This window comes from Ischnura elegans, chromosome 4, assembly GCF_921293095.1.
Source record: "Ischnura elegans chromosome 4, ioIscEleg1.1, whole genome shotgun sequence".
NCBI lineage: Eukaryota > Metazoa > Arthropoda > Insecta > Odonata > Coenagrionidae > Ischnura > Ischnura elegans.
Genome location: NC_060249.1, coordinates 77537756 through 77659651, shown reverse-complemented (window position 1 = coordinate 77659651; position 121896 = coordinate 77537756). Strand labels below are relative to the sequence as shown.

General features: G+C 37.7%; 4 protein-coding genes across 5 annotated transcripts; 1 reads left to right on the top strand and 3 right to left on the bottom strand.

Moving 5' to 3' along the window:
• Positions 1-6778: 6778 nt before the first annotated feature.
• Positions 6779-20316, bottom strand: LOC124157689 (prohibitin-2). Its single transcript, XM_046532629.1, has 7 exons — positions 20079-20316; positions 19783-19903; positions 19481-19706; positions 19032-19157; positions 17149-17256; positions 7431-7508; positions 6779-7309 (listed from the first exon to the last, which is right to left on the bottom strand). Exons 1-7 carry the CDS (start codon positions 20206-20208, stop codon positions 7205-7207), a joined length of 894 nt encoding a protein of 297 aa, XP_046388585.1. The 5' UTR covers positions 20209-20316; the 3' UTR covers positions 6779-7204.
• A 2443-nt stretch (positions 20317-22759) lies between these two features.
• On the bottom strand, positions 22760-30846 carry LOC124157687 (lipoma-preferred partner homolog). Its single transcript, XM_046532626.1, has 9 exons — positions 30580-30846; positions 30243-30500; positions 29429-29777; positions 28296-28645; positions 27073-27379; positions 25769-25938; positions 25278-25456; positions 24409-24529; positions 22760-23174 (listed from the first exon to the last, which is right to left on the bottom strand). The coding sequence occupies exons 2-9, from the start codon at positions 30351-30353 to the stop codon at positions 23043-23045; spliced, it is 1719 nt and encodes a 572-aa protein (XP_046388582.1). The 5' UTR covers positions 30354-30500; positions 30580-30846; the 3' UTR covers positions 22760-23042.
• Positions 30847-30953: 107 nt separating this feature from the next.
• On the top strand, positions 30954-83889 carry LOC124157688 (putative sodium-coupled neutral amino acid transporter 11). Of its 2 annotated transcripts, XM_046532627.1 has the most exons (9): positions 30954-31357; positions 33708-33761; positions 57746-57830; positions 66750-66989; positions 72969-73227; positions 74275-74345; positions 76374-76535; positions 79451-79731; positions 81816-83889. In XM_046532627.1, exons 1-9 carry the CDS (start codon positions 31271-31273, stop codon positions 82074-82076), a joined length of 1500 nt encoding a protein of 499 aa, XP_046388583.1. In that variant the 5' UTR covers positions 30954-31270; the 3' UTR covers positions 82077-83889. The 2 variants fall into 2 exon arrangements, with proteins under 2 accessions (XP_046388583.1, XP_046388584.1); XM_046532628.1 differs by lacking the exon at positions 57746-57830 and having other exon boundaries at positions 31334-31357.
• A 6817-nt stretch (positions 83890-90706) lies between these two features.
• Positions 90707-97612, bottom strand: LOC124157686 (ceramide synthase 5). The gene is made up of 8 exons (XM_046532625.1): positions 97353-97612; positions 97063-97183; positions 96842-96954; positions 96609-96717; positions 96069-96290; positions 95853-95971; positions 93058-93202; positions 90707-92201 (listed from the first exon to the last, which is right to left on the bottom strand). The coding sequence occupies exons 1-8, from the start codon at positions 97529-97531 to the stop codon at positions 92079-92081; spliced, it is 1131 nt and encodes a 376-aa protein (XP_046388581.1). The 5' UTR covers positions 97532-97612; the 3' UTR covers positions 90707-92078.
• Between the last annotated feature and the right edge of the window lie 24284 nt (positions 97613-121896).

The following is a 121896-nucleotide window of genomic DNA, read 5'->3' as shown; positions in this document are numbered from 1 at the left end:
AAGTCAACTCTTCTATCTATCATCATCATCATCATCACTGGTCAACAATCCTAGGATTGGTTTGACGCAGCTCTCCACTCAGTTCTCCTATCAGCTAATCTTTTCACTCCTACGTATTTCTTCTCTTTCACATCTCTCTTTACTTGTTCCATATATTTTGTTCGAGGTCTTCCTTTTCCATTCTTGCCTTCCACCTGTCCTTCGACGATTGTCTTCATCAGGCCATCATGTCTCAAGATGTGGCCTATAAGGTTGTTCCGTCTTCTTATTAAGGTTTTCATGAAGCTTCTCTTCTCTCCTACCCTTCTTAGGACTTCCTCGTTACTAACTCGGTCGATCCATTTGATTTTCATCATTCTTCTGTAGCACCACATTTCAAAGGCCTCTATTCTTGCTTTCTCCGCTGCGGTCATTGTCCATGCGTCACTTCCATATAGGAGCATACTCCAGATGTAGGTTCTTATAAATTGTTTCTTTACTTCCATATTTAAGTTTCCCGCTGTAAGCAGGTCTCTCTTTTGGTGGAATGCTCTCTTCGCCTGGGCTATTCTGGTGATAATTTCTTTCTTGCTTCTCCCGTCACTAGTTATCTTGCTTCCCAAATAACAGAATTCATCCACCTCTATTAGTTTTTGCCTCCCTATTTTAATGTTGGTCTTCACTTCTTCTCGTGTGCTGCATACTAAGATCTTGGTTTTCTTCGTGCTTATTTTCAGTTGATATCTACTCATTACCCTACCCATATTAACCAGAATATTTTTCAAATCCTTCTCTGTTTCTGCTATAACGGCTATGTCATCGGCAAATCTTAGCATGCTTATTTTTTCTCCATGGATATTCACTCCCAATGCCTTTTCTTTGATTTCCTTAATGGCTTTTTCAATGTAAACGTTGAAATTACGGGTGACAATGTACAGCCTTGTCGCACTCCTTTCTTAATTCTTGCTTCTTCACAGCTGGGCCCTGATTTCATCACGGCTACTTGGTTTTTGTATAAACTGTGGATGATTCTTCTGTCATTATAAAGAACCCCAATTTCCTTTAGGATTCCAAGCATTGTGCTCCAATCCACGTTATCAAATGCTTTCTCTAAGTCCACAAACGCAACGAATGTTGGCTTGTTCTTTTCCATTCTCTTTTCTATGAGCAGTCTTAGGGCCAATATTGCTTCCCTTGTGCCTTTGTTTTTTCTGAATCCAAATTGGTCCTCATCCAAGTACTCTTCTGCTTCTCGTTCTATTCTTCTATAGATGATCCTTGTCAGTATCTTTGATGCATGTGTAGTTAGGCTTATGGTCCTAAAATCTTCGCACTTCTCCGCTCGTTTCTTCTTAGGAATAGGGATTATAATGTTCCTCTCGAAATCCTTTGGTATCTCACCTGTCGTATACATTTCACTAATGATTTTGTATAGCTGGTTCAACGTCTTCTCTCCTGAATTTTTAATTAGTTCTGCAGGAATGTCATCAATGCCAGACGCTTTATTTATCCTGAGGTCTCGTACAGCCGCATCAAATTCCGATCTTAATATTGGGGCTCCCATGTCATCGGCATCCACTTCCCTCTCGTTTTCGATAGCATTGGTTCTGAGGCGACTTCCTTTGTACAAATCTTCCAGATATTCCTTCCATCTCTTCCCTTTTTCTTCGTTTTCAATCAATAGTTCTCCGTTTTTATCCCTAAGGGTATTACATCTTACGCCCCTTTCCTTAAAGTGGTTCCTCACTATCCTATAAGCGGCCTCTACTTTTCCATGTTTAAGATTGTTTTGCACGTCTTCGCAAATGCTTTTCATCCATGTTTCTCTAGCCTTCCGCGCTTTACGACATATTTCGTTCCTTATCCTCTTGTAACGATTCTGTCCTTCCTCTGTTTTCGCAGCCTTGTATTTTCTTCTTTCTTCAATGAGATCTAATACTTCCTGCGTGATCCATGGTTTTTTCATAACAACTCTTCTTTTACCAAGAACTTCCTCAGCTGCCGCCTGCAGACCACTTCTAATGGTTTTCCAACTCTCTTCCATTGGTTTGTTTGTCGGATCCTCCCCTATTTTATTTTCTACAGCCTCTTTAAAAGCCAGTTGATGCTGAACCTCCCTCAATTTTTCAACCTGCCGTATGTTTTTCACGGCTTTCTTCAACTTTTTAAATTTAAAGTGGCATTTCATCATAACTAGGTTGTGGTCACTATCGATATCTGCCCCTGGATAGCTTTTGCAGTCCTTCACCTGGTTCCTGAATCTTTGTTTCACTAGAATGTAGTCGATTTGGAATCTTCTACGGTCTCCTGGCATCTTCCACGTGTATCTTTTTCGCAGGGGATTTTTGAATAAAGTGTTGGCAACCACTAGCCTGTGCTCCGTGCAGAATTCAAGTAGCCTTTCTCCTCTTTCATTTCGGTTACCCAACCCATATTTCCCAGTTATTATTCCGTCTTGACCTTCGCCGACGACAGCGTTCCAGTCCCCTAAAATAATAAGATTTTCTTCCCCTCTTATCTGCTTGATAACTTCCGCTATATCTTGGTAGACATCTTCTACTTCTTCGTCTTCATAATCTGACGTAGGCATGTAAACCTGTACCACTACAGTAGCTACGGGTTTAGTATCTATCTTCACCATTACTATCCTTTCATTAAACTGCAGGTAGCTTTCAACACGCATCCCGGTGCTCTTTCTAAGCATTATGCCTACTCCAGCATTACCATTTAGCGATCCCGTGTGTATCATTCTGTAGCTTCCACTCCAAAAGTCTCCTTCCTGGGGCCACTTCATTTCGCTGATGCCTAATACATCGAGGTTCATTCTTCGCATCTCCACCTTCAAGTTCTCTAGCTTACCGCAGGTACTAAGTGATCTGACGTTCGATTGTTCCTATCCGTAACATTCTATCTCGTTTGACCGATGTACCCTCTCGAGTAGTCCCCGCCCGGAGATCCGAATGGGGGACTAGTTTACCTCCGGAATATATTACCCGAGAGAATTCCATCATGTCATTATATTAATTGAGTGGAGTAGCTGTGACTCCTCGGGATGATAATGTGGTGGTTTCCCCTTGCCTTCCACATCGCAGTACTACAGCCGTTAAAGTAAATGTTACCACGCCCGTAGTGGAATGTGTGTCGCTATACCGACCAGTATGGTCTCCACCTTCGCACATGTGAAGAAGAGCTGCTGCCCTCTCCCCTGGGTGATGGGAGGCATAATTATTGGCGGCCCCCAGTCGCCAAGTCACGGTATCTTCACAGGTTTTGGTATCTTTTAAATTGCCTACCTTACCCAAGGGTAGCCCAATACCCCCTCAGAATACCGCCGCTTTTTGTCCACGACTGCTTATTCGACGAGAGAACTCGCTTATCTCGCAGCTAACCTCTATATCTAAAGGTCGACCCACCATCCGCAACCCGGTGGACGCACTCGGTGGCTTTTAGCTCAGCCGCGAGTCTTCTATCTAAGGAGATGAAATTCAAGATCTATAAGACACTTATCAGACCGGTCGTGACATATGGAGCAGAAACGTGGAGCATCTCCGCTGGAAACGAGCAAGCTCTGCGGATATTTGAACGGAAGGTTTTGCGAAAGATATATGGTCCCGTGACAGATGGGGTAACTTGGAGGATAAGAACAAACAAGGAAATAGAAAATATTATCCGAGGCGAAGACATAGTGAGGTTTGTGAAGACCCAACGGCTAGCTTGGCTAAGTCATGTAAAAAGAATGAGTGAAGAAAGGATGCCTAAGAAGATTCTACATGGAAATATGGATGGAAAGAGAAAAAGAGGAAGACCGAGGAAAAGATGGATGCAGCATGTGGAAGAAGACATAAAGGCTATGAGGATTGTCAGATGGTGGGAGAAAGTCCAGAACAGGAGAGAATGGACAGGCGTCTTGAGGGAGGCCAAAGCCCATACTGGGCTGTAGTGCCAAGTAGTAAGTAACTAAAATAAAACTATTTTTTCTAGGAAATAATCTCATAAACTAATGTCGTAACTAGGTTGCCCCCCCCCCTAGTTATGATCCTGAGTATGCCCTTGCACCCTCTGGCCCCAAATCATGAATTTATTATGGTCAAAAATGAATAAATTCCTGAGAACACAATAAGAAGGCCTGGTTACCCAGTACATTAAAACATATTCTATCAATGTCGGAATGAACGAACACCAAAATTCACTTTGTAACCACCCAACTTGTATGAATGTATTGGCAGAAAATAGAACCTGTTCTAATTTGGTTCATGCATTCACTCATTTTTCACTCTGATCCACCAAATTCGTTCATGCCTTTAGACATTAACTGATATGGGTCGATTTTTTTGGGTTGAATAATTTGTACAACTCAATACTCATGTTCATCGGTGATATTGGTGTGTTAAAATAGATTTTAATTTTATTATTCCGGGAAAATTTCGTTGGTATGGTGTAACCGAGCCTTTAGCCCGCACCAGACTTCTTGCTGAAGCTGAAACAGGGTAAATTTGGAGGGTGCATTTTCATTGCACAATCTGATGTATTTACGAAGGCACATTCAAAATTGCATCATGTAAAGTGGTGAATTGCGAGAGTGCATATAAGAAGGCAAAATAGCCCCTGCTTTAATTCCAACCTAACATTCTTGCAATTTCAACAAATGTTTTCAGTGCTAACCTGTGCAATGATATGCCCCATGTAAAAATGGCCTTAATGGAGTGAAGGCATTCCAGATGTAAATATGTATGCATAGGGAAGAATGGAGGTGGTGAGATGGATGGAGAGCATGAGGAAGAGTTATACTTGGTGGTTAAGGAAACAAGGTGGTGAATGAAAGGGAATCAAGTATGTAAATGAAGCAATAAATACATATCATACAAAGAAAGAGGATGATGCAAATAGGGTAGTTTCCTTCATCAAAGAAAACGAAATGCCTTGATTGCGATTCCTTACCCTCCATTACTGTATTCATAATATACTAATTATTTGGTTTTAGAAATCCCAGTTTAGACGAATGGCCACGGTCAATTTTAACCTCATTTGAAAAAGGCCACATTGGCCTCCATGCGATTCCACTCCACGCAGGGGCGGATCCAGGATTTTTTTCTGGGAGGGGCACAAGCAAGGCCGTATCCAGGATTTTGTTCTGGGTGGGGCACAAGGATACCTCGTAATACAAAACGAATGCAATGATAATGGGACCGTATTAAAAATCTTGCATATTTTTGAGGGTCTGGGGGGGGGCACGTGCCCCCCCCCCCCCCGGATCCACCTATGACTCCACGTGACGTCACAGGGACCTTGTTTCTGTACGAGTAGATAGGAGTTTTACATCGTCTGAGATTACCAATGCATGCATGAGGCACAGAGCTCAGGGAAACATGTCTTAATAATCACTTATTAAAACTGGCTAAGGTCGGGAAGTTTTCTTCGTTTGGTAAGGTATTTATAATCCTTATTTAAGCCAAGCGCTACCAGCTAGCAGGGTACACTGCTACCTGCTAGCATCCTGCATCGTATCAGCGCTCAAAGCCTCGTCCCAAGGTCACCTCACTTGCAGCAGCGGGAACCAGAAATACGTCACACGGACTTATCCCATCATTCCTACTTAGCCGTCGCATTTTCGCGTGCTTGAAATTTTTCACTTTTCATTTAATTGTGAAAAATAGATATCGTCATTCGAAAATCTAAGAGCGTGAAATGTGCACTCCAGGAGTAATAATCTTTCGATTTAGGCAATAAAAAAATAAAGGAAACCACCCTATTGTGAAAGGATTTTGAAAAAGGTGAGTATATAGGGTGCATGATTGAAATGAAGTGTACATGTTTTATGCCATAAATTATAGTGTTTCAAAGCAATAACTAAGATAAATGTAATTGAAGTTTTCCAGGATGATAAAACCTTAACAACCTATCAGTAATGGGCACCGAGTAGGCAGAAACAGGATTGGTTAATTAAATTCATCTTTTTGAATGTAGTGAATTTTTATTCTACTTAAGACATTTTTCTTACTTCTCGTGTAATATACTATACATTCTGGTGCATTGTCAACTCCCTCCCAATACTGAATCTATGTCTTTAACCTGTTAACATAGGAAGAGCAATAATCCTCTTTGTATAGACATATAAATTGAATGTTAACTATTTACATGCTTAATCAAACATTGGCAGGCAAGATAGCCCTAGAATTTAACTTTTCTCTCCATGCCTGCCCCAACAATTTCTTTTAACTCAAGCCGTGAACAACCCATTTTAGGCAGAGAGTAGGCTGGTACATGATATCAGTCTTTTCATTATACTATTAATGCAAATATGTATCTATCACGGCACTGGATGCATAATGACAATGTACTCAAAGGCAAATGAGGTTTCAGATTAAGAACACTTCACATCCCACCATGGTTGATGCCTAACATATACATATAACACCATATATATATTTAAGGGCACAATTGGTCTAATCTTTTGCATTGGATGCACTTAAAATTATAAATAGATCAGAGGCATATTAATTTGCAATTAAGACATCACAATCCTCACATTATAAGATAGAAGCAACATCCTCAGAGGGATAGGCTGTGTGTGATCTAGGCATTACCCCTTGCACCAAGTTAAGATTTTCTAATGACAAAGATGCATCATGTCACACTTAGCTGTCTCAGAAACCTTTTATTACGGCTAATATCCTTGGAATTTTGATCATACAACATTGGACTACATGGGGTTTGTAGAAGGGAAGTTGCATCTGAACCATTAAATTTTCATTGATAACTCCCTAACTATAAGTTAAAAAGACAAAAAAATAACATAAAATTAAAAATAATACATGAAAACTTTATTGTCTAACCGGTATGAGTGGAAAATAAATTTCTTTCAGTCTACAGAACATTTAACAATTTTTGATCTCATTTCTGCCACTTGCACTACATACTTATATAGATAGCCTTACTAAGGATTGAGTTTCAGAAAAAATAAAGGAAAAATCAATCCAGCATCCACCTCTTCAGTGGACATGTATACCAAAAATGCAAAATCAGTATGCAATGCTCAGACACAAGGTCAAAATATTTCAACATGGTAGGAATTCAATAATTACATAGTCTCTTAGACAACGCAACATGAAAACTACACACAGCAATTTCCAACTAAACAAATGCCATCTTCTTGGGAAACTTCACTTGTTGCTTGCACAGTAACTACTTCCTCAGGAATCATCTCTTCAAGAGGTTCCTCACACGGTCATTTCTTTGCCAACTTGTTACTCAAGTCATCATATGCAGGATCATTTATGTTCATCATCAGATTATTGCTGCTAACATACACTTTATTTTGAGATGCAGCGATCTGAAAGAAGCAATTAATTATCATCACTTTGTCTTTACCATCTTCATTGTAGAAAAAGTTAGAACAGAACAGTTCTACAACAAATTGATTCATGAACTTCAAATAATCAATTGATACTTACAGTGCGAGCAATGCTCTGGGCTGCTCGAATCTTTCGCAGTTTCAGGAAACCAGGATTTTTACTCATGGCCTCTCCCAAGTAAAACTAGTTAAGGTATTACCGTGAAAAAGCAAAAATATCTTAATCAATATCAAATAAAGCATTTTAAAAAAATAAGGGTATGAAATACCATATTGAATAAAATACAACATAATTTAATAGTCTTGAGTATGTATAAGTAACATTGAGGAATTTTCTTCTGCCTCAAACCACTAAATTACAGATTGTTAACACAAAAGAATTAATATTAACTGCCAATGGTGAGGACTTATTTCCTGCTTCATTAATGAATACCTATGTTCAAAATTAAAGAAGAAGTCTAAATTAACACATTCAGTGTGGAGCACGTCAATTGACGTGGTCCTGTCCAATACGAGATACATCAATTGACACGCTCCGCTGGTCAGGCCGGGAGCCCTTTCTCTGCCTCCGTTCGTAACTAATATCCACTTCTGAGTCATTCAATCGTGTGTATGGTCTCAGCAAGCTTTCCCCTTTCAAACCGTGTGGCAGATTATGAAGACTTAAATGAAAATCGGCCTACATTGAATGTGTTAATGGTATTTCTTCCACTTTGCATTTTCTTTGAGTGCATGGATGCTCATTCAGCTTTTTTTCTCAGAACTAACTGAACAACCTCGAAAAACTTATAAACCTGTATCAGTACTGCCCATGTAGTTTTTTTTCAAATAAAATTTACTGATTAAGAGAACCATAAAGTAACTTTGACTTCTCTGAGCGTGAGGCAATTCAGCAAATGAGACTTAATTTGGTTTCATACCTTTATAAAATGTACCATTGAATAAGTATATTATTATTGAAGACAGATGTTTAATTTCCTCTAAGGACTACTAGAGAGCAAATAGTCCAACTGTGGAAATGCTCCAGAGCCCCAAGTTTCACTACGATATATAACTCAGGTAACCAAAACTGCATACTTCTTAAGATATAAACCTTTTTACCAAGAGATTTAAGTGCCTCTCGAAAAAAATCATGTACATATAATGTCACAGACTCACATGGTTTTTATGCCTCCTTATAATGCCACTTTCCAGGGCAAAATAGGTCTCAAAACACTGACTTCAGATGTAAAAGAACAGCATAGAAATGCTATACATTTGATTGCAACAAAAACTCATTATTACTAAGATCTAAACAAAAATTGTAAGGATGAGTTTTCTATTAAATTCCTTGCTTCAAAAGTGGTAGCAAATGTGATGCCAGAAAAATGCCAAAGAATATTATGAAAAGGACTTACAAAATTTAGTCCAAAAAATAAAATAACCAACCTGTTTGCATAACTTAAGATTTATAACTATGGCTGTGAATTAAATTTTTATTTGTGATATGACAGTTAAGAGGAATTCATTATACATATAACGTTATTAACACCAGAGTTGGGGTCCAACAATTATTTCAAGCAGAAATTTTTCTGACCCGTGAAAAAGGCATGCTAAAATCCTCCCACAACAGAGTATTCAAATCCTCATTACCTATTCATTTTATATGTAGTATGGTCTAGTTCCATCTGAGTGCCCATTAAACACCCCATGTGATGGTCATTCCCCTTTTAGATTGCTAGTAAAATAACCCGAGGTGGTCATCAGCATATATTGAATTAGATGTACATTGAGTCCTCGTTCTACGTCACCCAGTTTAACATCATTTCGCGATAACGTCACGAAAATTTTGAGACCGTCATTCGTTTATCGCACCTACGCTTCGCGATAACGTCACGTCTTTCAAATTTCGCGCGAAAAAAAGGCGAAGCGGCAGGCGTAGCAGGTTGTTCGTTTTGTGGGCGGTAATATAGACAGTCTATACAAAGTGTAAAACAGTGTTGTTTATTGATAATGGGGAACTTGCGTGATTTTTTTTTATTTCACAGGCAGACAGAAAATTATTTTCTGAATACAACAAAGAAAACCGCATGTATATCTGAGTTTTCCTTTGCGAGATATTTAATGATAAATATAACGAATTTTAAAGCGCGGGAAAAACTCCCTCACCCCCCAAGCCACTGCCGACGAAGCCTCGATGACGTCAAAGGTGCCTAAACATCACGCGAAGCTGTTGTTGTGATTGTTTGTAATAGTTGCCAGCAGTTGTGAGAGCTTCATTTGTTAGACGTGTTGATTATTTTATATTTAAAGATAAATATCCGACGATAGAGACTTGGAAGCCCTCATATTTTGCATTATTTATAATATTAATATCTGAGTAAGGGCATAAAATATAAAACTGGAGCAGTTAAACCAAAAACTTTATAATACCTAAATAACATCGTTGTAGGAGTCTGAGCCACGACCATTGGAAGGGGGATACGTTAATAGGGAAATTGCATACTTTTTATAAACAGTATGCTGATATACTACAGTAAACACTTAGTACCGCAATATATGAAAGTATACCGGGACTAGCCACGGTGATAACTTTTTACGGAGTCACCCGCAATGCACAAATAGTGCGAAAAATCCACAGAGGAAAAATCATTCGCCTTGACCGGGATTCGAACCCGGATCCCTCGATTTCCGGCCGAGTGCTTTAGCCAGTTAAGCTACCGAGGCGTCATTCTCCCCTGTGGAAATTTGTGGACTTTACCGGACAAGGTGGTATGGACTGCTGAGCATATTATGCGGCTAGCAGTCCAGGTCGTGCGCATGGCGCCACAGCCGGAGAACAAAGCCCGAACTTTGAACACTAGAGGTGTTCGCTCTGGACTTATGAAAGTATACCGGGACTAGCCACGGTGATAACTTTTTACGGAGTCACCCGCAATGCACAAATAGTGCGAAAAATCCACAGAGGAAAAATCATTCGCCTTGACCGGGATTCGAACCCGGATCCCTCGATTTCCGGCCGAGTGCTTTAGCCAGTTAAGCTACCGAGGCGTCATTCTCCCCTGTGGAAATTTGTGGACTTTACCGGACCGGATTTTTTTTTTTTTTTTTTTTCGCACTATTTGTGCATTGCGGGTGACTCCGTAAAAAGTTATCACCGTGGCTAGTCCCGGTATACTTTCATAAGTCCAGAGCGAACACCTCTAGTGTTCAAAGTTCGGGCTTTGTTCTCCGGCTGTGGCGCCATGCGCACGACCTGGACTGCTAGCCGCATAATATGCTCAGCAGTCCATACCACCTTGTCCGGTAAAGTCCACAAATTTCCACAGGGGAGAATGACGCCTCGGTAGCTTAACTGGCTAAAGCACTCGGCCGGAAATCGAGGGATCCGGGTTCGAATCCCGGTCAAGGCGAATGATTTTTCCTCTGTGGATTTTTCGCACTATTTGTGCATTGCGGGTGACTCCGTAAAAAGTTATCACCGTGGCTAGTCCCGGTATACTTTCATAAGTCCAGAGCGAACACCTCTAGTGTTCAAAGTTCGGGCTTTGTTCTCCGGCTGTGGCGCCATGCGCACGACCTGGACTGCTAGCCGCATAATATGCTCAGCAGTCCATACCACCTTGTCCGGTAAAGTCCACAAATTTCCACAGGGGAGAATGACGCCTCGGTAGCTTAACTGGCTAAAGCACTCGGCCGGAAATCGAGGGATCCGGGTTCGAATCCCGGTCAAGGCGAATGATTTTTCCTCTGTGGATTTTTCGCACTATTTGTGCATTGCGGGTGACTCCGTAAAAAGTTATCACCGTGGCTAGTCCCGGTATACTTTCATAAGTCCAGAGCGAACACCTCTAGTGTTCAAAGTTCGGGCTTTGTTCTCCGGCTGTGGCGCCATGCGCACGACCTGGACTGCTAGCCGCATAATATGCTCAGCAGTCCATACCACCTTGTCCGGTAAAGTCCACAAATTTCCACAGGGGAGAATGACGCCTCGGTAGCTTAACTGGCTAAAGCACTCGGCCGGAAATCGAGGGATCCGGGTTCGAATCCCGGTCAAGGCGAATGATTTTTCCTCTGTGGATTTTTCGCACTATTTGTGCATTGCGGGTGACTCCGTAAAAAGTTATCACCGTGGCTAGTCCCGGTATACTTTCATAAGTCCAGAGCGAACACCTCTAGTGTTCAAAGTTCGGGCTTTGTTCTCCGGCTGTGGCGCCATGCGCACGACCTGGACTGCTAGCCGCATAATATGCTCAGCAGTCCATACCACCTTGTCCGGTAAAGTCCACAAATTTCCACAGGGGAGAATGACGCCTCGGTAGCTTAACTGGCTAAAGCACTCGGCCGGAAATCGAGGGATCCGGGTTCGAATCCCGGTCAAGGCGAATGATTTTTCCTCTGTGGATTTTTCGCACTATTTGTGCATTGCGGGTGACTCCGTAAAAAGTTATCACCGTGGCTAGTCCCGGTATACTTTCATAAGTCCAGAGCGAACACCTCTAGTGTTCAAAGTTCGGGCTTTGTTCTCCGGCTGTGGCGCCATGCGCACGACCTGGACTGCTAGCCGCATAATATGCTCAGCAGTCCATACCACCTTGTCCGGTAAAGTCCACAAATTTCCACAGGGGAGAATGACGCCTCGGTAGCTTAACTGGCTAAAGCACTCGGCCGGAAATCGAGGGATCCGGGTTCGAATCCCGGTCAAGGCGAATGATTTTTCCTCTGTGGATTTTTCGCACTATTTGTGCATTGCGGGTGACTCCGTAAAAAGTTATCACCGTGGCTAGTCCCGGTATACTTTCATAAGTCCAGAGCGAACACCTCTAGTGTTCAAAGTTCGGGCTTTGTTCTCCGGCTGTGGCGCCATGCGCACGACCTGGACTGCTAGCCGCATAATATGCTCAGCAGTCCATACCACCTTGTCCGGTAAAGTCCACAAATTTCCACAGGGGAGAATGACGCCTCGGTAGCTTAACTGGCTAAAGCACTCGGCCGGAAATCGAGGGATCCGGGTTCGAATCCCGGTCAAGGCGAATGATTTTTCCTCTGTGGATTTTTCGCACCGCAATATACTTTTCTCCGCTTAAAATTCAGTTTATACACTAGAAAATGACTCCCAAAAGTCTCCCGAGTTTCGCGGGCTAAAAAATACCGCCCCCACTAATATTTGGCCGTGACGTCATAGTTCAGTAGGAGTCCAAGATCCAAGCCCAAACTGCAGGTTTGGAAGAGCCACGTTGCGTTTAAAGGAGAACATGGGTGAAGTAAGGAAAAATTACAAGTGGTGCATTGTTCCTCTGTGCAATAACACCCCAGAAAAAAATTTCGTCTGCATTCCCACGGAGGAAATTAGAAGAAAAGCCTCAATGTATGCCGTCTGTCGGGATGAGCGTTACGGAAAAATAAGAGTATAATAAACAGAATGATAAACCCGTGTGCTATGTGAGCGAAGATAACTTTAATATAAATAATATTTCCATATTTCATTGACTGAATAACTTGAAACTGAGATTTTTCGATAATTCGGCCGCCGTAGAATAAAAACTCAAATTTACAACAAAAATCGAGATAGGTGTTTCTCGATGGTTACGATGGACTCAAATTATTTATGGCACTTGTTCAATTTTTAGTTACGGAAGGACATAGAAAATTCCATGATGTTTAAAATCAAGGGAGGAAATATGAAAATATAGAGCAACGTTGATCCTCATGCATTCGAGTGCCAGCCAAGAAGACAGCGTTTTCTTCTACTGTCGGCGTCAAAATGATGAGCCGCTGTACTTTGCAAATTTATATCCTGGCTTTACTGCATGCTATAATAATGAACTATACGTCATTTTAAAGGAAATTTTATCCTAAATTCTGATTTATTTTATTACAAAAAAATTGAAAAATGTATAAGACACGGCCTGTGCAATAAATGACTCCGCGCACCGAAAAATTAGCCGTTTTGTCAATTTCATGAACTTGCACTACGTCTACAGCATTCATCTTCCACATTAATTTACACTCATCAGTGCGGATTAATAAAATGGCTTTTGGGTATTTTTAGAACTTTTATTTTGTTATAAATTAATGAAAATATTTAAACATTATCTTGTCCCATAGTTTACCCCGAAAGATAAAGGAATTTTTAGATGGAAAAAGAATGGAATCCAGAGGTGGTCACAAAAAATGAATCGCAGCATTCTTTGGTTTTATTCTACGCCGGCTTGCTTTTCAGAAAAAGTTGAGTCACAAGAGGAATGTTCCGCGGCCCTTGATTTGGAAACTGTGGAGATAGAGGAAGACGCGTGGATCAGCAATTTCCATTTAGTTGGTTGTCAGGATGAACCAAGGATCCATTTAAAGGTTGTCAGGCCATCGTATAAAGATAGAACTGATGTGCACCACAGGGGAAATGGGGTGTTTGAGGGAAAGTCAAACCCAAAGTTGCCCAAAGAATGTGCAGTTCTATCTTGCTCTTTCCCCAGTTAAAACCAAATAGAAATAGGATTGGGATGATATTTTCACCACGGGTTCTAGTGATAGTGAGAGTGCAGGTGATCATGGTCATCGTCGAAGGTCATCCCTCTAGGATTTCCGATACGGAATTTTTAAGTGACAACCGATCGCAATGAAGATTAGCTCCCCCCTTTAGAGTAGGTTTCAGATATATCGTGAGAAAAGCTCCCAAAATGTATTAAAGACTCTGTTTGGAAAACATTCACATTTTAATGCTAATTTAGGAAGGATTTCATTACAAAAGTAACTTATTAACACCTGAAGACGTTGTGTTTATTATATTGATCGAAGTGCGATTGACCGATTCTTTCTGTAGAATAGGAAGTGGCTTCGGGGTTTTGAGTCACAAGATGGTACATTGTGTTGGAAGTTCGTCTATATTATCGCTACTAAATTGAAAAATTAATAGTCTGGCTTCTCAGAGCTTCCTGTCGCCCTCCAGGCAAGGTATTTTTAAGTTGAAAGTATCATCGACAGCTTCGAGGTGGAAATAAGTTCACCATAAGACTCTACCGGACTGCCAAAAGAATACACATTTCACATGAGTATACGCTTTCGCCAATATTATACGCAAGTCTCACTTTTTTTATGAACTATAAAACATTTCAGATGCACATCAGCTACCTTTCCATTTCTCGACATCGACTTTCCGCGCCGACGAAGTCTACAGTTTCACTAAAATACCCTGTTATCATGATGGAATCAGTAACAGGAAGCTTGCTAGGATCAGACTAGGAATAACCGTATTCCTTCATCTTTACGCAATCTATCGCTTTCAATGGAGGGAAAATAGATCAAATAATAGCCCTGAAGTCACACTGAACAACTCCGATACGTCTGCACTTCAATAAATGAATCATAACCACGCCATCGCATGTAATCAATTCAAGTAATATGGCCGTGCCTCCTCGTACTGAACTATGACGTCACTTTTCTACCAGCCAATCATCGGGCATTTTCGCTTCTCACTTGCATTTGAAAATTCTCGTGAACTTTGATGCATTAAATATCGCAAACCACTTCATAAAATAACAAAAAAACTTTCACCGAGGTAAGCAAACATATATTTTTATATAATTTTGGGGTTATTGATTATATCTGAAATGTATGCAAGTTCCCTATTGTTAGTTGATGTTATTGACGGCATATCATTCATTTAAGTATGTAATTAGAATGATTTTGATGTCTACTAATGCCCGCTTAGCTTTTATATACAACAGCTTCATCCGTTTATTCGTAGGTACCGGAGAATTCGTCGTTTAGGACTGTCTGAACTTGTATTATGGGGTGAATTCCAGTCAATGCAACTTTTGCTCGCTGATTGGAGACATCTAGGAACATTTTTGTGCCCAAATAGTGTTATTTTCAACGTGACATCTCCCGTTAAGCTACTGCTAATAATCACAGTGCCAGTGGTTGTGATGCAAAAAGTTTGACAAGGTTGAAAAATCAAGCCAAGAGTTATCAGTGTTCCATCGTGATTGAATTGTAAAAAGTGCTATTATGCTATCGATAAATGTCTAACAGTAGTGTAAAAATTGTCAGTGGCGTGCTAATCTCCGTTGTTCACCGTAGATATGACATTTCACAATCACGCTATTGAAATAAAAACTGTGAGTGAAGTTTGTTATTCCATTATTTCAACGAATATTGAGAAAAGTCACCTGTGTCGGCTAATTTAAGGGTTTCAATCAATGAATAAATAGTTGTTTGCATCATAACGAGTTCTGTTATTGTAAGTTGTACGTGATGAATATATGAATGTGACAGTGACATCCAGTTTTTGATAAGAGTATTTGCCTATTTCCCACTATATTTTTATGGTATATGCGAGCATATTGTTCATGGATTTACCTATATTATTGAAATAGGTTATAGCTTGTGTGTGTGTTTGCAGCGGAACCAATTCGCGATCTCACATGTGGATTGTGTGCAGACTGTTTTGCTATGAATTCGTACTGTAGGACGGATAGGACTACCTTCTCCGTTAATTCGGCGTTGCCAAATTCAACAGCACAACTTACTCTAATGTCAACAGCACAGCTTACGATCGTTATCCTCCAGTATTACAAGTTTCTTTTACAACTCGATTTGCCGCCGACGTATAGCAATTTGTCTTAACTAATTCCATGAGGGTCGACGTGGCATCAATTTTTGATGTCCTAAAAAAAGGCTGGTGTCCTAACACCCCATGCCACATGCCTTTTAGGCGGCTTGCGGGGTATTGTGTAGGTGTTGATGAATTTCAGGTGTACTATTCGAACGAGTGGCAACGTTATCATCCATTTTTCCGATCACTAAAACATACGAAGTGAAACGCTTGTACTTCATCATCCCGATGCCGCATTATTAATATCCCAAGTAATAATCTAGGCACAATAGCAATAGGAAAACTTACCCAAGAATAACAGACCAAAATAAAGTGACGATGAGCGGCTAAATACTCCCTCAAAACAAATTTTACACCATGCGCTCAGCGTATTTCCCTACTCCCTACGGTTGTTTAGGCACCTATGACGTCAAGCCTGGCCTCGGCAACGCTCGGGTGTTTTCGTGCAGTGGTCGGCTCAGAGAAATTTTTCTCGATTTTAAATGAAATTTTTTTTATTTCTTTTGATGTTGAATGGAGAAACTGAAGGTATTTTTTCGAGCTAATGTATCCATTTGACTTATTCAAAATAGTTTTTAGAGCAATCTACGACCCATGCAAGTTCCTCATTGCGATTACGGTTTTAGCAAAAATTTCTGCAAAATGTATTCTTGCGTAGGTGCGCAAGGTTTAACTTGACATAATGGTTTTCAGGAACCTAAAAAGTGATTTCAAGGCATTTTTCCGTGTAGAACTCGGAGTTTTTGTCGTCACTTTTTTCTCCGAGTTCACAATAATTTTGGTTCCTGTAACTGCGACGATGTTTTAGCGATGATGATGCCCAAGGTTCTTAGACTGAACTCCAAGAACCTTGGATGATGCCCAGGCGACGCTCGCCCGGGCGACCACCATAGCGAAGCCGAAAAGAAAATGCGGGAAGGTACAAAAATGGAGGAGGATTTACGTCACTGCTGCTATTGTCGTCGATGAAGACAGGAACTCGTATTTATGCCATAGTTTGGCATTCCCACCGTAAAAAAATGCCCCAGATATGATACGCTAACATTTTTTTCGCGTAGGAATTGTGAGGTCTAGGAGCTGATTTTCACTTTTTACATTGTTTCTTATGGGATATTATGCTTCGATTAACGTCATTTCGTTTATCGTCACATATTTCAGGAACGGTAAGTGACGTTAAACGAGGACTCACTGTACATAAAATAAATCATGAGTGTGAAAAGGATATCATTCTAGCTGCTTCAGCCTCTCCCTCAGCCTGGACTATTTTTTGTTGCCTCTCCTGCTTGGCTCGTTCGACCACAAAGGCAGCACGTTGAGCCTCTTGTTGAGCCACCTATAGAAAAAAATAAACATCAAATTTTCAGTAGAATTAGATATAAAATTAACTCAAAAAAATTAACAATAAAATTCATTCGGAAATTGAAAAAAGATTATCTCCTACAATAATGAGTCCTTTGATAGAAATTAAAGAAAAATATTTTTTAAATTGGGAGAATGACAATCAGTAACCATATTTGATAAGTTTTAAAGAGCATTGCTATAACAATGTCAGTACAAAAATCAAAATGGAGAAAGGAACAACAACCCGAGGTTCAAATTTACCATGATTTTCCTATAGTCATCTACACTTGGGAGTCCAATTGAATTCCTAAGTTTTTTCCTCATACTACTTATACTTCACCAAAAAATTAATATAATTAAGATGAAGGAGAAATAAATCAAAATGATTAGTTAGATACATATATGTTTCCATTTTCCTAGACTTTTTCTCACCCTTAAAAGTCCACTATCTCCATTAGACAGAGAAAATCTTGGCCTATTAAAGCATCATAATTTTTGCCTATTCAGTGTACAAAAGCAGAAATGGGCAAGTCACGTAAATAAATATGTACAGTGGCGGAAAGAATTAATGCATGGCTCATCAGCATCTGAAAGTGGGGACTAGAAGTCTGTCTTACAAAATTTTGTCCTTGTAATGCTCTCATACAAACGGGATTTTTAAAACTTCTAAAAACCCTAATACCAGGGTAATTAATCTTTTCCGTCGGATTACGACAACCCACAATAGACCCAAGTGCTAATTTTTCCCAATAATCTTCAGGAGGAATAGGCCGTGATGAATCAGAAATGCATATAATGGGGCACTGAAGCAGGGCTAGACGATGCAAGAAAGGAGTTGAATTTCAGCAAACAAATTATCACTTAAGAATTTAATAGCCATGCAATATCCTCTGGACCTAATGCTACCTTTTGCTAAGTTTAAAGATCAGAAAAATGTCCACAATGAGTGTGCAGTATAAAAGAATCCATCACCAAGACTTGATCTGTGGAACCTCCATTATTCTTACCTACTACACCACCAAAACATTGTGCCCTCAGGCAGTTTCAATTCCCAATATGTCCACTGTTTTCACAGATGTCCAGATGAGTGTACATATACTCCATTCTAGGTGAGACATGGTTGAAGCATACTTTGGCGATTATGGGGTAAAATTCACAATTGGGTCTTTAGTGCATTGCCACAATGCAACTGATATGATTAATTTTCCTAGGATAAGGGGCTTATAGTTTTAAAAATTTCCGGTTGTATGAGAGCATTACAAGGACAAAATTTTAGAAGACAGACGTCTTCAAGTAGTTCCTAAGCCACATGCTTTCAGACACCAATTCTGGAAAAAATTAACGCAAAGCTCATTGATGACACCGTACAATGTATAATGTCCATTTCTCTATAAAATCATTTATTAAAATATTTGATGGCTCAAAACGTGGATTTGAACCATGATCTCCACATTGTAAAACCAACAAATTATGAAGGATTAGCTTAAATCCTTATCACAGGATTATTTTGAATCCCTTTCAAAAGCAACTATCAGAAGATCTCAACCCTCCTAAAATTCATAATTATTTATCCTCAGTTTAACATATCCCATCCTACTTGCTCAGCTTGTAAAAAAGTAAAAATTTCTGTTTGGATCGAGTACAAGCATGAGATTTATTGATTAAAGGCCATATAGATGAAGAAGACTATTCTGAGAGTAATGTGTTACCCAATAAATATTATCACTCTGGCTCACGCATTAACCACTATTTAACAGCTATACTCACCTGCTTAGCTTCAACAGCTGCGGTATACTCCTTTCCAAAACTCAGTTCTGTAATTGATACATCATCAAGAATCATGTTGAAATCTCGGGCTCGCTCAGTAAGTTCTCTTCGAACCAGCAAAGAAACCTGAAACGAAAATTTGACTAGTAGCACATACTTAAACGAATTTATCAAGATTACTCTGTTAAACGACTAAGAAGAAGTAAATAGAGTGTAACAATTAACTTTACTTTTTACGTAAACCAGTAAAACTGATAAAAGCAACACTATGCTTGACAATAACTTTCTTTTGGAGAACAAGTGTCCCAACAAATATCGAATTCCAATGACTTTGCGTATAACTTGTCGACTAGATAACAAGTTAGGTACATGAAAACTACCAATAACCACCGTCGTATTTAAAATTAAAGTGACAGAGACACTAGAAAAATTTGATGCTATATACTAACTTGTTGTCGTTGAGTAATAAGCTGCGATGCATTGAATTTCGCCACCACACTCTTCAGTACTTCATTGCAGATGGATGGTAACACTTTCTCATCGTAATCCAGGCCTAATTGTCGGTACATAATGGGAATTTGATCCGCGTCCGGTCGAGAAAGAACTCGAAGTGAAATGTTAACCATTTGCAAGTCCTTGCTTCCGGTAGGTGATGAGATCTTCCTCGGCCTCGACCTATAAATAATACTTAGAGTAATAAACAGAAAAACGACAAGCTAAATAAGAGTTGATTGCTATCAGTTTTACACACCTTATATCATAAATGATGGGGTACTGCAGCCATGGGATACGAAAATGAAGACCTTCGGCATATACATAAGGCTGAACACCACCTAACCTACTAAAGATGATAGCTCGGTGACCACCTTCAACTAATGAGGAGATGTAAAATATCAGCGACATACTGAGCAACATCAACAAAAGATTTCGTCACGCATACGATAAGAACAGAGATTCCGTAATTGAACATGTAGGAATTGAAACACTTGTGCAACAATACCATAAAACTGATAGAGCAACACAGTTTGCATTTATGTAACATTTTACCTGTGTACATTGCCTGACTTGCACCATAAGCAGCAACACCAAGGGCAGCTAGAACCTTTAACCCAGTACCAACTCCTTTAGGGGTATTCCCCAACTTTCCAGCCAGGTCATTAAGCTTACTTTGAGCCATTACTAAAAACTAGCTAGAAGATTATGGGTCCTATATTAACGGTTAATCACTATTAACACCGGCAACTAGCAGCATGCGCCCATATCACGAAATGCAGGAGAAACGATTTTTTCGCCCTCTGCACGAGCGAGGATCAAAACAAAACAATTGAAAGCCGATATTTAGGATGCTCTCAAATTCAAATTGGCAGGGTTCGTGTTTGAGTTACTTAAGCTGAACTATTAATACATAACGAAATGAAATCTAAATATTCACTGAACTTGTGCCACTATTCAAGCATTTTAGTTACAAAATCATTTCTATTGAGGCACTTGGAGAAGGGATTCTCTAAATTTGTGGTCCCGATGCGTTCATTGTTGACGATTGTGTAGTTTAATGGGAGTGTCACCCTACTTGACCCTACTTCTTTAGGGAACGCACTGGGGACGATACTTGTGGAAGTTCGAAAAATGGAGGAAATCGAAGTTGATCTAAACATATTAATGACAGTACAGCATGGGATAGTAAGATGAAATTAAATGATAGTGAGAAGAAGAGGCCAAATATGCAGTTGCTGATAGCATGATTTTCACTGCCTCGCATTTTCGTATCTAAATAGGCAATGACGAATGTCATGTCGGAATGCCATTACGCCAATGGACCTACCTTAACGAATTAAATTCCTCCATGAAATGAATTTTCCCAATACTGGCGGCTCTAGACAACAAGCATTGTCATGCCCAAAAAACCAAAGGTCGGCTCTAGCCAGTGTGGATTCTTCTACACAAATGAACTGACGTCAGCTAGAGCCGATGCTTCCCTTCTGCATACCAGCTATAGCCGTTGCACACCAGCTCAGTGGTGTAGCCAGGGGGGGAGGGGGTCAGGGCCCCCTCAAAATATAAAAAACAGTTACTTCGCATCATAAAAGTAAACAAAATATTGAAAATTCGTTAATTTACAAAATATTTCTTTGAAAAATGAAGTTTTTTTCGAGTATGATAAGCGTTAAAATTAATTTAAAACCCATTACTTCGTGCCCTGTTTTTCAAACATTTTTCTCCCCTGGTTTTGGATTCCCCCCCCCCCCCCCCCCCCCGAACGAAATGCCTGGCTACACCACTGCACCAGCTACACCCAACTTTAGGTCTTCTGCATGTGAAAATGCTCATCATGCTCCACCAGACGTTTGACATGAAAGGGTTTAAGGACCAAGACCTGTCAAAATGATGGTTAGAAAGTCCATGAAGTCACTCATAGTTATTTATCCTTCTTCACATCACATGTTGTCCTACGGTACCTTGTAGGCAAGTTTTTGTATACAGGTATATAGCTGTATTTCATGCAACTTAGTCCATTTTTTGAAGAGGGGTAAATTTATTTTTTCATATGCCAAACACTTGGTGTACCAAATTTCCCTGACTTGCTATTATGAAGTATATTAACTTGTATTAAACCCTCTAGATATTTTCAGTGCCTCATATAACCAGGTTTCACCTAAATGCTACAATAGTACATATCATAGAATACACACTTTGGTAAAAATGACTTCATGTTCAATTAAACAAAAACACTGTAGAGCAGATTGAAAAACAGAGGAGACCTGTCATTTTGGAGTACATAAACTCTTTTTTGTTCTAAGAGTTTTCATGCATTACTTTATAGAAATTCAGCATAATAAGTTCTGATGATAGATTAAAAATTAATGCATGGAGTCCCATATGAGACATTGTAACAGAATTATGCTGTATTATATTGCTACAAATTGATGATTGAATCTCAAAGGCTCTTCCACTAAATTTTAGGAGCTTGCAATATAAGTCTGTGGGTGCGAGAGTACCAATTACCCATTTATGCTGAGAAATCGGTACACAACATTTCCTCAATTATAGAGGACACAAACCCATCTGCAATTTTCCAGCCAACAACTGGCTAGAAACAAGCTTACTTAAATTTCTTGATATTATTGGGGATATGGGACACCCACATTGATTCAAAACTTACTGAATTGTCTGCAATACGGAATTCTTTCATGACTATATATTTTGGGGTTCTTAGGTAGAATCATCATTGTCAGTGAAAATACTACTAATAATGCTGTATATCAATTCAAGAAATCATTGAGAAATAAGATTTGTACTTATGACATTACATTTTCCAGCACCACAGATAGTCAAAATACATAGTAATATCATGCTGCATGGTGAACCATATCTTAAGAAAGCTACTTCCGAGTCCAATGTAGAGAACTCTAGTTAGAGAGCTCTAGCAACAAATTCCGCCTCAAACAGGAAAAAAATTACTAAAGATAATTTATTTATGCCTTGGACAACTGTTATTAATGTAACATGAAATAATAAAGTCTGATCAGTTTCACAATAAGATTCAATTTGAGGTTACCTACTGAAAATCGCAGGACCAAGAAAAGTACTAAGTCAGTAAACTTTGGAAGTCTCTGCAAGAGACACCACTCTTACGTTCTATCAAGGTTAGGAGAATAAATACGTCCTGATACTTCATATACCATAGGAGGGGTTTTGGCGAACATACTCCAAAAATATACCAGTGAATCTTAAACAGCAGTAGGTGTATTTGATTTTCATAGCAATACAGCCACAGATACAAACATTGGATATAAATAAAATTGTAAAATTTACACCAAATATATATTTACAAGCACATCATTTGCATCATTAAAATGAGTATCACATAGCAACTAACCTACTTCAGATGCTTACTTATCTCTAACAGGAATTCACTCAATAATACAGGCAAGCAGTATGCATTTGGCAACTAAGAGCCTTACAAATTACCCAAAAAAAAAGACTTTCCTTCACCAATGAATCCAGACTAAGCTACAACTCAGTGGTCATGTGGGATGTCAATGCTTGAACTCTCTTAGCATTGCAACTCTTGCAGAGTACATGGTCATCCAATGGATAGCATCCCCTGCCTTCAGCTTCAGATGATAACACCAATCCACAGTCCTATATGAGATGATATTGAAAAGTTTAGAGACATATATGTACATATAAAAATTTATGTTGATTTTTTGTATAAAAACAAAATGCATCATACACTAGAGAGGACACAAGTAACTGATCATGACATTAGGGGAATAATATGGCCAAAGGAAATGCTCAGAATGAAAAGATATTTCAATTTAAGTTTACTGGGACTAGTCACGGTAATATCTTTACGGAATCACCTGCAATGCACAAATTGTGCAAAAAATCCACCACGAAAAAATCATTTGCCTTGACTGGGATTCGAACCCGGATCCCCCGATTTCCAGTCAAATGCTTTAGCCAGTTGAATTACCAAGGCATCTTTCTTCCCCGAGAAATTTGAGGACTATCGAGATATTTCAACTTAACGAGAGCTGTATTTATATGAATAAAGTCCTCCCTCTTTGCCTTCAGCCTCATTAGAGAAGCAATATGAATGGATTCTTGAGCATGAGATAAATATTTCGTGAAATCAAATCCTTAAAAATTGGCGGGGAATTTTCGTACGCCCTGGAATGGCATACCCATTATGGTTTGTTTGAGTTTAAAATTACGCTTTTCATGACGATTACATACAGTACAACCTTGGCTATATGACCATCATTCATATGTCATACACATTCAATAATTTGTTTCCAGTTTCCTGAATAACCCAATAAATTGCCATGAATTTTCAGCCTCTCTTATATGCCTTCATTTGTACGACGAATTCTGCTATAGAACATATTTTTCCAGTGAAAAGAAGTATGTATCTCTCTTGTATGCAGTGTCAGAGGGCTGTCCTGTAGATTTCTCATCCTCTTTGTCCATGTTAAAATAAATTCATATTTTTCCATGGGTCTGGCAGATGTTCATGAAGGCAGACACAATTTAATCATGGTGGATGATTTAATAGTACATTGGTACAAACAGTGACAGCCAAATAGGCTAATGCCAACCCCCTCATAAACACCCATGAAAATAAACACTAAATGTCGGTATGCCAATCCTTAAAATATGACATGTTAGCAGAGTGCCACCCTTTCCCAAAGAATTACTGTACCATACCCCTGAATCTACCACTTGGTAGGTATCATATCTGAACAAAGAGAAATTGATCCTTACTATTTTCATAACACAACGGTCACAATAAGCATGCTACTTTAATAAATACACAATAAATTGTGTTTCAAGGATTAAATCTGAAATTTTCAGGCTACACTAAAACACTTACCTCACACTTGTAGCAATTGATATGGAAGCTTCTATCCAATGCAACCACACGCACTGTTTCTTCTTGACCAGGTTCTGGCATGATTGGAAGACGGCAAACACAGCATCTGGGTGCAAATTTCCTGAAGAATGGAAAAATAATGAACTTGCTTCTCATCTTCACCACAGACTCCTGAGATCTTTACACGAGGAGTTAATAACAAATTACATTTAACCATGAGAACTAATCTCATCCTATATTAAAACATTCTGGCTCACAGTGAATTGCATAGATGGCAGAATTATTTAAGAATAAGTATTTTTATTATTACAAGATTCCATGACGTCCGTTTCGTGAATGTTTCAGTTTTATTTATGGTCCTAGAAAATGTAAATTCAGCTGGACAGAACCAATGATTTCAGGGTTTGCAAGCTAGGAAATAAGCCCAAAATAATCAAGGAAATCTCTTGATATAGAAACTACTTAGTGCAAAATAAAACTGGGTAATTCTGAGACAACAGTAGAAAATATTACCCCATGGCTTCTCTTTATTTGTAAAGGAGATGTCTTATTATAAGAGATAAAATTATAAGAAATAAAAGAACAAGTTTGGATTATTATTGTTTTCCCAACTATTCGTGCCACATCTCCCCATCATTAGCCCAGATAATTGGGAGTGTGACTGTATATCCTTTTAAAAAAACTTGGTCAATTAACGTCCAAAACTTTTAAAAATAAAAAGATTTCACTTCCAACGGTAGTCCCACGACTGCCATGTTTTTTTATTTTTATTCAACTTCGTGATTAAAAAGAAGTCAGAGAAATCATAAAGCCCAAAATTATTACAACACATAAATTACTATAATCAATAATTTTGAAAAATTTCTTACTTATGGAAGTCTTCAATGCAGTGGATTTGGTTAGTAGCATCAACTGTAAAAGGAATGCCATCAAGACTTTGTCCGCACACAACACAGGAGAAACACTGGGGATGATATGGCTTTCCAGTGGCTCTTAATATCCTATCAAGGATGGGTTTTGAGCAAACTGAACATTTTTCAAGTGTATTCTGAAAATAAATATTAATAATGAACATAGAGTAATATTTTAAGCCACGGCTACCATTACTACACATCATGCCTAATGAAATCAATCAAGAGAGTAAGTCTTTTAATACAGATAGTATATATGTACGTATGTAGGTATTCCTTAAATCAAATAACGCATATCACAAAATGCAAAGAGAGCAATCCAAGATAAAAATTCAAAGTAATTGAATAATGAACATGAAAATGTAACACACACATTTATTAATAATTACTAGATAATTAAATATTCATAACCATAAAACAAAGAAATAAATTAGAAAAGTAACACTAACCAAATAATCTTCTTCACAGTAAGGTTTTCCATCAAGAGCATAAAATGGCTTTCCCTGAAGCTGAGTGTGGCAGTCACAACAGGTGAAACATGAAATATGGTAAACTTGATCCATGGCAGTGCAGCCAGAGCCTTCACCAACAACCTTTTCACCGCACATGGTGCATATACCTATAAAAATAATAAAGTTCACACCATCATATTCTACTGATATGAAGGGCTTGTGACCACAAAACAACAGGTTTGTAAGAGTCCTTTCAAAGTTTTCAGTGTTATTCTGCCATTTGTTATTAACATAGATATAGGTCTGTAAGAAACAGAAGTTTCCTTCATTAAAGACATTAGAATCAAATATGTAATTGCCAATTGTGCTGCCCTGCTATTAATACATATGCATATAATTAGATTAAGAAATTCTGGATGATCCAGGACTCGGAAATTAAATTCAAGTTAGTTCATTTGAAAAAGTTAAGAATATCATGCAAGTAAAACATCACAGTTAGCTATTTTACATTGCTGGGGATACGGAAGGTTTCATCTCCTGAACTCATTTCTTAACCCTTATGCTCAGCAAAAAGACTCATCAATAATCACCTTTAATGAACTCAAGGGCTAAAGATATTTTGCTAAAGATATTTTGAGCTACCTATACTTTTATCGTAATTAAAATAATCAAGTTGCATGCAAAGTTTAAGAGTTTATTTAAAGTGATTATACGAATAAACAAGACAATGCTATCTTATGATACAAAAAATTTACAATTGTGGTTCTGCAATATACAACATTGTGGGCAGCCCCGCAGGGCGGGGGTGGGTGTGCACCCTGCACCCCCAACATATATCCGCCACTGGGAGGGAATTACAAGGCAAAGGCAAATTTTACAGCACAGTAAGCTACCATAGCTTAAGGATTTAAGGTACACCTCTGTTAATCAGTAGTTATTTCCTTGATTAATGTCTACAGTGATCACTCTAGCATTTTAAGATCTGCCTCTAGCCAGAGGACTGTGGCTTTCTGCTCACAAACATGCTGCCTTATGGTTCTGTAAAGATCTGACTAGTCTGTGTTTAATTCCTTGTATAATACTAACATTATTTCACCCATTTAAATTAACTTACTCCATTATTAACTGAACCATCCCCAAGTGAACCCAGTCATCTTCACATTCTCCATGCGGTCTAATTAATCTTCAAATGATCACATTTCCGATTTATGCATTACTAATACATAAAAATAAAAATCTGTGAATAAGTTTGCAAAGAAAATTTGCTCACTTCTCCTGTGAACTTAAAAAAAAATACATACCATAGAAATCAGAGTCAGCAGAGCCATCCATAGACTGCACCAGGAGATCGGTCAAGGCATCCACTTCTGCCTCCTGTCCATACTTGGGTCCAGTACCACCTGGTGAAACTGCTCCTCCCCCAGATCCCTGAGGTCCTCCAGAACCTGAGTTTCCTTTTCTGTTCAACGTTGAATTAGCTGAAGATGGAGGAGGTGGAGGATGTGCGTACGGGGAGTAGAGTGAAGTGGAGTAATTGGAACGCATGGATGCTTGACTTGGTGGACGAGGGTTGATTGGCTCATAAATTGACTCATAAGTGGAAGAACTCTGCAAAAGAACAATTTGGAAACTCAAATAAGAATGGAGAAGGGTTAAAATTTGTTTGTAGCCTTAAAAAATCTATCATAACCTGATAAAATTTAGTAAATTATTTTCACAACATGATATAGGAAGAAAACTATACCTCAAGAAATTATTGTGAACAATGTGTGGTACATAGTTCTAATTTAAATCATCCTGCAGTACCTTAAATGAGCATTTATTACCTATCATGTTTCTTTTTCTAAATAACCCATTCCTTTTCCATAGCTTCCACCAATCATCTCCAATAACATAGGCACACAATAAAGAAGTTATGATGCTTAAGATTTAAAAAAAAAAAGATAATTAAAGTTTGGGTTACCATAGCTCTCAATTAAAATCCCTTGACAAATCCTCATCAAGGCTCTGCCACAAATATTTCTTACGTGTGCTCCCCATGATAAGTTATAAGTTATCATAAGTCCCAGATATTTCACTCCATCTGTCCCCTATATGTTAACACCATCCAAAAAAAATACATGGGGTTGTTGGACGATTTACATAAGAAATCTACCACCATACATTTGCTCAGGTTCAGTTCTCGTCCCCTCTTTTGGCTCCACTTTTAAAATTCATTCAAAACCACAAACAAAATATTTCAAAACCTGATGACATCTAAAAAAATTATTTTCAAGGCATGATACAGGAAGACTTGTTAAGACAAGTCAGTGAATGGCAATATGGTATGAAATTAGGCTGAAAGTCACTACTTCACTATTTAATACTTGTTTACACCGCAATACATGACAACACACGACAATTACAAGACCATAACATTGAAAGAGTTTCTAGTGTAGACATGTTTAACAATGGACTCATAGATTTATACACAGAAATCTCCTTTAGTGATGACATAAATGGTGAGATAGTGAAAATCACAAACCTGAGATGATGGTCCGTAATTTCCGTAGTGTGGTCCACCATGAGCATAATCTGGAATGAAAACTCCTTCAACTCCCACACCTTGCCCAGCTCCACCAACGGCCATCCTTCCGACCGATGTAATTGGAATGTTGGCAACCCCACCCCCGCCAGCCTTTCCCACACCACCAGGGCCTGTTGCTCTCCTCAGCTCCGAGTAGCTTGAACTTACAGGTGATAGTGGGGGTGGTGGTGGAGGTAGATCATCTGGCAGCGGAGAAGGGCATCCACCACCACCGTTATTGTACTCGCCCTCCGGGGGTTGAGGAGGGGGCGGAGGTAGGTCGTCATCATCTTCATCTGGAGCAACACCTGGTAAAGATTGAATTGAGATGATATAATTGGACATGAAACAGCTACTTAGACAAACTGCAATAATCGTTGCTAACGGCTTCCGGGTGCAGCTGCGTGTTGCGCTTTGTCGTGCAAGCTTTCGCGTCCGTTACAGGGCGCATCATCAAGCGATGAATGAAAATACAGAATATTAATTGACAACCAATTCCGTATTTTCATTCATCGCCTGATGATGCACCCTGTAACGGACGCGAAAGCTTGCACGACAAAGCGTAACACACAGCTGCACCCGGAAGCTGTTAGCAACGATGCCTCTCGCTGCAAAAACCTACGTTCAAAACTGAAATAATGATGGACTCATAAATCAAAATGTACCATATGTAATATGATCAAAATATTAATCCACAATGGGAAAGCCTTGCTAAAATATCCAGGAAATCTCACAAATATTCTTCACAAAATTTTCAAACAGTACACTCAAAGGTAAAATTACCTAATCAGTGAAATGGTCTGATGTTTGAAAATGATGTGGAAACAACAGCAAGCCATAAAGATCATTACATGATTTGTGTCAACTGCTATCGGGAGCAGCTGTGTATCGTGCTTTGTCAGCGAGCTTTTGCGGCCATTGCAGGCCGTATCATCAACAAGCTATCATTACATCATGTTCCAAAATAATTTTTTATCTCTTTACTAATTACCTATTTTTCTTAAATTGAAAGGTTTTAAGAGTAGTGCATTACTAGGGAAGTATGAAGCAACTGAGAAGTAAAAGGAGCCAGAGAACTATCTAAATAGTACCTGATTCATTTGCATCCATCTCACTGAAAGTCCCAACATTGCTGTAAGTCGCTGATGAAGCAGAAGTGCCAGCATAAATGGAAGAGGATATATCACTTCCTCTTACAACTCCAACTCTGCCCTTGGAGGATTGTGGTCCACTCGAATGGGATCCCCCGACTGGTGGAGGTAGGTTGCTGTATAATGGTACTTGGCTCTGAGAAGGATGATGAATCTGGGCGTGCATATGATGACCACCACCACTTCCACTGCTGCTACTTCCACCACTGGACCCTCCACTCAATAACAGAGTACTGTATGAGGGTTCGGATGGAGTGTTGAGACTATAGCTCTTAGGAACTGCTGGTATCTATGAAAAAAGTATATCACCGATTATGATGTGGATCATTTCATGACTAGGTAAATTTAGTTACGCTATCAGATTACCAATGAGCCCTGAATGTAAACCTATAAAGGTGCATATGACACAATGTTGAGTGATTCTTACACCTATGATACGTAGCCACTACATTCCACTCCGGAAAACAAAACATGAATTTTAACTAATCGGTAGTATCACATTAAAATCTTTCCTGAGATAGAGGTTTCCACAGCGATGCACACATTCATTACAAAACAATAGAACCTAAGTTCAGGAAGTAAATTAAAACGGGAAAAAAAGGCTCCGAGATTATGAGGATACTATAATGACAAATGTAGAGTCTTTTCAGCCTAAAACATTACCACTGATTAGGCGCAATAAATGAAAATGCAATTTCTACTCAAATCAAACATTTCTCTCATCATAGCTATATGAATTTTCATGCTCTCCTACCTGTGTTTGTGGTTTTTTTGGCTTCGGTGGAACAGCGGGACCAACTTTCTTCGTTTGGCACTCTCCATTCAGCTGGAGATGGGCTAAATGCTGTTCAATATGCGAATCCATTCCTAATTTTCCTGGAGTATATATTAATAAGCAGATAAACAACAGCTTTCGGCCCTCTGCTATAGAATAAAAGTATTCCACGTCATGGATTCCGAGCTCCAAGCAATATGGAATACTTGATCCGTTTGCGGTTACAGTTGTGTGCGCCTGCGACAAAACCTTCGCTAGTATTATTTAGTTTCAACACCATACAAGGCAAAAAGCCTTATACACAAGTGTGCCCTACTTTCCGCTTAGGTAACCAGTTATCTCCAAGTATTCGTCATCCCCAACCGCTCAATAGGCGTGGCTAAAACATCGCTCTTGACATTCGTTTAAAGGTCAATTAATAAAGGAGAAGTATTTGTTTACGAAAATATATCAATGAGAAACAAAGCAACCATGCATCACTAATGCTCACAAACCCGGAAGGCCTTTCTCTAAGACTCAATCTCGCATGTTTTACCAAGTAAATAATAACATAAAATATCACGTTACGCAAATAGACATTTTTTGTTTTTAGCAGGTGGGTGGTAGTTCCAATGATCGCCACCAAAATCGCTGAAAGCAGACGCCTCTTCAGAATATTTATTAATCAATGATGATTTGTTTTGTTCTCTTTAACTTTTGACGTAGATCAATTCGAAAATTAAATTGACAAATTAATATTGCATTGCTTAAAAATTTGAAGCACGGTATACCATAGTTACCGCCACATTTTACAATTTTTGGAACATTGGCGCTTTCATCCTAGGATATCGAGCAGACGAAAAGCTGGCTGCGGTAGCAGAGGGAGTAGGAAAGCAGTCAGTGAGAATTATACGGCGAAGAAGTCGGAAGGATCTCTGACTCGCGAGGGGACGGCACTGTCCAATGTACCTGGAAAACGAAAAGACTGAATCTGTAAATTGGTTTTCTTGTGTTTGAAAAGAAGTATTATGGCAGCTGCGTCACCAAGGAAGTCGCCAGCGGACGAGAAGAGCTATATTTTGGAAGGACATGCCCAGTCGCCCGTGGATCAACAGGTTAGAGGAACTTTTATTCAGTTATGATCTAGGATTTTTATTGTTATATTTACTGATCGGCATTTTTTTAGGTGTAATTGCTTGCTTACATCGGCATGCGTATGTTTATCTTTTTTATATTCAGCCTTTGAATGAAGTTCTTGGTTGTTTGATTTATACCTGTACAGGTGAATTAAATATTTTGTGATGACCGTAAATGAGGGTGTGTGAGGAATCCTCTGCCAATTTATGTCATGAATTTCGCGTGCCATATGCTAATCATCCGCCCGGGAGAATGTTTTTGGCCGGTTAACCTGTAGGGTTCAACTTCGCGATCGATCGCTGCCCCGAGCAAGAATCTCGGTCAGCTGTCCCTGGAATGTCATTAGATGAATTTCGGAAGGTGTATGTGTAGGCGTAGGAATTTAATCGATTCTAGGTTGTGGGAATGGCACCGCCTTCTTTGCCAGGGTCTTGAAATAAATGAAATAAATATTTAAGAGTTGAATGGGTGTTGAGAAGATTAACTCAAACGTCGCAGTGGCGCTGCATTAGTTTATACCGCGGGAATTCAGAAACGGATATTGTGCATATTACCCTAATGTGTTATTAAACCTCGTTTAGTGGATGATTAAACTTAGGAGATTAATTTTTTCGGTGTTTTGGCATTTGCCCATAAGGAAAAATGTAAATGATATACCTTTTTGCGCGTTGAAATATTAACAGAATATATGCATAAAAAATGCGTCAATTCTTAATTATTTCCTAATTATCATTTAATCGCTTCAATTATTTACTGTTGTATTAAGATGTCTCATCATTTTTATCCTTTTGGCTTCTTGTGCATCTAATGATACATAGGCTCCTGAATTGGGGAATGCGGTGGCCTGGTGGGTGAAGTGCTTGGCTACTTACCGTAGGAGGGTCTTGGGATCATTTCCTGGGGGAGGCCAACGGTCACCCCATATGCTAAAATACTCGAGGTGGAAGCGTGAGGTGGCTCAGCGAAAGGGCTCCCCTTCCGACCCACGAATATTTGAAATTCTCGTATTTGTTGCTAAAAAAAGGGGAGAACCCTCACTTATTCAAGCCAACCATTGAGTTGAACCCTTGAGTGAATGATCGAAGCCATTAAACAAATTATCGGGAATAATGAAGGGCTACGATGCCATTCCTAAGATTTTGTTGTGCATGCATGGTATTACATTCATAAGGCATGGCTCCACTTCTTGTATATCTCTGATGGAAATGATTAAGTTGCCTTCTCCAGGAAGACTTTTTTATTTTGCATTGATTCGACTGAATACTGCCCTACAATCCTCTTTTACAGTGATTTAACTTAAGTTGTTATATTGTGTTTGATCACTGCATCATTTTTTCTATTACTGTGTTCATCCTATGGGAGTATGACATCTTTTTATTGAACATATTATGGGAACGTCGGCCCTCTCCCAGTATATCCATCTCAATTTGGTGCGGTCAGCAATTTTTTCCATAGTCTAAGAAATGTAGTCAGCTACCATGATGTCGAAATTAATACTATATAATATATTTTATAAACTCTTGCGAGTCTACACACCGCTAGTTCCAATACCACCACTGCTTTAACCAATCCTAACTTTGGGTGTTTGGAGACAAGGTGTTCCCTGAATGTAGTCATATGAAAATTACGGTTACATTCAGTGATGACCCTACCTCCAGTGCACTCCCTGTTTTTTTTGTGGTTATTCATTATAAAAAATAGGTGAAGAAGGGCTCACATTTAAAGACGCTGATTGACATTTTCTTTTTTAACAATCTTTTCCAATATTATTTACATTTTCATGAATTTGATTATTTTGAAAAGAATGGGGTTATTTCTGTGGTAATTATTTTATATTTGATGGAAATTTTATCTCTGTTGTTAGGGGTGTATTCATTAAGATTTTAAGTTGCAATTTCATGCATTATCTGAGCCAATGATTGCATGGCGATTTTTTGGTCAGTTTACATGCTTGCATTCGGCTCCGGCATCATTGGAATCTATTTCCTTAATGATACGTTTAAACTTGGCTATTCTGAAGCGCCCATTTCATTATACAGCTAAGGGGTTAGGGTGTCAGAAACTTTCTCCCTCAGTGCGGGGAGTACATATGGAAAAATAAAATAAATGAATATCCTACTCTTGATTAAAGGGTGAGACTCTTCCCATCTGAAAATAAAACCACAACATCTCTATCAGATGCTGATGTTTGACCTATTATATCCTTAATAACTGTGTAAAATTGCATAATTATGTAATAGTTACCCTTTTTATTTCTTTAGAAATTAGGATTAATGTTAATTTTATTTTTTATAGTTTACGATTAAAATATTTTCGTGACCTTTACAGGGACCATCTAGTTCTCCTCATGGCTCTATTGATGACACACAAAACTTGGTCCCGGTGAGTAGATTTCATGTTGCTAATGAATATATCTGTTGTAGTTTATTTGAAGGTTACACCCAATGCATGAGAATCTTGTTTATGCATGTTGCAACATTAATCAATATTTATAACGTAAAATGTAAGGTCAACCTTCAATTTCAATTATTTTAAGTGATGAATATGTTGTTAATGTGCGAATGGGAATTCCTAGTTTCATCTGGCTTCAGAGTTGCATCACCATAGCATGATCCTAAGTAGAAAATTTAAATTAAATTGAAATATGTAACCTTGAAATAGGGCCTATAAGTCTTTCTTTGGCACACAGTTATGTGTTGAATATTGCCTAGCTCTATAAAAATCCCCTCCTCCCCAAATTTTTGTCTAGATCTACCGTTCAACATGTTAAGCATGCACATAGCTATCATCACGAAAATTTAATTGAAGCTGCAAATTTATGTTTTTAAAGCAGGATTTACGAATTCAGTCGCTATATTTTTATGATTGGGTTTTCCACTGAAAATTTCTGGTCATTTTTCGTAGTTTCAGTAGGTATTTAAAAAATTCGGAGATACAAGTACGCATTTGAGTCATGGAAAAGAGCTATCCAGCAATTACTTTTGTTAAATTTAAAATACTGAAATATCAGTGTGTAGAAAACATTTTTCTCAGATATTACATGCCAAGTACTTATACTATATTATTACCAATTATTACTTAAGGCTAGAGACTGAGTGTCTGTAGCATGCTTCATTGTTTTCGATCGTGATCGAAAATTCTCAAGGAAAATGCGCCTGACAGGTTGCATAGCCTACAGGATAATAGATTTATCGTCGGAATAAGCTTACTAACGAGAAAGTTATCTGGGAATTTGCGAGCGAATTTTATTTTGTTGGAAAGTTATTAATCGAGTTTTCTAAATGACAGGTTATATCATAAGCCGTACATTAACTGCTACGAGGTATTATTTTCAGTAAATCGTCGCCTGAAATCGGTTAATTTCGAAATAGTTCATCTCCATGGAGGATCAATTTTAGACAATATGTATAGAAAAATATATTTTTACCGAAAAATATAACATTAGCGTTGCGTGATTAAGAAGTTTCAAACAAACTGTACAATATTGTTTGGAGCGTCACCTGTCGTCGCATTGTTTTTTGCATGAATAACAAGGAGGTAGTATATGCAGCGCTGTATTAAAGGAAACTTTCGCTACTTTATAGTTGCTTCTTCGACCTCAGCATTGATTTAACTGTTACGATACGAAGGATTCTCTAAAACAAATCATGCAATACGGTAGAGTTGATCGTAGCCATATATAATGCTTACTTCCAAATAAGATTATTTTGGTATCAAATATATGCAATATATATGTTATGGTATAAAATTTTTTCTTGGTCCATTCACAATTTATTAATAAAAGTTTGTCCAAAAATTAACTTGAGTATTCATTTGATAAATGCTTGAAAACATTTAGTTCAATCTTATGGGATGTGTAATTCGTATTCACTATTGCTGGAGTAACCTTAAATTTTATTTGAATTTTTTAAAGAAAATTTCTAAGCAAAAGTTTTGTTAACAATTGAGTTATTGCAAACAAATTAAAAAAATTCAATTCAGAATCAGTAGATAGAAAATCTATTAAAATGGATTGGATGGAAAAACTATGGAAATCAACATTTACACCAATCGTATTCGTAATTATAAAGGCATAATTAATTTTGGTCACCTTCTTTGATTCTGAACCACCGTGCTCCCGGCTCTCTCCTCGAGAGAACGATTGTCATCCAGCCGTGTCCATACAGAATTTCAATATTATTTTAATTTCACTCCTTGCGGACTTTTTTTCTATATTTCCGAAATTATTTGAACTTGATGTGGCCTCAGATGAATAATTTTCCTTTTTTACGTCAATTTTTTATCGATGTCGACTCGAATTCAAATTGTTATGATTAAAAATCGTCGTAAATTATTGGGAGAGATTTAAAATCGACATTTTATTTTTAACGTAGCGCTGCTAATTCGCATGTAACATTTTTTAAACTATCATATGTAATTGATGGTCAATTATTGATCAGCCGAGGTATTTTTTGTTGACGATGCTGAGAGTTCATACCCGATAACCTTTTATATTTCGGCTTATTGGGTTGATTATTCACATTTTATTCAATTTTCACTTTTATCTATCATAATATGTATTAAAGATTGAACATCTTCTTTTGGAAATCGTCTAAGCTGAAGAATCTCCAAGAATATGCTAATTTTGAAGCCATTAAAAATAGTAACAGAAGCAGGCGTTATGTAGTGGAATGCCATTCTAAGTTTTTTTAAAAATAACACGAAGATGGCAATATTCCACAAGTTTATTGTCCGTACAACGCGTTTCGACCGTTAGGTCATTATCAAGTACAATAATGACAACATTATTGTACTTGATAATGACCTAACGGTCGAAACGCGTTGTACGGACAATAAACTTGTGGAATATTGCCAGCTTCGTGTTATTTTTTAAAAAGCCATTAAAAATATTTTTTTAAATTTAGTTGAGTAGTTTTTCCTTTTTTCGTTTGGTGTTGCTTCTTATCTAGCAAAACTACCTTACTTACTCCCATTAAAAATTTTTATTAATTGAATGCACGTCACACCAATTTTTACCTTGAAGGTGATTTAATAACATCGAAACATGTGCGGAATAAATTTTATCACTGTGGAGAATTGCAAGTGTTTATTTCAATTTGGATAAATTTCATTCCATCACGCTTGGATCTTCGGATTTTTACAAGTTTTATCGACTAATTATGGTAGAGCTAAACATGTCTGGTGTTTATCTCTTATCACCGGAGTTCTGGAGTCCCTCTTGTTGTGAGAACTCCTGGTACGCCGGCATACACACTGCCTCCTTCGAGATGTAGAAATGGTGAGCAAGCCAGCTCTTACACCTGTACCTTGCTTCGATCGGTTTAATCATTGCTACTTGGGAACTTCGCGTCAAATTATTTTGTATGACTTCGTCTCGTCGATGTAATGATCTTCAACATTAATGATATAGATTGTGGGCAGATGTGATCGGTTGCGTGAGTGACGTCGGCACGCACTTGTATACTGGTGTGGAATATTGAGTGGACTCCTGTTGCGTAACTATGGACAAACGCTTCGGAACTGGATATTCTCGTTGAAGCTTTGTCCGTTCTCGACAGCGTTGTCCGCCTCGTCTATCCCAGGACGCTCTCGCTGTTGAAGTCCCTCCTTCAAAGTGGAATGACCGCGTCGCGACGGATATATCTCACGGACTATCTCAGTGCAGGCGTTTTCAAAAACTTATCTTAGAAACGCAGCGATCCTTCCATTGAGTTCAACAGCAAGCATCAATCACACAATTGGTTCACTGCAACTCTTCGCTATTTTCAATGATAATTCAATTCATATTTTTCATAACCGTGGATTATCGCTTCAGGAATTCATCTTTCCATCATATTCTTTATTTATCTTTTGACTTTTTTTAAAGTTTTTTTTTCTTTTATTAGTCAGGAGGCTTTCATGTCACAGGTCGCGATTGTTGGGGTTGTCTCAGTCTTCTTCGAGTGTCCTAGCATAGCAACAGAAGTGGGTGGTTCATTTACATCGCAACGATGAGGCACTAATTACTTCAATTACTCGGGATCGGTGAAAGTCAAACTCCCCATGTGAGTTCTGTGGGACCGTTCAGTGGTTCGTCTCTCCACCTATTCGCAAGAAAGATTAATCAATGAATCCATGGAGTTAGCATACGAATTAGTGATAGTGACGTTAGGATAATATTGATTGGGATGTTTTAGAAGCTGCATCATCTATTACCCGTGCTTTATGTGACGTTCAAAAGGATCTGCCCTATTTTTAAATCTGACATTTCTCACCAGTTAGTCTCAAATTTCACTGTGGAAATTGTAAATGTGTATTTAGCATGCTTATTAGCATTAGTATTTAGGATATGCTTTAAAGCGGGCTGAAGAAATGGGGGATATAATAAGGCAACATTTATAAATGATGATATCCGAAGACTAGAATGTCCAGCTGCCAGTTTTAGTTGAAAAATAATAATGTTTACGAAACGGGTTTTTCAATTTACTTGAAAATCATCTAAGGAGGGAATAAAATGTGTTGAAAGTATTGGGAATTGGTTTATCGATCAAATTTCACAAGTACCTTTTGCTTTCTCCTGTTTATAAAGGCCTTAATCGAAAACTTTTATAAAACGGCTCATCGAGAAAATTGATAAAATCACCCCCCCCCCCCACCATAAGACTAATATGTAACGTATATTAGGGTCTCACATACCCCTGGTTGTTTGTATGTATCGCCTTTTGCACGCCCCCTCTCAGAGATTTTGCCGTGGGCCCAACACAGGCATTATGAATGACCAGCGGTGCGAAGATCTACTCGTAAATGCCCTTTTACCAAGTAAAATTAGGCGGAAGTTCACGTTGTATAAGCAGATTTGGCCATGATTTTTGAGTCATCACGATGCGTGAAGGTTACAAATGAGGCTTAAAATGACTCTGATGGCCCGTGACTCTCACTTTATCTGAATACATTCCTCCGGCGTTTAGCCGTGACTTAGGGATGCCATCTCTGTGGCGAAGTGAACTGAATACAAAAGTGAGAGTAGAAAGTTACATAATCCTTTGGAGATGGTTCCTTGCGCTCCCATCGTGCTTCTTAAGGCTCACCTCATCCGAGCAACTAGTTTCCCGTGCCATTCATGAATTTCCAATAGAAAGCCTCCTACGCACATGACTTCCCGTTCTGGGATAATGCATGGTTTCATGAATTATTTCCTGAAAATAAGAGGGCGCCTAACTCCCACCAGACTGGCCGTATATTGTCTTTTTTTCGCGGCGAATTACCTATTTGAGACGTGATTTATCATCTTGATATTTATTGGTTGTAAAGAGTACGTGTAGACCCTTTTCGACATTTGCTTGTATCCCAAATATAAAATCATTGCAAACGAGATTATTATATGAGTATATTAAAAGGTTAAAGTATTTAAATTTTAGGTAGAGACAAATATTTTCAAGGGTCTTCTATATACTATGAACTTTTCCAGGTGTTAAGTAAAATTTTAAACAAGTACTGCGTCACGGAAAAAGACAGGTTGAACGTGAGTTACACGTCCTCTCAACTCGTGGCGCATATATCATATATGATTATACCTCAACTATGTGGAATAATAATTATTTTCAACCCTATTTGTTCAAATTTTCAATGGTTCTCTTAACTAATATCCTTTCGAATGATTTCTTGTTAAAAATTCGTTCGGATTTTTACATCGGTGTTCATTATCTAAATTAATATGCATTTACTTACATGTAGTTCTCTTCTTCGTATCATTCGGTGTTTCAGAAAAGTGTTTAATTGTTGGCTTGAAGCAACCTCTTTTCCAAACTTAGGTTGATTGTTTCTCATCCGCACTTGTAGGGGTTGGCAATAAAATTTCACGGTCGTGGCTTGGATTTCCGCTCATCCACGAACTTTATGGCTTCTCTTCCGTATCGTTAGCTTTATGCGATGTCAGTTTGGTACCGTTTCGTCAGCCCTTATGATACTGTGTAAACCGTTGTCTAATTATGCCAGCAAACGCTGAGATAATATATTTCGTTATATACAGATTCCCCAGGCACTTAGCTGACATATTTGGGTAAAAATTAATTACTATTGCGTTAATTGCGATGCATGATGAAAGAAATTGGTCATATGAAAAGCAGTTTCCAGCTTGGCATATAAAAACTCTCCGTAGCATGCTTTACCCAATTATTTCCCTAATCGGCGTTAATGATTGAGATAGGTGTCGTGTTTGTTCATTGTTTTTTATTTTAGTATTTCATGTATCGTGTATTAGTAGTCCCAAAACCTATGTTCATTCCATTATTTTTCAATAGGTTGTGGTATTCGGAATATCTTTCATTGAATAATGGAATCAACTTCAAATCTGATTTTTAATTCCTATTATCGCTTTTTATTTACACTTTCCATTCTTGCATCTCTCTCTGAGATCTCATATGACTATCCTTTACACCTTAATTACTACCTATGCATGAACCGTCTCGGAGGCGAGTATTGTTTGTGGTTATTCCTAACAAGCTTTCACTTGTTTCCGAAACACATGTGATACCTTTCTTTTCAACGGATTTACTTATACGCTCTGCATTCCTAGCTTCTTTTCTTTATTGAAGCCTACGTGCTAGGGCTATATTGCTTCAGCTCTCACGAACATATATCTTTCAGAGCGACTCGGGGACATCATCTTAGAACCTCGCGGTGTTTCTAGGCCCGAGAGAAACGCAGAAAGTGAAAGAGACATTTCGCTGAAACAATAGGTTAGAATTTTTTTCTCCCGAACAATAAAGGATTCTAATAAAGCCTGTGTAGTCAAATATATCCAACGGGCATGTCATTTTTTTGTTAATAGCTGTTGTCCTTACACCCCCGCCACACACCTATTGAGGCGACTTGCGGTAAAGCTCGTAGATATAGATAGATAATTGCCATCTCATTGTTCACTGCGCTGTTACTATTTTGCGCCCAATAACCCGCCCACTATAAAAATACGAAGTATCAAAAGTGTCATATCAAATTGATAAAAATAACTTAGTCAAATTCTTAAGGCGCGAAATGGGCCACGTCTACTTCCGAACATGTGCATTGTTTTTCTTTCGCATCGTTGCGAATAGTACTGCTGATTCATTACTAAAGCCACCTACGTTGACAGTCAGCGGCGTAAATATGGGGGGTAAGGGGATAGATACCCCCCCCCCTAAAGCCTCAAGGAGATAAAAAAAATATTTAAAGATATTTGTCTAGTTTTGACATGTAATAGCTGTATCTGCTTAAAGTTAAGTTTTTAGTTCCAAAATAATGAAAATGTACTTCCAGTCATGTCATTTTTTTAAATTTTCTCGTTGCCCCCCACCCCCCCCCCCCCCCCACCCCGGGCCCAACCCCAGGCCATTCCATCCCCCCAAAGCATATTCCTAGCTACGCCATTGTTGACAGTAATCTATTTAATGCCGGAAAACTACTATTCCTTCGTCACCTTCTGCGGTTGTGTCGCGTTTTGAATAATTTTCTGGGGTCCAGAACCCATTTGTATCCCGGGAAGGTGTTCCGCCCACCTCACCCTGAGGGTCTGCACCACAGGTTGGGACCTGTAGATCCTAAATCCGCCCCTAACTCTTTCACCTAGATCTCTTCACCGTAATAAATATTTATATTTTCCTGTGAGGATTGACTCGTTAATATATTGGCTCTTTTATATGGAATGGGTGAATGCGGTGCTGGCGAGGAAGTTATATGGCATATTCACGGTGAGAATTGATGAATCTCTGCTTGTACATACTTGTTTCTTTCGCTTGTGGTCATTATCCTCTGACAAGTCTGTCTCCGTGATATCGCCGGCGGAAGCGGTTTATGAGCGCGCCGAGAGGACGCTATTCTGGGTGTGGTCGCGTCCCTCATTCTTCTCCAGCCCTTTCGAAGCAACCCCTTCCTGAGCTCGGATTATCTGTCATCGCTACGTCACCATATTAATCTTCACCCCTTGGAGTCTTTTCGGCTCTTTCTCCACCCTACATCCCTTTGTTCCCTTCCCGATATTCACTCATGGCCATTTTCAGTTACCCTGTGCCGTCCTCAGTCCTCTAGGATTGTTTCGATGGAGGAATACTTATGGCGTGGACGTGCACAGTGTGGAACAGCAGTATAAAAGGCACTTTATTCAGTGAATTCCGTCGATATCAATAAAAGTATCACTACCTTTTTCATTAGTTAAAAATTCGCATGGAGGTAGGCTCGAAGATTTTCGCGGCGTTGATCAGGTGCTTTCTGCATTTTCTTCGGGTTCTCACCCCATCCGTTGAATTTTGTTGACAACAGTTTCCTTCAACCTTATGACGCCGACTGCAATGTCAGCGAAACTGTTGTCAGCAAAAGCCAACGGACGCGTTTAGAATCCGAAGAAAATATCGAAAAGTTTTTGATAGTAATATGTAATTGGTTTCATTTTGCATGGGGAAAGATAGATTCGGCATGCTTCGTTTCTTCTGATCTCTTTCAAAATGAAAGTCTTCTATTTTTTACAGTAATACCGGTAATATTTATAGATTAATATTCAGGAGTAAATATTACATATATTACCTGTATTAGTTATTTTTATCCACATAGTAAAAGCAGCCGAGTATGTAGTGTTTATAAAAAACTTTTCTGTTATTTATGTTGAAAGGTTTTATGGAGTCTTAACATCTGTTAACCGGAGTGTGCTATAATATTCATGGTGACTTCGTCGGCCTCTGTTAGAAATTGTTAATTATATGCTATACCTTCGCTGAATCTCAGTAGCATTGCGCTGAATAGATTCGATAGAGGCCAACATTTCGACGGATTTAGGCTATTAGTCAGTGGCGGCGTAGCTAAGTATTTCGTTTGGGGGGAGGTCCAAAACCAGGAGGGAAAATTTTTGAAAAACAGAATACTAAGTAATGGGTTTTTAACTCATTTTTAGCCTTTTAAAAAACTTCATGTGTTTAAAAAAAAATATTTTGCAAGTTCATGAATTTTCAATATTTTGTTTTCTTTTACGAAGAAAAATAATTGTGTTTTTATATTTCGGGGGGGGGGGGGGGGGGGGGGGGCAGTATATGGGCATTAAAAAAATACCGGAGCGAACGAATGCTGCGTTGCCACATCTTGCGCGCGAAACTTTGCTTCCTGGTAACCGACACTGGCTCGGCGCGGCCCCATTTGACAACATGACATTGATCGTAGTTATAACATTCACAATTATCAATATTTTTATAGTTTATGGATCATAGAAAAATTGCAAATAAATTAAGAAGTGATTATCACTTTTATGTTTTCTTTCGGGGTAAACTGTAGGACTATATAAACATTTCCGTTATTGTACAACAAAATATGCATTATAAAAATACGAAAAAGCGATTTAATTAATTTGCATTAATTTTTTCAACTTATTGCGGAAAATGAATATTGTAGACATAGTAGTTTTCCGTAGGTTGGGTTACAAATATCATGAAGTTGACAAACCGGCTAATTTTATGGGGCGCGGAGTCATTTATTGCACTCGCGTGTCTTGATTTTTGAATTTTCCATAAAACAAAAAATAAATCAAAATTGAGAATCAAATTTCCTTTAAAATGACGTTCACTCATTATTATGGCATGCACTGCAGTCCAGATATAACTTTGCAAAGTACAGCGGCACATCATTCTGACGCCGACAGTAAGTATTTCTTCTCTTCCGCATCCTTTATTTCCTGTTCCAGTGGCGTTCGGTATTTTCAATTTTTCATTTATATTTTCCTCCGTTATGGACTTATGTTTGTGTACTGGTGTACACTTTGTGTCATCAGAGTTTTTCGAAAATCTTTGCGAAAGCGATTATTGAAATATGTGTAAAACATTCACTACTTAAAGCATTTACGACTCGTAAATAGAAAAGCGTCTCGTAGATCGTCCCTTTTGGTTCGGCCGTTTATGTTCTCAGCTTCCTGTAACCGCCTCCAGCGGTTCTACCAAGAAAGGGCTATTCAAATCTTTAAGTCGTTCGCTCCATCTCCTTTATTTTGTGTGAGTGATCGCAAATGCCGATAAATGCGTGGGAGCCTTAAGAATTGCTCGATATGTGGAATGAATTCAGGGGACGATTTCCTCTCAGGTCTTCCGCAGGGTCAAGTGCCTCTTGCTGGCGTTCTCGACTGACGCATCGGCCAATGATAAGGGCAATGATATATAAGGCCGTCAATTTTATGGACTCCTTGATGTAGTTCAACCCCATAGTATTATTATATAACTAACTGTAATATACTTGCTCTATGATAAAATATAGAACTCGTCTGATAAAATCATAATGAATCTCTTGCGTCTCTAGCATTGAAAGGCGGAAAATAATGGGAAAGTACTTTTCCACTACTTACATTTATTGCTTGATGTGGGAAATGTACACGTTTTTCAAAGCGGTTAATTGGTATGTTTTTTTGTGTAGATTATAAGTCAACTTTGATATTCCGTTTATTACTATTTTTCATTTGTGGAAGTATGAAAATGGAAAATAAATTCTTAATGGAATTATTAAGTATATTAAAACGTATTATAAGTTGTGATTTCTGGTTTCATTAGTTTATAATTTACTAAATAATGAATACGTAGCTAGCAGTGATAATGGAGGTACTTTTTGTTTGATACCTTGATCGCGACGGATATTAAGATCTTTCAGTTAATTTTCTTCATGTCCATTGATATCTTGATTTTGTATTCCGATAAAAATAATAATTTTGAACATAATTTTATTTCCCCTTTGATGAATTTGGAAGTAGCTCTTACGGGTGTGGATGATTATTCCAGGATTTCGTTTGTTGCTGAAAATACCCTCCTAGAATAAAGATGCTTCATGTTTTACTTAGTTTGTCCGACGCGTCGACGGATAGATTGATTTCGATATAAACTTGTTGGGTATGGTTACGTATTCCCTCTGTTTTCCCGGGTTTAGCATTGCCTCATGTGCATTTTTGCTATTATCTCGGACATATGGGAATACTGAAGTGGGGAATTTTCCCCTTGAACCCCATCTCTTTTCTTTGTCCCCCTCGCAAGGACTAATCACCTTTTACAGGGTAGGTACGTAAAATTACCATAAGAATTAAAGAAAGTTGTTATGTAGTTCACGAACTGCGCTTTGACGCGGAGATTTAACGACGCATGTTTCGCTTCTGGGTCACGGACATCCTCAACCTTGCGTAAAAATATAAAGAATTTGCAAACGGAGAGCCTAATGTTGGGAGCATCTTGTTCTGCAGGAATACTTTCCTGGGTAAAAGTGAATTGATGCCTTAAGTGCAGCTGAAATTTCAGTACTACCCCAACTTGCTAATGTTTGTTATGTTTTTAAATTAAAAATGTATTCAAATTATCCTAAAGGCTCATTTAGTATGAAATCTCCGTGTACGTATGGAAAGTTCTGTAAGTCAAATATTCATGTATTCTTGCCTCATAAAAACTATTTTGTTACTCACAAGCGTATTTTTCAGTCCTGAAAAGTGATGTGCCATTGATTCTGTCAATTTGCATGAGTGCATTGAGGATGCCGAGTGATTCCCCATGGGATATTACGTGATGGTAACCTGTGCTAGGAAGTGTATTTCACAAGCGTTTTGGCGCCTTATGGCCATCGATCCCCCAATGCTTTTTGTCAACGAGTAGCTGGGGTCCGTTTTTTTCTATTCACTGCCGCAAGCCAAATTAAAGAGAACTTAAGCAGTGGATTTAGAGCAAATCCATTGGATTAAAGGGCAAAATCTAGGAGAACTAGGTTATTTTATGGTCTATAATTAGTGAAAGAGCTAAGTTTTTCGATAGGGCAGGGTTAGTTGTTTGATAAGTTTCTTCCAAAGCCTAGAATATACATGGGTAATCTAACTGGCTCTCCTGTAATAACCCTTTCAGCACACACTCGGAAATAAAATCGATATTTTTCTTATTCGTTCGCTTAGGTTGTAGCAACAACCTCTTCATTTGAGAGGACGAATCAATACCGTTCATTCGGTCCTATTTTCTCTCTTTTCGTGAAGTGCTTAAGTTCATGTCTTTCGCTATCGTATTGCAATTTTTGGAAGGAAAGGGTAGGCCCTTATCGAAATTACCTCGTGCTTCAAAAATGGATATCTTGCGTCTGACAAAATACTGGAGTAAAATTGGAATTGTGAGTCACTATTAAATGTTGATAAGTGTCTGCTCTATGTACCCTGAAAATTTAAAGATGAAGAGGTTAGTAATACGCCACGAAACAATATTAAGCGTGAGTGATGTGTCCTCTTAATATGTTCCAGTTGGTTGTATTTTGACAATTTCTTTCCATGAAATTTTTAAATTTGTGTGTAACTCGCGTGATGAATAACATTTTTTGACATAGGATGGTAAGTCTGTTTCATTACCGTAAATCATCGATGGAAATTACACCAACTGGAATTTTGATAATTCTCCCTCTGGATTAAAATCTAAAAATACTCTTTTCTTCTATGCAATGCTGCAAAGCAGCGTTTCTTAATAATTAACAGTCAGATTTGTGTAATAATGACCACCAATGGGTCCTCAACAAAGAGATATAATTTATTGGGTAGTCAGAGGGATTTACGGAACACTTGGAGCATTACAATTATATGCCCAGGTACGGTTCCTGGCCACTATCCCTCGCAGTCATTTGATGTTTCAATGACTGATTTGAAGTCGTCCTATTTCCCTTAAAATTTCCCTTTCCTATGCTCTTGTTCCATTCTCACTTCGTTGGATTCAATTACATGTCAGTGTTACTCCATTGTGTAATAGCATTTCGAAGTCAATTTATTGGAGTGTGACTGGGGAATTTGACGAATTTTAGTTGAGCGAAGTAGTATTTTGAGTTCTACCATGATTGGCGAAGCACAAATTAGAGTAGGACCCTTGGCAGAGCACAACTTACGTTAGGACCATTCGATAACTTTCTGCATACTAGCGAAACCATCGGATCTAATGTTTTTTATCCGATCAGATCAAACGAAAATACGAATTTTTCGTTGCATATCTTTTCTATATGGTATTCGGTTGGGGTAAACGTGCGATTCTGGTTTTTATCATTGCCGCGATGAAATAAGCGTTTTTAATAACTTTACTACTGTGCATGGTCCAGTTATATATTTTTTCCTTCACCCGTAATTTTGTATTATTTTTAATCGCATAATAATTAGTTTTTAATTATTCGTCCGGGATTGGAATTTTTATACGTTTTGTCTAAAAAAACTTTAAAATTTCAATTAAAGATGATGAATCAGTGGAAGATTTTCCTTATTTACGATTTTTTTTCGTGCACAAGCTGCTATATAATTTAAATTCATTATAGAAAAAGGAAGCTTTTGATAGGTATAACGTTCATATTGTGACTTGAATCGTATCAACGAATTTATGATCTAGATATTTAATAATTTTATCTTGAGAGTCATTTTAATCTACGTCTAATTTTCGGTTGTGTTACCTTTCTCATTGGGTCGAGTTTCCGTCTGGGTGTTATAGCTCATTGCACGAATGATAATTTTGATGATGGGTAAATTTTCGAATATTGGTATTCAGAGCAGTTCTTATAACTTTAGTTTGCTGCCATCTTCTTTTTGGTTTAAGTACCTTATATCTGAATATGATTGAAACAGGTCAGGGATTAAATATTTTTAGCGGATATTAGAATTTGAAAGAAGATAGCGAAAGTTAGTTGGACCCTAATGAAATCATAGGAGTTAGTTTTGAATGATAAAAAAGAAGTACAATCCAATTTTCTACACTTTATGTGGAAGAGGAAAGCTAAACTCGTGGGAAATTGATAAGACGTAGCATTCTTCCGAATAACTTATTTTGAATGAAAGGTCACAGGTCAGAGAGGTAGAGCCAGAATACCGATACTTCGAACTTAATGGAATGGATTGGTAGGTGATCATTCCAGAGAATGAAAAGTGGGATGAGGACGGATGAAAGAGTAAAAAAATATTCGTTTTCTTTTTATCATCATTGTGGGTAGGAAATTTAAAGACTAACCGAGTCCATCTGCTAACCCCTTCTGACACTCCATTACCCATCTCTATTGAATGTGGCTTATTATTTTCATATTTATGTATATTGGAGTGAAAATTATATTTTTCAGTTTTATAAATTGAATATATTAGGTGTAGACTCACTGAATTTAAAGAGTTATAACTCCTTTCATGTCACTCAGGACGCGTAGTACCTGTGATAATTAGTTAAGTAGTTTTGTTTTGTTGCAAGGAAACGGAAAACGATTAAATTTTTTAATGTAAACCTAGATAATTTCTTATCGATTAGTTAAACATTGATTACTTTATGCATTGGACAATCTCTATTTTTTATATTAAGAATTTCCCCGCATAGTGCCCTAAGTCAAATGCGATTTATGTTAATTCTTTTTTTTTACCTGGTGTTATTTATTCCATCAATGGCTGTGTGTTTGATAGTTTTTTTCACCTTCGATTGGTCTCCCTGTTCTTAAGCGTAATGTATCAGTGAAGTGAGTAGAAGTGAAATGAAAATATTAAATTAGTATTTGGGCAATTCATTCATTTCTTCATCCGGTACCCTCTCTGCCTCTGAGGAACATCTGTGCTGCAGGAAGCGAGGCAGTCTTCTGCATCCGATAAGTCTTTGATTCCTACTCTGCGGCATAGCTCACATACGGATTTCAAAAGGCGCTCTTCGAAGCACTTTACGTTACGTAACATACGCACGGGCGTAGAGCCAAAATCGATTCGTTGTGTTTTCCCCCTCTCCTTTGCGGGAAACCCTCATCCTGCGTGCAAGTTTTATACCAAATTGTGCTGCAAATAAGTGCGTGAAGCTATTTCGCCACGCAGTGTTCCACAACATGCATGACGATGATATTGGCCTGTCGCAATACGAAGAAAGGCTATTCGGAACAGAATAGCAGAGGGAAAATAATGCAATTCGTTAAAAAAATGAGTGATAAATTAGGAGCATTGCTCTGAGAAACGGTGAGAAACCGCAAATAAAGAACCTCTTTGTCATATCTGTGAAGTTGCCAGCGGGAACACCGATACGATATGTGGATGGATGGAATGAATAGGCATAACTTAAAAGGATATTATTTTTTATGCTTCTTAAGGTAAAAGATTTTGGTCCACACGCAGCAAAAGCTTTCTCGACTTTATTCTCGCGATTATACCGCAGTGTAATTACCTTGTGTCTCAAAGTTACAATGTCGTAATCTTTAAACTTTAGAATTTACCTTGAAGCTGAAATATGATAATCTTCTGCTTGAAATAGGATGTTTTCCCATGAAAAATCAACCTTTACAGGTTTTTGTCCCCAGGTTGATGAAATTGCGTCATCCCAGCCGGTTTTCTCTCTTCCAGCTATCGATTGTCTATTTTATGTTGAATAAATATACTTTCATGGTATTTTTATTCACTTTTAACTTTTAGATCGTGATATTTTGAACTAAGTCCGGATACTTCTATTCTAAACTTGTGATTCAAGTAGAGATGCCACACTGTGATTGAAAAAAAGTAGGTCAAGTGCTTAACAGGGTCATTTCAGGCATTTTTTTGGAATTATGCGCCAAACATGTACCCTAGTTAGGACTTACGTGAGCAATTAAACACACTTGCAGTACGAAACTGCTCTGATTATCCGCCATTCTCGACCAATATGTTTGGTTTTTTATCAAATTTTCGTTTGACGCTACGACACCTCATTTCATTCCTTAATTTTTTAATACTAATGGCTGTTACGTCCTAGCTTTGATTTTTCGAATCCATGATTGGTAACTTGTGAAGTTTTAACTTCTATTAAGTATCAAGTCAAAATTTGGGATGGCACGAAACCTTAAAAGTCTTACTTGTAAAAATATGGGATCAGTCATAGGCATAATGCAAAATCTTATACAAATGGCCAATGAGTAGAGGAACAGAATTTTCTCCAATGGCGAAACCTCAGAGTCCACTTCAACGATATGCTAACTTGGTAGTGTTGGAGGCTGAATGGGAATTTTAATCTTACTCTGGATAGTTTGGTGGATTCATGACATCTAGAGGTACGAGTGTTGTTGAAATAAACTTCTCTTAAAATTACCATTCGCGTTAATTAGGTGCCTCCATCATGAAGGGGTGTGTACAAGGTGCTTGTACTTCTTTGACAGTGTTAGGGAATTTAAACGTCTGCACGACTTTATTCAATACCAGGACCCTTACGATGGCACCATAATATTTATCCCAATTTGTAGTACCGTCGGTGAAACTTTTAAAATTATTATTGATTTCTTTGGTGGATTATGCTGCCTATTTTGTCTGGTGTATATATCAGAGAATATTTTATTCAAATGAGATGTGATTGTTTTGAATATACCCCAGAGGAAATATTGCAAGCGCACCATCGGCTTTTTTCGCATTGGCCATCGAAAAGGCAGCAATGGAGGTCAGGTAATGGATCCGATGGATATTTGGCTATTGGTGCGTACAGCAATTGCGTTTGTTTTCATGTTTTTTGTATGGGTGGGAAGCTTTATTTCCCATTAATTGGAATCTGAACAAAAATAGGAATTTAATCAGTATTTTAATAAAAACTCTCCACGAATTGATTCAGTAGGACAAAGTTGAAATTAATAGAATGTGATACAGGCAGATAACGAAAAATATCCCGCTACCGCTCGCTAAAAGAACGAGGTGACTTATAATATCCTGCTTATTAGTAACAATAATTTACCTCTCCAAACCCTACATACTTTGTTCAAGTATCAGTTCTGTCAAAACATCGTGAACTTGTAGAATTTGTTTTAGATTTTTAAGATTAAAGGGAATTAGGGCCTCGGTTATTATGCGAGGAGTTAGGTATGTAGAATTGGATATTTTAAGTAACTTTTACTTCTGAATTGATTATCATACAATATTTTGATGAAATTCTTTAAAATTAGGCCGTTATTTCGTATTATAGCCACAATTTGGTAGAGGAAAATAACCATTAGTTCTTTTTCCTCCTTTAATCGTTGAAAATTATAGCATTAAAAAATATCCATTTTTCTAACTGGAGATCCGTTTGTCGTAATTCTATATTTGGCATTGGAAATTGAGTACTATAAAGCCTTTGTCATTGTCACCATTTAAGGAATGATCGAGCTATAGATGCATTGTTTTAGTTCGAGTGTTAATGTAGGTCGCAAAGGTCGTTGATGTCGGTCACGCATGTGCAGACAATAGGTAATTTTCAGCCATGAGCAAAGTCTTCGTGATGGGAAATGGAGGAGAGCCGTCGCAAGGCTTTTCTTTAAATATTATGGATGAGAGTTGATAACGTTCCAGTCAAACGAATATGGCTTCAGCATTTACATTCCTAGAAACTCAATCCCAACAGGCATGTTCGTATCATTTCCAAATATGATATGGCAACCTATACGCAGTCGATGTGATCGCCGTTTTAATTCCAAGTCATACAAAATCATAATGATCTACAAGTCGCTACATATAAACGAGTGTCCCAAAGCCTTTGAAATAAGAATTATTTGTGAACCAGATAAGCCAATCATCTTCATTCCACATTTATTTGAATTCTCCAATAGTATTTCCAATTATCGGAGTTGATTGCGAAATTTTGTCGATTTATCTGATTAAAACTGCGGATTTGGGTAAACTTTAAGGAAATATTGAGCAAAAGATTTTGGACAATCACGCGATTAAAATTGTATGCGGTATTTTCTGTTCTTTTGTGACCTACCGCGTTGAGAATCTCCCAAAAGGGTTATGCCCTTCAAACTTTGATATTCTTGAACTCTGACCTTATTGTACCCTCCTACTTTCTTCAACACCCACAATTAAGGGGAAGCCTATGGCGTGGTGTCCCTGATAGGTGTGGAAGTGAGATTTATTCATGGAAAAGCGCTTTAAAGTGCGCAACCGAACAATGGCCGAATAATGATGGACAAGTTTGAAAATACCAAAATACATCATGAAACTTTATTCTTCTGTTGGAAAGCTGTTGATATGACTCAGCTAATGAGAGCAATGACACCTGGGGCGCGATTACGGTTCTTTCCTTCGCGTTGGCGTTATCGTTATCGATAACCATGGCATCGAAAATGAAAAGTAGACTTCGTTGATTTCCACTGATTTATTTCGTCCGTACGATATATTTCGTTGACAAACATGGAAAGGACAATGGCCAGATATCAGCTGAAAATTAACAAAAAGAAGACTAAAATATTAGTTTGCAGCAAAAAAGAGGAGGCTAAAACAAACATCAACCTAGGAAAGCATAAGCTTGAAGAGGTGAACGAGTTCTCTTACCTGGGAAGCCGAATTACCAGCGATGGACGGAGCAAGAAAGAAATACACAGTAGAATAGCGCAGGCGAAGAGGGCTTTCTACAAAAAGAAGAATCTTCTTACAGCTGAAAATACCAGCATAGAAGTAAGGAAACAATTCATCAGATGCTACATATGGAGTATGTTCCTCTATGGAAGCGAGGCTTGGACGTTGACAGCAGCAGAGAAGTCAAGAGTGGAAGCATTCGAAATGTGGTGCTACCGAAGAATGATGAAGATAAAATGGATTGGCCGCGTGAGTATGGAGGAAGTGCTAAGAAGAGTGGGAGAAAAGAGAAACCTCCTAAAAACCTTATGCAGAAGAAGGGGCAACTTAGTTGGCCACATTTTGAGGCACGATGGTCTGATGAAGACAATCGTTGAAGGACTAGTGGAAGGGAAAAAGGGCAAGGGACGGCCCCGAATGAGTTATATAGGACAAGTTATAAAGGATGTTACAGAGAAGAAATATGTAGCTATGAAAAGATTAGCGGATAGGAGAGAGAAATGGAGAGCTGCGTCAAACCAATCCTAGGATTGTTGACTAATGATGATGATACATTTCGAAGAGAGGCATAGAGGTCATTATCAAGTACCTGAAGCCTCAAGAAGAAATCAACGAAGTATCCTTTTCATTTTCGAGTATTAACTTCCTCATAGAGCCCAATTCAATTGAACGAACCGTGGGATCAATTGCAGCCACAGATTCGGAAAATTAGCGGCAGAAGTCCTCGTGAGAGGAAATTGGGATGAATAGTTTTCATGTTTACTTTTGGGCTGTTGATTCGATTTCTTTGTCAGGAATGGATATTACGTATAGTAAATTATGTATTCATAGCGAAAATTTTATGGGATGGTTTGAAAGATGTGCAGAAAAAGTAGTTGGTATCAAAACTTTAATTGTGCTGTTTTGGAATGCACGGACTTATTTGCTGCTTAATGCTCGCACCAGCCGTTCTCGGTAACCTCTGTGTCGGTCTTTTTTTTAGATGCATAATCTGTTACAATATCTTTCATTCATGAAAGCAGAAGCAGCGATTTTCGGAACAAATTATTTTGTCTAAATGAAAAATAGTGTCTCACTGATAGTTATCATGTCGGTTCGTTCATGATAGTTGTCTTTGAGCGGCATCACCTCCTACCAATGTAGTATTTTTTCATGCCGAGCATCATTAGTAGAATAATTCTTACGTAAGTAGTAATTTTTATTGCTGAATGTTTCGCATAACCCCATTCACAGTCGGTGATAAAAATAGTCGGAACGCTAATTCATTGGTTCGAGTGGGTGCCAAACGTCCGTATAACTTCTTTTCTTCTCAATTTAAGGTCTGAAATTCGTGCATTGAGCATTCAGCTCACATGCGGGCTCTGGATTATTAAGGGAAGATCGCCCGTTCGGTGATATGCGCCCACATTCGCTGCTGAGTCGGTGGAACATGAAGGAATGCCAATGTTTGCTGTGGAGTGTGAATTTGCCGATTCGTTTTAAAGCAAGGTTCATATTTATTATATAAGGAGAAGCAGTGCATTTTTTCATCTTAGCTTATAGATTAATAGAAAAAATCGTGTCATAACTTATTTAATAGTATATTTTCATATTTAAAGTTAAAAATAATAATTGTCGACTTTCGTGTAGAACTTACTTCGAATTTTAAAGACTTCACTCGACTTTCACATCGTTTGAAGGTAATAAACGATCATTGATGCCGATAGCGCGGATTATTTTTAGAAATAGTGTCTGAATAGTTTTATTTTCATATCAAACGGTGTTGTTTTTGGCACTATTGAGTTTTAGAATAAATCTCACTTCTTAATCCTAATGTCTCATAATGTGACCATTACGAAAGAAGGATGCTTGCCTAATCTATTACTGATATTAGCAAAAGGCACATGTAATACAGCTGATGTTAACAAAGACAACGGCTTCGTATGCTTGCATTTTTCTCTCGCGTGAAATAAGTAATTGATTATTGCTCTCGTTAACTGTTTTTGGTCTCGATCTGCTTCGTAAGTGTATATATTATAATGAACTGACTCATTGATAAAAATTGTTCACATGCTATAATTTTCCCCAGCCGTGAAAGAATGGCAATAAGGCAAAGAAGAGCTTTATCGGGTACGGTTGTGTAGGAGGGTGTATTCTTTCGAAAAATTCCGATCACGCAAGCTTCAAGGTTACACGAAAGCAATTTATTCAAATACCCGCTATACGCACACTTCCTAAGTTATCGATGAATAATTATTTTTATCCTCTTCTCTGCCCGTAATTTCAGTATTGACGGATAGAAGCACAGGGATACCATCAGCATAGATATCTAAGCATTTCTTTACGCTCTTTCTTCTATTCCTTTCGAAGCTGAAGCCATGGGATTTACCTTTCTGAAGGCTGAACTAATAAAATTTCTATGCTCGAAAGTTTTTAAGTTTGGGTTATAGAAAAAACAGTTTTTTTCCTTAATTCAGATGGAAATAAAGTTTACTGTAGAGTTCATGATAAAGTCTATAAATTTTAAGTTCACATTCGTAATGAATGACCCAGTCCAAGGTAATTGCCTTTGAGATGTCTGGACGAATATCCTTTTTAGTGGCATTGCGTTAATATGAGCAATTCTAATATGGACGCCTGCTATAATTCGTTGAAACTTCCATAATCTTCAAGGAGTCACCGAAGAGATTTTATTTAACTAATCACATTTACGCCTACGATGTCTTCATGCTACTCTTCGTGGGAGGTTGGATTTGTAAAGTTGCTCTGAATTCTTTCATGGTTTCCTGAATTTAGCGCTAGATTTTCTGACAAAATGTGGAATGACCCAGTTCAGGAGGTTTGGAGTCATTTGAGTGACCACATAATTGAAATGAAACTCGTGTTCTTATTTTTTCTCTCATCCTCATTCTTATCGGTAACTCACACATTCCTTAAAAAAGAAGTGACTTCCTCGGAAGCCTGGGTTGAAGTTCAGGGTCTTCGATGATGTGACAACACTGTTTAAACATGTGCATCAGCTGCAGTGGTTTCAAGTGAGTCTGGGAAGGAGTAGGGCGTATCTCTCTTTGTTGTCCTCCTCAGGGGTCCCGATAGGGGTGGCCTCCAGTCTGACCTTCGTCCAAGGTGCGAGTGATACGGTTTTCGTCGGAAATTTCCATGTCGTGTCTTTCTTTTATCTATTTCTGTATAACAAGTTGGATGGGTGATGGATATAAAGCTTTGGGAAAGGAACGGGAGAGGTACCTGACCTCATTCATAAGTAGTCTTATAGCTGGAAAAAACCAACAATTTTGATCGTTTGATATCAATCTTAACGTATCCAATACATTCATTGGCGATATCCCCAGATTATGATCATTTTGATGCTTTTTTGCAAGAAAATTGTCCATTTATTAGTGGATCAGAATCCGGTGTTTGTAAAACTGCTCTTAATTCTTTCACGTTAACCTACCTTAAGCAATGGATTAGCTTTTAAAATCTGATTTTCTCGTAGACGACTGAATTCGTTATTTTTGGACTTGTGTTACTAAATTTTTTATGGAAAAATTATTATTAAAAATTAGAGCGTGGCATCCAAGTGGGTAGTGTGTTGGGCTGCTGATAGAAGGTATCGCGTTCAAATCATGGTCAAAACTTTCGGGACAACCTGCATAGGTTTCCTCAAACTGTGTGGTGGCACGAATTCCAAAGCTCTTCTCGCCCCCTTCATCTTGGCCTCCATATCCTGGATGTGTGAATTTCACACGCCATTGGCTTGATTTGACCTCAACTATCCTAACTAACCTCTGGGCTGGGTCACTGACTGGTTTTAATGAGTTCGAGCTCCTTAGAATGTATTTGCTCTAGGAATTACTAACCATTAGCAATTTTAAAAATGAATAAGCATGTATATTTTGCTAGTGTGCGTAATATTTCTACGACCGTGCGATGTGCATTTGGCGGTCCTCTTGCATGCTGCATATTGGTGATTTGTCACCCCCTTCCAAACACCCCAGAGGTGGCTCGCAGGGTATTATGTAGATGTAGAAATTTCTTAAGTTGATATTTAGAACGCACAGTTTCTAGATTGCTAGTGATCAATTCCCAAAAGATATTGCGAAGTATTTTGTAGAAGTATTGGCCGAAAACGTTCGCTTAAAGATTAGCCGTTGACCAGAAAAATATGGCTGCTGGCCGTTGAAGGGTGTGGGCGCTGAAAAGAGGTGGAATTTAAATAGTTCATAATGGATATACGTACGGGTCCAGAGGAAAATGTCCGCTTGTGGAGGGAATAGAGGCGTTCATTTCGCCAGGTCAGATGTATACATATTTTGTTTCTCAGTGGAACCTCTTTGTAGTGATTCAGTCTAGAAACGGTAGCTTTTGATATCCTTTTTTATTGTACCCCTTGCACTTTCACAGCATCTCATTTGCACTGTGGAGCTGTTCTCAAATTCCATGGGAACACCAGTGCGTAGTAGAACCGTGGGATCTGCACACCTGTTACGTGGTGTTTGGGAAATTGAGAGTGGCGGGCCGAGGTCACGCGTGGAGTTACGCCCTCGACCGCAAACCCTGAGAGGACGGACTACATGGGGATATTTCACCTCTGATGGGTTACGTATGATTTCGTAATAGGAATAAAGAATTGCTCTGAAGTCCAAGGATGTTGTTCCGTGCAAGATGCAGTTTCCTTTATTTAGGAAATTGTTATTTTTGGTACGGACCGCAGGGAAAATTAATTTGAATTTCCCTCATTCCATAATGACCCTCAATATTAATCATTTAGTTTTAATTCGGTGGTCCCTGATAGTGAATAAAAAAACGCCATAATTGTTTTTTTTTAATCATTATTCTGGAAAAAACTCACGTGGAAAATTTGATTTTAGCTATTTTTCGGAGAATGTGTTTTGTTCGAAGTATTTTAGAATATAACTGATAACTTCAGGATTTACTATGTGAAACCTCTTCCTTTTCGGAAATAAAGGAAGAAAACTTTTTAAGGTTCACCATTATTTTAATGTGGGCACGACCCGGGTTTCGTAACGTAGTTAGACCTAAAGATGTAACTACGTTACGTACCCCGGGTCTTGCCCATATTAAAATAATAGTGAACCTAGCAAAGTTTTATTCCTTTATTTCCAAAGTTTTAGAATAGTTCGTCTAGATGTTAATTATTCTGAGGGTATGTATTTTACCTTCTCGAAAGACCAATCTGCAAAAACTGTCAGTGTGTTCTCTTAAATGGTCATGAAGTATTAAACTATTGTTGAGGAGGTTTTTACGGCATTCCTTCGATTCTTTTATCCTCCCTATAATCCGCCTACTATGCTAGCGCATCTTGTGATTTTGTAACCACATTACGCGAACGCTATAAATATTGAAAATTATCCTGAATAGATACAGTTATAGTATTCATCTGTTGAAATATTATAAATATTTTTATTCTTTAATACATCTCTCCGAACCTGCGAAAGGCATACATTCTCTCGTTTTTTACCTCTTTAATCAATGATAAAGTTTTCTTCGTGTCTTTCTTTCATGTGAATTATCCATCTTCTTGCTTAGCGTTTTTTTCTGTCTCATTTGATCGTTTTCAAAAATGTGTTATTGAGGTTTTATAGAGAGCGAATGCTCGCTAACACCTTATTTCGTCCAACCAAGGCAGCTCTTAAGCTCGTTGTTCCCAACCAATAATCGATTTCAAAACTGACCGTTCTATACTGATAATTCTCCATTATTTGCACATGCCTAAATAAATATTTTACTATCATATCTCTGTTGTTTACCTGGATTGACTCTGGTGCCAAGAATTTGGTGAAGCAATATGGAATTATATAGACGGCGAAGATAAGTGGGGTAGGCTGGAATAGATAATATAAATGAACCTTAAATAAATCACTTTGATTTTTTGGATATTTGCATGCCTATATGTTTTTTTGTTTAATATATTTCTTAATATTTCCTACTTATCATAAGTTTTATAGCGTTCTTGAAGTATGAAAGCACGCTTGTTTGGAGATAATAATACTGGTGTACTTGATATTCTAAGAGCATTAATACATTGATTGAGATTCTGTGTTATGTAGATGAAATAAGTGTAAAAAATATGTACTTATGATACTTATTGAACATTTTTCCATAGCCTGAAAGCCAGTCAAAGGAGAAAACTAATTTATCCATGGCTAGCTTCAACTACATAAATTCAATTATTGGAAGTGGCGTGATAGGTAAGAATATTTTTATCAAATTTTTATGAGCATGGAAGTGGATTATTGATTGTTACTCTCAGTAATATTTATACTCATAATAAAACTATGAGTTAGAAATTATAGGCTGTAGTAGCTGGTGGACGATTTGAGTTTTGCCTTGAGTTGCCTTTGGACCTCTTTTTGGTGAATTTATCGTTTTAATGGAATGCTTGAGTGGGTCTTGAGTTTTTATTTTTCGTTGTACGTTGTCATCCACTTGTGCATGGGAAATACGTCACCTCTAAAGAAGCTGCGAATTCTTAGCTAGACTTATTTCACCCCCTTATCGTTTTACGGAAAAAATTTAACTTTTAGCTGTTGTATTTCTAATCGGTTTTTTTTATAAATGTACATAAATTTTGGCCTTATCTGTTAACTTACAATATTTCATAATTTCCACCGTGCTAGAATCCAAATAGGTGGCTATGAGAGTACCTGATAGCTGATACCTATTGGCACTAAATATTGATTGTGAGTCGTATAAGAAAATTTATTCGCAAAACGTATCTTTTTCAAAATCTCTATCATCGCTTTTTACCGCTTCCTTATTCCAAATTCATTTCTTCCGCTCTCACGAAAATTTACAATCGATGGAGACTGTATTCGTCGCCATTTTACTCTGACATCATTTCTTCACCGTCACGGTGCTTCATGTTTTATGTATTCTGCGTTTTATTAGCCAAATTATTACCTCCTTGACTTCCTATCATCATCCCAATCCCACCATTAATGTTAGCACTACCTTGTTAAATGGAAATTATATCTCCTATGACCTTCGAAGTGTCTTTACATTCCCTCTGTACTTCGCTGTGAATTGGCCGTCGTTACAATACTATTATTTCGTCGTTATTGGTCGTCGTCAATTAGTCGTTAAAATATGCTGTATGCTTCACCATTTATATCAATCTTTTGTGTCCGTTTGGCTTATTGATGTTCGGGATTTCCCAGGTCAGCAGGCGTTTGGGTGTGTCCCATTTCGGATTTACCGTTGCGATTCCCCTTTTTTATCACACCTCCAAACTGTTCTGTTACTAAAAATTGACATTCCTCATTACATATTTTATTCCTATTTTTCGAGCGAAGGTTTTATTTACTAGAATCCGTAAACCGTTCGGTCGTGCTATGGATTATAAAATAATTTCTTAATAATTTCGTAACTTTCTAATTGACGGGAACTATTCCAATCGTTCGCCGTTGAGTCTTTTTCTAAAGTATAAATGGATGAATCCAAGGTTTAGAGATTATTAAAGTCGGAAGTAGGGTCCCTAAACCTTGCTTCTATCAAACTCAACTAATATTTATTGGGAATAACATCCGGGTTTTTCTTTTTCATTGCCCTCTATCCCAGCGAGACGAAGGTTTGTGGAATTTATGCGCGGTTTATCTTGGCATATGGAACTAATGTGCTCTTTACCGTGGAATTTTTTATTACAAATAAGCAGTAAACACTTGAGGCCGAAATGGTCACAAATTTGAGCGGGTGGAAGCATTTTACTGATTGAACCACTCATTTGAGTGATGAGAATTGCGTTGAAAAAGAAAGTATCTATGAATTACGGCGTTGATGAGAGGGTTTTTAATGAGAGAGAGTACAGAAGAGACCATTGAACCATTGAAGAGTGTAGTATGGAGTGTAGCGCTTTGCGGTACAGATACGTGGACGCTTTGAAAGGAGAATGAGATGAAGATATCTGAGATGTATGATGGAGAATATTTGATGGACGGAGAAGTTTTAGATATGGTGGACGAATAGACGAAACCTATAGAAGGTGAGATGGCGTGGATAGAGCATGCATTAAGTGCAGAGGGGATGCTGTGAAATGTAGCAAAGGGAACGATTTTAATTAAGCAGGTGTTGAAGGGAAGAGACCACAGTGTTTATTACGAATTAATAATGGAAATTTCATATAAATAGGTGTGCCGGCCATGATGATTCGTAAGGGTCGAAATCAATAGCATAGAGAAGGAAGATAACAGGGAAAAATTGATAGCATTGGACCGTTTGTCGATCTGAAGAAATAATTTAATTGAAATGGGGGATGGACTGACCCATGTAATCCTATATTTACTGATAGAAATAACTGCAGCAATCAAAACGAATCAATTCATTGTCCCTCTTTTTATTAATGTATGTGAAATTTCCCCCATATGTTCCTTCTAAGAGCCGTTTTTACTCAACCACGCATCCGTGCCAGTAGACACATGATCAAAATAACCTCGAAATTTCTCGTGTTCAATCACGTCGTCTGTCACCGAATGCCTAGACATCGCCGCTTGAGCGGACAAGGGAAACATATCCTCATTATCTGCTCCAATTCAATATAATTTATCTAATAATATTTTATATGTCAACCTGAGGTGGTCCATACATCGTATGTACATGGCCTCGTATTCTGTATGTTTGGTATTAACTTCGATGCTTTACTCAGCTACGACCTAGGTTTCTCAGACGATCGGGATAGTGTTGGCTTCTCACCTAGTCGGTCCGGGTTCGAATCCCGTCGGTGGCTGAGATTTTCCAGAGACCCGATTCCCACTTGAGTGCTTAATGGAGAGCATTTCATGCGTAGCTCTCCTTCTGTCGGATGGAACGTCAATTTCTCTCTCCATCTGGCGTATTATTTTATCGCGGCGCTTAGCATTCCCAGTAGAAAATGTAGCTGCCGGTGCTTTGTTGGTATTTTTCTCATTCATAGAGCACATCCACGGAATGCCATGCTTCTCGCGCGTGACTCTTGCGCGTTACTCCGCTGACGCTCATCAAGGCAGATTCTTGGAGCGTACCGAGAACTACTTTTATTTCTCTGTCGCTAAGTAACCAGCTCCCTGCTAACAAGAATGGCATAGGAGTGGGGAGGAGGCATCATTTTTCTGCTCCAGTGTCATACGGTTTTGCATCCCCTAGCGTTGTTTTACATTCGTCGACAAGCCGTAGTGTTTTCAGCAGCAATGAGATCTAACATAGATACAAACCCCGGAAATATTTTCACTTCTTTTTTATTAACTTCATCACCATTCAAACACAATGTAACTAATTAATGTATGAAATTTTTCATTGTTACTTTGCAAAATTATTAAAAGTATGAATTTACATCTTACAAGTAAAAATTTCAGAATTTTTTACTTGTAAGATGTTTTAGTGAAAGAGCACTACTCGCTCACCAAGACATTTTAGAAATTGAATAGTGAATATGAATTTGTAATGTGATACAAGCAACCAATTTTCATTAAATGAAGAAGTTGAGTTTAAAATTATAAATTAATTCTGAATGATAAGAATATATTCCTTTTGCCAACGTATCCCTACATTTTGTTGCCTTGCGCCCATACCATCAACCATATCATTCATCCGCCATACCATCAAGTATTTCGACTGCACATAGTAGTTTTGTAATGAGATGCTACTCAAGACGTACATATTGGCCCTGCATGAAATATTTACATATTGGCTTTTTTCAATTTTCGAAGTAAATTTTTTATGAAGTTACTACCCAAGAAAGAAAGAAAATGGCCATTAGGGTGAACACGAAGTAAGCAGTCAATTTTCAAATGTCTATTATTTGGACAATATAGAGATTTTAAACATTTATTTATTTTAGAGTGACTTCTTATTATTTTCTCCAATTAGCAATAAAAAAGTTTCAAGTTGGTCAAGAAGCGTAATATGAATTCCAAATTGTCAATATTGATAATATTAGAAAGATAAGTAATATTAATGTCAGGGTGTACTAACATCAGCGTAATAATCAATATTAGTAAACCATTGTGCGCAAACTTTGCCCAAAGGAATATAGGATTGTGTAACCGATTTACAAATCACCGTATGCCGGCGAGACTTAGTAAACTCCCGATAAATAAAAGTGTCATTACACGAAAGGCTCAATGTCATCCTATTTTTAATATCAATCTGTCCATTTTGGCACTGAACATGGAAGATCTGCTCTGTTAGTGGTGCCCTTGCTACACAGTTTGTGATGCATCTTCCGGCTGACTCTCCACGCCTCTCTGCTTGGTGGTCGTTACGTTTGTGATGGTCCTCTCGGTGGATGCAACGGGAACCGCCTAAGCCGTTACGTAACCATCCTCTCCCTGTTCCCCACCGCCTGGTGTGGGTCGGCTCCCTTGAGCATCTTCGCCAAGCGGTTATCATCTTCCCTAGCGATGTCTTCCCTCTCCTAGGTTACGAGTGGAAAATTTCCACCCCGAAATTCCTTGCTCCTGCGTAGGTGGCTTTCTCGAGGCGCTAAAAGAGATGGCAGTGTTTATTCAAATGGATTAAATGAGCGTTTACGTCTTCCTCTATCCTTTTATTCTCAAATTCTCTTTTTATCCATGCATTTAGGCTTACAAAACATTTTGTTCAGTTTGGAATTACCTGAAATCTTTGTCCTCGGGTTCTCAAAGTTCTCGTAAGGGGTTTTTCTAAAGCCGTGGGTAAAGACACGAAAGGGTTTTTATAAATCCGTGGATCCGATGATGGGTAGAGTATGTTATTTTACCTTGATAAATTATGTCCAAACGTTTCTTGCGTCGCGGTCGATTCTTGTTACCCCGTACGCCCCTGGAATCTTAGAAGATTTAGCTTGTTTAAGATTTTCTAGAGACTGGACCAACCGAAATTTACATTCATAACTACCTGCCTATCCGGTTGGACTTAGCATACTTATGAACACTGTGGGACCTCACACACTTGTCTGTAAAAAAAAGCAAGATACTCGAGTTTTAGGAGCTCTAGCGTCTAAATGAAGCAATCGATTTCAATGCAATAAAAAGCATACGAAAGAGAATTTAGTTCTACGTTATATCATGTACTTTAAAAATTCTTTGGCTCAATAGTAAATCCTGTACTTAATTTTTTCTCGAAAAAGTACCCGTTTTTTGCGCGTAAAATCAAGGTGCCAAACTTTGAGCGCTTGGCATTCCCGTAGTTTTCGTTCCTATAACTTGCAATTTTGATATAAAGAAGCAACATCTATTACTAGCAGTTTGCCGAAAACAAATTGTTTAAACCACAAAAATTAACGGAGTTGTTGTAAACAACGCAAACCTCTGCTAACTTCGAAACCAGTGAGTCAATTGAAAATTGATTGGTACTGTTGTCTTCCGTAGAATGTTAGTAATGCAAGCACATATGAAATGTATATTAAATATCAATAATAACGTCAATATAACTTATTATTTATCTAGTAAGAACCCGGTGGGACTAGAACCCGCGAACTTCCTCCGCTGCTGGGGCCGGAAAATCACCGAATTTTCGGTTTACCGTGGCCATCTGTATTTTTAAAAATCCGTGAATCCCTACGAGTGACAAAATTTGGGCAGAAATTTTCATGCGAATGATCAGTGGAAATCAATAAAAAGGGCGTGAGAGTCTTCTTCGCACTACATCTTGACTTTGTATGGATCCCGCAGTGGCGGATACAAAACCACAATTGTAACTTTTTTATATCATAAGATGGCATTGTCTTTTACATGTGTATAATCACTTTAAATAAAATTTTCTTATACTCTGCCTATGACTTGATCATTTTTTATTTCAACAAAAGTAAAGACAACTCAAGATATATTTTGCGCCCCCCCCCCCCTTGAGTTTTTTCTGTATCCGCTACTGGGATCCCGAGATACGTTTGAACATCAGCCAATGAGAGGGTCGACGTGACGCAGCGACTAATTAAAAGTGCCTCTGAGCGACACAAATGCGGTATCGGGGCCGATTCTTGCCGAGGATACGCAGTAAAATGAATCGAATCAGGCGATACTACATGAAAAAGTGACGTGATAAGAGAAAAAAATAACTGGTATTTTTTCACACTTTATTGGAAATACCAAACCCTACCGGAATCGACACACTCGTTTTATTTGTCTAGTACCCTTGTTATCCCGTAAAAGAAGGTGTCGAAACCGTTAGATTTAGGTATTTCTAATAAAGTTAAAAAAGTACATTGTTTAATTTTTTATTTTTTTTTCGTGGGGATACGTGGCCCATTTGAGGAGCGCAGCCGCAGTTAAGTGGGAGAGACTTCATTTACATATGCATACCTCACCGCAAGCCGCTTAAATAGGCGTGATGGCGGTAGGTGTTGGGAGATAAGCCGCTAAGTTTTACGAGATGACGAAACATTTTAGATACGCATTGTGAGACAATGGAGTTCAGCCAAGCATTTATTGAAGTCCCTAATTGGTGAAAATTTTACATGTACATCGTTGCAAAATAGCACATTACGGTCGGTCAAACCCGGCCATACTTGGTCTACCTATGTAGTGGCGCAGCGAGGGGGTTTGGGGGATAAAACCTCCCCAGAGCTCAGAGAAGTTTTAAGTTTAATCCATTTTACTTAATTGGATTGCTATTACTAATAGAATAGTGTAAGGATTAATAAAATATCCCTCAGAAAGCCGTATAACTCACCATTTTGAACCATTTATCTTAAAATTCCGCAATTTATTAATTAATCTCGCACCTACCGCTTATCCTGGTGGGTATTCCATACCCCCACACACTCCAGTATTAGTTGTACTTAAACCCCACCCAGCCTTAATTCTAAGCTGCGCCCCTGTACCTATGTGAGGGATTGTAGCAGGATTTGATTGACCATCGCCCACTTGAGGACCCGGCACACTGTTCTCTTCCTGTAAATGCTCTCCTTGGAGGAGTGGATCCCCCATTTCCGAGAAAAATTGAAATAATGCCATTATTTAGTTTTTCTACAAAAATTGCTATTCACCCGTTAAACATACTATATTTATGCGAGACGTATCGTTTCTTCTGATTTTTCGAGGTAAAAAAATCGTATACTTATTTCCTGGAAAGGAATTGCTGAGCTCTCAGACACCCTAAAAAGTTGAGAGCGCCACGAAGACTAATGCCCATGTGCCCACATGTGTTCACAAACCGCCCATGGCCAGCGGATTCATCTCGCACAAGAAAGCTGTACCGAGAGGTCGAATTTTGCTACTTCTTCCATATGACTCAATTTAATATGTGGAAGAATCGATCTTTTTGAACCAAATCACGAAATAATTTTGTTATTTTTTTCCAAATCTTCTCTCGCGGTTATGCTGGCACCCCAAACTATTCAAAGATAAACGACAGAAACCAGTGCAGCATATCAGTAAAAACTAGTACCGCCGATAATTCTACAAAAGTCAACTACATTAAGGCGATATTGCACTGTCGAAGTTTTTACCGTGTATGAGTGCGCTAAAAATTGGCATAAAATCAACACAAAATCCAAACTTGTACCAACTAATCAGATGCAACATTTCGAATGTCCCTCAAAAAGCGTCTGGAGTGTTATATCTAAATCAATGTATCCCACACACTGGAGAAATCATGAAATACGCACCCCCTTTTTGCCGTAGTTGTAAATTTTTAAAATTGACTGTACATTTAAACTTATATTTTCGTTGAATCAATTGTCTAGAAAGGTCGGATTTAGATTAGAAAAACTGAGGATAGTAAAGCTCCGCCGAAGCATGGGTTGCAAGAGCCACTGCTTGACCACCAGGTAATATACTCGGTGACACAATAGGCTTCACTTTTCGCTGAGCCTATTGCTCCATATGCGTTCAGTGTCTTGGTAGTCAGCTCGAGTTCGCCTTCGACCTTGCATCCATCTCTGTTGTTCGGTGCTGCTCCGTATGTTTCCTAATGTAAGCTCCAGATTTTTGGTCAATCACTTGCGGAATGATGAGGGAAGAGAATATTTTTTCCGGTAGACTATCCGGGAAATATATGCAACCAGCATAACCCCGTCTTCGTCTGCAATTTTCCCATTCCTTGAGCCCAAACTGTTTTCTTATATAATGGAAACATCACTCTTGTTTTAAAATCCTATTTGCCGAGGAAATAATGGATTATGAAATTTTTCACCTTACCATGCATCAGGTACTCTATATCTGTGTAAATGCTCGATAATTTTAATTTTCTTCTCTACATTCTTGAAAATGAGATCAGAAGGAGGAATTTTATTTATGTACGGAAACTGTGCCAAGAAAAATTTTCTGTGGGTTTAGTAGGGGGAGTTCATTTTTGGGGGCAGTGGTGTAACCATGGGGGAGGGGGATTGAGGGAACAGATCCCCTCCCAAGCCTCAGAAAATTTTATAGCATATTTACTAATTTTTTCCCTGCTGTGATGATTTCCTGCAGAATTACGAGTGAAACCCAAATTTAAGTGCCAAAATGGTGTAAAATGTTTTTCCAGGCATGTCAGTTTTCAAAAATTTTCCTGTTACGTGGGGAAGGGGTGGAGGTGGGGTCCCCTCCAGATCCCTTTATCATCCCTATTTACTTTTTAAGGGTTCTTTTTTGATAAGGTTGTACTTAAAACTGTCTTAACCATTAATTGTAGGGAGTTCAATGCCTGAGAGAGTGTGATTTTCTCCCCCTTTTGATTATGGCCTTAGTATGTGTATACTTAAGAATGTTTGTTTCATGTGTGAGATGTGGTGGAACCATTCCATCATTGATGGCAAATCCTTCGCTGATTCTACTAAAAAATAATTAGGGAGCGTGGAGGTTTGTGGCTATTTCTCCAACCCCTACCCGATATTTCCATCCAATAGAAAAGCCAATGATCATTACACTCCTTCAAATTTTGTCTTGAAAACCCCATCCGCTACACTTCCTCCCAAATCCAGAGGACTGTAGATACCAAGGTAAAGACGTGAGACCTCATTGATAGACCCTGGGAGTCTTCCACAAGGATGAAGTGTCACCACCGTGAAATCTTCCCCTTTCCACACCTTAATCCTAGGGCATTATCCTACTTAAAACTACCACCTCATAATTACCTTTCCCCTCATATCAAGTTTTTTTTGTGAAATCTGCAAAAGATCTTTCATTTATGATGTATACTTCTGCTTTCAATCATTTTCTATCTTCTATCCTAATTAGGTATGCCGTATGCATTACATCAAGCAGGCTTTGGCTTGGGACTTGTCCTGTTGCTGCTAATGGCAGTTGTTACGGACTATTCTCTTGTATTAATGGTTCGAGGGGCCCATCTTGCTGCTGGAAGAGCTGGACTTATCGGCACTGATGGGGGATTTTCTTACCCTGGGCTTGTTTACGCTGCATTTGGTCAGGCTGGATATTTATTTCTTGCTGCCCTACAATTTATTTATCCATTCATTGGTGAGTGTTAATGGCATAAGTGTATTTTCATTGGTAGTCTTTTTTTGTATTTTTTCCAATGCCAGTTTAGCATGTGCAGTTGTGCCAACCTTTACCTTTAATCCATGAGTAATACCATGTTTTTAACAGTCATGTTACATATTTTCAAGTCATCAATACAGCTTTGAATGATTCTTGTTACAGTTTGTGAGCACTCTTACATTCTTCTTTCCCTTTACCTTGTGTTTTCTTCAAAATATTCCAATTTCATATTTTTATTGTTTATTTTTTTAATGTGTGTGTTACCATTGATTGGATTTTATACAAACTTTTACAGCCGTAAATGGTTTCTTATTACATAGTGAGAAATATGCATCAAAACTGTGTCAACTAATATTCACTTTTTTTGGAATGAATTTCAAATATTATGTAAATTCTAAAATCTTGACTACCATGTATTGAATGTTGTAGACATAGTGGAACCCAATCTTTCATAGTGAAATGTAAATGTCCTCAGTTACTGCACTCTGAATATATCTTTCTACCATCATGCAAGTGTTGACCATTAACGAAGACAGAAAATGGATGTGCCAGAAATATGGAGGGGATTACAGCTCCTTGTGAAAGTTTACATTTCCACATTTCAAAACTACTGTGAAGAACACATGAAGTGTGATTTTTTGCTGTAACAAAGGACTATGGCAAGAAGGCCATTTCTCACCAGATATGAAGTCTGAAACTGGTACATGATTTAAAATTTTCAATTTTACTGCAACACTGATTAGTAATAATTAGGCATTCAGCACCCTCTGGTGGATAGTGATGAATTTGTAATTTCTGCAGAAATGGAAGAGGTGGATACGTTGGTATAAATTAGATATTTAATGCTCTTCCTAGTTTACCTATTTGCTGATTAGAAGTGCTCATGACAATGCTTTGCGTGTGTAGCCATTATCACATTATCAAGATTATCAGTTCATTACATTCATTTTGCATGGTAATTGATGTATTTATCAGGCCAAGATGCCATAAGTAATTTCACCATTGCTTTTTATCAATTTATTGGCTTTATGAAATAACTATGAATTTTATTTATCGAGGCGAGATTAAAATCGTATGTATTATGATAGTGTTTCATTTAGTAATTTTACATTTATTACATTATAAATGGAGTTTATTACACATTCAAGCATTAAATAGGATTGCTGTTAGGGTGAATGAGGGACAGAGTTTAGATGTCTTATATTATCTTATTTTGGGGAGGATTTAGGGGACAGGGAATTAGTATTTGTCTCAATTTTTTTTCAATCAGTTTTCATTTTTTACCATACTGTTTATCAATTTGGAGACACTCCATTTTTGGCCTAGCAAATCAATCATGTACTATATCATGTTTGAGGTTCATATTTCCATACATACATGGAGTACACTGCTGATAATTATGCGGTGTTATTTTTCTATTAATGTTAAATATTGTGATTGCCCTCTATCTTCATTATCTTCTGGTTCCCAGGGCTCAGCATTTAATACAGAATGTTACTGTCTTACTTTTAGTTAATTTTGATGGCAATATAATCATTTACCGGCCGACGTGATCCTGGTGGATACAGGAGAAAATTGAAATTAGTTTAAAGGAGAGGAAGTGAAGTCAATGCTCTGGGCAGAATATTGGCTAAACATGGGGACCATAACTCAGTAAGATAATAAGGTTGCTGAAACAATTGAATAGATCCTGCTTATTCAAACCAACTTCAGTGATTTCAAATAAGGTGGTTCACAATTAGTTTCCAAGCACCTTCTGATTGCTGTGAAAGCCTGCCCTGGACCACAGTGGTCTACTTTTCTTACTCTTGGTGACAATGGGTGTTTCACCAGTAACTATGGGCTGTTGTAGCTAACTTTATTGGAAATGAGTAAAATCCAACCTTAAAATGACCCTCATTTAAGGTTTATTTCAAGAATATTACATAAGAATGTTTTCCACTCAGTTGCTAAATGTTCTCATCCACGGTGGTTTTACATACCTTTAAAATAGTTGCCATTCATGGCACTGGTGGTAAAGTGGTCTGAATTTCACAGAAAAATAAAATTTAATTATTTCTTTTTACTGCATTTTGTATTCCTGGTGACATGCTAGTTGATTGAATTCATAACTCGTTAGTGTTATTCCTTATGAGCATGAACAAGCTATTTTAAACTATTGGGAATACATACTTGAATTGCGCTGTGCTCTTCGTCATGGTGAGGGCATTTCAGAAAAATTATCAAAAAGCAAGTTGTGCATAAACCATGCTTCAATAAGTCAGTTATTAGGTGGCAGATGCATAGCCAGAAGGGGAGAGGGGAGGATTTGAGGGCTTCAGCCCTCTACCCACTTCCTCCATCAAATTTTTACTGCTGTTGTGAATGCCTACAATACACCTGCTGAGAAGGCCATTAGCCCAGAGGCACCTATCCTCTGACGCTCCATTTTTTGATACAGTTACATTTCATTATCACTGCCTCCAAATCACTTTGAGGAAAGTTATAGATCATTAAATCTTCTTTTCAATTAACACTGTTGCCGGAGCCCTTATGTGTATAATTTAAAAAAATTCTGGTGAATTTTGGAGTCAAATGCCTATGGGCAGCAAGCGATGATAGCACTAAGTGAGAAAAATTTAGATATTATTTGTAAATGGTTTTCTGATGCGTGCTAATTGACAACAATTACTGTTAAAAGAAACTTGTATATCACCCAAGTACCCCTCCCTCAAAGCAAATTTCAGGCTACTGACCTGTTTTGTGGTGGAGGATCTACTTGCCATTTAATCTCTTTGATGAATCAAATAATCCCTACTTGAGCCTAAGATCATCTTCAATCAGGCTTTTACTTTTTAAAAGAAGGAGGTGATAATTTAGTGTCTTTAGATTAAACCATTTATGTGAAAAATGATTATCATTACATGGGTTCATAGCTTTGAAATAGGGTTGAGTAAAGAAGTGGAATGTGATCCTTCTAATTTAGCAAAGCAATAAACTTCAATAGTTTGAAATTGCATTTCTATTAAGTTAGCCTGATACACATTATCTTGTATTTTATTGAGTTGATTTGAGGGTACTGAGGAAATGACTGTTCGGCCCAAACAGATGTTTTTGTCTCTTATGTGGTAAGTTGGCTATTTCATTTTATTGCCAGTTTTGGTTTCCCATCCACACTTCCCATTTTAAAATTCTCCTAAGTTAAAGTTTTTTTGATTTAGTGGTAGAGTATTCAGCCATCCTTAAATTTAAAATTCCAATGCTAGACCAATATCTATTCTACAGTTCTCAGATCAACTAGGAGCACCTTTTTCCCTTTTCAAATGTATCCCTCTATCTTTGATCCATGTATTGTAGCATTTCTCTTTTGATAGCCGCACCATTTCATGTGATTCAGTATCCATACCTTAGCACTTAGTGATATTTTTTCAAATGCATTATGATCCAAACAGTGGGAAATGTTTTGTACTCTTCTTAGCTAGACCCCAAAAATGTATGTATGTATTGCCGAAGGCAACATAAAATGTTAATGTAAAAAAGTGGGTCCTAAATTGTAGGCATTGATGTTTATGTGCTTATGTATTTAATAGGAAAATTGCTAAAGGCATGTAGTTTTTGGTGTTCTAGTTATTGATTCATTGTAATGCTTTATTTTTGGCAGGTACTATGCACTTTTACATTAGCCAATTCACAATCTGTAGTAAAAATTCTCATTGTTTATTATTTCACACCGTAGCTTAAATTACTTTGTGCAAATTATGCACTATTGCTTGTCATTTATAATTGGAATTACACATATTTAGCAAATTTTTGATGTAAGTAAAGGACACCTAGATTGTTGTTGTAGAAACCAGCATAATATATCTATATGTTCATGTGAAATTTTCTAAACTTGTTGCCTAATGTTCATTTAAGCCAGTGCTACTTCTTAAGATTGGTGTACATTTTGCTGGATTATGAATATCATTCAAAAAAGGCAGTTTCTTATATCCTACAAGGCTTTTGAGGTGCCACAATATTTTTTTCAGTATCTTCTATGGTGAATTTCTTCCCCTATAATGTTAGGTTTTACCTCTTGTCCTACTTAGAGGTCTCCAAGTGTGTTAATCTGAACCTGGGAGTTAATGAGAAGGTGTTGCTTACAATATGAGCTCTTCATTTTTGGTTATTTGTGTGGCCATCTAAGGCTATGAGAAATGGAATGTGAAAGATTGAAAAAAGTGAATTTTTATGCAGTGATACCTTGAGATAAGAGTTTAATTTGATCTGACACCTTGCTCGTATGTCAATTTGTTCATACTGCACAGCAGTTTTCCCCATTGAAATTAATTGAAATTTCATTAATCCATTCCAGTCATAAAAATGCTATCTCTATTGTTTTTGTTTTTTTTTTTTTGAATAAGAAAAATGTATTTTTAAATGACGAATATTAAAAAAAACACAATAAAAGAGAATGTAAAGAAATAAAAACTAGTTTTATGTTGTCAATTTGTATTTTGGTCCCCTAAATGCAACTTACACACAACATAAATGCTACTTTATGCTTTATTTTGGTCACTGCTTTTCTCTTTGCTGGTCTTACCTTTTCTGCCATGTGCAACTCTGCAGTTGGCTGTTCCTTGTATCTCAAATTTCACTTGTATTTCAAAGAAAAATTTCTCTCGTTCGACAGCTTGTATCCCAAATATCTTGTATGTTTGGGCACTCATACCTGAAGGTACCTCTGCACTGTGTATTTTTACTTCCACTTGATTAAAGGTGTACTTAAAGCTGAATAAGGAATTCACACGAATTTAATAATAGCTACTTGCCCAAGTTGATGTCCAATTTTTATGGTGGACGTTTTAGTTTTTCCCTAAAATTAATCATTGAGTGATGGTGCAATGTATGAATCAGCTTTTACATGGGAATTTTGGTACAAAGGTGAGGAATTATGTAGTCTACTCTGATAATACACTGTGGTAATGAATGTATGATTAGGCATGAAAAGATGTGTTTTCATCAGTTATATTGTTACCATATTCTTATGTATCATCTGAATTTCAACCAGATTATGTTTTAAAGGGTCACATAAACTTTTAAACAGTCATGTATAGGAGTAATGATTACTGGCATGGATGTACAATGTCCGTTGATTCTGCAACCATAAAATTTGAGTAAAAATATTTAAATATATTTTTGGGCATATGTTTGTGAACTTGTGAACAGTTATTAGAAAATGTATGCAAACTATAGTCTGTATACCGTAGGGTGGCACAAGGGCCCACCAGCAACCTGAGTCGGTCTGCAAGCGCCGGGGGGGAGGAATTAAAGGACCGACCATAAAGACTATGGGACCAACTCAGGTTATCGGCAGGCCCATGCGCCATTCTATGGTATGCAGACTATAAAGCATTGTTATATTTTAAATAAATATGATTGACCCCTTAAGTTTGACTAAAAGTTTATAAACTCATAAATAATATACATGAGATAATTATCCCTCCTATTCTTTTCACCATAATCTATATTCTATTATTTTCAGCTAAATATTTAGGGGATTTCTGCTGGGTGAATTAAATATGGTAAAGAAAGGGTTAATGGCAAGTATTTAAACTGAATAAAGAATGCATCACTAGTCATCATACTATGATCATCCATTATCAGAATTTATTTTCTGCCTTTTTTGTGCTTATCCTGAAATTCCCAAAAATAAATCTTAACATAAAAATAGTTAAGAATTAGAAAAAGTTTTACCTGTATGCAGCCATGCTATTATTAAATTACATATGCTATCAAATATCATTGAGTTATGATTGAATGTGCATGTAATGTTATTCTCACTCACATTTCCTGTAAATTTTTGCCAACAATTATCCTCATTTGAAGTTTTTATGCTATATTTGATGTTTTTTGTGGTCTCATTTCTGCAGTTACATTTAAATGTAGTTGTTACCATACAATTAATGTGTTTTAATTAATTTTCCCTTTTGCTCTCAGCAATGGTTAGCTATAACATTATTGTTGGGGACACACTGACAAAAGTGGTGGCTCGTGCTCTGGGTGAAGAAGAGTCCACGTTGACATTTTTTGCACATCGTGAAGTTTTGGTTGCCATCGCAACCATCACTGTGACTGGGCCACTGTGCTTATGTAGAGATGTGGCTCGTCTGGCGAGAGCATCTTTGCTCTCCCTCGGCTGTGTCCTCTTCATCCTTATTTGCCTTTTTGTGCGGGAAGGAACAATGAATACCATTGTGTGAGTGATGGCTTGCAATATCATCTTAAGCATGCTAACTTTTAGTAAGTAGTGATGTTGTGATGCGCTAATAAGTTAATCGGGGAACTTAAACAAGATGTTGGAAGATCCAACGAAAATAGTGAGACCCAAACATTTATGGATTTTTATCTGAATTTATATGTTAACTTTTACCCTGCATCATTTTATAAGATTGACTCAATTAGAATTGTAGTCAGTCTATTTATTTTAATGCATCACATTAATTTTTCATCAGATTTTTATTTTTCTAAAAATGATCACTTCTTAGGATACTTGCAATCAGTGGCGTAGTGAGGTGAAGGAGCACGGGGAGGGGGGGGGGGTCTGGCCCTACCTTTCCCCCTCGGAGTAAAAAAACACAATTACATTGCTTCATCATAAAAGAAAACAAAATATTGAAAAAATCATGAATTTACGAAAGATTTACCTATTTGAAAAAAGAATTTTTTTTTCGATTGTGAATAGTGTTAAAATCGAAAACCCTGTATTGTAAGAACCCTGTTTTTCAAAAATTTTCCCCCAGACCCTGGCCTCCCCCGCCGCAAACAAAATTCCTGTTTACACCACTGTTTACGATCATTAAAGATACTCATTGAGCCAATTGAGTTTTGATGAAATTTCAGCTCTGAATCTTTGAGAGAGGTGATCTCCATTTTCAAATAGTAGATACACTTGTAACTTTTCAACACAATATATTCAATAATGTTAACTGATCAAGGTTTCATATCCTTGTGTCATTATACCTAGGCATTGATTACAAAATTAAAATTGCAATCAATTTTCTATAATACTTGATAATTGCAATCTGCTGGAACCATGGCCAGTTAAATTATTAAATATTTTTTTTGGAAACATTACCTTTATTTTTGCATGTTTACTTGAATATAATAACTTTCCATTTAATTTATCATGATACTAATATAAGATGGATGTATTAGGATAAGGTTAATTAGGATACTTGTTTTCTGTTTTTTTTCATTTGTTTCTGACTTTGAGGAATTATTTTTTCCCTGTTATTCATTCCAGACCTACTACTGATGATGCTTGGCAGTTTGCAAATACGGGAATAGTTCCTGCCATTGGAATTATGGCATTTGGTAAGATAGCTAATTTAATTTTCTCATTTTTTCCTGTAGTAATGAACCATGTACTTGAAAAAAATCTGTTCTCTCTCCATTTCCTTTTCATCCCTGACCTATTGGTAGGTATATAGGTATATTTTATCCTCTCGTCACGGGTCAAGGGGAGAGTGGGAGGGATTGGGGGTGGACAAGAAAAGGGGAAGGGATTTTTTTCGGGAGAGAAAGGTGCACAGGAACGGAAAGGAACGTATGAGTGACCTCTTGGTGATCGGTGCGCTTGAAAGGAGGAGAGCCTTCTACAAATCCTTCGTTTAACACAAATTTAATGAAAACAGCAAATACTCGTAAGTACATAACCATATATCAGATTGCCGCTTCCTTGTGGGCATATGCGAGAATCGACTGAATATAACATCAAAAGAAAACTGAGCAAACACTAGTGAAACAAATTATTCTTGCCAGTTCAGTTCATCTTGCACCATCTGATCACATAGTTAAATGGCAATATAATCAAAAGAAAAACGTACCCTGTCCTTACAAACTAGGTAATACACACATACACACTCGCACACCGAGGGGGGGAATTGGGGGACTCGGAACAATAAAGATTGGGGTGGGGGGGGACTCTTCTGCACTGAATGGGGGGGCACAATTTGGGGTTCAGTTTTGGGGTTCGTATACGACACTGGTCACAGGGACACTGGTGCGGAATCTTCTTAACTTGGGGAGGGGGGGGGGGGGGAAATGTCTTAGTTCGTGGTTTGGGGCAAGGGCAGTAGTACTTATCAGATCCGGGTCGCGTCAATGCTGAGGCTGAGTTTCTGCTTTTTGCGGCTCCTGGTGAGGGCTGTTGCCTTCCGTCGTGTCTCCGTGATGGGGTAGTGTGGGACGGCTTTCCTTTGGTGATGGAACATTACCGTCAGTCTCCTTTCTCCTGTCGCGCTTCAATTTAGCCCGTCCACCCTCGCCACTTCTCGATATATCTCCTCCGGATGTGTACTTGCCAACAACACTTCAACAAAACCAGGCCGACTTCTTTCTTTAGCTTGGCAATCTTACGCCCAGCGTGACCGTATGACCCGACTCGTTCTCCTCTCGGCGGCCACTCTCGCAGGGTTTTTATCCCCAAAAGTCGGGGTGGTGTACCTGGGGTGGGGGCAGTGGGAGGGTTCGAAGACGGATGCTCTCTCGAGCCGCATCACCGTGGGGGAAAAGGGGGGGGGAAATGTCTTAGTTCATTTCACAACACTGGGACTCGGGAAACTGGAAATTGAAGGTGGGAGAGGAAAAAATGAATCATGCTCACATTGTTCGCTCGCACAGAGGAACAATCCACACAGACACACAAAAAAATAAACCTCAGCTGCTTGACCATGAGGTAAGGCTCTCCCTCTCTCAAAGCGTTCATTCAACCCGTAATGTCACCGGCCAAATGGCGACGGTTACAATATCAATTAGGGAGTTAGAAGCATACTTTTTCTCTTGACGATAATGCTTAATCAACAAAACCATGATGATGTTTTGGTATTTATGTGAAAATTCTAATAGGCATTCCTGAAAAGAATCCATTTATGCCTCATGCTATGGCAATAGGAATTTTAATAAAAAATGATCTTTTTATGGAAAATTCATGTACAGTGAATCCTGTATTAAGTGACCTCCTATGGTTCCAATGAAAAATGATTGATGCGTTGTCTTTGGATAGATGTAATAAATACTATGAACCTTGCGGACTCTACAGTCAGTCCTGTAATATCCTGTTTTATAAGGGGGTGGTCTCTTAATTGGTGAGTGTATTAATAAATGATTTTAGACAATTGATGTAAAGCATACCATAGGATTGAATTATGCTGCAGCATGAAAACATTATAGGAATAACAAATTAGGTTAATGGCAATATAGGTTTATCTATATTGCCTTGTAGATAATTATTTTTATTATTAAAAAAGTTTTCTGTGTAGAGTTGGTTTATATTTGTGGCCTTGTTAATGGCTTATGACTTATGAGTAAGTGGTTTCTATATATTATTGATATTATTTTCAGCTTTCATGTGTCATCACAATACCTTCCTACTTTATGAGTCCATTGAAGGTGCCGATCAAAGTCGATGGGACAAAGTGACTCATGCTTCAGTTGCGACAGCTTTTATTGTATCGTTAACATTTGGTGTAGTTGGATACGCAACATTCACAGGGCTTTCACAAGGTGAGTTGTGATAAATTACCACTGCATAGGCTATTGTGTATTTCAGAATTTGTTAATCCTCATCTATTGTACAGGAAATGTGGCATCATTTCCTGTTGAAAGTCATAAACTTTTAGTGAATTATTTCACCAGCTATTTCAACTCATTATTGGGTAGTAATGTTGAGCCAGTTATTTTGCAATGTAAAATCCTTAATGGCATTTTTTAAACTAAAAAGAATAATTTGTTTGCCATTTATTTTGTGCATATTCTGGTACTACAAATATATTTTTAAAAAGATTTACCGTAAATATTGATCATCCATATTAATGAAGGTTCAAGCCAATAGGTACAACAAAAGAAGGCGGATTATCCTCTGAATGATTTTTGATCATTTTTCCTGTAGATTAGGCTTAGATTTCTTATGCTTCCTCTCCATCTTTTCTACCTATTTCATTGGAATGATGGTTGCTTTGAGAGAGGAATGAGAGATTAGAAAAAGTAGACTAGGGAAGTGGTTGGGAGACTGGGTGAGGAACGGATATACAAATTATGTATCAATGAATGGTTAACCAAAATATGATAGTCAGTGCTTGACTGTATATTTTTAGTACATTGCATTTCATTCAATGAAATAAATGGATTTTAGTGTGATGTGGCAGCATATTATCAGTACAGGCAACCCGTTAGGTTTTTTTTCTCAGGTTTCTGATGGGGTCAAGTCCTGAATTTTTGGTGACGTTTCAATTGACTTCTGAGCTATTGGAATAGTTCATTAGCTAGGATGATGATGGAGAAGTATTCTATTGGAACATTTATGGATATTTTTGAGTCTCAAGTCATTGTAGGATGTCACACTATTTTTAGAAACTGTCTTCATATGTTCTTAAATGATGATTTTTCTACCCAAGTAACATTGACCGTTGGGCCTCGGTTGGGGAACCGTAGTCACGGTTGGCTCATTGTGGGTGGATATATGCCTACCAAATTCCGCTGTTGGCCCAACGCAGATATTGTTCGTCGGCCCAACGAAACGGTTTATGCTGTTGGCCCAACGGAAATCCCCAACGATGGCCCTACGAAATGGATTATCATTGGGCCACCGTTGGGACATCATACCATTTCCTCAATTTCCGCCATGAGAGCTGCAAACAAAATTCCGAAAAGATCTTCAACGTAGAGATGGGCGAAGTTCCATTGTAATCGATTTATCGTATTAAATGGTTATCGGATCGGTAGCATCTATTCATTAAAAAATAGGGATGGCATAATCGCTTGCTTTGACAGTCAGTGCTACTGACTATGTGCAGGCAGAATAATTATTTTAAGATAATTTTTTAAGAATATATTATAAGATAATTTTTGGAAATTATGTATAACTCTTTTTTAAGTAATGTTCTGCTAATTTTCTGGTGTTTTCAGCATGGTATTTGACATAAATGGTTCCAAGAAGCGGAGGCTTCTTTAATACGACTTGTTAGTATATATATCCCGGAGGACACATGAAAAATTGTAGACTTATAAGATCTGTCTGTTTCGAGTCTAACTTAACCGATGGAAGTTCGATATGGGCCGTGAATAAGCACGATGTATACCTCAATTGCATACGTTGCAGGATACGGTTCACATGTTTCCCTAGCAACCTAACAACCAAGACTTGTTTGGTTGTTAGGGCTTTGTCTTTGTGATAGCAGTTAAATAAAATAAGTCGAGTGCTTCTAATAAAAATAAGGCATTGACCTCATTTGGTAAGTCTTACAAAACTGGCATTCCTAAAATCATGTTACCTTAAACAGATAGTTTCGTGGAATTTTAAACTTTTCATCATTAATTTAGATAGATCGATATGTATATTTTTTCAGATTGTGGCATATCTAGTATAAGTGGAATTTTTTTAATGAAAACAGTGTTTCAATGGACAAAGTGAGTGATTTAGTCCTCTCTGAAGAGAATGAGATTGAATTTGTATGAGTAAACCTAAATAACAACTGCACAATTATTATTTTATGGAAAATACATCAACTATTATACTCAATCAGTGTTTCTGTGATTCCTATTAATATCCCTAAATCTTGCACTTATTAATCCAATTAAGTAAAATGGACTAAACTTAACAATTTTGTTACCGAAGACCAGAGACTAGGAATTGTGAAGGCAATTGAATCAAATAACTCAGGGGTGTATATCTTGCAGTGTGACATGTTTGAAATTAAGGAGGATTTCTTTGAATTACCTCTTAGAAGTGGTACCATTGGTATATTTAATGAAAAAAATTAGTACCTGGATGCAAATTGCAGTCCACCCAGATTTTATCTAAGTGTGTTTTGTTGCCCTACAAAGAAGATGGACAGTTTTTGTGTGTGCCATATTGTAATGTGGAAAAGTGCTGTTGAAATTTTCCTAATTTTGTCCTAATAAAAATTGTCCTAATTTGTGAAAATAAAAGTTGGGGACCTTCTGAACTGATATTGATTTTTTGTTTTCCACTTTTAACCACTGTAACCTTACTTTGTCCAATAGCATTGATTGTTTATGTATTTAATTTCATTTTCATTTATAGGGAGTTAAAGGTAAAGATTCTATCTACCGGTATCGTATCAAGTGAGAAGGTAAATTAATTTAACTCTCATTCTATAAAAATGAGAAATGCCAGTAAAATATAGCTTTTGTTGGGAAACGGATGGCAGAATTTAAAAGGGCCAACGGTGTATCGTTGGAGATTTGTTGGCCTTGGGTTGGGAATACGAAGGCCCGACTGTAATGCTCTGTTGGCCCATCGTTGGGGAATCGTTGGTTGGGATACGGTTGGCGAGGTGGCCAAATCATACCATGGGCCAACCGCAGTGTCCCACCATCTGCCAACAGAGGGCCAACCAAAAATGTTACTTGGGTACTCTCTTGTCTTTTTTCTTAATGTTCTTTTTGTTATTTTTCAGGTGATCTACTTGAAAATTACTGCTGGGATGATGACTTAATGAATGTTGCTCGAGTACTCTTTTGTGCCACAATACTTCTTACTTTTCCTATTGAGTGTTTTGTCACCAGGGACGTGATCACATCTGTTCTATTACCTGCATTGTCAACACTGGGACATCGAATAATTCCTTTAGCTGAAGCTTCTCAAGCTTGGCATGTATCAGTTACTCTGGCCCTATTATTACTGACATACCTCCTCTCCATGACAACTGATTGCCTAGGAATAGTCCTCGAGTTGAATGTGAGTTGAATATTCATTATATGTTAGTGATAACTCTTGTAGCATACTTAGGCTAATTTAATTGAGTGACCTAGGGATTGCTTCTTTTTTTCAATCACAAACGGTTCAAGGAGGGATTGTGGAGGTTCTAATTTTCCTACCTCCCATTAATTAAATGCACTACACTTGAGCCAGTTCCTGTGACACTTTATATGGATACCTAATGTGTAATAACAAAAATTGTAAATCTCTCAATGAGGAATAGACAGTATTCCATTTAAAATATGTATTAGGTTGGATTGTATAATTAGCATAACCAACAATTGGGTAGAATCACTGATTGATTGAGTGAATCAGCATAAAGAAAGCATGTTTTTATTGGAATGAACATAAAGCACAGGTTTCACAACAGTTTACAATTTTCAGTTAAAACACTGCTGTGGTAATGGACAAGTTTTAAGAGACTTTAGAACCCACTTCAGGGGAGAGGGGCAGGACACCTTCACTAGTAGATTTGAGTGATTGATGCACATTGGAAACATCAGTCCACTATAATTTTCCCTCCCCACATTGTACCGTCTTTGCAGCATTCATGGCAGTGAATGGAATTCAGCTTAAAATTGATTTGGAAGATTTTGATGATGCTTGAAATTTCCGTCTCATGTGCTTGGAGCTCTTCGTGATCTCTAAATTTTCACACAGATGAATTGGGTGGGTGAAGTTGTCGTAGTGCAATGAAATTTTGGAACCCTTGATTGGTATGTTTCTGAATCCAGGTACATATCTGCTCCTCATTAATTTGGAAGAGAAATAGAGGTTAATACCATTTATTGAACATTCCGCGAGTTATGAGAAATAGAGAACTTGGATTAAATGCACAATTAGCATGCTCTGTATTCACAAGCAAAAGGAATAATTGTATGTATTCAAGGACGTTGTTCATTACATTTGTAATATTGTTCGATGATCCATGAAATGCTAATTGCCTTTATTTTGGGCTTATTCTTAGTTTGATACAGTATTTCAGTGGGAGTTGTCGTAAAATTAGGTGCCTATAAACGCATTATTAGAAATGCACCAGGGAGAAGATACACATATATATTTATAACACTTAATGAACAAAATCTATGAAAATAGTATTAATTTTCGATAAAAAATCAGCCTGAGATGATCAGTGCCTATAATGAAACACATATATTAAGTTATAGATACATATATTTACTTATTCACTGCAGGATAAAGTTTCTCTACAAAAATCTCTTCCAATATCAGGTCTAGATTTTTTTAAAAGTCCCAAGTGGACTGCACACAAAGGAAGGTGGACCACTGAAGTTTAGTGCCATGGATAGGACCCAGATGTAGACTTCAAGTGGAATATGTATTCATTTGAACAATAAACTCATGCATTTAGGGCAAGGGATTAGGGTTGAAATAGTTCCTCTCTTTTAGTTTTCAGTGATTTTCCAATAGTTGTAAAATATAAAATGATCCATTTTTTGGATTTGGATAATTTAGTGGAGTTGCTCTGGGGTCACTCCAGGATTTAAGCTTGTGATTGAAGATCAGTAGCGTGGCATCATTCTCAATAAACTAACTCAGGGGTCTCCAATTTACTAGACCACAAGGGTCACATTCCTAGTTCCAAATCGCCCCGTGGGCCGGATAGCAAATTTGCCAATGACTGAAATATTCAATACCAACGTCTACTGAAGTACCTGGTGGTGTATTTCTTATTTAGGAACAGTTGAAGGCAACTTTAACATGCACTACAGTGCTGCAATGCTCCTAGCGGCATCTCACAGAGTTAAACAAGCGAGAATCGCACGCTACTTGAAATGAGTGCGCTGGCCGTATGAAAGCCTTATTTGGAGATCCCTGAACTAACTCATTCTCTTACACACCAGTGAATTATTAAGTTGTTTCAAGAAATCTATGGTTTAGGTAATGACTCATATTATATTACTGAAGAAGTGTGCTTATTGTATAATGTTTTTGCTAACCTGCATGATGTAACCAAATGGTTAATTTGCAGTGTTATTATTTTTTAATAAAAAAATGCATTTTATTAGAGTAATTATGGCTAATTGCCATTTATTTTTGCACAGGGTGTCCTGGCAGCTGTTCCACTTGCTTACATATTGCCGGCACTAACTTATTGCAAGTTGGAGGATGGACCTTTATTGGGTTCACAAAAGCTACCTGCACTGGCTACTGCTGTTTTTGGTATAGGAGTTGCTATCCTGGGAGTTGTATCAATTGCTGTTGACTTTGAGAGAGCATCACAATGTAGCCATGGCATTGACATGCCCTACTGTATCAAAGATTCTGCCAGTAACACCACCTCCAATTATACATTGGTAAATTGAATTGTGTAAAATTCAGTATTCTATCCTCGGCATGCTGGCTAAAGGTATGAAGCTATGTTGCCTTAGATGTCAGAACATTCATGTCAAAAATATTCTTCGTACATATTGCTTTGTGAATTGTAAAATATCTGGTCAAGTCAAAGGTATGAGTGGTGGTTAGGTGTTGAAAATGGGTGGAAAAAAGAAAGTCAGGTTTTGTATCAAGGCTGTACGAGCAACCAAATACTCATTTAATGTTAAGATATATAGTTTTTCGAATCAGATTGTGAATTATAATTGTTATTCCATCCAAATATTTAAGCAAATCGTGGAGTATATTTTATAATTCACTTCTTGTACTCCAATTTGTGCCATCTGTAAGATGTGCACTGGTTTACTTCTGATGTAAAGCCAGTATTGCTCTGTGTTTGTTTAATGAGCTATTTTTTGAAATGCCAAGGAGTCTATGCAAATTTTTATTTTTGTATTGTTTGTTTCTAGTCTGGAGTTTTATTCTATGGTAATTGAATATTATCATTGAAGATGTCTATTTTAATAATGTAATGAATGTTGGTGTGTATGACTGAAGGAGAACTGCTCTTGAACGTAACAAATACGAATATATGTTGATTGTAAAAGTTTTGAATTTGAAATGCACCAATGGAAGTTGTTTAATCTATACATCCTACAATATTTTTATGATCACTATTGCTATGATTGTAGTGTAATCAAATGGATCCGTTTCTTCATAGAGCTAATTGAAAGCATGAAAAATTGCTATTCTAACTATATAAATCTAATGAATGCAATTGTAGTCTCCCTAGAAAAAATGTTTTTTGTTGACAATTATGTCATGGTGATGTCTAAATTATATCATGGTGATGTCAGGGAGTTGGAACGTTGGATCTCAGACACATGCACTATTTTTTCAGATATGGTACCAATTAGATGTGTTCTCTCATTTCTTCCATTTTGATCATGCACATCTGGTGCATCAATGCTTGCCTAGTGGTTTAGCATTCATATTCTAATCTACTTTTTTATACAAGCCAAATCAATCTAGTCAGATGTAACAGCAAGTGCCCATGCAAATTATCTATATTAGCTACTGGGGTTGCGTTGGTGGTTGTGTGAGAATGTCTGAAAGTAGATTCTCGGCATTCATAACAAATGTGTAATCCATGTCAAAGCATTTCGTCTTGCATCAAAAATTTATGAGACTGTTTTGTTCTGAATGCTGGTTATTATATGGAAGAAAAGTCTCCTTTTAACTCGAACCAAGGGTTGTGTTTATTAGCATTTATTACCATTTCGGTTGGTATGCTACTTTTTTGTTAATATTGATACACATATATTTATGGTGTAATAGTTTTCAATTTTCAATATTAACCTTAATTATAAGCATTGATTTCAAAATTTAATTCTAATTTGGCCATACTAGATAATGTATTTATGTCTTAGTTCTCTATTTCTAGTGATTGTTACTGTATCGTGTCTTTTACAACCCTCTGCCATAAAGATGAAACAGTGAATGATCTGAAATGAGTTTTTTGATGTATGATGCTGGGTATTTTATGGCAGATTAATATTAATAAATCAATTGTGTCACTTTCAGGAACATGAGGCCCTATCATGTCCTTGTATGATATTGATGTTAAATGCACCAAAGGTTTTCCACAGGGTCAAAAAGTGATTTATTACTGTACATGAGTCATTCCCTAAATCTAATTTGTGTATTAATAGTGGTATTAGATTGTTGGTCGATCATTTCCAGTAGAATATTGTTCTCTATTGAGAATAAATTTTTTGTGTTCTTCATTATACTAAACATGAAGCTGAGGGGGATTTATTTCAATAGGCTCTGTAATAACTGCAAAGAAAGTATTCTTGTAGACGTTTGACCATTACCTTCCTTTTCTGATCAGTAACAAATTAGAGAGAGGCGGGAGGGCATCTGTACCCCCCTTTAAGTTCTGTAAAAAACCCTTTGCATGTCAGAACTCTGATGCATTGTCACTTTGAGGTATTGCATATCACCAAGGCATCACAGAAGTAATGAACTTCCCTTCCCTTCCCAAAAAAATGACCTTAATCCGTCCCTGTGTGTAACCATTTTGATTGCATATGACCCTCTGAAGTAAAGCTATAAATCTCATGGGTGCCCACTGCCCAACCCCCAATTATATTGGGGGCATTCCCCAAAAACCAATACATAATCCTTACCACCTTCTCTCTCTCCTAATTGCCCAATTGAAGTTTGATTGCTCTGATGTGGATCTGGTTTGCTATGCTACATTTTCAAGATCAATGGAGATACATCCCTTTTATGGGAATAGAAAAGCACTACAGGAAATACATCGGGAGGTGAGCAGTTGCATCCGACTGCAGCATTTCTTTCATAGATGAATCCACTTGTTTAACCAACTCCGGACAGTAATGAACTGCTCCCCAAAACAACAGCCTTAACCCTTAGGCTGCAGGAGTTTATGATTGTGGCTGCCAGCCGGTACATAAAAGGCCTCCTGTTCAGGAGACACCCCCTACCACGAGGGAAAGTGTCAGAGTGCAAAATATCCAGGTAGCAATAAAAATTTTGGGTTAATGCCGCAGTCAATGTGCAAAACATATAAAAACGTTCCCGCAGAATATATATGGTGTTCTAACCAAGGTGAACAATGGTGGCGAAGCTAAAGGCTATTCTATAAGACTAAAAATATGTACATAAAATGCCATTAGTTATGAAGAAGTAGGGAATGATGACTTTTAACCTAATTTTCCACGCATCATGTGGTAATAAGGTGTTAGGAGGTTTGGGAGTGTTGCTATGATTAGAATCCCTTATGAATGGATGGCACAAGCGCAAATACCATCAACGATTGCACACTTATATCCATTTTAACATGATTTTTGAGAACCAAGAGAGTCTTTTAGAGGCTACCAATTCTTAGCGCATAACCCATAGATAGCAACACACAGCAGAGAAATTAATGAAAGCTGATTAAAGACCTACGATTTATTACTGTGTTAGTACACTAAATAATATACTATTTCAATATCATTGCAATTATACTATCTTTACTTTAAACACCATATCTATTCAGGGTGGAGAAAAATTTAACCCTGAATAGCTGATGCCTGTAGGAACCAAAATTGCCAATGATGTTCAGTTTGAAAAAGCACCATTTTTAAACAACAGAAACTTTCCCTCCCATTGGCTTTGAGTTTGCCCTTTTGCTAAAGGCTTTGGACAACTTGTGATTAGAATGTGCTACCACTGAGCTTGCGAGCTGCCTCACCAAGGAAAACCAGCACCAATAAAGACAAATGATGACCAGGTATAGGATGGGGTCATTTTTTGATTCTACCATTTGTGAGAAGCAGAGAGGAAGAATTCAGGCATGATCAGGTTATATAGAACTGATGAAAATATGTATCTTTCGCAGACATGAAGTGTTAAATTAAGGTACTTAAAGATGGCAGATTATATATAAAGAAACTTGCTTTTAGAGTAGAGCTCTGGTTCCCATGGAATTTCCTATTATGAAATAGGAAAGGAGGAGGGCAGCTCATTGCGACCACTCATTTAACACTAGAATGCCGAAGGGTGTCATTTTGACACCCTGCGCAAACATTTTTTTTCAAGGCTGGCCTTTAAAGAGTGTTGTACAATAAAATATTTCGTGACTTTTAATCATTTTCAGGGCTTAATAAGACGACAGTGTTAGGGATACCCCCCCACTCTTTTTTCCGTCTTAAAAATTCAAATTTACATTGAATGCCGGAGGGTGTCAAATTGACACCCAGTACATTTTATCATTTCTTCGTTCGGTTTAGGTGTTTCGTGCGATGCGGTTTGATTATTACTATCCAAATTTTATATTAGAACTATTTTATATTAAATATTTTAGAACAGTACATTTCCTTCATGATTGTTTATTTTTTACATAATTTCAATAAATATCAGCTGTTTATCATTTTTTAGAAAATTAATTTGCTTGTGAGGCAAGTATATTCCACTCTATTTGTGAATGATTTTCCTTGAAACCAGCCAAATTTTACCGCGACGACACTTATTTGCCGTGAAACACAAGTGTAGTGATGCGTGCAACAATGCAGTTGGCTTCTGCTGAGCCTCTGTGTTCGGCTGCCTGGTGCAGAGTTTGGCAGACTGGCTCACTGGCATGTCATGACCAGTCGAGACGTGCTTCTCGACTTACATCAGTAGTTTGGTCCTGATAATGGCTCTGCATAGACGTGTTACGCCAAAGCAAATTATTGCAATAGTAAATGACATGTCTGTCTTTGATGCCATGAACTGCGTGAATGGGCATCTAGCTTTGTTTGGTTTGTATTGTAGTACTTCAGTTACGAAAGATAAACATCTTAGAATGTACACACGATTGAGTTATTGTATCTACTACTATGTACGGTATTAGCGATGTGTTCCTCATTGTGTTTGTAGACGAACCTGGATCAGAACTGGCAATCGAACAGAAGAAACTTATACGTAGTCATGAGGTTGTGCGCCGATGTGGAAGGGGCGCTGGCTAGGCTTCAAAGCGACGACGCCTTCTCGTTCAAGACCTTAACTGAGAAGGAGATGGCCATGCTGTTGAACCATGGGCTACTGGTGGCTACCCTAGGCTACACATAACCTTTGACGAACAGTTGTTTCCAAACAAAGCTAGATGCCCATTCACGCAGTTCATGGCATCAAAGACAGGAATATCATTTGCTATCGCAATAATTTGCTCTACCATAACACGTCTATGCAGTGCCATTATCAAGACTGATAAATATGGGCAAAAATACAGGCTTGCAGTGGATAAGGATAGTAATTATTTGATAAACGGATTTCATTACCATGGCAAGGACGACTCTCATCAACCTGGCGATCGTTTTACAGATCATGCTGTATTGAAACTTATGCGGCCGTACTTGACCAAGACAGACTCGACAGATTCATATGACAGATTCATCATGGCATGCATTTGCTTTAGTTGAAAAGGCTGATAAAAATTCACCCATACACAGTCTGAGATCCCTGACTGTCCATCAGATGGAATGCAGAAAGATGCATTAACCTCAACTGAGAGGTGAATAGGGGCTAGGGATTTACCGGCAAAAGCATTGAGAATGTTGATATTTATTAGGGCTGGTCAGATCGGATACCTCGGATCCAAATATCCGCGGATATTGCCTTGCATCGGATAAATCGGATCCAAAGTCACGGAAGACATTGGATATGGATCTGAAATTTTAAATAATAGCTTCAGTGAATGCAACGCCCCAAAAGGGTAGAAAGAGTTCCGATTGTCTCTTCAAATGCGCCGTCGCATGCGATTCTTGTCCTACCCATGAACCATTTTGTTTAAAAGCTCTCACAGAGGTTAGCAGAATTTCAGCTGTGGAAAATAAAAAAGGTAAAATATGACTGGCACATGGTGTGACTCTTCCCAAGAGATTGAACAATCATTGAGGGAATCTCAGCGTCATAGGATAATATCAACGTCAGAAGTAACTATACTATATAACGTATACGTCGGAGATTTCAGAAAACCACCCTCGGCTGTCCATCAGCCCGCGCCTCTGTTGTTTTTTTTTGTTTCCGAAATCACGTAGACCATAAATTATTGTCTTCTAAGGAAAATATCAAATTACACGAGAACAATTGAAGCATGCTTCATCCCTACCCAGTCTCACCAACTGACCTTTTTTGGCCTACCTGCTTCAATTCTCCATTTCTAGACAACAAATGCTAGGTGAATGACTTTCTGGGCCCGAAGATGTCTCAATAGGTTCGACAATTAGATGACATCCACAAGATTTAAAAAAGAATTAGACCAAACGTGATGCATTTCTGATGATATTTGTTTTTTTTTCAGCTCCAAATGAATGCCGCTAAGTTTTCTATTTACAATTAGACTATACTAATATGTAAAATTGTTCAAACAGCACAATTTTCAAAGAAACTAGCTTAGCATTAACCTCTCAAACAAGCAGAGATGGATTGGATACGCCAACTGCATATATCACATAGCTTGCCCCGCTTTGAAGTCAACGACGCCATTAAAGCATGACTTGTTCGTCCTTGACTCCCTCATTTGTAGCCTCGTTGATGGAAATACAGAGAGAGCGTGCTCCTTCCCCTCCACCTCTCCTTTACGCGCTTCTGCTGCACACCCCTTCCTCATGCTGAGCGGTTGAGCACCTCGTCTCACATGACGTTAATGCTTTTTTAAATACTGTTAATTGTGTTGCTGATTGCGCAGTTGTAATCTAATGTAATGATATACTGAAAAAAATGTCTTTCATTGTGTTGAAATATTTCTATTGAGATAAGGAGAACCAATGTATGCAATGTGTGTGCACTGTGGTGTGAAATTATAGTGAGGAAGTGCTAAATCCACCTCACCATATTGAAGCATTTTCGGGTGAAACACAAGTCAGTATGGGATGAGAAAGTGACAAAATTCGGGGGACACGTGCGTGAGGAAAATTCAAATTCAGTCGATGGCAGTGGGGTAGCCAGGAATTTTGTTATGGGGGATCCAAAACCTGGGGGGAAAATTTTTAAACAACAGGTTACAAAGTAGAGGGTTTCAAACTAATTTTAACATCCTTCATAATCGAAAAAAAACTTCATTCTTCAAATAAATCTATTGTAAATTTATGATTTTTCAATATTTTGTTTCCTTTGATGAAGGAAAGTAATTGTTTTTATATTTTTGGGGGTCCAGACCCCCTGGACTTCCCCCTCTCGCTATGCCACTGGTCAGTGGTTTATCCGAAGATTTTTCCTACTTTCGTTTCCAAACCCAAGCATAGCAGTTTAGGTCCTGAGCATGTAAAGATGTTTTTAAAAAACAACTTGAAAGCCTATAAAAATGATTTTTAATTTATAAAAACATTAAAATGTGTATGAAAATCTAAAAAGCAATCCTTTGCTTGTATGTACCCAGAATAAACTCGAATAATTACTTTGTTTAATAGCAGGAATTTGAAAATACATTTGGATCCAAAAATATCTGATCCAAAAGTTCCGGCTGCGAAAATCAAGGATTCGATCCGAATTCGAAAAAAATCCTGGATCCATCCATCCCTAATATTTATGCTCAACAATGGATAAAATATTGAATAAGACTTTAGCAATATACTGACGATGTTTTCACTTTGTTTTTTTCTCCTTATTGCTTGGTGTATACTTTCAATCAATCTCACATGCAACCTCAGGTGAAAACACTTCTTAAGAGGATTTACAACCAGAAGATACTAGTGGGACGTCAGCAATATTGTCATTATTTGATACCAAGTAATGAGGAGAAAACCAGAAAGAGTGAAGAAAATGAGGAACAAATGGCATAATCAAGGGTCTTTGAATAACTAAGTGACTCCCTCCAAAAATCGAACCACCTATCACCACAAGGATTGGAAAGGGTCTAGCCAGTTAAGATGGTGAAAAGTCCCCTAGATGTTTTGAAAAATAAAAAATGTTCACTTAAAGTGCATCCAAAATTATGTTTTTCCCCAAAGTTTCAGGCCCTAACAATGGAAATGAAGCCCAAAAAAAATTGAAACACGATTTTTCGTTTTTTAACCATATCTAAAGTTTTAACTTTTGTACAATACATATTTTTCTTAATTTTAAAATGTATATACTATTACTTACTACCATCCTGATATTTTTCAAAATTTTTTGACCGAAAAATAAACTTGCATAAGTTTGAAATTTTCAAAATTAAATTAAAATTTTTAGGAAACGATAGAGACGCCGAAAAAAATATATGTTGTTACCCCTACATCAAAGTATAAAATTTTTTTCAGATTTTTTAAATTGGTGGAACACTGTCAAAAACACGAATAACTGCTCTGCGCCATTTGAATCTATGTATTCCAGGACGATATTTGATTTGATTGTTTAGACCAATGATTGTTGATCAGTTCGTAATATTATTAATTAAGAATAAAGATTAATATAAAAAATGCCTATCTCACTAAAATAAATTGTAATTAATGGTTATAACCATACTGTCAAGCTTTAAGTTCATTTTCATGCTTCGAGATATACAATGTCTGCCAAAAATGATTTTTTTTCATATCTCCTGCCTTTAATTAACCATGAATTTATCGCCAGCATTTGAGCCAATTAATTAGTAGTGCGACAATATGACTGAATATTTGGGGAAACATAATTTTTGATGCACTTTAAGTGTATATTTTTTATTTTTCAAAACATCTGGGGCACTTTTCACCATCTTAACCAGCAAGACCCTTTAGAGATTTCCCAGATAATAGACTGCGTGAAGAGTTCTTGGGATTACCACCAGGTCAGGAACTGCATTACTGCCAACGTTTCGACCACCAGAGTGACTATATAAGCAAGAAAAATTCTCATTTGAAATTCATAGCCCTGAGGATGAAGGCTGAGTTGGACATCGAAACATTGGCAGTAATGCAGTTTCTGACCATGTGGCAATCCTGAGAACTCTTCACACAGGATCAGAAATTGTTTCATTTAGATTTAATGATGCTCTATAAGCAGGGAAAAACATATTTAAGTATAATTATGGAATAAATTTGATATGTGGACAATAGAAGTATAGGAATCAGGGGAACTCATGTTCAAATATAAAAATTTAAATGCAAATAAATGCAGTTTACTTCAGTTGAGATGTATTAAACTTGCCTCTCTCAATTTACAACAGGTTAAACAAATACTTAGAAAAAATAATGACATAATTAGCAACTTCATCTGAATCACAGTACTAAACTCACAACATGTGCCATATCCATGATCCAAAGAAATGCTTCAAGACAATAGGCATAATTATGGCATCCTTACACAGGACAATTCCACTCTTATTTCTTAAAAATCATTCAACATTTTCATACACAAAGCTTATGAGTGATTGATAAAATTTGGTCTGCATAGCAGTTTAAATATATGCTCAAGAAAAAAATCATAGAGGAGAATGTGCAAATTATACAAAGCACATGCATAAACAAGAAGCGAAGCTATTCCCAATGAATATTGCCAGAAATCTTTTTATGCTACTAGATTTAACAGTAAAAGAGAATTAATACTTGGCAACAAGACTTAAAAACAGCATAAAACTTCAATGCAATTCCAAATATCACATTTGAAGAGCAAAGATGTACATTTGAGACAAAATGGCAATTGTGGAGGGCTCCAACAAGGGTCCCAAATACGTACCAACTTCACTCTATAAACTTTCTTCCAGCTCCCTACAATTATTTTCAACTAGACAATAGATAGAAATTTTCTCTGAACAATATCCTTGAATACCTGGGAGTCAATCACAACAAACTTTCTTGCTTTAGGTAAAATAAAATTACCATACAACAATTATCAAGCACAGCTCTCCTGGGTGGAAGGAAAGCATTGACACACTCAACACACTTGTTTAGTATGAAAATATACATAAGACACTTCACTGAAACTCCACTGCACACAAGTAGTTGAACACTGGTAAAAACCTGTGCTAATTATATACTCAGAAATCTGTCCTCATACAGTCCATAGATCCTCGAATTTTACTCATTATTAAGCGCACACAAAAAGAAAGGTGGGATAGAAACGTTACCCTTAGATGAATATACAATCGAATTCTTTTGAATAATTACTTCTAGAATAAGCACCACTTATAACTGGTGCAACATGGACAATTATAAGTGAGTATCCAAACACGCAAAGCTACCATACATACAACTTCTGAATAATTTTTGGTAATTTCCAGGAAAAAATAACGTGATGCTCAAATGCTGAAGTTCTTTCATTGATTCTCATTTAAGGGAGGTGACCATCAAACACTGCTGCATTAAAACATAACAGAACACTTGGCTTCCATTAAAATGCAAAGGAATGACATGTTAAGAAACACAGCTGCTTAAAGCTGCATTCAATTAGCTTAGTCACACTCACAAACATTTTCATGACCTCAGGTCATCAGCTCACACCACAGGAGTAACTTTTGTCACACTAATATCACACGAGTCATTGCCTTATTCAGTCACTGGGATTTTTGGGGAAACAGACCTTCCTTTAGGCTGCACACCATTTGAAGTACCATGCTTTTCTTCTGATGACACATCATCACAAGAGGAACTCCGAATATCTCCTTCCATCTGCAAAGAAAAAGAATTTATCACATCAACTATTACAGTAGAACAAAAATTCTAAAACAGCTATATGCCATACACTAAGGCCACTTGATAAATACATGCTCAGCAACATCAAAAGTTAGTTTTGGTCATGATCATTAATGCCAATTTTATAACATAGCAAGCTCGCAGTAAGTTTTACAATAATCCCCTATGCTATAGGGCCTATGGGATAAGTTCAAGTTCTCATCTCCATCTATTTAAAGAATCATGCAATCCATTAATAGATTAAATTATTTGGCAATAATAGCCATTCATTTGTTCCTGTAAGTGATGGGACGTATCAATAGCATCATTATGTAAATTTTAAGTAGGGTTCAATCTTAGACACTATCCACACACAGAAAGTTTAAAATTAACTATTAGCTATGAAACGTAAAATTCCTGTAACTTGTAATGCAGTACCAATATTTGGACATTCCTTGACTTAATTAGATGAGTAGCAAATTAAAAAAATTGAGTTTGATGTATCCTCCATTAAGCAACACAGCAAAGTATAATCTCAGACACAATTCATGCTTTGATGCACTTTCTGAGGGTAATGATTGCCTCAGAAAACACAATATTAAGACTTCATCATGACACACTAGCATTAGTCATTAACTGCAGGAGGTTTCAGAATTTTCTCTGTTCAGGAAAATTATCCATCACATTTAAATTATGGTCACTAATCACTTCAGGTATACTCTGATATTTATCTCAGGAAGTAATTTCATAATTTCATCGACTTAAATGGCTAATTTCACATATAGCTACCAACCAGTACAGTAACACCACTGAGTAGGTACCATGCCTGGTCAAAAAATGACAATATACTAACCTGACCAGCTTTCAGGGAGTTGAAAACAATTTTCAAAATCAGGTATGTCCATATAACATGAAGCAGCAGCAACAAGATGAGGAGAGAGTTAAAAATGTAGTATGCAGGGAACATAGCCACAAACTTAGGAGCCTCAATTGTTGTGCTGGAATGATGAAATAAATCCAATCAGCATACAATGCACAAATGATAATGGAATATGATGATACTATCAAATAACTTGAAAACAATAAATAAGGAAAATAGATAACTCTTTATGTCACCACCACTATATGACTAAATCTGAAGGCATAACTTTTCTCAGAGTTAACAGTATAATTATAATTAGCAGGAAAAATAATGCATAGCTATGGATTTCTTCATCTAAAAATACCTCGAGTTAATATCGACAGCTCTAAGATAAGAGAATTAGAACTCTGGACTAAATTATTCGACATATTGAAAGAAATGTGAGCACAGCCCTTCTCTTACAACTGAAAACACAAATAATCATCTCCCAGAGGATTAAAATTGCTCCCTTGCAGCAAAAAAATGGACTACCCTTGGTTAAACAAGAATTACACATACAAGAACCATCATGTTGGCCTCATTACAAAATTTCATCTTCATGCATAGGGTTTCAATACAAAATTTTGCACTCAGAATATGAGAAAACGAAGTAATTATTCCTCTACAAGTCAAATACTAATTTCAAATAAAGCAAATATATCACATTAATTAAATCAGCACGAACATCATTAATGAAACAACCGAAGCACTCATTTTTACACTTGCACACCAGCATAGATTTCTTTAAGTTTTGATGCACATATTTTATTTTCCCTGCCAAATTATGAGACAGTGAAATAAAAGAAAATACACCTATTATCGCAGAAAAGTTTCTTGGGTTTTCCACCGGTTGATGTCGTTCATGTCATTCGGAAGATCCCCTGAGGATGATCAGCAAGTCGCGGATCGAAATGTCGGGAGAAATGGATGACATCAACCGGTGGAAAACCCAAGAAACTTGTCTGCAACTGATACGCTGGGAAAACCTAAGATCATACAACACCTAATATTGGATAGAAGGACATGTTAAGCACAAATCAATGGAAGAATGCATGAATTGAACTTAACAGCCAAAATAATATCTGCACTCCATGAAATATTGAATACAACATCACACTAAGTGTTGCAACGAAAATGAGATGGTGTAATATTGCAGGGAGAATTTCCCAACATATCAGGGTTGTTACCAATCTAAGTTGAAGGAAAAATCTCCCAACTCAACCTTGCTATCCATAATTGGTACCCGAACTCATAGAAAAATCAGAGAAGAACAACCGAAAAGCCTTCAAATTTGAAAGGAGCATCTGGTCTGTACACAAGGCAGATTCAGTATGGTGCAATTTCTATTCTCTATTAGACAAAACTACATATACAAAAGTGGGCGTTCCATTACCTCCATTTATACAAGATGTACATTTTCAGCCTTTCCCTAGATATTTGAACTGTGATCTACTAATACAACTGTGTTTTCACTTCTGGCTAATTTGAACTTTTCATTCCACAAGGATTGTGTTAGTAGCATCTGCAGCAGATAAAACACACAAACATCAAGTCTTAATTTCTAACATAATAATACATAATTTTACATCCACCAGCACATTTAGGTGCTTAATGACCACAAATTAAGTCCACAGCTTGGAAATCCAAGCTTGGCTTGCAGTTTCTCCAGAAATATTTGCTCACAAAAATGATTCTATAACTTCTGCGAGATTAAATTTAGTTAGCAGAAATTGTGACCTTATGTAGAACATACATTTAGAGCACAGCTGTAGCCCAAAAGTTTCACAGCCGACAACCTATCTCAGCAAATGGCAAATTTAATAAAAAAAACAATTAAACCAGGAAATGTTTAAGGGCCAACTATTAATCTTCTACACTTTAGAAATGAGGCAGACTTCTAAACCAAATTACAATTGGAAACATTCCATTAGCTTGCTATTCTAATTAAACTCCTGTCACCACTCTTTCCTTAAAAAATATTCCACATTGTAATGTGCTTGAATAAATTTAAAAATCAAATGCAATAAATTGAATTCCTCAGAGATGAAATCATCCAAAAATAAGGGAGGCTCATTGCAATGACTTTATTGGGAAAAGATTTGAAGTAACTCAACGGTGTAGATGAGAATATCATACACTGCATAGAATTCACTAAATTAAAACACATCCTTGAAAGTCCTTTTCATCACCAAGTTTGTCAATCAGTTGTTAATCAATTGCCGATTTGAGTTAAAATTTTACATTTTTCTTTTAATGCCTTATTGTTTTCATCCTCAACCTAAATATGAAATAATGGCATTCATTAGCCATGAAATAAGTTACCACTTAGAAATAGTAGGGACACAGACACTTAATATGGCCTGTTTACACAATACGTAAGCACGTATGAGATTCTGTCTGATTGCATGAATGATTTTTGAGAAACGGAACATGTAAAAATCCATGAATCAAATTAGAACAGGTTCTATTTTCTATTCATGCATTCGCAGAAGTTGGGTGTTTACACACTGCACTTTGGCATTCATTATTATGTTTGCACATTTAGACATTACATTAAAAAAGCTAAGATAATGTGTAAACAGGCCTAAAGACTGGTCCAGGATCATTAAAACAGTTCTGTTTTCAATTATAGAACTTATGAAACTCCAGAATTTCCAATACATGGCTTTCGAACCTGACTCAGACTATAAATTAGCTACTGAGAGCCTTCTGTATATAATAATAGTGTATCATTAGATGGCACATACCTGTATATGATCCAAAATGGATAGACCCCTAACCTAGTCACTATCCAAGTGACAGTGAAAACGGCAAATACGATATCACAAACTCGCTGATATCCTGAATACTTGGCCATTTTTGCTGCCTATAAAAAAAAAGAATTCATTTGATAATTCCACAGACTTACAGGAAGAAAGTTAAGTTTCAGCATTTGACGTTCAATACTTTCATCGTAAACTTACCTCGAGTAAGATATCAGCTACGTCGTGCACAAGGAGGACTAGGGTGCCAATACGAGTGAGATTACAAATCCACGAAAAGGACAGAAGGGAAATTGCTGCCATGTGGTGAACAAACATTTGCCAGAAATCCTTTCGCCGGACATCAGTGAATTGAGATACAGTCAGAGACCAATAGAAGGCCAGAGAGATCATGTAGTACCACCAAACATCATCACTAAGTGACTGAAAAAGAGAGAAGAGTGGATAAAATAACCAGGAATCAACCATAATGCATTATCCAAAGTAGGGAATATGAAACACAACGATAACTCCAGATTTTATCACTTCAATTTGAATTTGCCACACTGGAGAAAGTCTGATATAAAATTAGTACAGTTACATAACTATTAAAACTGAAGACAAAAATAATTGGAAGGACTCTCACACGAGAATGTGAAATCATATATCATGAATTTCACCAGGTGCAGACTTAAGTAGCAAAATACCCTTAATAACAGAATAATGTGAAAGAAGATATCGATAAAATAAATCATGGCCCACCTGATGAGGATAACCATTCCAACACTCATTTATGTCCCACAACCACGCCTTATCCCAAAGGCAAAATACTCCATAGTGGAACGCCGAAAAATAGTAGAAACACCTCCAGCTGAAGGAACATTAAAAAAAAATTAAAGCTAAGTATCTCATAGTCTAAGAAAATATATACCACCAATACATCTATACTTCACAAAATCAACTTCTGAATGCCAACTTTACAAACGCATCATTACCTGTTTTCACAGAATTTTGTTAAGGTTGATGGTTTATCTTGGGAATGTCTAAGGCGTAACCACCGTTCAACCTGCCTTTCGGACCAATCTAACTGCTTAGCTAAACCTTTAATCTGAGACAATATAAGAATAACAAACACTGAGACATAAAGAGGGGGAATAACGATTCATTATGTCACATTATTTGCAATCAGTACTTTTTGAGTCTATTGACCTCTTACCTGTTTATGCTTTATTTTTCCTTTCGCAGAGTAAGCCTTCTCCAGAATTGCATTGGGCGGAGCTTTCTTTTGCCTGCAATTTTTTATTCCCAGTGACAATCCAATTGGCGCAAACCAGAAACTGAAATTTTAACAGTAAAATGTATGAGTTGTTTTGAAACGAAGGCGTGGTCGGCATCACTCAATACTCGATACTTTCACATCACTCAATACAACAATCCACAAAATAAAACCAGTGCGTGAAAAGCACACATATCCATCGATCGCATAACTGTAGCTTAAATATTTACCGTTCAAAGACATATCTCACGAGCAGTATAACCAAAGCCATGGGCAAGGGATATATTAAATCCCGATAATCAGTGTGCCTAACGACATCATTTTTCGCTAAGTCAGCCCATGTTGTATTTGGAGGTAACCATACATGCTCAGACCAAAATGTATTCGTCAATATTTGAACTGCTTCCATTATTCAAGAAAACACTGCACACCACAATCTCCTCAGCCGACAATAACGTTCCCAGCGTTTCGCCGACTGAGGCGCTTGTAACGCCATCTGCGCGGGTTATCGTAATTTACCGCTGATTACGTCACGTCCGGTCACGCTCGCTGAATCGATTGGTGGTGATGACTAATAATTGCATCTTGAAGTTTTTTGTAGCACTTAACCTAACCAACGAGACTTATCTAGCTGAAAACTCTTTTTATCGATATTTCAAATCATTTCCATCTAAACTATCTAATGGTAATGGTTCCAAGAGTTCTTTCATAATTTTTTTCGAGCTGCTAACCTCGTTGAAAATGACACTTATGCAGAATTAATTTTTTCGTATACCTACCACTGGGCAACGTGAGAGTAGCTACGAGTGGGACGAGAGACTGCAGTTGCCAATCCTCTCCGCTAATTAAACAATCAGTTTTTATTGCTTTAAATATGAATATTTTTAGTGAAGATTTTCCTTTAAATTTATTTCTGTTTATATCAATTAAGGATCTTTAGGAAAGGAAATAGTAAAATTTAAGAAATTGGAAAATTGAAGTTGGAGACGGATTACTATTGTCCAAAAGTATACCGGTTTCGGAAATATACCGGTAACCAGTGGCGTAACTATGGGGGGAAGAATGAGGGCATAGTTACCCCCCCAAAGTCTCAGAAAATTTTATAGTACACTAATGTTTTCTCTGCTGTGATGATTTCCTGCAGAATTACGTGTGAAGCCCAAATTTCAAGTGACAAAATGGTGTACAATTTATTTTCCAGGCATGTCAGTTTTCAAAAATTTTCACGTTGTCTGGGGGGAAGGTAAGGGGAGGGGTCTCCTCCAGAACCCTCCATCCCTCCGAAGCATATTCCTAGTTACGCTAATGCCGGTAGCGATGCCATTGCTGGCGGGGAAAAGGGTGGTTGGGGTTCAAATCCCCTTCCCACCATAAATTTTTGGGAAGTCCAGTTTTGAGTGTAACGCCTCAAAGAAACCCTCCCCAATGTACCCCCTGTTTAAAAGATTCCCTCAAAATCGTTCCTTGCTTCGGCTTTGATCAGTAAAAGAAACATTAGGACGATTAGGACCCTAAAATAGAATAGAACTAACCACTTCCACATAGTCGGAGCTTAAGGCTTCAACAAAACCGGAGTCAATAACTAATAAAATTACTCTAAGTAGATTTCTTCCATGCCATGATTTTTTACTGGTCCTTGTTTTACTCTTGGTCTGTATAAAGGATGCATTGCGTCCTTGAGAAACAGCCAACCTTTAGCTCCACTGGGCTGAACTGATGAGTGACCGTAGAGAGGTAGTGAGTGGGCCGCGGACTCCAGTAAGGATATGATGTTGGATAAAGTACATACATCGTACCCCACCCCTTATTCATGCGTATATGGGAAGGATCGCTTACCTGACTTGGTTGTCGTGGACGCCATACGTGCCTCGAATACTAAATTTACCTCGCAGCGCTTCGCATAGCATGCATTATTGAGAATGCACATTGCGCGTGGCGGCAGTGGCGCAGCGAGGGGGGGGGGATTTGGGGGATAAACCCTCCCCCAGAGCCCAGAAAAATTTTAAAGTTTAATTCATTTTACTTAATTGGATTGATATTACTAATAAAATAGTGTAAGGATTAATAAATTATCCCTCAGAAAGCCGCAAAACTCACCATTTTGAACCATTTATCTTAAAATTCCGCAATTTATTAATCTCGCACCCATTGCTTATCCTGGTGGGTATTCCATACCCCCACACACCTCGGTATTAGTTGCATCTAAACCCCCCCAGCCTCAATTCCTGGCTGCGCCCCTGCGTGGCGGGCAAGGGTTTGGTGGGCTTTAGTTCTACAGGAAAAAATTCCAGGTTTCCAAAAATATTGCGCATACGACTTAACTTTGTACCTATTCTGTGACTGCTACGTTTATTAACTCATAATTATTTGCATCAAAACTAGTTTAATTTAAGTAGATTTATATTTTTTCTTTCACGATTAAGCTCTCAGAATGAATTAAAGAATGTTTTTCAAAACCTTAGGTGCCCAAAATGGAAGGCTGGTTACCGCGACTGGCTTGCTCTTCGGGAACTCCTGGGAAATTCCTGGATACGCGCCGTGCTTAAGATTGACCTTCATCTATAAAATTCTTGGCACTACCCGTAGCTGAATATGTTACTAACCAGAATTTAATCGAGTAGCAAATGTCTATAACCCTGAAATATTTTGCGATAGATCAAGCAAGTTTAATTTGAAAATGTTCCTTTCCTTGAATCAGCCCTTGCGCTGAAGATGTTGGCTGGTTTTCATTGCCTTTTTCCGGAAGGACCGGGATCGCTTGACATTACATGATGTGATGGGAAGGGCCTGTTTCCAAAATATGGTATCCTCATAATACCATAGGGAGCCATACCAGTATCCAGATTGCAGCCTCATATCTTACACCTGTCCTAGGACACATTCTCCTCTCCGATGATGGTAGCCTAGCCTGCCCCAAATTCGCTTTCGGAGATTCCTATTTTCATTTTCTTTTGAAGATAAGCTCGTGAATTTCATTATTCGGTACGGTATGGTGTTTGGAGGACAGCTAACCGGCAGCTGAACTCATTTGCGTTATGAGGGAAGAGTAGAGAAGGAAGGATGGAGAGAAACCCGGCTCTGAACAAAAGGGACCAAGGGGACCACGGCCAAAAGTCCCATCCGACGGGCGGAGTGCTGTACTTGAAATGTCCTCCACACAACATTCAAGCAGGGATCGGGTAATCTATGAATATTCTCTTCCAGCGCCGGGATTTGAACCCGAGCCCACGCTCCTACACTCTGGCCACCATACCAACCCGAACTCCAATTTCATCATTCTGTTAGCATATCGGTATAATTTCTTTCCGTTTCTGCACTCCGCTAAACCTCATAGCCTCGAGCTCTGGCTTCCTCTGTTCCGTTCGCGACACTGCAGTGTCTATTCCACTTGCAGGGCCGTGCAATTAACAAGTGGCACTCGTGGGGAGAGGAGTTAATGAACGCTGATTGAAGAGATCGGTCGAATGGTGTGGCTGCCAGGGTGGGCCAGGGTGATGGGGGATCCGTCAGCGGACTAGGGTCCTTCTCTCGATTGCCTTTAATAAAGGCTGAATCACAAGATCATTTTTCCCATCCTTTCCGAGGAATAGCTCCAGCAATCGCACCTATGATGTCGGAAGAAATGACTGTTTCACTCGATCATTCTCGCGATGGCTCGAGGGATGGAAATCCCATCCCTTTCTCCATCACTCGGCTCGTCTCTTTATCCATCATCGAAACCATCGCTGACGCCATAGGCGGATTAAGGGGGGCGGGGGAAATGGGGCACGTGCTCCCCTCCCCCAGACGCTTAAAAAATAGACAAGATTTTTAATAAAAATATGAATAAATCGTATATTTTAATATAAATGTAATAAATATTTACATATCAATAACTGTTACGTTAAAATTAAGAGTACATTTCCTAGAATCATTGTTGCATGTAGTTTTTCATCCCAAATATGAGAAACCCGTTTCCCTGTCAGACCCTGGTGCCCCCCAGAAAATATCCTGGATCCTATCTTTGCTTGCGTGGCGTTTGGCACCGTCCTTCAGCCAATCAGTACGCTCGGCGGCTAACAGCGATTGTAACGTAACTCTTGGCTATTAATTGAATGAATGTTATAAATACGGAAAGCGACGGAATAAGCGATGGAATGAGGGATTGTGGGGATGACCGTGTGATTCAGAAAATGATGGGTCGAGTGATGACTCTTTTGGATCCTGAAAACCCATCGCTGGAGCTATAACTGTGAGGGACGGAAAAAATGACGGCGTAATGTTGGCTTAGCATAAGTTACTGAGTGTGTCGGATGACATTTCGATTAACGAGTACGACACTTGTGATCAACATGGGCAATCTAAAGAAAAATGGGTGATAAAAGGATAAGAAAATAACTATTTCAGGAAAAATACCACAATAGAGGAGATGCGACAGTAAAAATATTGGGTAATTTTATGGTAAAACTTCGTAATGAGGAAAATATTGAAATTAAAACTGAAATAGAGAGTAATGGCTGGAGGAAGTTAGAAGGAAGGTAATATTTTCTTTTTCAGATAGTCCTGGATAGTCGCATACGTCATTATGTAAAGGCTTTCTCCTAAACTACATTTTATTTTCCGTGAATTCAATTCATCTACTGAGAAGGTACATTTTTTGCTGGCGTTTTTAAAATTTCCAGTTTTTTTTAGAGGTTAGATCGTGGAGTCAGTCATATTTTCTCGTTTCGTCTGTTAATGTTCTTCGTACGTAAAATTGAAATGGAACACTTTCAGAATAATTGAGTAGTAATATTTCATAAATCCTTTCTTTGGAAACACCATGGTGTTAGAAAATTTTTATTATTTTCAGACGAAATTTATCAGTAAAAGGACAGACACTTGGGACAATACTCGCAAAATATTTTTGGCAACAGCAGCTTTTTTTTCCTCAGCGTTTCTCTTCCTTTCCCTCATCGCAGGCAAGAATCAACCTAGGCCTAAAAATACCCTAAATTCCTCCGGAGGGATATGCCCACTTTCCCCTTGAAGAAAAACTGACCTACGTCCTGCTGAGCTTGTGTGGGAGAACGCGTGACTCAAACCGTGACAGAGACACATACGGTTAACATTTTGGGACACGATCTAAAAATTCCTTCAGAAAACCATAATTTGAAGTAATTCAGATGCGTAAAAATGCAACAGAGGGATAATAATTCAATAGATTCTTTTGAGGCAAGGCCGTTTGTTAAATATCTTCACACACGGTATTAATACCATGATTCATCATGCTAAATTCTGTCTCTCATCAACAGATCCGCCGTCCTACTTACAGCTCAATCGCATGCAAGGTTTTTAACACCTTATTCAGCTATTATAGCCAGTGTGTAAATATCATGAAAGCATTGATTTAATGCAGTGCGTATTTAGTAGGTATACATTCTACCAGAAGAAAATATATAATTTCATTGTTACATTTTTACCTTTCATGCGAAAGAAAAACAGGCATTCGGTGGTTTTTTAACCATGAATTACAAGCCGTCATGAATTTTTTGGGATGCATGAATGAGGCGGTAGAAGGAAGCAACAGTTTACTATAAATTAGTTACATGAGCGGTTACATGGCGAACAAAATAATGCGAATGCTCCAATTTCTGCTGTTCCGAGTCCTCATCACAGCGGCTACGGTTTGGATTCTGGTCGCGGTAAATATTACAATTCCAATCCGAATGGCATGGGTTATGTGTAGATATCGATTCAAGGGCAGAAGTCGATTTTTCCAAGAGTACGCGCTTTAAAATTGACCCTCCATTCAGTTTGCATTTTGAAATAAGATACGTTTCCTATAGGATTGAGTCTATGTGAGCAAAATTCACCGAAGAACGGTGGCTATATATTGGTAAAATTAGCAGTGTCGTTACATTTGATTGGATAATAATAGCTTCAATTTCCACAGTGTGTACATACAGTTCAAATTTTTTAATAAACTTCTTGCCGTGGAAAATATTTCAGTTGCAAAAAATACATTAAAATAGCGGGGTAATTAAAAAGTTTAAACCCACTGAAAAGTTAGTAAAATACAGTCTCAGCCCTTCTACCCCCGAAATATTTTCTTCCCCACAAATCCTGCTCCAGTGGCGAATACTAAGCTCTCCATGATGATAAGAGTCCATTGTCCAAACTCTACTATTTATGATTACTACTGTGAATGAGTTGTCTTAGCGGGTTTTTGTGCAGTTTTGAGCTTCGGAAGATACTTCGCAACGTTTTAAATCTTTGTACAGGCGTAAGAAGAAGTGTCCGTGACGTAATTTTCCTCGGTGTAGTGGGCTTACATGATGCCTTTAGTTGATTTTATTGTCTTTGTTATTAGTGCAATGGCGTAGCCTATCGTAAGTAGTCCTCTCTTGGATAATTAATACAGCAGTAGACGCCAGAGCAAATACTGCTAATTAAGATGTTAAAATAAATACGTTCTTGACTTCAAACATCACCACAACCTGCATTACCTTTTATTAGTCTTACAGCTCTACGATAATGCTTTCATTTATAAGCGAGTAAGTCTACAAACACTCTTTTCAAGCATAGTTAAGAGAACTCATCAACTCGGAGACCTTGGAGACCGGCTCTATTACAATTTTCTCCTCCATGCTGGTCTGAAATTTCCTATTTCCTTAGGGAAAAAATTTGACTCTTTTTTCCGCGTAAAGAAAAAAATCCAAGAGGAAAAATTAGGGATAATATTATTTCTTCATTGAGGCACTAGTCAAGAGTGGAGATGGATAAAGTTAAGAATGCAATGTTTTTACTTGCTATTTTGATAAGTTGCTCTAAACTTAAATTCGTCATAGAAGACTGCAAATCATCATATTTATTCACTAATTTCCGTTCCGTTCTAACCTTAAGTTCTCGTTTTTTTCATTAACTTTTCTTTCATAAACTGTTCACGAACCATACTCATCTGACAGAGTCAAATAAATCGAGCGTGCTGTTTTATCTAACCCCTATTTTCGTAGCATTTTTCTACATTTTTTCGTGTCCAACATTCACTCTCATATTATCCCATTAATTTTTACCACAAACAGATCTCATATGTCGCACACTGGCTTTATATACGATACACTTACAATTATGTTAGTATGTCAGAGTTTCATTGCCATATTATTGCATGCATGTTGCGTGTTGAAAACTCATCTTTCTCATTAATGCATTTATACCGTGATTCCCTGCCCACACTTACATTTTCCTGACACCTTCCATTGTACCCTGACCGGTTAGAACCAGACCTTTAATCTTTTTAAAGCCTTTAGGTTTTTTTTTCCATTTCAAAAATTTATTTGTTTGCATCACGAAAATCTTCAGTTAAATATTTTTTTTCGCCTGTAGATAACCATTATAATCTGTTATTTATTGTTATAATTATATATTTATTATAATATTATGATACTCCCATTCCCCTTTTTATATATAGCTATTAATCTCATTTTCGTCTTCCAAAATCCCAATTTTAAAAACTCATTTATTCTCTCTTTAGCTCTCGCACTCGCTTCGGTGAAGTTATCCCGAAGACTGAATTTCCTTTGCGATATCTCAATTACGAGCTATATATAAGTAACATCAAGGTACAGAAGGAGTCGCACATTTGCATCCAAAACCGTTGCATCTCCATTTTCATGCGCAGCATGTTTCTGCTGCCTTGTCGTGCATGCGAGGGACAGCCTCGATGATACTCCTGTCCATTATTATCGTCCTTTCTTGTCACAGACCTGTCACCAAAGGCTGATTCAGTTTCTAAATAGCTTGAGGTGTTCATCCCATTCGTGAATCTCATTATGCAACCCTTTTGCACTATGATCAATGGAAATCCCACAATCTCGCAATCCAAAAAGTGCATTGAGTTTGTATGCATTGATTCGAAGCTACGTTTTAATAGCTCACTCTGCGTGCAGGAAGCTAACCTCTATGTTCGCAACTGAAGTGATATTGCATCGAACAGTATTTAAGAATCTATGGTAGAGGATAGGATAGCTTTTACATTTTCATACTTATTATCCTTATTATATCACATTATTTACCCGCTGAAATAGGCTATCACATACAACAAATCGAACCCGTGGACATAACTGCGCCGAAATCATGTAAGACAAAAGGTATGTATATTGTATTTCAAGATCTGCTGGACATATAGAAGAAAATAGTATTAACCATTTTCACACTTCTGAAGTCGTGATTACGAATATAGAGCTTTTGACTGCCGTTATTTGAATAATTTCACTCGCTATTCGCTGCGGTTTAATTGGGCCTTTACTACTACATCGTCACTATGGATCCACGAGTTACTACAACTTAGGAAACTATCCTTCACATCAATTACCGTTCCGTTAAAACCTTGGACTGGGAATCGAGCCTCGAATCTTTTACTTTTCCGGACTTGGTTGGCATAATGGTCAGCACATTGTCCTGGAAGGCTGGTCGTAGTTCGATTTCCATCCTGGGGCCGTATTCTGTATTTCGTCGGTGCCGCACCGGTCGGTTTCCCTTTCAAGCCCACCGACTGGACATCATTCCGTACCGACAACGGAAGCAATATACGGAACCAATATTTAAAAAAATAAACTACTATCTCTAGGATAGTTTCAATTATTCATTCCAGCAACAACAATCTCCAAAATGTTCAAACTTTATTGTGATGTTGTAATATTGTTTCCTTCGATTCCGTAGGCACAGCATTACCACCACACATTATATAAGCATTGTTAACAACTTATTCAATATCGATTATCTTAATCTAGCAATAAGTCATAATTTCCGCAAATAAAAAGATTGAGAATGACGACAACAAACTGTGCCAATGGGTCTTCACTTGTTTTACCCTTCTTTCATTGGTGGTAACACGTTAGATGACTTCTAACTTCGGATATATTCGGATTTTCCCTGTTTGGGAAGGAAGGGGAACCGTACCGACCGGTTTGAAACCGACGACCTTACAGAATCGCTGAAAGTGCCGTCGTCGGTACGGAAACCGTTGTCGGTACGGAATGATGTCCAGTCGGTGGGCTTGAAAGGGAAACCGATCGGTGCGGTAACGACAAAATACAGAATACGGCCCCTGGAATAGGTTTTACCGGGGCAGTAAATGTTAAATTCACCACACTCGTGTTGTATGTTCTAGTTAATGATATTAGGGAACTGATTTTATTTGCATGCCTTCATAAATACTCGGTCGGAGTTGAAATACACACACTTTCTAAAAAAGATGCCTGTCGTAATACGAAAAAAAGAGACAACGATACATTTTTTTAAATAAAAATTTTTCAATTCGTTTTCGGGGGCGTGACTTCATGGAACCGAATTAACAGAATGAAATATAATATGACTTTTTGATTCCACATAAATGTAATAGTTTATGACGTATTTAGTATTTATTAGTAGATATACATAGAATAAAAACGTTGTTGACCATTTTCACTCTTCTGATATGTATTGCGAATGTAGAGCTTTTAACTGCCGCTACTTTGAAAAATGTAAATATTTATTTTTAATGATTTATGAAGGATAGTTTCCTACGTTGAAGTAACTCGTGATGCCATAGTGAGGATGCGATAGTAAAAATACACGGCCATAATTAAACTGCAGCGAGTAGCGAGTAAAATTAGCGGCAGTTAAAAGCTCGAAATTCTTAATCACGACTTCAGAAGCGTGAAAATGGTCAACAATATTTTTTTTCTGCATGCCATTAACGGGTAATGACGCTCCAAGTCGAAACCTAGATCTTACGGCATAAAATTGATGTGAAATTACAAATTGTTCACATTTAATTATGCTATTTATTATTACTAGAAGAACCTGTTAAACCTTTTATTAGTATTATTTTTCCATACATAACGATGTCGAATCGATATTTCGACCGAAGTCCGCAAATTCTCCATTCTTGAATTCCTTCGCATCTCCGAGTCGTATAGCTTCGGAGGCACGGAGGGAAAAGGATTAAAGAGGACTCCCACAAATCCCGCAAACACGACGCTGCCTCGAAGCTGGCCTATTCCTCGCCACATTTCATTAAGCGTGGCCTAATGCCTGTCTCTCTCCCTGAGGAGGGTTACCTCGCTTCATCCCCCACCTCCACAGCTAACCCTTCGCCAAATTGCCCACCTATCCTTGATGGCGCTAATGGCCCCGACCAACCGACTCACCCTGCACATACTCTCCTATTCCCTACGATTAGAACTAGAAGGGGAGGGGGAATGCGAAGATGGGCCACTCATCGACTCGTTTCCAGGAAATAGCGTTCCGAGTCTTGGTGTTCCTAGATGTGGGAAGATGGCTCCCTCGCAAATCTTCGGAACAAATCTCTTGTGAAAAAAGTATTTTTAGCATCGAATAGCGACGATTATTAATGCTTTAACGAAGCAAAATATTCTTCTCGTCATTCCAAGTCATAAACAGTGGGGAATTATCTTTCAACGCCCTTGATTCGTCGAGTACTTTATCCTATATTATTCCGCGATTGTCATAAACACTCGACGAACGGTCGATGCGTGAATAGATGAAATTGGAGTTGGTTCACAAGATTCTACCATTGGTGAATTTATTAGCATAGTTGTGGCATTTTAATCTAGTCGTTTCGGATCAGGTATATTTCAAAGATATCCTTTAATGTATCAGAATAAGATTATGTCAAAAGATAAGAAGAATTGGAATCATCGAAATGAATTTCTAAATTGAAACGTCTGACAATCGAAATTTTACACGTTGATGATTGAGGAAATTTTTTTTCTACTGTCATTTGCATTTGCTATTTACACATGCTCGAATTTTATTCGAAAACGAATATATCAGTTTGATTTGATCCAAGGGCGGATTCAAACAATTTAAGGACATTTGGCAAATTTTGTAGTATGGAGAAATATAACTGAAATTCAGTGATAATTAAGGAATTTGAGGCCCTCTAGGTGAACATTTTTTACATTTTGAGTTTTTTATTGTTTTATTACATAAGGCCTGTAATTGGGAGTATATTTAGCATGCCATATATTTATGACGCTCTGTTTCAAAGTCTTAATTTGTTAGTTTCAGCCATTTCCTTGGAATTCTAGGACGTGAATTATCCCCTAACAAGGGATTATTATTAATTATCTATTCCTGATGAAATTACGTTTGATAATTTTGATTTACATCCTTTTTCAACTCGAAAAGAAATTTATAGAGTTTCGTTTCAATAGGAAATGAAATTTCTGACTCGCCGAGCACTGACTGCTATTCGACAATGAAATTTTATTGGACGTGGAATAAAAATTACATAAAAATACCTGCTTATCACAATCAATGATATATAAATTAGATTAGATCTGCTATAAAGTACTAACGGATGCAATTAGAGAGATTTTAAGTTCCACTCTAAGCAACTTGCTGGCGACATACTCGGTCTAAAATGTCTGTCTCTTCATCGAGACACAAAGAGGACCGAAGTACTTCTCCTTTGCAAGATTTCTCAAGACCTAAGTCGTAAAGTGACGCGTGGATGGGCTTAGGTGGTTTGAATCACGTTTTAGTCCTTGCGTTGGCATCATCCATAGTCATTACAGCTTGCAACGAAACATTCCACTAGGCTCCTTATGCCTAAATACATGCCTTAGCTTTCACGACTGTCGTTTCATCTTCACGTTGTTTCAAACATCACTCTTAAGTATCTCCATAGATGGGTTAAGCACCTAAAAGTAGTTAATGGTCTTAATCATTATTACTTTTAAAATTTTGTTACCAAGTACTTGTGACAATAGAATCTCCAAACAGGATCAAATGCATCGACGATTATGGTATGTACTACATATTTTTAACGAGATATTTTCATGAATTCTCTGAGTGATTGATTTCCGTTCATTCGATATACCGTGTTTTTAAGATACAATTTAAAGATACAGTATTTAGTACTAGCCGAAAATAAATTCTTTTGCGGGCGCACAACTACATATTATAAAATGGATACGAAAAAGCTTGTGTATCTGGAGTCAACATAATACGCCAGCGCCATTGATTTTTGTGTATACCATATATATGAATTTGAAAAATGGTTGCGCTGCTTGAATCAGTATGAAGAAATTTCTAAAAACCCCGTGCTTATTTGATTGAAAGGTCAGCGAAATTAGCAGTATTGTGGGGAGCCGAAGGCTCAATTTAGCTCAAGTCATGCAAAGAGCAAGTGGCAGTTTCAAGAGGTTTGCAGCAAACGTCTAACTTTACTAACAGTTCAATTCTACATCAATTAAGAAATTGTCAAGCAATTGTAAGGCTGTTAAAAAAGAACCAAGCAGAGTAGATGGAGACAGAAAGGTGAGTACCTTTGGTACAGCGTAGAAATGGTGTTGTAGCGGCCAGCATGCGGCAAACTTGTTTATGATCATGGATATTTCCTTGTGCTTGATATTTTATTCTGTCTTGCTGCAGTGATCGTCATTTTTAAGTAATCATGCCCTAAACCGATCTCTTCAAAATGACGTGGTAGTGTTGAATCGATTGAGATTATGGAATAAAAAAGTGTGGAAGTAAGAAAGTGAACGATAATCATAGTTTTTGTTAATATTTTGTTTCATTATTTATTCATTGGAAAAACGTGAAAATACCGTTATTCAAGCCATGCCAATTCATACGTGCGGTTTGGGGGCATTACAATGTAGTCGATCCTTGCTCTAAGGAGTTTTTTCATATGTATTTTACTCGGATGCTCCATTTAAAACTTCACTTTTTTACCACCAGCTGCCAAAATCTTTCGCTTGCCCTATTTAGCCGTTGTGACGGCTTTCCAGCGAAAGTCGTGCGAGCACAATGTTTGTTTTGTTCTTTGGCGGAGAGGTTGCGTCATTTCTTTGGCCCGTGGAACTTCATTCCACCTCCTCCCCTATTCTATAGAGATTATGGAGTATAAAGTGTGAAAGTATAGAGAGTTAATGATAAACAATATAATTTGTTAATCTTTTGTAAATTCCATGCCTAATTAAAACGTGCGGCTCGAGGGCACTACAAGGCTATCGATACTTGCTCTGAGGAGTTGTTAAATTCGTGTCTATTTCAGATGTCCCATTTAAAACTTCACTTTTTTCCTATCGCTGCCCAAATCTTTCGCTTGCCCTCTATAGCCGATCTGACGGCTTCCAGCGAAAGTCAGGGCGAGCACAATGTTTGTTTTGCTCGTTGGCGGAGAGGTTGCGTCGTTTCGCTGACCCGAGGAACTTCCTCCTCCCCCACTCCCTACCCTGTCTACCAAATCAAAACGATATCCTCTGGAGGGGGCAGAGGACGTCCCCTTTGGTGCGATGGGATGAATCATTTGTGGGCTATGCGGCGGCGGAGCGGCGTGAGGAGATTACGCGTCGGCCGCCGCCAAGATGACCGAGTCTAGGATGGTCTGAGTGGGGTGCTGGAAATAGGGCAGTTTCCAGAACGAGGCGTGGTCATAAATGATAGGACGACGCTTGGTCAAACAGAGGTCGGGCTGTCCGCGAGGGCTGGGAGACCACCGTAGACCGCCGCGGTCTTTGGACGTCAAACAGCGTGAGAGCAGCTGACGGCGGACTTGTTTTTCATGCGCGTTTGTAATGTTCAGGGGCGAATCCAGACATTATTTGGAGTCGAGGGAATTCATGGGGATCGCCGGCGTTAATGCAATGCAAAATCGTTGAGAGTGCGAGGGTGGGGAAGGAAGAGGTTAGGATTTATAGGTAGAATTAAAGGGAGGAGGAAAGGCATCGTGGGCTAAACCGCAAAATGTAAACCCATCTCAACCGGTAGAATTACCTGATTGAAAAATAAATTAATTTATGGAAAATTGAGACTTTTGGTTCTCTTGGTGAAAAAATTGGAAATTTTAATATATTTCGTGTTTATTTCAAAATTTCAGGCTATACCGTAAATAAAACCGGCTTATGAATAATAGATGACGCTTATTGTCAGTTTCAAATTGGATTTTCTATATTATGAGTTCCGTCATCAAGATTTTTTTAAACCTTGTAGCGGTTTAATGGATTTCGATACTCAACAATATGTGGTTGTAATGGATTCATTGAAATTTATTTATTAAGATAAACTGACATTTTGGTCGAAGATGACGCCATGTGCAAAAAATTCTATTTCTAATATGACCTAAATAACTGACTTTCCACGCATATTTTCGAAAAAAAAGAGAAACTAGATTTACAAATTGGGAAATTTTAATTTTCTAAGTTAATTTAAATTTTAACAGCCAATTTAACAGCCAAAAGGCTATAACCTTAGAAGTTCCTTCATTTTGAGGTTATTTTGTAATATTTTCTCTGAATTGCGAAAAAAGTTGAAGTTTAATAGGAAGCGTAATGTATAAAAGAAAATCTAGATTTTAAAATTGGCCAATTTTAATTTTCTAAGTCATTTTTAAGTAAGAATCCTAATGGCCATCCTGGCGAGCATTCATAGAACATCCGATTCTCAAATGTCTGTAATTTGAACAGAGATAAGGTTATAACCTTGGAAGTTTCTTCATTTTGAGGTTATTTTTTATCATTTTCTCTGAATCGCAAGAAAACTTGAATAAGAGATGTTATATACATATATTTTACCTATGTTTATGATTCACAAAATTGTGTCTACTTTGGCAATTTATATATAACCATGGAAAGTTCTATAAAATGAAAAAGTGGCTCGTTATACAGTAACTACGCATACTTTTTGCGATATATTTTTTTACCGCCTCCATTATTGTTACTTGTATATTAAATATAGGAAAAAACATAAACAAAAGAGATAATAACAGCAAAAGCCATCTCTAAAATCTACCAAATTGGCTAAAATATAACATCAATAGTCAACATTAACGAAGCATTAGCTGCAGAATGTAGCTAGGTACCAAATGTCTGTGTTTGTAGGAACGTTTAACTACAGTGTTTACCTTTATTCTTTAAGCGGAGGAGAAAAACTTTTATGAAAAGAAGTTTTAAAATTTCTAGTTTCTAACTTCGTATGGTCACGTTTATTGCTTGATCACTAATGAGCAGTTTCAGTCTATTTGCTTTCATCGCCGGCAACAATCGTTATATACCGATACTACTAATACGTTTGCATTTTCACCAGAATATGTCAACTGATTGGTTCTCACCGCTACATTAATATTTACTTCACCGGGTGAGTTTTTGCCTTTTTTGATTTTAATTCATTTAATATCAGGGGTAAATTTGCTGTCTGATGTTTTATTTTAGAAGGAGCTTTGTGGTTCCTTTTAATGGAGGAAAAGAAAAAAATTCTGTGCATGAGCTTGTTCTCACCGTGGCTGTTGCAGCAATAATGTTAGTTTACAAAATTACGGACAACAAATGCTCATAAAGCAGATGATAAATACCATTCACTATAAGTTTTAATCAATAGAGCATCAAATGCGCATAGATAATTCAATGAACAGATGTGCGGATGGTCAACGAACACTTTTTTTTCGGGGTGAAGGAGACAACAGGGGGGAAATTATTGCCGTTCGCCAAATTGCGGTAATTTGTTCATAAATTTTCAAGTGGTAAGTAGGCAGTTTAACATTAAATATATATCCAAATTCTCGATACCATTATGGGTTCTTTGCATACTTTATGAGGTACTTAGACTGAGGAAAATTATCCGAGCATTATTATCAAAATGCCATTCGTAACTGATCTGATGTTATGATAGTTTCTCGTCTAAAGCTCTCGCCATCGAAATTAAGTCAATTATTTTTTTTCTGAAAAATTAAAAAATCTCAGTAATTTTTTAGACCTTCTATGCCCAAATTCAATGTTTAGCTCCGTGGGTGCACTTAGTGGTTAATTTAATATAGATATTCAATATCGTATTTTAAGATTTATGTTTATGCATCGTTAAAACTTGATCACCAAAATCTGATGTGCAATCCCTGCTCCATGAACTACTATGATTTTTGATTCTTTTGGCCTACATTGAGGGATGAATGGGGACCATAATCTAATTTTTAAATATGTTTGAGTATGGAAAATTCAACTACAACATAGATCATCAATTGCCATGCTAGTACTCAGCTCATAGGGAAGCTGTAGAAATAAGATTTAGCCTAAATTTTCCATGCCCATTTCCGAAGTTGCTTTGAAAAGTCATAGAGACTTATTTCACCGCGTAGTGGGGACTGTTGCTTCTGGGAGTTACCGCTTTCTAGCAGCAGTGATAATTATATAATTTAGAAATGGGTCAATGTCCCAGAGAAAACGCTACGCTTCTCAGCGTTGCGGGAAGAGGGCCCTCGATCTCTCGATGAGGTAGAAAGTGCACTCAAAGTGTTACTTAACTTGAAGTGCTAAAATGCCTCGGCATGGCTACGCTCTGCTGGTGAAGCGATGTGGATGGCATTGAGCGATCCAAAGCGTTTAATTTCTCAATGCCATTTGCAAGCAAATCAACCGAGCCTATCCATTGTTTATTCGAGTGAAATATTTCGTGACCAGCTAACTATTCATGACTTAGAGCGCGGAGCGTGGGAATTTTTCAGCGTTCTGGTACTTTTGTATAGAAAAATATAAACGTTAGCGATAAATATACAATTATGAAGGTTATTTCATCACAGGCAAGCCAGGTTTTTTATTCTCTTTTAGTGAAAAATAATACATTGTTTTGTTTTTTTGAAAGCAATTATTTACTTTACTTGCTATGATAAAAAAGAGACGAAAAACCAAAACACGAAAAATACCAGCAAAAATACCGAAAAATACCTCTGAATACATAAATGATATTTTAAAGTATCGATATTTAAGGAAAATGTACAAATTACTAGTAGTTCTTTAATGCTGAACTGAAATCGCAGGCTTCAAATATATGGATTTTCCTCAAAGTATTTTCCGATCCTACAACACTTACATGTGATTGAAGTAAGTTAATTAATAAAACATTTGAAAACTTATCCTCAGAAAAGATGGATGGTGACGAAGCACTGGGATCTGTTCGGATAAAGGGAATGTCTGTGGGTGTTTTCCACTCATTCCTTGCGTGTTGAGCTCTAATGAAGAGAATGTGCGAGGATTATGCCCGGCCATTTATTTTGACGGAGTGATTTAAAAAAGTGAAGGATTTTACCTCCAACGCTTGGAAAGATTTCAATTGTCTCTCCACGTGGAAAAAACAACACGGGCATCCTCCAAAAATATTTCCTTTAGCCCTTCCTCGCCTCTCAACGTGATCAGCTGGCTTGGCGCTGTGTTTACCCTCCTTGCGTGAGCCGGTCAAAATGGCTAGCTTCTCGTTCCGCCCCAGACACCCCGGGCGACTGTAGCAATGAGTCATTCGGAGGGCACACCCCGCAGTTTTTAAGTAATAAGGCCTCTCACTGCCTCCATCTCCCTTTTATAAGCCTCGGGAACCCTCATTGTCATCATGGCCAGACATTCTCGATTGTAATACGTGGCGAGACTTAAGTTCGTCCGTGAATGCGAGAGACGATTTTCGAGGAAACTTGGGTTGCCGCGGCTAAGTCAACGTTATCGTGTAACTGGAGCCGTTAACTTCCACTAGGAAGGTATTTCCCATTATCACCTAATATTGCTTCTAAGTAACACCCAAAATGTGTACAATTTTGGCTCTATTCTGGAAAGATATAAACTACGTGGTCTTTATACTATAAAGTTTAATGATGAAATATGTAGCTGCCACAATAATTTTGATTGAGCAGAAAATTTTCACATTTTTAAAATGAGAAATCTTGAAATTTCATTTCTCTTAGAAGCAGCTCAGGGCTAGAAGGGTTTAAATTGACGGATAGATAATCCATCCTCAGAGCGAACTTGAGGTTGTTTTTGAGTAGACATCCCTCCCTTTTGACCGATCGTATTGTGTCTCTTATCGAGAAGAAGAAATAAAATAACAGAGCTAGACCTAGAACAGACATATTCAGAATGTCGTTTTACGCGATCGATAAGAGATTATAACGTTAGCTTTAGGACTTACAAATAGCTTAGTTGTATTGCCTGCCAACTTATGCATTCCAAAATGCATCTTTCAAAATTTTCCTAGTGATTCTAACGGCATGTTTTGTATGTTCTAGGTTCACAAGCAGATTGACTTCGTAATTGGTGGGCAAGTTTTACCTTTGCATGAATGTGGAAGTATAATTTGTTAGTATGCGTAACATTTTTATGACCGTATGGTGTGCATGTGGGAATCCCCTTGTATGCTCTTTATTGATCTCCCCCTGCCAAACACCCTAAAGGTGGCTCGCAGGATATTATGTTGATGTACACTACTCCTTTAAAAATTACGCAATTATTTTGAAAATTTCACAGAACAGAACGGCAGGCCTCTTATGACATTTCCCTCTTTCTCAAATAAAATGTCAATTCTTGGAAAAATAATAAAAGATAGACTGTTGCATGTTCCACAGAAGTTTACTTAACCGACCCAGGTTTAGACATTACACTATGTCATTTTCGAAGGTGAAAAAAGGTGGACCTTAGAAAATTAATAAATAAATAAATAAATAAATAAACTTTATTGGCTCTAGGAATCCTTTCCTTTGGAGCCTAAATAAATATTTAATCATAAACACTCAGACTGAGAAGGTTAACATATAAAAAAGAAGAAATCATGAAACACTCAAACAACCACCTTTATACAGATTTCCAAAAACATGAAACAAAATCAAAAACCATACAAAAAACATACAAACCCATAAATTGCAAGTTGCGGACGCTTATATAATTCAGGTATCATAAAAATAAAAAGAAAACAAAGACTTTTTGGAATTATTGATTGTTGAGATATTTTTTAACTGTCGTGAAAATGACATGGTGTAATGTCGAAACCTGGGTCGGTTAGGGAAAATTCTATGGAACATACAACAGTGTATCTTTTATTGTTTCCTGTCACCAAGTTCCACCAAACATCGCCATCCAGCCTTAATTTGATCAATTCTCGGAAATTGACCGATGGATGTTAATACTTTTTTTTTGCGTAAATCTTGGAAGACTCATTTCGCGTATGAATGTTTTCCCCATTTTATGAATTGTAATGAAAGGTTTCAAAAAGATTTGTACTATCAATTTGCAGTTTTAAGATTATCCTAAACTTCAATGCTAGAAATGAATTAAGTTTTAATAAAATGGGAATAGCTATTTATATGTATTTAAGGCAAAGTATTTTGAAAACTCGATTTAAAAAAATAAGTTACAGTCGGTTTGACAGCTTTAAATCTCAAAACCTCTTCAGCATGGGTTTATCAAAAATTATTTTTATTTGTTATATTTTTATTTACAGTAAAAGTTGATGAGCGTAATTTATCCTTTTTACCAAAGAAGAAAGATTAAGTGACTAGAATTAGTTTTGCAAATTTTTAAACCCAAAATCTCATGCAGGCGAATTTATAAACAATGATTTTGCAGTAAAAGATGACGCACATACTTTATCATTTTTTACTAAAGATTAAAGATAAAAAACAATTTCCCCAAAATAAAACACGGTAGTCGGCATTTCAATTTTTTTATCGAACAACGTAAACTGTATGGGCTAAAAAAACAATTATTTAACAATAAAAATCGACAAAAGTAAGTGTTAGTTGTAGTAAAAATTAAATCTGAGAAAGTACGGAGGTTAAATTTTCATACTGATATACTGTTAAATCTTGACCTGCGCAATCTTGTTACACTCTGAAAATTTCAAAATGATTGCATAATTTTGAAGCGAATGAACTGTAACCGATAAAACCGGTTGAACGGGAGGTATGGGTTTGGGGATGAGCTTCTATCCCTGTGGTGCGCGATTCTCACATCAGTTTGGAAAAAAATTGTTCTCAAATTTACGAGCGCATGTGAGGATTTTGTGATTTTTTATATTGTAAAATATTTTTGCATTTCAGGGGAGATATTAGAAACGCCCCGGAATAAGATAAATTGATAAGATGTAAAAATACATATTTTTCTCTGCTTTTCGTACATTTATTTTACTCTCGAGATCATAGTATCTTCATAACGGTAAAACGTGTAGTTGTGGGAATTTCATCAATTGACATTCGAAGTTACTTCGGTCACGGAGATGCACATCGAAACAGTAATATCTCGCACGAAGGAGATTGCCCCTGATTGGGATTCATCAGTAGATATGGCGTTGAGTGGGAAAATTGGCATGAGACGCCTAAATGAGTACCACCAACTGAACTGGAACAATGTTATTTGATCGCAGTAGCTGCAGACGCTGCTCCGACAATTTCACGGGGGTGGGGAAATGCAGGCTGCACAGCTTGCGGTCGCATTGTAGCGTCGGCGGTCGGTGGGCGTGCTCAATGAATGCTGCGGACAGGAATTTTCATTCCCCACTGTTTGTAGAAGAGATGCAGCATGCGGTTTGCCCTCAAAAATGCCATCTGTCCTCCCGGTGACGTCACTCGAACATTCTTCATTAATCTTTCGTTGAGAAGAATTACGTAGCCCTGGGTACTTAACCCAGATGCAAAATTCCCTTAAGTAGTCGTTTTCGGAGGCGCACATATTTAATAAACAAATGAAGTTTCTCTCCAACTTCGTCATCAAGTGAAATATCATGGAAATAGCCTATTTTGGGATAATCATCGTTCAATCTGAAACTTATGAATTGATCATGATGGACTAATTGTTTTTCTGTCACTCAGAAAGTTTACAGGTCTTGATATAGCGAGAAATTAAAGCTTATTGAGCAATATGACTTCGTTATAAAAACTAATTAATCGATTTCATAAATTGAATGGGCTGACATGAATATATTAATGAATGAATATATATGCAAAGATAATTGGGATTTTGTCATATTATTTCTGCCAAAAGTAGGAAAGGAGCAATAAAAAAATCTGGATCTGAATTAGATAAGCTTTATATTTCTACAAATATAAAACAAGTTATTGTTTTTGTTATGCTTTAGGACGATGAAAATCGCATTTAAATAAAGGGACTGACTTCTTTTGTTCCACGTAGGCCTCCAATAGTTAGATGTCCAGGTAACATCATCGGAAATATTTGGTTTTCCTCAAGACTAGTTTACGTTTTAAAACCATATTTTCAGTCAGAAAGTTGTAGTTTTCGGCCTGAAAGCCCGAAATGGTTGTCGAAGCCAAAGCAAATCGTATCCAATGACCTCTAGCCCTAGAACTCAATATTTTATTCACCAATTAAAATTAGGACTGTTTTGGTATAAATTTTAAAATTCACATGCATAAATTGGCATAAATATTACTAAGGGGGCTATTATAAATATACTTCGGGGGCTCATGGTTCGGACGGTTCTAACTCGGCGTATGTATTAAGTATTTTTATTTTACTATGAACTTATTTATTGCTTTAATATAATGCCGTGTTTTGGAAACTGGAACTCTGGGTCTAGTGGCGATCACTTCATTGTGATCGCCGAGGAGCAATGCCAATAACCGATGGCTGGCTTCCTCTGGGGAGGCTCCGTTCGTGCGCGGTGACTACGTGACGAAATTCTGTCCACACACGGCCAGAAGTAGCCGACAGGACTTCCTCGTTCCGCTTCCGTTATGTTGTGACTGAGGTGGAGGAGAGGGAAGAAAAGGAGGAAATGCTAAGGAAAACTTCGGGCCTCGAAAAAAAACTACGCTGAAACTGTTAGCACCACCTAGCACACAATTGAATTCGCAATACTCATACTTACATACTTCTTTTCCTGCTGCACGTATTGAGCCAAATTCACAGCCATTTTTCACCAAAACTATCTCGTGAACTATGTACGTCATCAATCAACAATCCTAAGGTTGGTTTTATGCAATTCTCCATTCCACTATCATTTTCATGGGGACGTATTTCTTCTCTGTTGAATCCTTTATAAGCTGTCCCATGTAACTTATTCGGGGCCGTACCTTACCATTCTTCCCTTACATCTGAACTTCTACGATTTTTTTCATCAGGCCATCACGCCTCATAGTGTGACGTGGGAAGTTGTCCCGTCTTCTGCTTAAGGTTTTTAAAGACTTATCTTTTCTCCCACTCTCCTTACTACTTCCTCATTAATTACTTGGCCGATCCATTTTATCTTCATCATTATTCGGTAGCACCTCATCTGGAATGCTACCAGGGGCGGATCCAGGGTTTCTTTCTGGGGGGCGCAAGGATACCTCGTTATACAAAACGAACGCAATGGTAATGGGGCCGTATTAAAAATTTTGCATATTTTTAAGGGTCTGGGGGGGCACGTGCCCCCTTGCCCCCCCCCCAGATCCGCCTTTGAATGCTACCACTCTTGACTTTTCTGCTGCTTTCATCGTCGGAACCTCGCCATATTCTGCTCGGAACCTCGAAACATGCGCCATATGTGGCGTCTGATGAATTGTTTACTTTTATGCTTGTATATTCAGCTACAGGTTGATTTTTTACTGAAATTAGAGCGCTAAAGATGGCTGCTTAGTAAGCAAAAGCTCATGCCAATGCTGAACCTCAACTTCAGTGTTACTCTGGAGAATAGAATAGTTAACTGATGGAATACTAATGAATATTGGATCAAAATCCTTGATCCTCTCCGTTTTCTCGAGTATTGTATATAATAGAAATAAAATTGTCAATCGAAATAAATGATACTAAACATACGAAATTAACAAAATCAGCCAATCAGATTCTTTGGGATCACGTGATCTAGGATTTTGCAATTTCAATCTTGGCCCCATGCGAATCAGCCGAAAATCAATTTTGTTCATTTAACTCTGAGAATATCACGGCAGTCAGGATGGCCAAGCATTATTTCAGTGAGGTTGCTCAATATCGAAGTTTGAACTGCAACCATATGCGGTTTCAATGGGCGCTCTCGGACGCAAAAATTTTCCGAGTTTGTGGCAGTTATTGAGATCGCATTTCTAGAACATTTTTTTCCGAGGTATCCCCATATTTGCCCTTTTTATAATTATCGTCATTGCCTATCAGTGCCTATCTTTTATTTCCGATTGTCAATCCTAATATTAGACATTTTCGATCCCAATTCCGGAAAAAATGAACGTAATTGCCTCAAAAATGACCGAATGATATAGTGAGTATTACCTCAAGTAATAACTTACCTAATATCTGAAAGCTTAGCAAAAATGAACGCCATACCTGCGCGTTAAAAATGTCTGTGCGATTAAGGGGTCGCAGAATTCCTTGCTCGTGTTTTCCTGGAATGTGGCGTGAAACTGAATAGGCAGCTATCGCTCGCTCTCATGGATAGGCTGCTATCACGGTCTCAAAGCGCGAAAAATGCGAAATGTATGTACTTATACTTAAATCATATATGCGATTTTCATTGCCATATTTCTTGCTTTTAAAAACACTAAAAATACAGTAGATTCCTTCAGGATTTTTATTGCTGACGATATTTTCGTGATACTTTTTGTTACGCAAATTCAAGCTCATCACGTGGAGAATTTAATAACTTATAATATCAATATGATCTTTAATTACATTTACATACAGTATCTTTATAGAAATTGAATATCCTATTGTAATAAATTTTCTATTTAGGGTGATTAATTATTATTAAATTATTCTACCGATTGAGGTAGGTTTGCATGGAGTATTTAAGAAATATTCTGAATGTCTCCCCTCCCTTCATGGACTTCGCAAAGGGTGAATAACCTGGATATTTACCTTGGATAAAATAAATGCCATTTAAATTTTAGCTTACACGAAATCCTATCGCATCTCTTAATTTTAACGACGAAGGGTAAAAAAAATACTTAGTCTCAGTGAGTATTATCATTAGGGTTCATGTGATGCATGCACGATGTTTATTTACTAAAAAAGGCAAAAAAAGTAAAGTTGATTTGAAGAAAGTCATGGTCCCTTTTAATTCATTTTGCGGTCAATAAATTACCAATATATTGACATAAGAAATTTTGCTAGTGCTAAAACCAATTACTATATTTCATCTTAATTCCCGCTTATAATGTTTGTCTAGGCCAAGTACAGACGCATGCATGAATAACTTAACCTAAATGTATACACTACCCGACCCACATCTCCAAGTATCACCTCAAACATTTTTAGACCATTTTGATAATGATATATAGTCACCATGACCTTTCAGTGGCAGGGTTGAACATTAGGAAAAGAAGTGAAGTGAGCGTTAGAGGGAAAGCAGAGAATATGTATTTTTGGATTTTTTTATTTGGGATGAAAGATACAATGAGTCAGAAACGATTTTATGAGCACTTAATAAAAAATAAAGTTTTCCCATCGGAGTAAAAAAAAACCGTCCACGATCGGAAAATTACGATCTGAACTCTCAAAGAAATATCCATATATATTTAGTAGAAAACCTATGATAATAGTGGTCTTCAAGCTAAGGCCATTAGGTGCACGAAGGTCCGGCTCTTGACATAAATATGATGTGGCATTCATTTTATACCGAGGTGGAAATCGAACCATCGCCCTTTCACATTCACGGTCGAGAGCATTAACCTCTATAGTCATAAGGCCAATTTCGAGGAAGGTTTACCTCATTTGAGATGGTAACGACCCATTCGGCTAGGACGGCCGGTGACCGATACAATTCTCTTTGTCATTTGTCACCGGATTGATTGATTTCCATGAGTCATCTGCGGATTCCAAAAACATTTTTTGCGTATACTTTTTAAGAGAAAATAAAGGTTTTCCACTTCGAAGGTACGTAAATTTCAAAACGGCATCACTACCGCGATCGCAATCCATTTCTGCTCAATTTTCGCCGGCGTAACATCTTCCAATTTCAAGTGAAGCGGAGCCTCTGTGTCAACTGGGACAAACATTTTTTTTTCAAAATTTTTTCCTCCTATCCTTTCCCTGTTGAGAGGAAAATAAACTCTCAACCAGAGCACAGTGTTTG

Excerpts from the sequence above, each read along its gene's own strand:
- LOC124157687 (XM_046532626.1), bottom strand. The coding sequence starts at position 30,353 with ATGGATTCGCATATTGAACAGCATTTAGCCCATCTCCAGCTGAATGGA. Across the intron at positions 25,939-27,072 it reads TGCTGACTCTGATTTCTATG|GTATATGCACCATGTGCGGT; the intron begins GTATGTATTTTT and ends TTATTTTTATAG. Across the intron at positions 24,530-25,277 it reads TGCATTGAAGACTTCCATAA|GAAATTTGCACCCAGATGCT; the intron begins GTAAGAAATTTT and ends TCCATTCTTCAG.
- LOC124157686 (XM_046532625.1), bottom strand. The coding sequence starts at position 97,531 with ATGGAAGCAGTTCAAATATTGACGAATACATTTTGGTCTGAGCATGTA. Across the intron at positions 96,718-96,841 it reads ACAAAATTCTGTGAAAACAG|CTGGAGGTGTTTCTACTATT; the intron begins GTAATGATGCGT and ends ATGTTCCTTCAG. Across the intron at positions 92,202-93,057 it reads ACTCCCTGAAAGCTGGTCAG|ATGGAAGGAGATATTCGGAG; the intron begins GTTAGTATATTG and ends TTTTCTTTGCAG.
- LOC124157688 (XM_046532627.1), top strand. The coding sequence starts at position 31,271 with ATGGCAGCTGCGTCACCAAGGAAGTCGCCAGCGGACGAGAAGAGCTAT. Across the intron at positions 74,346-76,373 it reads CATTGGAATTATGGCATTTG|CTTTCATGTGTCATCACAAT; the intron begins GTAAGATAGCTA and ends TATTATTTTCAG. Across the intron at positions 76,536-79,450 it reads ATTCACAGGGCTTTCACAAG|GTGATCTACTTGAAAATTAC; the intron begins GTGAGTTGTGAT and ends GTTATTTTTCAG.
- LOC124157689 (XM_046532629.1), bottom strand. The coding sequence starts at position 20,208 with ATGGCTCAAAGTAAGCTTAATGACCTGGCTGGAAAGTTGGGGAATACC. Across the intron at positions 19,707-19,782 it reads CCCATCATTTATGATATAAG|GTCGAGGCCGAGGAAGATCT; the intron begins GTGTGTAAAACT and ends TATTATTTATAG. Across the intron at positions 19,158-19,480 it reads TTATTACTCAACGACAACAA|GTTTCTTTGCTGGTTCGAAG; the intron begins GTTAGTATATAG and ends TTTTCGTTTCAG.